General features: G+C 36.1%; 7 protein-coding genes across 10 annotated transcripts; 4 read left to right on the top strand and 3 right to left on the bottom strand.

Annotated features, from left to right (window-relative positions):
- Window positions 1-9980: 9980 nt before the first annotated feature.
- LOC147299765 (putative LRR receptor-like serine/threonine-protein kinase At1g53440) lies at window positions 9981-20544 on the bottom strand. 4 transcript variants are annotated; one of them, XM_086230942.1, is made up of 26 exons: window positions 20372-20544; window positions 20078-20225; window positions 19021-19092; window positions 18131-18202; window positions 17936-18007; window positions 17473-17544; window positions 17134-17205; window positions 16504-16575; window positions 16313-16384; window positions 16128-16202; window positions 15956-16027; window positions 15783-15854; window positions 15620-15691; window positions 15465-15530; window positions 15299-15367; window positions 13956-14015; window positions 13808-13855; window positions 13666-13718; window positions 13200-13570; window positions 12930-13122; window positions 12673-12807; window positions 12452-12564; window positions 12133-12340; window positions 11775-12009; window positions 10935-11082; window positions 9981-10446 (listed from the first exon to the last, which is right to left on the bottom strand). In XM_086230942.1, exons 1-26 carry the CDS (start codon window positions 20520-20522, stop codon window positions 10159-10161), a joined length of 3081 nt encoding a protein of 1026 aa, XP_086087068.1. In that variant the 5' UTR covers window positions 20523-20544; the 3' UTR covers window positions 9981-10158. The 4 variants fall into 4 exon arrangements, with proteins under 4 accessions (XP_086087068.1, XP_086087418.1, XP_086088125.1 ...); XM_086231292.1 differs by lacking the exon at window positions 19021-19092; XM_086231999.1 differs by lacking the exon at window positions 20372-20544 and having other exon boundaries at window positions 20103-20201.
- Window positions 20545-32252: 11708 nt separating this feature from the next.
- On the top strand, window positions 32253-35564 carry LOC147299764 (uncharacterized). The gene is made up of 2 exons (XM_086232217.1): window positions 32253-33477; window positions 34399-35564. Exons 1-2 carry the CDS (start codon window positions 32253-32255, stop codon window positions 35562-35564), a joined length of 2391 nt encoding a protein of 796 aa, XP_086088343.1.
- Window positions 35565-49037: 13473 nt separating this feature from the next.
- Window positions 49038-56336, top strand: LOC147299763 (disease resistance RPP13-like protein 4). The gene is made up of 4 exons (XM_086228835.1): window positions 49038-49125; window positions 49251-49340; window positions 53411-55274; window positions 55390-56336. Exons 3-4 carry the CDS (start codon window positions 53459-53461, stop codon window positions 56184-56186), a joined length of 2613 nt encoding a protein of 870 aa, XP_086084961.1. The 5' UTR covers window positions 49038-49125; window positions 49251-49340; window positions 53411-53458; the 3' UTR covers window positions 56187-56336.
- A 10214-nt stretch (window positions 56337-66550) lies between these two features.
- LOC147299762 (tonoplast dicarboxylate transporter-like) lies at window positions 66551-69055 on the bottom strand. Its single transcript, XM_086254514.1, has 6 exons — window positions 68633-69055; window positions 67810-68287; window positions 67587-67630; window positions 67401-67496; window positions 66751-67255; window positions 66551-66641 (listed from the first exon to the last, which is right to left on the bottom strand). Exons 1-6 carry the CDS (start codon window positions 69053-69055, stop codon window positions 66595-66597), a joined length of 1593 nt encoding a protein of 530 aa, XP_086110640.1. The 3' UTR covers window positions 66551-66594.
- A 5481-nt stretch (window positions 69056-74536) lies between these two features.
- On the top strand, window positions 74537-78179 carry LOC147299761 (uncharacterized). The gene is made up of 6 exons (XM_086230002.1): window positions 74537-74568; window positions 74662-76197; window positions 76294-76922; window positions 77008-77292; window positions 77373-77478; window positions 77574-78179. The coding sequence occupies exons 2-6, from the start codon at window positions 76009-76011 to the stop codon at window positions 78177-78179; spliced, it is 1815 nt and encodes a 604-aa protein (XP_086086128.1). The 5' UTR covers window positions 74537-74568; window positions 74662-76008.
- A 254-nt stretch (window positions 78180-78433) lies between these two features.
- On the top strand, window positions 78434-82555 carry LOC147299760 (uncharacterized). Its single transcript, XM_086232194.1, has 9 exons — window positions 78434-78964; window positions 79098-79304; window positions 79393-79482; window positions 79591-79698; window positions 79818-80065; window positions 80172-80220; window positions 80347-80655; window positions 80750-81027; window positions 82228-82555. Exons 1-8 carry the CDS (start codon window positions 78434-78436, stop codon window positions 81017-81019), a joined length of 1812 nt encoding a protein of 603 aa, XP_086088320.1. The 3' UTR covers window positions 81020-81027; window positions 82228-82555.
- A 13516-nt stretch (window positions 82556-96071) lies between these two features.
- Window positions 96072-100287, bottom strand: LOC147299759 (tonoplast dicarboxylate transporter-like). The gene is made up of 6 exons (XM_086254505.1): window positions 99775-100287; window positions 97676-98153; window positions 97529-97572; window positions 97210-97305; window positions 96504-97014; window positions 96072-96417 (listed from the first exon to the last, which is right to left on the bottom strand). The coding sequence occupies exons 1-6, from the start codon at window positions 100198-100200 to the stop codon at window positions 96383-96385; spliced, it is 1590 nt and encodes a 529-aa protein (XP_086110631.1). The 5' UTR covers window positions 100201-100287; the 3' UTR covers window positions 96072-96382.
- Between the last annotated feature and the right edge of the window lie 13743 nt (window positions 100288-114030).

Below are 114030 nucleotides of genomic sequence, written 5' to 3'. Positions count from 1 at the left end.
GATATGTGATGAATATAATGCGCGCTGGAGGCAAATACTGTTAAACAAATGCTTCACTAATTAATAATTACTTCAATAATACCTCAATTTTATTTTTACTACAATATTGCCACATGAGTTACAAAAGTAATCAATACCACATCGAGTTTCTAGGAGGTTCAAAATTTTCGCTGTCTTCAGTATCATCATGTCTAGAGTAAGTGTAATGCAAAGAATAATCATCCCAAGATACTTCTCCAGCATAATTTTCCATGTAATTGCCAACATGCCAACCATATGGATCAGGAACCTGTTGTGGTTGAATTTGCCCATAAGCATACTCATTTGAAGAGTTTGTCTCTTGTTGTGCCAATGAGTTACTATCAGACTCAACCAAGTAATGCAGATGTGGTGGGTAGAATATTGGAGGGTTTTGCCCATAATTGTAATTGTCACTTCCTACCCCCATAGAGCCAAAAGTGGTGGATAATGAATTCTCTTCTTCTTGTGCCAAAATCTCATGACCTCTTTGTCTGCGACTATAGTCTTTTCCTATGGCACCAATTCCTGGTCCGGTACCCCTACTCCCATGATCCTCATCTTGTGTTGCATGTGTGTAGTTTGCTTCGACAGAAAATGGGCTCATATACTCTTGAGAATGTCCAGTGACATCTTCATTTTCACCACCACCACCACCACCACCACCACTACCTCTACCTCCACTGTTGGTAGGAGTGCCCGATCTTGTGCTAGAGTTGCCTGATCGAGAAGGATTAGTGGGAACTGGCTCAGTACGATGTGTCGACCTTGGTTGCATAAGTTCATTGAAACTTGCAGTAGGGTTCACCTCCACATTTAGAACTCTGTCCACATTGATACCTTCCTGGCATGCTTGAGCTGCAATATCAGGGTCTGGATTGCCTGCATCATCATCTAAATGAAGGGGCCTAATCCACTGATAAAGCTGGTTTTCCTCCACATCATCATCCCCTATAGCAGCATCATATATATCCAGCGGATCATATTCATCGACGCAATCCTCCTTTGCTTTCTTGTCTCGAAGTGCAAGCCTCATATTATAGTAGTAATGCACCATCTTTTCTAACCTACTATATGAGAGCCTGTTTCGTTGTTTGGTGTGTATGAGTGCGAAAATGCTCCAGTTTCTTTCATAAGCTGATGATGACGCCGTTTGTGATAAAACTTTGATGGCTAACTTCCTTACAGTAGGCGCATCACTCCCATACATGATCCACCATTCACCTGAAATGAAAAATTTGTTTGTGTAAGTGTAACTATAAAAATAAATAATTAAGTTAATCTAACTAATACAAGTACGATGTATACTCACTAGGAGACATTCGTGATCTAGCGGCCTTTGCAGCTCGCTCTCCGAACATTTTCCGGGCATCTTTAAAATATGTTAACTAGATACAAATACAATACAAATTATACAATATCAATCAAATATATAATTTAAGATAATCAAATTCTATAAAGTATTAATATTTTTCGTAAGGATTCTTATGGGCCTTATGGCAAATTATTTTTGCCTCATTTTCAAATTGGCCAACTTCTGGTGAATAGGGATCCAATTTGGAGAATACGTTGTGCACAGCCCGAATAAGTTCACCATCATTTCCAACGCCAGGTCTATATTGATAGCGAGGATTCAAATAATAGGCTGCAATCATGCATCAAGTAAATATAGAAATACATAATTAGTAATTTAGTTCATTAATTGAAAGCTAAATCAATTTAAAAAAATGCGGAACCAAAATAACAAATAAATTATTGGGTTACCTGCTGCGTGCAAATCGTGTTGTAACGTTTTAAACCATCGATCGTTGATGATTTTTATTACCCACCGTGCACCCTGTTTTTTTTCTAGCTCTTCCTTCACGACACGCATCAACTCATAAATTGATCCCATTGTAGAATACACTTCTATGTCAACAATACGTAAAACTACGTAGAGAGGTTCAAATAGACCGCACACCTTATGCACTTGTTGCCAAAAAGAGTGATCAAGAACTATATTTTCAACCGTGATGCCTGCATCTGAACGTCGGAAATTGCTACGACCCCAATCATCACTGGTGAACAATTGCTTCAGCCCCATCATCTTACCATACAAACTATCCAATGCAATATAGTTTGTAGCAAATCGGGTGGCACCAGGACGAACAATATCTCCCTTCGTGATCTCTCGCATCTTTGCCAACAACCAGTTATGGTTGTAAATATAATTCGTGATCATTCTGGCTTTTTTAATCACATTAGCAACCTACTCTTTCTTCCCCATCTCTTCAAACATTAGATCAATGCAATGTGCTGCACACGACGTCCAGTACACATTGTATTTGTTCATTAACTTCTTATCTGCTTTGACAAATGCGGAACCATTGTCGGTCACAACTTGAACAACATTCTCCTCTTCAATCTCCGTGATTACATCCTTTAGTAGCCCATAAATATATTTATGATCCTTTATGCAATCTGAAGAATCAACGGACTTAAGGAATACCGACTTCCCTCTTGAGTAGGCCATGAAGTTTATGATAAACAGTTTGGTTGGACTTGTCCAACCATCACACATGATTGTGAAACCATAAGTTGCCCAATCAGTCTTCAATTTGTTAACATGCTCTTGCATTTCTTGAAGCTCCTGGTCCAAAAATCCGGTGCGTATCTGATAGGGTGTTGGAGGTTCCACTCCTACCCCTGCCTGTTGACATCCTATCACCAAATTTTTGAAATGATGAGATTCTGCTTTTGAAGGAGGAACATTTTCATATATGAAGAACTTGCTGATCAAGCGTTGCATCCCATCTTTGATTGACTATCCGGAAAAGAGATTTTTAACACTATTTTGGCGTGCTTGAGCTGCCTTGTACAAGCTTGGTGCCACTGGAGGTGTTGGTCGTGATTCCCTAATGCTTGATGCTCTTTGCATCTGTGCACCACTACTAGACCCAGAACCTTGTCCCCTATTTGGGACTTTATGTGAGTGTTCCCTCTCCCATTCTGCTGCTCTAGAGGCTCGAAGTTCAGCTCGAAATTCTCTTCGCTCTTGAGGCCTCATATCATCATTATGATCTTCATCATCATCTTCTTCATCATCATCACTCAGCTCAATCTGACCTTGTCCTCGAAGCTCTTCTCTAGCTCTTCTATCCTTTGTATTTTTTTGCTCTTTTGGTGTTGTTTGTGTTGCATCTCTGCAATGATGAATTGTCTCACTTCTGGTGGGACACTATTGCATCGTTGCACATTGTGTCCAGGATCCAAATCACTAAGGTGGTATTTTAATCGTGTCACTTCAGCACCCTTCATTACAAGGCCACAATATTTGCATGTTGAACCTTGTCTGCTACCCGGTAATGGATCGGCATGATCCTAAGCTGGATCACGTGATTTCCCTCCACTAGCCATTGAATCCTAAACTCCTAATAACAAAAAGACATACACAATAACACAATAACAATAACAATTAAATTTCATATTAATATCATATCAGTATATCACCAAGAAATTAATATCATATTAGTTATTAACTTATTACTAATTAGTAATTTCATATCATATTCATATTATTAATTGACAATTTCATATTTCCATATTACTAATTTGTAATTTCATATCATATCACCAATTTTATTTCCATATTACTAATTTCATATTAAGAGCGAAATACACCATTGGTCCACTTACTATTGCGGTTTTCCCATGTTAGTCCACAAACTAATTTTTGTTTCATGTTGGTCCACGAATTAATTAAAATGCCTTAAGTTGGTCCGATCCGTCAAATATGTGTCAACGTCCGTCAAAAACAGATCACGTGATGTACACGTGGGTTTTTTGGAAGGCAAATAAGGGTTTTCACACCATAATTGCATCCTCCTTTATTATTATTTTTTCTTCTTTCTCTCCTCTCTCCCTGACTCTCTCTCTCTTTCCACAACCTCTACCTTCGCCGTTTCTGAGCCGATCCAGCCAGGCGACGTCGAGCCGACGGTGAGAGAACCCTCTCTCCAGTCCCTCTTTTCTGGTTGGGTTGGTTTGCCCGAAACCCACCACAGTAGCCCATCAAAGAAGTCAACCCGATCGGCTTCTCCGGTGACTTCATCGTTTTCGGCAGCTTTAGGACCTTCCACCGCCCTTATCTTTTTCGTCTCAACATGGTGAGTGTGATGGTGACCTCCAATTGCCAAGCCGACACTCGACGACGGCAAATCGACCAGGGAAAGGCCATCGGCTTCCTCCTCTTTTTCTGGCGAAACTAGCGGCGATCTCGAGCCATCAATGGTATAATCTCACTCCTCTTAACCTCATCTTGCTTTTGGGTGGATTAATGAGTGAATTAAGTTGCAGACAAAAAGGATAGATAGATGTGTGAGGAAAGAGATGTGCAGAGGTTGTGGAGAGAGAGAAAGAGTCGGGGAGATAAATGTCTCAAAGAGCTTACCAAAGGAATTCCCTCTGTGTTAGGATGCTTAAGCTTTCTTAAAGAGCTTACCAGCTAATTGATAAGGAATCTTGCCCTGTTAGTGCTTGGTATCAAAACCAGTGAGTCCACTTGATCCAAGCCCCTGCATTCAACCTCTAGGTTCCCATTCTGCTGAGTTTTTTTAATTTGGATTTTGGTTATTTTATTTTTTTATATTTTTGTGAAAAACCTGGTATAGTGTGAAAACCCTTATTTGCCCTCCAAAAAACCCACGTGTACATCACATAATTTATTTTTGATGGACGTTGACACATATTTGACGGATTGGATCAACTTGGGGCATTTTGATTAATTCGTGGACCAACATGGGACAAAAATTAATTTGTGGACTAATATGAGAAAACCACAATAATAAGTGGACCAATGATGCATTTTGCTCTTCATATTAATTATTAATTTATTACCAACTCCATATTAATTTCACTAATTTTAAATTACCAATTCGGCAATTCCATACATGATACATATTAGATGCTATTAACAAATCATACCAATTCCAATTCCATATCATATCACCACTTTCAACTTCCATATCAATATTTATATATCATACAAATTACACAAATCATACAAATCAAAATCAACCTAAAATTATACAATCAATTCCAAAATTATACGATTAAAGATTCAAAATTAACCCAAAATCATATAATTATACAAATCAAAATCAACCCAAAATTATACAATTAATTCCAAATCTATATAAATCAACCCAAGATCAATATAATTTAACTTGGTACCTCGAGACATTTTAATTTTTTATACCTTTTATGCATATTAAATTGTACTTAATGACATCTCAAGTCATGTCTTGACGCTTCTAAATTAGTTAGTATTAACAAACTTAAATCGAAGTGACAGGTGTGTGTTCCTCGGGAGAACTGAGGTTCTCCTATTAGCAAACGAGTCTTGGAGCTCATAGTTTATGCTGAATGGTTGTCCTGTTATTTTATGTACTATTTTTGTATCAATTTTTGATGTTAAGACCAAGGAGGAAAATTTTGACTCGCCGAAATTTTCGTTTTTTGGTGAGGGAGAAATTTTATAACAATACTAAAATATTTTCGTCGAAATTTCAAAAATTTTGGCGAAATTTCCATAATTTCGCCGAAATTCCCAAAATTTCAGCTAAAATATCGACTTAGGGGTGAAAGAGGAACGGCGAGAGAGAGAGAGAGAGAGATGAAGTTAGGGGCGAAGGTCAAGTGGGGTTTTTGTGGTGGTGACTATAGAGTTGAAGACCTTCTTGGCATCTGAGAGGTTTGGGGAGTTTAACGGGTTTCTAAAGGTTGGTTGTTGTTGTTGGGTTTTCTCGGAAAGTTGGGGTGGGGTTTTCTTGGGAAAGTGACGGGGTTTATCAGATGGAGATGGAGACTCTTGTGGGACTAAAGAAGTTGGTTTTCTGATGAGCGGTTGAAACTGATGAGTGCAGTGATGGTGGAACCTTTCCCATTTCCTCTTCTTCGTTGGTGGTAGCTCTCTGTGTTGCTGCAAGTGTTAGAGTTTTTGCAGTGTTTCAGATTGGTAATTTCAGAATTGGGAATTGTGGGGTTGAAATGGCCATGATGGCCTAGTAAGCTAGTAGGTTTGGTTCTTGATGGCTTGGGCAATATCTTGGGCCCAGGTATGCATGGCCCAAAATAAAAGGTGTCTTTTTTGTGGTGGGAATAAAGGAGGAAAATTTAGTGCCTCAACTTATGTTTAAATATCCTTTGGTCAAAAAAAAAATATATCCCTTAAAAAGATAAGTAAATGATTATAAAACCCAAATTTGGGCTCTTTATACCTTTAAGACCCTGTGCTTTTTTCTTGTTTTGAAGGAGGTCCAATAACACCTAATCCGGTCCACATTTTAACGTTCCTTTCTTCTCCGTCTTGTTTTCTCCGTCTCTCTCTCTGACCTCACTCTGTCTCACCTCGTTGGCTCATAGCTTGTTGTTGAATAGCTGTGCCGATGCCCTGGAAGATTTGCTCGCAGAGCTTCTTCGCGCTGGCGAAGCTGGTCCTGATGCAGGCCTTGGGAATCGAATCGTTTTCGGCGAAGTAGGCTTCGAATCGTCGATGGCGTCGATGGGGTTGGTGGTGGACTGGTCATCGAGCACGGTATCCAGGTATCCATATCTCTCTCTCTCCATAGCTTCGATTCTCTATTTCTGTTGTTGATTTACTCGTTTTGATCTGTGATTCAATTTTGCCTTGATCAATTTCAATTAGATCTGCATCTTGTGCTAAAAATAGGTTTATGGAGGCCATTTCCTTTCAAACTCTGGCCAGGTACTCTCTCACTTAAGATCACTACCCCTAATGTTGTTGTCCTTGTTATTGACATGGGCTATAGATTTCGATTAGTGCTTACAGGAAAAACTTGAAATAAGTAATAGTCCATAAGGGCCAGATAACTAGTCTTCTCAAAGGTTTGATATTTGGAAACCGTAGCTTCCATTTTCAGTATACCAAGATCTAGGGTTTTGGAATTCACTTTATCAACTAATTAAATCTTGTTTCTATCATTCTTCTACTATTATTTGAAGCAGTTACGCATCCTAATAGGTATTTGGCGATTGCAACCAGTGGAGGCTTGAATCAACAAAGAACTAGCGTACCTTTCTTTACTTTTGTTTCTCTTCTGCAGTATTCTAATCATAATTAGTTCATTGATGTTTTTCTTAGCATGTTGGAGAAGATGTTGGATTCCAGCCAAACTCCAATTCTTAAATTGATGGCATAAGTGAGAGGGTGAAAACGTTAGGCAGTATAATGTAGAGGAAGAGTTTGCCTGGTGTTGATTAAGATATTGATGCTTGGATGTATGAATTTCTAATCATTTTTCTTTCCTTGCATTGGTGAGAACTCTGAAGACACAATGCTTTTATCTTATTTGTTGATATCCATGGTTTCTATATCTGATATTATAATTAGTGACAGGTCGGTTGGCTTTGATTCAGTTGATTTTTCATTGGAATTAGTTTAGCTGCCTCTTATATTAGGGATCCAGTGAATATATTTTCGGTAATTATCTTGTGCCCTACAATGATCATACTTCTATCTCGTCACATTTGTGCTCCTTGGTTACAGAGTTTTGGTATAAATTTTTTACTTCTGGTGTGGAGCTTATTGCACCTTTACCTTTCGCAGATTACAGATTCCGTTGTTGTTGCTAGTCTTCTTGTTCCCAAGTTGGACCAGAAGTCTTTCTGGAAGGATGTGAGGTATATATGTATGCTACCCTCTTATTTGCACTATGGATTTTCGAATTACATTAACCTGTTCAGATGTTATAAGTGTGAACATATAAATGCCTTTACTTGTTAAAAGTTTATATGACAAATCTATTGCTTTTCTTGTGCAGTAACTTTTCAGATCTTTGATGTATATTGGTTTATATCATTTCTGTCAAAAGATGTTAAAATTGTCAAGCAATAGCTTATCATTGACAACCTCAAGTCACTGTCTTGTTTAACTCCTTAGACACCTGAGGTTGTTCTATTAATACTGGAATGTATGCAGCATTCTAATTCATCTGATAAACTGTTCTATATCTATATGTGCTAATTCATCTTATAATTGTTACTGCTTGTCGGTAACAATATGTAAGTGAGGTTATGATTGTTACTAACAAGCAGTAGCAATATGTAAGTGGGGCTATGACTGTTTTTGACAAGCATATAGAACATGTTACTTGTATTATCTGTTTTTGATAGTGACAATTGTTAAATAGCATTTTTTTGACAGTGGCTATTTTTTTGACAGTGGCTATTGTTAAAAAGAAAAAAAAAAAAAAAAGGAGGTACATGGCTGCTTCAGCAAAAAGAAAAAAAGAAGAAGACAAAGATTTTTATTTTTTATGTGTTTATGTTAGAAAAATACATAAGATTTGTATATGTATATTGTTTCTGGGTTTTTTTTTGGCACAGTGAGAATAGTAATTGTTCGATAGTGGTAATTATTATAATAATTGTCATTGTGACAGTAGCAATTAGGTGATTGTTACTGTGTGATAGTAGCAAATTAACAATCACCTGATTTGTTACTGTGTGACAGTAGCAATCAGGTGATTGTTATTGTGTGACAGTAGCAATTAGGTGATTGTTAATCTCTGAATTTTGGTGATTGTTATTGTATGACAGTAATAAGATATATTAGTTATCTTCAACATGTGATTGTTACTGTCAGACAGTAGCAATATGTGATTGTTACTATCAAACAATAACAATATCTTATTGTCACTACCAGACGGTAGTAATAAGTGATTGTTACTATCAAACAATGATAATACTTGATTGCCACTGTTCGGCAGTAGCAATAGGTGATTGTTACTATTTAATAGTAACAATTATATTTACTATTAAAACGTAAAAGATTATGGATGCCTTATCTTGATTTTTTGTATTTTATATTGGTTATTATTTAATATGTTTATGAAATGAAAAATACCAAAATTATGAATTTTTTTTTTTTTGGGTAGTTTATGTACCAATTGGCATTGAAATGAAAAAATAAAAAATGAAGGGAAAAAATGACATTTTTTAAAAATACTGTAGCGCGCTACAGTAACGGCGTCACTGTAGCGCTGTTACTGTAGCACCGGTTTTTTAAAAGTGGGCCGCTACAGTATTTTACTGTAGCGTGTGGGCTAGATGAATAGTAAATTTTAAAAAATGGACTTTAAAAAAAAAAACCCTAAAAAGATTGGCCAAAAAAAAAATATATATATTCCTTAAAAAGAGTTTATTTTTATGTAATTATTAATTAATGAATCATGTTTATTTAACAGTATATGCATGAAAATAAATTTAATACTTATTTATCCAACACGCATTATATTCATTTTATTGAATATTTATTTAATTTATTATTTAATATTATAATATAAATAAATTTGATGTGTTATTTATATAATTATTAATTAATGACGCATTTTTTTATAGTATTTACCTTCAGCGCGCATTATATTCACATTATATCACATGAAACCTACTATATAATTTGATTTCTTCAATGTTTTTAATCAATGTAATAGATAATATGTTAGATAAACATATGGTCAAATTTCATTCAAAATTTCCGTATTTTGATATCAATTTTCGTTGTTTTTGTCTAATTTTGTCGAAGTTGAAATTTTTATCAAAATTTCAGCGAAAATTTCCTCGAAACCAAAATTTTACTCCTTAGTTAAGACCATTCTCTGCTATAAAAGATGAACTTACGAAGTAGTATCTCTACTTGTTATGTCTGACTGCGTAAATAGGATTTGATTTCATTAGTCATGGGCTGAGGTTATTCTGTCACTGGTATCTTTGGGGACACTGTGGTTTCTATTTTTCCAAAAACTACCATAAGCATTAGCAGTCCTCAAATGTACCACCTATAGATATAACACCTGTGTCTCAAAGGAATGTGCCTCCACTTTGTCTTCAATGATCGATGCACGAAGCAAGCAACATAATTTTTGATAAAGCAGCCTGAAAGAAATAATGAGATACACCAAATTCAAAATTTATTGTATATTAATAGACAATGGCTGCAATCATAGATAAATGGTTCAATACACACAAAAGTGCTTGCAATCATAGATAACAACTCCATGCACACTTGTCACACGCGTCATCACCAATCTAGCTAGCTAGAATGCCTCCATCGGTCTTAAGATTTCAAGGGTTGGAAAATGTTCATGCAAAAGTATTTCCAAATTCATCATCTTTGCTGCCTTTGATAGAAGGAGAAGAAGTCGATCCTAAATCCATGGAAGTGGCGGAAGGAGCTTTATCAGTAGAGGCAGGCCGATAAACCTCGTTAATGTTTTTCACAACTTCAGACATTGTAGGCCTTACACTGGGGGCTACATTGGTGCACTTCACTGCTAAATTTAAAATGGTGAGGGCTTGTCTTGTATCGCAATCTTCCAAATTTTTATCAACCAAGTCAGACAATTTTCCCTCTTTATCATACTTATGAGCCTGCATATTATATATTATACGCAATATAATAAGCATAATATCAAATAAATATTATATATACAGAGGTCTTCATGTGTCGAATCTTACATTTAGGCTTATTTGTGGGATCCTTCATTGGGCCCACTTCACATTGTATTTTGATATTCGGAACCGTCTACTTTTTTGTTCTTCATTGAAGGATCGTGTTTGCAAAAACTTAGGTTATTCGGAAACCATTTTACCTTATTAAATTATCACCATTTCAAGTGTTTATCGAAAATATTTTGTTCGTCTATTTATTTGATCAAAGTTTGATAGCTTAATGGTTTCTGATTTGTTTAATTTTTTGCAAAGATGATTTTTGAATATAGACATAAAAAATAGATGGTTCGGATCATTGAAATACTATATGGAGTGGGCCCCACGAGGGATCCCACAAATATGGGATCCCACACCTAAAGGGACCTATATATATACACACACAAAAGATGGCACAAAATTTTTCTTACCCTGTCTACAAGAAGCTCTATTTCCTGGTTTGATATGGTCACTACATTTTTCTTGCCGCTAACAATTTCAAGTACCACCACTCCAAAACTGTAAACATCAGCTTCACGTGTTGCCTTTCCTAGAAAATATTCTGGAGCCATATACCCTCTGTGCCAACAACAAACAATCATTTAACAAATTACACACGGCTTAATGAGACGCCTCATATATAGCAACAATATGCACTAGACGCTAGTCATTCCATTACCAAGAATATCCACTAGTCATAGTCCAAAAGAGAAACATAAATTTAAATTATATATATATATATACATATATATGATTGAGATATTTTATGAAATACCAGTTGCTCTGTTCTCCCTATTATTAATGTTTAAAACACCATAGAAACCATCACGAGGAGAGTTGATATGTCCCTCTGCCTTCAGGCTTCAACTAAGGTACTAAGAAAATAAATAAATAAATAAGTTGGGATATCCCAAATATTTTAATTTTCTTTCACAATTCTCTATATGTTTCCTATAAACGAGTTTCTTTTACATAATTTATTTTAGCATGTAGCCTCTAAATCTATTAGCATAATCTAATGAATATATATACTTTCTGTCTTCCATTGTTTGCTTAAATATTTTATTTGAATATATAGTTACTTCTTTTCCCTTGTCAATGGATTAATTCAAAAGTTCATAGATAAAATAAGATGACATGCATAGGGAAGAAATGTGTAATGCGTGTCATCGCACACCTCTGATCTTTTAAACTTTTAGAAACTGCTTTTTTATTTTGCAAGTACATAACAAACTGCTTAGAAAGTTTAGAAGTGTGCATATATTACTTACTGTGTAACTTCTCTTTTCATAACCATAACTTGATCCTCCTCGCTATGAAGACGTGCCAATCCAAAATCTGATATCTTAGCCTCAAGATGTTCATCAAGAAGAATATTAACAGCTTTGATATTCATATGAACCATCTTAAGTCTAGGATGATCGTGTAGAAATAACAAACCCTTTGCTATTCCCAAGCAAATGTCACATCTAGTGTCCCAAGTAAGTTTCACTTTGGAATTTGAATCTGCAATCACATACTCACCACTTTAATGTTGTATTAATCAATCTTTCTGCACAGTATAAGTAAAAAATTAAAATTATTGTAACCAATTAAGTCAAGTACAACAGGAAGTAGAAAATACATTACCAAATAAGGCGTCTGCAAGGGATTTGTTTTGCATATATTCGTAAACAAGAACTTTCAGGCCTTTTTCAATATGAAAATCCAGCAACTTAATGAGATTGTTATGTTTTAATGAAGTCATGGTGAAAATTTCACTTTTCAATTCTTTGATTCTTTCTTTAAAACGAGGGGAAAGTTTCTTCACAGCAACAGTCTGACCTTGCAGTTCTGCCTGCATCAACACAATAGACTACTGTTTATATATATCTGAAAAAGTACAAATAAAAAAACTCAAAACTCAATGAAAATTCTATATATAATATAAAAAGATAAAAAATTTGACCTTATAAACTATCCCAAAACCTCCACTGCCAATTTTCTGTTTGCGGCTAAAATTTCCAGTAGCAGCTATTAATTCTCTAAGGGTAACAGATTTGCCTTGACCTATATTTATTTCTGCTCAAAGCAAACAAAGAACAAGGACATACGTTAATATATGAGCCAACTTCATTTCTTTTCATTTTTGTGCATTAAAAGGAGGGATTCTTGTATATATAGACTCACTGCGCCACATTCCGCTTCCCAGCCAGCCCATGCTCCAGGCTAAAGCCACTAAAAGCAGCAGAGCAATAATGAACGAAGATATTGCGATCAAGACAACGTATAAAGGACCTAGTTTCTCATCATCAACTTTGAAGTCTGAAATTGATAAATTAAGGAAAATGATAATGACTTTAGGGCCTTGAACTCTTACAGAAATGAGAATTGACATGAACTTTAAATGGGAAAGGAAAAAAAAAAAAAAAACCTTATTAATTTACCAGGGATCACAGAAATAGCTGAGATTAGAGGTCCATTATAAGCAGGTTGATTGTCAAAAGACCCCTTTCCAGCCCAGTACAAGTGGATCTCCAAGACATTCTCATTTACAAGAGCAGTAAAATTTCTAGTAATTGGTTTATCTGAACCTCCCGCCTTCTCTTTAATGTTGAAATTACTTAGTCGCCTTATACCCTGCAATGGAATGTTACATACAAGGATGTGATGACAATAGAAAAAGAAATTAAAGGGTCATATGATCAATTAATTACCTGAATATGTATATCGAATGCACGTGTCCTTGAACCTGCATAGTCTGGTGCATCTTCTGTGTATACAATTTCAGCAAATCGAAGTGTGACAGTATAATTGCCTTTATGCAGACAAAACGCATAATACTTGAGAGATACAGGGGAAAGACGAGCTTTATCATACAAAGGGGCCTCAGCAACAGAAACTCCACATGTCATGTTCTTGGTGAAATCACTAGAATTGGAAAATTTTGACCCGAAGTCTCCCGAAAAGCTATAAGCCCAGTTTTTCTTTGGACTAGTGTAGAAGCGCGATGTAGAATTATCTTGATCATAAGTTTTCCCATCAACTGTTGTTTCTCCACCACCACAATTAATAAACAAGGAATGGTCTGCAGGAAACAACTTCATTAGTTCTATATAATTAAGCAACCAATGCTCTGCAAGAAAAATCACTCAAGAAGACGAAAATAAGGAATAAACTTACACTTGGGTTTCTTTTCAGGACAGTATGCATTCATCATTTCAAATGGATCCCTCCTAAAAGTAGATACAAAATCTGTTAGAAATGGCTCATTTCAAATATTTTTCTAATAGGAGAAGAGAAAAATAAAAAATTACAAATATACATTTCTGGGGCAGTGTCTGAGGAGTTCCGGCAGCAGGCAAACAAGTTCCTGAAAAATAAGGTGAAACTCTCAATAAAACATTTCACGTGCACAAAAAAGAAACAACATTTTCCACATAGTAATAGAGAGAATAATTTCCAATCCTCACAGATTTTCGTTGCTTGGTCCTTCTGAGTCTATTGCTGAAAACTTATTGAATGACAGATCCCTAAAAGATAACAATAGAAGGACATATAGTCAAAATAATGCAATCACGATTAAAAAAAAAATTAAAAACTGAACAGAGTCGATGCATTTGTACAACACACCTGATTAGTTAATTGAGCAAGTGAAGTTACATAGTTTCTCTAACTTAGTGCATCAAAATTCTTGCAGTATAACCATTCACCAAAACCACTGATGCAACTAGTCATATTTTTAGTTTTTGAAGTAAAACTGCATTTTGTATCCTGATCAGAATTCCTACAGTAACTATGATGTTGCATTGAGATGTCGTCAACAGAATTCTGGTATATTGTGTTAGGCATTGCTTGTTAAAAAACATACAAGGATCCTTGGTTCATCAAAATCTCAAAAAGCACATTGAAGTGCCAATTATTAGCAGACTGGGTTTACAATTTCCTACATTACATATACTTTTTCTCTTTTGGCTTTTGGTACATTACATATGCTTTTCAAGTAAATCAATATCTACAACTGTGTACTTGCTAGACAATCATGCTCTTGTTAAAGTTAATGCTTTTTGTGTTGTTATTTTGAATACAAGTTATGTCTGTTTCAGTCTTTTACCAGTTTAGGATTATATGGCTGATAGTGATCGAGCCACGTTAGTGACTAATGTGTGTGGCTGGGATGTTTGTTGCTTTAGACAAATCCAAACAGAAGTCTTTTTGGTTCTCACTCTTTTCTTCCTCTGTTTTTGATTTCTTGCTTTTGTGATTTTAGTGTATGTGAATCAAATATAGTGCAGCACCTAACTCTCAAGGCCAACAGCTCTAACACCATTTTGGAATATGCACAAGTGTGTACTTGCTAGAAAACCATGCTCTTGTTCATTTGGAATACTAAATATGTCTCAAAGGTTTTGTTCGCAGGGACTGAGCCTATGAATGTATAAAAAGCTTGAAATGCAAACAATCATGAAACAACACTACCTACTTCTTAAAAAAATTAAGTAGGAACAATTTACTTTAAATTTTTATTCATAATATAATGTGTTCTGAAAATAAGCTCAAGAGTTATAATAAATTTCATTATCAATATATAAGGGCTGCAATCCAGCCTTAAAAATTTGATAGACAAGTGTTGGACAGTTGACAAATTATTATCCATAATTAATTGATGATTTTATGAGATTAGGATTAGGAGTTGCATGTGAATTAATATTAGCCTTGAATTATGGAATTAAGAAAAGCTTTTTTTGTCAACAATACATGAACATCTCAAGGAATGCACATTAGTCCAAAGTTTTGAATATGAAAATTAACATACCTCCTAGTTCTGTCTGCATGAAAGATCCAATTAGGGATTGTTCCATTAAGCATATTGTTGGAAAATGACCTGAATCGCATATCAACAAGACACAGATAGACTTTTGATTTCCTTTGTCATAGCAAATTAAGAAAAAGTAACATAAGAGGTTAAAGTCATGACTTACACGTCAGTTAAAACGGATGCCATAGACTCTGGGATTGTACCAATTAAATTGTTGAAGCTCAAGTCTCTGCAACATAGACCATTAACAGTTGAGGAATTTTGATCTTAACAATGGTCTTATACCTAAAATTAGTTTCATGTGAATGGAGAAATTACAGGTATTTTAGAGATGGCATTTGACCAATGTATGTGGGGATTGTACCATTGATTGAGCAGTTCCTCATTATCCTGTAGAAATCACATGAAGAGAAAAAGAAAGTTATCGTATTAATAGTTTAATATTGATTATTGCAAACTTTTGCGTACAGAAACCACTCACAGAGTAAAATATTTGGTGTTCTGTAATTTTTGTGGGAATTGGAAACTAGCATTTGCCAGGTCAGATACCAACCTGCAGCGGAATTTTAAATTAATCATCAGCAAAAGCCATGTCTGTTTTAAATCTCCAATAGCAAGTGAAGAAAAGGAGGCAGAGGTTGGAATACACTTTACAGATACTGAAGATAGGGCAAATCGAATACTTCTTCGGTCAAGTTTCCTTCAAAATTGTTTCCCACTAGGGACCTGTGAGAAATTATTGGTACATGTAAACATGGAGCATCAGATTATTTGTACCTGAAATTTATCAAAGTTGAGTAAACAAGCTAGCATAAAGAAATCTTACAGCACAACTAGATTCTTCCACAACTTCACGATTTTAACCGGTAACTTATCAGAAATATAATTCCCAGCTATTGAACTGCATGCATTGACCAGCCAGGCTCTCTTAATTAATTTGATCAACCTCAACTAGATTAATTTCAAGTAGAAATTAATTATTTAGGACATTAAAATAGACACAACACTTACAATCGTGTCAGATTTGTAAGTTTGACATAACTTTCCGGAAATTTCCCAGTCAAACGATTGGCTGAGACCCAGCTGCAACAGAATTAGACTCCTTTATTGTCACTTCCAATTCTTTGATTTGTTCTGGTAAGTAGTTCATATATGATTCATGAAAAACTTTTTGACGAGTTTTCTTTCTCTTTTAGACTTACAAGGTTTCGAGTAGAAGCAAATTTCCAAGTGCTTCTGGAAGAGGACCAGAGAGCTGATTCTCATACAAATTCCTTAAAATAAAACAATTGAAAGACTTGTAAGATTAATAATTTAATATTGACTAAGAAGAAGAACATATATATACATATATATATATAATTTATGAGGGCCCTTCCAATAAGGGATCCCTCATTTAGTGTTAAATGAGGGATCCCCTTGTGTGGCTCACACAGGTCGTTTTGTGTTAATCCGAACCGTCTATTTTTTACATCTTCATTGATAGATCATCCCTGCAAAAAATCAGCCAAATCGGAAATCGTTTACTCATTCTTTTAAGTGGTCAAAGTTTAAAATGAATGGACGAACAATAAATTTCTCTATAAACACCTAAACTTTGACCGCTTAATCGAACGGGTAAACGATTTCCGATTTGGCTGATTTTTTGCAGGGATGATCTATCAATGAAGATGTAAAAAATGGACGGTTCAGATTAACACAAAACGACTCGTGTGGGCCCCACAAGGTGATCCCTCATTTAACACTAAATGAGGGATCCCTTATTGGAAGGGCCATATTTATATATAATTGAATGTGGTCTATTTAAGCAGAGTGAGTGATGAAGAACAAACAGAGTTTTAAGTTTGGTGAGTTTTCCTAATTCATTAGGAATTACGAGTGATAGCATATTGAACTGCAGGTTCCTGCAGCAAAACACACAGAGAGAGAGAGAGAGAGAGAGAGAGAGAGAGAGAGAGAGAGAGAGAGAGAGAGAGAGAGAGAGAGAGAGAGAGAGAGAGAGAGAGAGAGAGAGAGAGAGAGAGAGAGAGAGAGAGAGAGAGACAGTGAGAGAGAGAGGGAATTAAACATGAAATGAAATCACAAATTAAGAATCTGATTGCAGAAATTAATCAAAGCAACTTAAGATGAGGTGGGTGAGGTGGAGGAGATTAACAACGAAATGCACTCACAATTCCAAAAGATTCGTCAGTGAACCCAAGGATGGTGGTATACAGCCATCCAGCATGTTGTTCTGCAGAGATCTATGGGGGGAAACCAATTAATTAATCTACTTTAACAACTTGTCAATAGAATGACTTAATTACAACTTTAAAAAATAAATTAAGAAAGTATAAGTAACAGAAATAAATCAAATACGTACATACATACATACATCAAAGGTAAAAATGCAATTATATATAGATATATATGTTTTGAGTTGAATTTGGCATTAACTTATATGGACGTCTATAATCACTAATAAGTAGATTCTAATAGCAATAGATCTGTACAAAACAATTTATCAGTTACATATATATATATATATATATTTTTTTTTTTTTTGTGAAGTCACAAAAATTAGGATGTAGTGGGTCACTGAGTGTCCACAAGTTGGACCTAATTAAAGCCATTTGAGTATGCATAAAGACTCACAGCGATTGAAGAAAAACCAAATTTCCTAAGCTTTCTGGTATTGAGCCAGTCAGTTGATTGTTTGAAAGATCCCTAAACATACAGAAACCCCAATAATTTAACATTATATAGAATTACACAGGAATTTGAATGGCAGGAGGTAATTAATTCACACATTATTCATATATATATATATATATATATATATATACTGACAGGATCCTGAGAAAAAACAGATTCCCCAATGTATCAGGTATGGTGCCGTGAAGTTTGTTGCTGGATAGGATGCTGCATTTGATGTGAAAACATAATATCATTCCATCATTCATGTTCACACAACAGCCACACTTACAAAGAAAAATTAACAGTGTCATATATGCATGCATTATTTCACACACTCGTCATTCATAAATTAATCAATGCTTAAATCTTGTACTTAATTACAGTCAATCAATACTATTCCCTAACTTATTCAGGAGGTTTCAACATTATTCATAAGGGCTTCTAGCTTAGTTTGGTTTCTTTTGTTAAATGATTATAAATTATTTGTAATCATGCATGAGTTTTTATTAGAGTCATTTACAACCATGATTGTTCATGCCTAGCCTCTAGCATCAGGAAGTTCAAACGAGTTAGGAAGTTCAAGCATTAGGAAGGTCAAGGATTCTCCTAGTTAATATGCTATATATTAATATATTGAACTAATGTAATGTACTAGGGCCTATAAAAAAACCCTGTGTACGTATTGGTTTATATATATCAAGGAAAATTATCAATAAACATCGAATAATTCAACTTCCATTTCTTTTTCCTTCTCTTCTTTCACTTAGCCTCCAACATCTTTGGGCTTCCGTACTAGTGTACCAAAATAAAAAACATTATTCATAATGATAGTTTTTTTTTTTTTTTTTTTTTTGTATTATCAATAATCATTAATTGTCTAAGAAAGACTGTGTGCCATCACTAGACCAAATAATTGTTGACACAATGACAATTTGATTAATGCATCCAAAAGAAAATTGCACTATATATAGTCTAGCCAGCGATATATTGCTGGGAATTGAAGAGAGAGAGAGAGAGAGAGAGAGAGAGAGAGAGATTAGTACAGGAAGCGCAGGAAACGAAGACTACCCATTTCTTCAGGTATTTCTGAAGATAAACCTAGACTGCTCATGTAACTGCCACACAAAATGAATGAGTAAAAAAAATAATAAAACAAAACAAATCCACCATTTAAAATAAGATTTTGACATATATGTGTATAGTGAAAAACTTACATTTAACGGGTGTATACACCATTTTTTTCACAATTAATAGTCACATAACTAACATGTGAAGAGATATATGTTGTGAGATAATTGGTGTATACACCCATTCCATGCAAATTTTTCTCATGTATATATATACATGTACAATTTTCTCTGCCAGACGCTCATTTTTTATTGGGGTTTTTTTTTTAGAGTTAATTACACTTATACTCCCTAAGGTTTATCGTCTTTTCACATATACTCCCTGAGGTTTTAAAAATTACACATGCACCCCTGAGGTTTCAAAACTATTTCATATAATCCCCTACAAGAGAAAAAAATAAATAAACAAAAAAGAAAATATTTGTATTGAGGTTGGACCTTATACCTTGAGTAATCTTATTAGGTCATTTAACCCCTTAGCATGCCTTTTTGCATAATTTCTCATCATTTTTCGTCTCACTATAGGGGGTTATATGCAACAGTTTTGAAACCTCAGGGGGTGTATGTATAATTGTTGAAACCCCATGGGGTGTATGTGAAAAGAAGATAAACTTGATGGGGTGTAAGTGTAATTAACTATTTTTTTTTATCATATTTTGTCATTTCTTAAGCAATTTTTGACAGAGTTCAACATCTTAAGGAATAGGATTCTATATTTAGGTTAAAGAATTATGATTCGAGTTAAACTCAAGAGACATGTCTCAATTGATGAGTTATATCTTAAAGTATCAAACTCTAGCAAAATAAGATCAAATGGTAAAAAGAAAAAAAAAATCATAAAATATATACGTTCGTTTATTACTTAAACAACGTCTTGCAAAGAGAAATACTATATATATATACATATATATATTACTTGATCAATTAATTAATATAAAGATTGTTAATTAATTTGCATATATTATATACATACATCTTGGTGATGTAGCAGGCCTTGCCTTTATAGGAGCAACCGAATGTGTCACCATAAGTACTGCCGGCTTTATCGTCGCAAAATGTGTTAGTAATTAATGGCGCTGGCTTTAAACCCAACTTGTCCGTAACGGCAATCAGATTCTTCACTGCGCGCATAAATGCATGCCAAATATTAATTTCACTACATTAATCACTACTTCCTTTCTTTTCCAATTGGTAGAAGATGGTGCATGCATGTAGCTTTATGATTAGACTTCAGACAAATGAATTAACTTTGTAATTAATTAAATACCTTCATCTGCTCCTAAAAGCGCTGGGCTTGGCTCTGGGTTTGGCGCTGGGTTTGGCGCTGGGCTTGCAGATTCACCAGTTCCATGCAGCAAAAGTAGAAAGTTAAGGTGTAAAACAAGCTTGGTAAGCAGTCTTAGGGAAAGCTTACTCATCTTCCTTTGCTAGTTAAGCTAAGAGTGAAAGTTTGCTCGACATCGATCGCCTATATAACGAAAGAGAAACCTCATTATGCACTCGATCACACTATACCTTTTTATGTTGCCCCACAAAAAGTAGCATATGATGACTATATATATAAAGTTTTTTTTTTCAATTTAAAGAAAAAAAGATAAATTATTTGGAGGAGGGGAGTAGAATTGACACTTCTTCCAACACTAACAAGTAAAGTATCACTAAACTAATAACTTAATAACTAGTACGTTGATGTATAATACACTAATATAAAATTTTATATTCAATAGATAATTAGACAGAACTTTATTTTGGAAGCCCCATTCTAAGTTTAACCCTTTGTTTTGTTTAATTAGATATACACCAATTTTCCATGTAGGATTGTTTTATTTCTAAAGAAATTTCATTTTGAGTGCTTATATTTAAATGATGCCCTCAAATATGGAGAGTTCTGATCATTAAAATTCATTATTGTGTGGTTATATGAGCGGGTGAACATTAATGTGTATATATATATATATATATTTCAGGTAGCGTTAATCGCACTTTTCTATTTTTGTTTTTTTTTTTTACAGATTTTTGGCACCAAAAGTTTGGCAAGGATATTGATCTCTCAGCAATGTTTTATAAAGGGTTAATTACATATATATACCTCAACTATACACCAATCATCAGTTGGGTACCTCTGGTTTAAAAACTTTCATTAGGGTGCATCAACTTATGTTTTTTGTCAATTGAATACCTCCGTTAGTCTGACCGTTAGGAAGACCGTTAAATACCTATGTGGCGCTGACGTGGCACACGCGGACCCCACCATTAAATATTAAAAAATAGCCACGTAAACCAAAATTAATAAAAAATTAATAAAACTTTGAAAATGATATAAAATATTAAAAAATAATTGAATTTAAAAATAAAAAAAACAAAAGCCCAAATCCCCACCGCCTCCCCTGCACAACCAGAAAGAAGCTCAGAACCCAGAAACTCTCCTCCATCGAAAGCAGACGTTGAAGGCCAAACATCGGCGACGGCAGCTGAGTCCTTGTGCGTGGGACAAGCTACACAGACGGAAGCTTATCTTTGGTCTGTGGCAGATCTGTGACTTGTCCCATGTACTTGTATCTCTACGGAGAGGCCTGGGGGATTTCCTGAGGCTGATACTGTTTGCTTTGCCACTGTAGATAATTTTTGCCAAACGAAGATGGATTCTAACAAAAAGAAAACTCTTTATTGCATCAAATTACACAAGAGTAACTTGAAGGACGAGGTTGGCCAAATATTTATGATCTTCCACCATGGCAGTACTCACATGCATATGCAATTGCATTAACAGACACATTTGTATATGATCTCTTTAATTTTTTTTTATATTACTTTTAAATGTTATTAACTCTCTTCTCTCTTCTACTTAGATCTCTCTAAGCAGGAGGGAAGAATACAAATCTGCAAGAATTATTTAGCCATATGCGCACATTGTTCTGAATCTACTGTTCTCTCACCCAAAGCCCAATCTAGGCTCACTCAATTATTAAATAATAAAAAGCATCTGGGTTCTGGGATTGGTTCATTCATTGTACTGTCAGTATCAGTATACTATTAAAAATGTGGAGAAGCAATGACCAATGATATAAAATAAGAGCTGAATGATAGGTTGACTGCAGGAAGGTAGATAAACAACAGTTTGAACCTTTGAGACATACTTTATAAATATCACCAGTCAACAAGAAGCTCAAACCTGAATATAAACCTGATTATCTATCTACATCAAGACAAGCAGCACAACAGAGGCTTATGACAACAGGCCCCCTAGAATGGAAAGATGATGAAAAGATAGAAGATGTCATCTTATAAATTCCACAATTGGGAGAAGAAAAAAAAATATATATATATATAAACTATTTTTAATACTAATGCTGGTAGTTGAGAGTTCTAACAGAGGCGCCCACCATAAAGTAATCGAGTTTCGCCTCAAAACCGAAATCATTGCAACCAACAGAACCTTCCCTCTTTCTACGAACCACAACAACCTGACTTGAAAGCAGCTGAGTCCTTGTGCGTCCGGGGCAGCAACTTCTTGTACGACTAAATGTAGAGGAACAAAACCAGATCATGCACATCGGCTCCAACCTCGTCGAACGCATCAGGCTTGGCCCGGACGAGCTGGTCGGACTCGGAATGAATGACCGAGGACAGGGTGTCGAGGACGAGCTTGGCGTGATGAGCTTGGGGATGGGCAGCAGCCCATGCTGGAAGGGCTCGCGCCGCGGGTGAATCAGCAAGGTGGGTGGGTCTTTGTCTTTCGGCGAAGACGAAAACGATGACGTTGAAGGCTCAATTGGCTCACTCATGGCTTTGGAGGTGTTGCTGGGTTAGGTGGGAGGGGGGGTGCGACAGGCCAGGGGGGTTGGGTTTGGGGGGGAGGGACGAGGGAGGTGGAGGGGGTGGGCCAGGGGGGTTGGGTTTGGGGGGGAAGGGCGGGGGAGGTGGGGGGGTGGCCTGGGTTTGGGAGGGAGGGGTGGGGAAGGTGGTGGGGGTGGCCTGGTTGGGGGAAGGGTGGGGGAGGAAGGGCGGGGGGAGGGGGAGGGGGGTGGCCTGGGTTTGGGCTTTTGTTTTTTTTTATTTTAAATTCAATTATTTTTTAATATTTTATATCATTTTCAAAGTTTTATTAATTTTTTATTATTTTTGGTTTATGTGGCTATTTTTTAATATTTAATGGTGGGGTTCGCGTGTGCCACGTCAGCGCCACATAGGTATTTAACGGTCTCCTAACGGTCAGACTAACGGAGGTATTCAATTGACAAAAAACATAAGTTGATGTACCCTAATGAAAGTTTTTAAACCAGAAGTACCCAACTGATGATGATTGATGTATAATTGAGATATATATATATATGTAATTAACCCTTTTATAAAATTGCCAATCGCTTCTTGCATTAATCAGCACGACTTCTTTTATTGTTCTTTACTCTTCTCAACGAACTTAATTTCATAGGGTGTAGAATTGCTTGCAAAACCCAAAATTCTAAAGTAAAAACCTAGCATCAAACTAAAATCAAGTGCTGAGTGGTCAAAACAAAATTTTTGTTGCAATGTTGGTCAATTGACGTTGTGCAGACGCATAGGTTTTTTTATTTTTTTTGGGCTAGGACATGCAAAGGTTATCTACATAAGAAACTCATTATATATATATATATATATTTATTTCAAGAAGGGAAATACTTGGGTCCTGAGGTTTGCGGACCTGCTCATCCTCAGTACCAATAATATTAGAACATGTGTCATTTAAAAAAAAAATTACAACAATCACTAATTGATTATGTTAAATGACACATGTTATAGTATTATTGGTACTGAGTATGAGCAAGTCCTCAAACCTTAGGACCCAAGTATTTCTTTTTTAAGAATATTGACCTAATTAAATGATTAATTTTAAATACTAGGTGAACACTTATTAAATTTTTTTTTTTCATAAGAAGTTTCTCAACTTTTATTACGGCTTAAAGCCAATTAGCTAGGATCCTCATTGACGATAGCAAGCAACCATGGGGGAAACTCATCTCCCCAAATAACAAAGTCAGTAACAGAAAGACAATGTTGGCCGGGCAAGCTTGAAGCTAGCACTTGTTAAACTTTATGATTGAATTTAATATAATAAATTATTAATTTCAGCATTCACAAATTTAATCTAACAATAATTATACATAATTTCTCAGGGTAACTTTTTCTTTTTTCCAAACGTCTCTTATAGTAAGTTAGTAACTCAAATTTATCCTTCATTTTTTTTTTGTTGATAACATAAAGTAACTTTATTAACTACCTATCTATTATTGTGTGATAAAAAATTAAAAAAAACAGCATGTCTATAATTGAGACTATTAGAGGATGCAAAATGGTTTTTGCTAAATGCTATATCTAGCTAGCACAACTTTTAGCTTAGGTATAGCTTTTGTGAGTTTTATTTCAATGACACAAAAGCTATAGTTGATGTTAATATGTATATTCTTATAAATTAATATTTATAAATCAAATTAGTTTAATAATTATATCTTTGTAAATATTTTAATGAAATCTTTAATATGAGCAAAGTATCAAATTTATTTAAATATTTTTATTTTTATAACCAAATTTTAATACCATGTGAAGTTGCTATTTCAAATTCCACATAATCAAATTTTGTTTACCGTTGCAGCCTATAGCTATGTGTCACGCAACCATTGGCTGCAACGGTAAAAAAAATTTCAAATGCAACCATTGGCTGCTAACTAGAAACCACTAACTCCATGCAGTCATTACCTTATGCTCATTCACGTGGGATAGCTGCATTTTAGCACCTGGGGCCCATGGCATCTACAAGCACACCAATAGGAAGCCAGCACTTGTATTTCACTCACACTTTTTTCCTCCACTTTATTCCGGCCCTTAATCCTAAGAGATTGCTATGCTAAATTTTGTTGCTAATATAGCAGCAAAAATTAACAATTGCTAAATTATCTTTTGTCACACCTCCTTTATTGTAATTCAATTTTTTTATGAAAAAATGCTATCTTTGCTATATCATTTAGCCTCTCCATTATGCATGCTCTTATTGCTCTATAATTGAGTGTAATTAATAAAGCCACTTTACGTATGCCAGATAAAAAATAAAGAAAGCCACTTTAGGTGATGATAGTGGTGGAGAACACTACTTTTAGTCAAAAAAAAAAAAAAACAAATGAATCAAAGTTATCTCACTTAGTGGATTAAGAAAAAAATAAAACATAAAGTCGATCTCTCTTTATTCCTCAGTCCAAAAAAGGATCTCTCTTTATTCCCAATATCGAAAAGTAAGGGGCACTTCTTATTTGATAGGATGGCATAAAAGACATTTTAAGGCCACGTTTGTTTCATTTATGTGTTAAATAACACCCCTAGACTGTGTTTGGTATCACACGGTGCTAGGTGCTAGTTTAAGTGGGATTGCATAGCACCGGTTTCTTAAAACACCCGCTTAGACATCTTTATATAGCATAGTTCGTGAGACATCCTTCTATAGCACGGTGTGAGACTGCGAGAGTGAGGCCTGTCTGTCCGCGATCTCGTCATCTCCAAACTTAATTTCTAGCTCTCTCAATCGAACCCATGGGCAAATACAAACCAAAATCCTAGATACAAATAAGCAATCCAATGCAAGGAATTCACATAAATCAATCAGAAAATACAAAACAAACCAAAATCCCAAATACAAACAAGCAACCCATTAGACCCGTTTGGCAAAATAGATTGAAACATCCTTCAGATCGCCGTGATGTGGTCCGGAGCCAGGTCTGAAGATGGGTGGGCTGCTGCTCCGATCGACCCGCATGCCGATCGTCCTCCCAAAGCTGAGGGAGAGGGAGTGTGTGCAGGAAACAGAAGGAAAGAAAGGAAGGAAGGAGAAAAGAAGAAAAAAAATCTGAGGGAGGGGGAGGAACTCAGGTGAAAACAAAGAAAAAAGAAAAAAAAAAAACAGAGAGGAAGAAGAAAGAAGAAGGAAGGAAAAAAAAAACAGAAAGGAAGGAGAGAAGAAGAAAGAATGGAAAAAAAAAAAAAAATAGATGGGAAGGCAGCCTTGTGGACTGTGCGCACGGGCAAATAAATAAAAAGGAAAAATAAAAAGAAAAAAAATGATGAGTGCACAATGTAATAAAAAATATAAAAGAAAAAAAAATGTAAATGAGAACAAAAGAAAGAAAAGAAAGAAAAAACAAAAAGATAATTAAAATTTTTTATTAATTTAAAAATTAAAAGGAATTATAGCATAGTCCGGTCATACACCAAACACAGAACAGTATTATTTAGTTTATCCAGCTTTCTAATCTGATACAGCACCAAACACAAGATAACACTTAGTCCAGCTTACTCCAGTCCAACACTATCTAGCACAATCCATAAGAATAGTCTAATCCAACACAGTCCAGCATATCAAACGTGGCCTAATAGTGGTAGTGGAACGACATCTTCTTGGTGCTTTTAGGCTATTTCTGTTTTCTTTTGTTGTTTGCCTCTAAATTGCAATACTTTTTAGGTTGAATGTTTTTTTTTTTTTTTGAGTTATTTACACTTACACCTTTTGTGGTTTATCGTCTTTTCACATATACTTCCTAGGGTTTCAAAAATTACACATATACCCCCTAAAATTTTAAAATTGTTGCTTATAACCTTCTACAGTGAGACGAAAAATTATGAGAAACTATGCAAAAAAGCATGCTAAGAGATGGAATGACCTTATAAGATTATTCAAGGTGTAAGGTCCAACCATAATACAAATATCTTGTTATTTGTTTATTTATTGTTTTCTCTTGCAGAGAGTTATATGCAATAATTTTGAAACTTTAGGGGGTGTATATGTAATTTTTAAAACCCCAGAGAGTATATGTCAAAAGACGATAAACCTTAGGAGGTGTAAGTGTTGAAAATTAAGTGTTAGACTTTAATAGATAATGCATATTCCGTTTCTTAAAAAAAAAAAAAAAAAAAAAAAAAAAAAAAAAAAAAAAGAGGTTGTAGGCTTTAATGCCTCCAAGGAATTAACATTAAAAAAAAAAAAAATTGTTTCCAAGGAATTATTTTGGCCAAACATTCCTCATAGTTTGCACTGGGGCCATGCCATCTACAAGCACACCAATAGGAAGCCAGCACTTGTATTTCACTCACTTTTTTCCTCCACTTTATTCCGGCCCTTAATCCTAAGAGATTGCTATGCTAAATTATCTTTTGTCACACCTCCTTTATTGTAGTTCAACTTTTTTTATGAAAAAATGCTATCTTTGCTATATCATTTAGCCTCTCCATTATGCATGCTCTTATTGCCCTATAATTGAGTGTAATTAATAAAGCCACTTTACGTATGCCAGATAAAAAATAAAGAAAGCCACTTTAGGTGATGATAGTGGTGGAGAACACTACTTTTAGTCAAAAAAGTAATAATAATAATAATAAATGAATCAAAGTCATCTCACTTAGTGGATTAAGAAAAAAAAAAACATAAAGTCGATTTCTCTTTATTCCTGAGTCCAAAAAAAATCTCTCTTTATTCCCGATATCGAAAAGTAAAGGGCACTTCTTTTTTGATAGGATGACATAAAAGACACTTTAATGGTGGTAGTGAAACGACATCTTCTTGGTGCTTTTAGGCTATTTATGTTTTCTTTTGTTGTTTGCCGCTAAATTGCAATACTTTTTAGGCTGAATGTTTCGTGCTTTTAGGCTATTTCTGTTTTCTTTTGTTGTTTGCCCCTAAATTGCAATACTTTTTAGGCTGAATGTTTCTTTTGTAATTAATAAAGCCACTTTACGTATGCCTTGATAAAAAAAAATAAAGAAAGCCACTTTAGGTGATGATAGTGTTGGAGAACACTACTTTTAGTCCAAAAAAAAAAAAATAATAATAATAATAATAAATGAATCAAAGTCATCTCACTTAGGCCTCATTTGGGATTGTGGTGGAGGACCCAAAAGTTAGTGTGGATGACAATTCTCAATCACCTATAGCAGTTTTGGTGTTTGATAAAAAAAAAAAAAAACCGCTTTTCCCCACAATTCTCAACTCCCCACAGCAAAAACAGAAAGTAAGTTTCTAGATGCTTTTGAAAGTTACAGTGACTCACAGCAAAAATGAATAATTTATTTTACTCATAATACCCTCATTGATTTCTATAAATTTTTATTTGTTTATTTTAAATTAAAAAAATATGTCCATTGTTAGTTATATTTTATATTGTGATAATTAATTATGATATTTTATTTATACGATTAAAATTATAATATACCTAAAAAAATAATAGGCATACTTATTTAATAATGTTGTTCTTAGAAAAATTAATGCTAATAAAAATTTGTAGTCAAAAATTTCAAAAACAAGTAAAAAAACATTTTATTTTTACTAAACAAATAAGTGAAATGCACTTTCAGTATCATGTCTATTTTAGTAATTGTACACAGTCACAACATTTTTATATTAACATTTATCAAACACTTTGATACTGTTTTTTACACTCACAGCACTTTTGAAAACATAGTTTACCAAACACTCAACTATTTTACTTTACAGCTGACTTTACTTCACATCTGTTTTTTCTTACAGTAATACTAAACTGGCCCTTATGGATTAAGAAAAAAAAAACATAAAGTCAATTTCTCTTTATTCCTGAGTCCAAAAAATATCTCTCTTTATTCCCGATATCGAAAAGTAAGGGGCACTTCTTTTTTGATAGGATGGCATAAAAGACACTTTAATGGTGGTAGTGGAACGACATCTTCTTGGTGCTTTTAGGCTATTTCTGTTTTCTTTTGTTGTTTGCCCCTAAATTGCAATACTTTTTAGGTTGAATGTTTTTTTTTTTTGAGCAAATTATAATTTAGTACTTTAATTTTACGTGTTATTTCAATTTAGTATTTTAATTTTAAAAACTTGCAAAAAAATACTTCAACTTTCATTTTGTATCAAAATAGTATCTCCGTTAGTTTTTCTGTCAAATAAACCGTTATCTGCTGACGTGGCATGGGTATTTTCGTCTTTTTCTCCACATTTAAAAAATAATAATATTTTTAAAAACTTTTTAATAAACAAATTTCTTAAAATAATTTCTTAAAAAAATTTAAAAAAATTTCTTAAAATAAATACCTTGTTAAATAAAAAAAAACCTTGTTAAATTTTAAAATAAAAATTTAATAAGAACCTTGTTTAACAGCACCACCCATCCCTTCCCCAGCCTTGCCCCATTCAGTAGCACCCCTAGCTCCACCCCCCCCCCCCCAATCCCCGCCCCATCCCTCTCCCCTCTCCTCCCCACCCCCACCCAGCCCTCCTCCACCCATCCCCTCCTCACCCAGCCAGCCCCTCCTCAACCCACCCCTACCCATCTTCTCATTCCCCCTGCCTCAACCCCGTCGCACTTCCTCCCCCCAGCCCCAACCCCGTCGCACCCCCTCCCCTCAGCCTCAGCCCCGTCGCACCCCCCACCCCCTCACCCAACCCCGCCCACCCAGCTCCATCGCACGACTACCCAGCAGCAGCCCCCCCTCGCCCCTCTTTCTTTTTCCCCCACCCAGCGCCACCCCGCCCCACGCAGACCCGTCCTTCCCCCAGACCAGCTCCTCCCCACCCAGCTCCCCCCAGACTCGTCCTACTCATCCCCCTCGCCCAGCCAGGCCAGCCCTGACCCACCTCCCTCCACCCTACCCACCTCCCCCCAAACCCTACCCACCCCCTCCCCTTCACCCAAGCCCGACCCAGCCCCTCCCCTTCACCCACGCAAACCCGCCCCGCCTAGCCCCAGCCCTAGCCCCGCCCCGCCCCACCCCACCCAACCCCACACAGTCCACCCACCCCAAATTTTTTTTTTAATTTTTAAATGTTTTGATTTTTTCTAAGAATTTTTTGTATTCAACAATTTTAAAAAATATTATTATTTTTTAAATATAGAGAAAAAGACGAAAATACCCCTGCCACGTCAGCAGTTAACAATTTATTTGACAGAAAAACTAACGGAGATATTATTTTGACACAAAATGAAAGTTGAGGTACTTTTTTGCAAGTTTCCAAAGTTGGGGTACTAAATTGAAACAACATGTAAAATTGAGGTACTAAATTGTAATTTGCTCTTTTTTTTTTTTTTGAGTTATTTACACTTACACCTCTTGTGGTTTATCGTCTTTTCACATACACTCCCTGGAGTTTCAAAAATTACACATACACCTACTGAGGTTTCAAAACTATTGCTTATAACCCCCTATAGTGAGACGAAAAATTATGAAAAACTATGCAAAAAAGCATGCTAAAAGGTGGAATGGCCTTATAAGATAACTCGAGGTGTAAGGTTCAACCACAATACAAATATCTTTTTTTTTGTTTATTTATAGTTTTCTCTTGCAGGGGATTATATGCAATAATTTTGAAATCTTAGGGGGCGTATGTGTAATTTTTGAAACCTCAGAGGGTGTATGTAAAAAGACGATAAACCTCAGGGGGTGTAAGTGTTGGAAATTAAGTGTTAGGTTTTAATAGATAATGCATATTCAGTTTCTTAAAAAAAAAAAAAAAAATTGTAGGCTTTAATGTTTCCAAGGAATTGACATAAAAAAAATAATTATTTCCAAGGAATTATTTTAGCCAAACATTCCTCATAGTTTGCACCATTTTCAATATTACCGTCATGGTTTAAATTTTTTTAACAATATCCTTGTAGTTAAAAATGTTATTAATCATGGTTTAATTTTTTAATTCAGCCAATTTTCATCCAATAGTGCTTATATGCGCTTCACCTAGGAGGGTAAAATTGCTCTTTCAATTAGTTGACCATGCCGCTAGTAATATGATATTTTACCCTCCACGTAACCCACCTAACCATTATTCATGAAGTGGTGGGAACAACAGATCGAACTTGTGAATCCATAAGATTCTTTTGAAAACGAATCGTAATGATTGATTGGGTAGGATGGCGGAAGGAACTAGGGTTATGTATTTTTGACAAAAATTAGACGGAATTATAAAATTATACCAATATTAATAACATTTTTAACCATGAAGTTACGATTAAAAAATTTTAGATTATAAGAGTAACATTTAAGTAGAAAACTGGTTTCTGTGTGAGATTTAGCACTTTGAAAACCCCACTTGCACAACTTCAAATGCTTTTAAAATTTTTGTACATAAGTGTAAGAATGTCTACTAGTTTTCTGTAAAAAATCTTGTTCAAATGATTTTTGTATAAATTTATAAAATTCATGGAGCAGGTGCTGCTCTTTTGACATTTTTAAGATTTCAATAAAGTGTCAAACTGCCATTTTCCATTTTAGGACCTTCTGGCCTAAACTCTTGGTTTGAGCAAATCACAAATCACCCTTGGGAATGTTCTAGGAACAAGAGGGAGTCCAATTATCCTTGGATCAAGTTTTGGGTAGTCAAACCCCTTGTTTTCAACTAAAACCTTGATTTTGGCTTCTGCAACATATCCATTTTTCTGTTATGGTTTTTGTGATGTCCTTAAACCTTCAATTATGCTTCAATACATGATTTAGAACTTGAGAAAGGTCAGACTCTAATTGTTTTTTATTTTGAAATCTCGGATGCAACTTAACTTGTTCAATAAGCCATTAAAGCCTAGAAAACCCTAATTTTGTTTAGAGGATGTCATTTCTGATTTTGTTATACTTTAAACTAGGGAGATAACTCGCTTGAAGTTGCAGCAAGGGCATGAACTACATTTGAGGTAAGGGGAGTTAGTCCACCCAAATTTTATGTTTTGGTTATATTTATATGTATTATGTATTTATATATATATATGCATGTGTTTAGTTTTGATCTTGCATACTTGTTATCAATTTGAGTGTGGATAATTTGATTCATTTCATGTCTTCCTTGCAACAATATGCCATGATAGTATCTATAAGAAATTGCATGACACTAGTCCTAGGTGAGAAGAGTTCACCTACATAATTATCCTTGTGTTTATTACTCTCTCTTTATTTCCCTTTATTGTCTTGTAACTCCTGTAACTCCCTTTATTCCCCTTTATTGTCTTATAACTCCTGTAACTCCCTCTACACTTTATATACAATCTAGACAGCAAGTCCTCAATCATCTGAGGCATTACAATTCTATTATATTTTCAAATACTCTTGATGGTATCAGAGCAGCAAGTCTAACGACGCTGTCTTTTTCCTTCCTCTAAACACTCTTCCTCTTCATTATGGGAACAGAATCATCTTCCTCTCCTCTTTCCATTGGATCTGCTGTATCACAACTAGCAGCTCCTACTGTTACGCACTCCTTGAATGTCCGTCTTGATAAGAATAACTACGTATTATGGCTTGCCCAAATTGTGCCACTTTTGCGAAGTCGTAATCTTCAAGGTTTTGTGAATGGAGACCTTCTATGTCCTGCTCCTTTTCTCAACGATGATGCTGGCAAGATCACTGATAAAGTCAACCCAAAATATGAAGAATGGATCGGCCATGATCAAACTGTTTTATCATGGATTAATGGTTCTCTGTCTCAACCAATTCTCGGCATCGTCGCCCGTTGTACATCTGCTCAAGAGTCCTGGCTCAAACATGAAGAGCGTTTCGCCTCCCAGAATCAACAATATATTGTTGAACTTCGTTCCGAGTTGATGAATACTCGTCGAGGTGATCTTAGTACTTCTGATTTTTTGGATCGTTTAAACTTTATTGCTGATCGTTTGTCTCTCTCTGGAAGTCCGATTCAAGATTCTGATCTTGTAGCTGTTGTGATGAGCAATGTTGGGTCGTTATATGAGAACATGGTGGCCTCTGCTCAAGCCAGGGAAATGCCTATTACTTACACAGGTCTAGAAGTACTTCTCAAAAGCGCAGAGCGCCGATTGACGGCATTTCAAGTCCTTGCCAGCGACAGCCCCGTTGCTATGGTTGCAACACATGGTGGCCGGTGTGGAAGTGGTCGTGGTTCCTCCGGTCATCAGCGCGGGGGTGGTCGTGGTGCTGGTCGTGGACATTACTCTGGTCCTAGTCATTACTCTGGACAACAATCGTTCTCTGGTGGTGGACGTTCCAGTGGGCGTGGATCTGGACACAGCTCAACTGGCTCTTCTACAACTGGGCCGTCTCATTATGGCCTAAGCCAATCAGCAGATGTTTATTCTTCTCCTGCTCCTAATTCTTTTGGTACTAATGGGTTTCGTGTGCAATGTCAGATCTGTAACCGTCTGGGCCATTCAGCGATTGATTGCTATAATCGCATGAATCATTCATTTGAAGGGCGTGTTCCTACTCAGCGATTATCTGCCATGGTCGCTTCTAATGCATCTTTTGGGTCTCAACCTTGGTTAACTGATACCGGCGCCAATGCTCACATTACTAGTAATGCGGGGAACTTGGTGAATGCTCAGGAATATCAAGGTCCGGATTCTATTGGTGGAGTCCTTGGTGGTACAGGTTTACCTATTCAATCTATTGGTCATTCTACTCTTTTTCATAAATCTACTCTTTTTCATAAATCTAATTCTTTTGCTTTAAAAGATGTGCTTTATTGTCCAAAGGCATCTAGTAATATTCTTTCCGTAAATCAATTTACTCGGGATAATAATTGCTCTTTCGTATTGAATAAAGTTCTTGTTGCCAATAAATTACCATTTTTTGGAGTTAGGTCTAAATCTTTTTGTTCATCTTGTCCTTTAGGGAAAAGCATGAAACTGTCATTTAATGATTCCTTTTCTGTTTCTCCATCTCCTTTGGATTAAATTTATTCAAATGTGTGGACATCTCCTTATTTATCCAATTCTGGTTATAAATATTTTGTTATTTTTATTGATAATTATTCTCGATATGTGTGGTTATATACTATGTTTCGAAAATTTGATGTCTTTTCCATTTTTCAAAAATTTAAGACTTTGGTTGAGAATATTTTTTCTACCTCTATTAAATCTTTTCATACTGATGGAGGAGGTGAATTTAATAATTCTTTATCTAAGCAATTTTTGGATAACCATGGGATTAATCACCGTCTTACTTGCCCTCTTCATCCCGAACAAAATGGGATTGCTGAGCGCAAACATAGACACATTGTTGATATGGGCCTTACTTTAATTGCGCATGCATCTATGCCCCTAGTCTATTGAGCCGAAGCTTTTCATACTGTAGTTTACTTAATAAACCGGTTGCCCTCTTCTGTTATTAATTATCAATGCCCATATCAGAAATTATTTTCTAAAATGCCTAAATATGATTTTTTAAAGGTTTTTGGGTGTTCCTATTTTCCAAACCTTCGGCCTTATAATTCCAATAAACTCCAATTTCGTTCTAAAAAGTGCATTTTTTTGGGCTATTCTTTAAATCAACATGGGTATCGGTGTCTAGATTATGCCTCAGGTCGGATATTTTTGTCTCGCCATGTGCTTTTTGATGAACAGGTTTTTCCATTTAAAGACCATTGCGTAGCTACGCCTGCGGGGGTGTTCTCTTCATCTCCAACATTTGATTCCATGCATGTGGTTTGGGCCTCGGTTCCTTCTCATTCCAATCAACCTTTCCAACCAGGCCCAACTCCAGTCTCATCTGCCCTTGGCACTCCCATTCCAGCCCGTGTGTCTTCTGCAGGCAGCTCATCCATTTTTCCACAACCAGCTAGTCCATTTGCCCCGCTCCTGCATACTTCTATGCCCATGGTTACGGGTCCTTCTGAGTCGCAACCTTCTTCTCTCATTTCTAGCAGTGATCCTTTACCCACAACTTCACCACATTCTCCTATCATAATCCGCACTGATGTTTCCAAGTCTCCACCCTGTAACATGCATTCTATGACAACTCGAGCAAAGGATGGTGTTATTAAACCAAACTCAAAGTATGCTAATGTTGTGATTATGACTGATAGTTGTGTGGAGCCTACTTGTTTTGGACAGGCTAATAAGGATGAACAGTGGCGGAAGGCTATGGCCGATGAATTCAATGCTCTCCAAAGGGCTGGCACATGGGTTCTTGTTCCACCTCATCCATCCTATAATATTTTACCTAATAAATGGGTTTACAGGATTAAGAATAAGTCTAATGGATCAATTGAGCGTTATAAGGCCCGTTTAGTGGCCAATGGGTTTCATCAGCAAGCAGGCCTCGATTATGGAAAAACTTTCAGCCCGGTAGTCAATCACAACACCATTTGCCTTATTCTTGCTCTGGCAGTGAGTTCTAATTGGCCCATTCACCAGCTTGATGTCCAAAATGCCTTCCTACATGGTTATATTCAAGAGGATGTTTTCATGAAACAACCCATTGGTTTTGCTGATCCTCAGTTTCCCCAATATGTGTGTAAACTTCGTCGTTCGTTGTATGGGCTTAAACAGGCTCCCCGGGCTTGGTTTCAATGTTTCTCTACTCACTTAGAGAATTTGGGCTTTCAAGCTTCTCTTGCAGACTATTCCTTATTTACATATGTTAATGGGTCTGACAAAATATTTCTCTTGATATATGTTGATGATATCCTTATTACAGGCAACAATCCTACTCTGATCAATCAGCTTATTTTTTAGATGGGTCGCCTTTTCTCTATGAAGGATCTTGGGCCCCTTCATTATTTTCTGGGCATTGAGGCTACAAGAACTTCTATGGGTCTTCACTTATGTCAATCCAAGTACATCACAGATTTCTTGAAGCGCACCAACCTTCTTGATTCGAAGCCCATGACCACGCCTGCCGTCAATGGCCGGCGTCTTAGTCTCTTTGATGGTGATCCATTACCAAATCCTACAGAATATCGAAGTGTGGTGGGGGCCTTACAATATTTAACACTTACTCGGCCTGATATTGCTTTTTCAGTTAATCAAGTGTGTCAGTTCATGCACCGGCCCACTATTACTTACTGGATTGCAGTAAAACGTATTTTACGTTATTTAAAACATACAATGACTCATGGGCTTTATTATACTCCTAACCATTTATCTTTACAGGCTTATGCTATGCGGATTATGCTGGGGACCCAGATGATCGCCGATCCACTGGAGGTTCTTGTATCTATCTAGGGCACAACTTAATTTCATGGAGTTCTAAAAAGCAAGGCGGGGTCTCTCGGTTTAGTACAGAGGCTGAGTATCGCCAACTTGCCTTGCCACCTTATCATGGTTTCGTTCCATGTTTAAAGATCTCCATTTGTATCTTAAATGCCCTCGGTTATGGTGTGACAATATTAATGTTATTTCTTTGGCATCTAATCCCGTCTTTCATGCTCGCACTCGTCATGTGGAGATTGATTATCACTATGTTCGTGAAAAAGTGGTTCGGAATGAGCTTGATGTTTGTTATGTGTCTACTCAAGATCAAGTTGCTGATGTTCTTACTAAAGGGTTATCCACCACTCGCTTAAGGTACTTGATCTCTAAGCTGCCAGTTCGTCCTCCTCCTCTCAGCTTGCGGGGGTGTGAAAAGAGTTCACCTACATAATTATCCTTGTGTTTATTACTCTCTCTTTATTTCCCTTTATTGTCTTGTAACTCCTGTAACTCCTTACACACTTATCCTTGTGTTTATTACTCTCTCTTTATTTCCCTTTATTGTCTTGTAACTCCTGTAACTCCCTTTATTCCCCTTTATTGTCTTATAACTCCTGTAACTCCCTCTACACTTTATATACAATCTAGACAGTAAGTCCTCAATCATCTGAGGCATTACAATTCTATTATATTTTCAAATACTCTTGACTAGGTAGATTCTCTGTAAAACACTTAGTAAAGGCTGCCTACTTTGTTCAAGAAAAATCAAACATGTGAAAGCATGTTGATGACTTCAACTTGCTTTACCATGTTTGGGAGAATCAATTGTTTAATAAAAAAAATAGTCTCAACTGCCTTGGTTTGTATGGATTGTTGGTTTGGACATCATGCTTTAGTGTATTAAGTAAAACAATATGAGAAGATATATTAATCACTTCAACTTGCCTTAAGGAATGAAGGTCACAGACTTAAACTTAAGATGAAATTGAAATGTACTCACACTTAGAATGAAACAGTAGGAGTTGCATAATTGGGAACAACTCTAAGGGAAACCTGAACTGGTTCCATCACTTGTTAATTATGCTTGATTTTAGGTTGTGAAACCAGTAAGATTAATAACCAAAAGTTATATTGCATAAGTTGGAAATTAGGTAATCTGTTTGGTTTCGGATTGAGATTGATTTCAGTTTGATAATCCAATTCATTGCTTATATCTTGTTAAACCTTTTTTGCTATAGCATGTATATGTGAATTGTGAAATAAACTTGGAATTACATATGTGAAACTGCCTATAGTTAAATATATGCATTATATTGAATTGGTTCATTTGGGGCATTGAAATGGAGAAAAGGTACGCATTGAATTGTACTTTACTTTTAAACATGTATTTGCATCCCATGAATTGATTCATGATGCATGTGATATTTATGTAAATATGCAAACTGTTAGTATTGCAACCCGAGACCAAGAAATGATCTCTTGGTTTAGTTCATATCTGTAGCATGCACAATCGAACCCCAAACTTAGTTTTAGTGCACTCTTGATGTGGTACTGCATGATTTCTATTGGATTAAACTTTTTGGAATAGCTTGGATGCTTTCAATTTGACATGCTTGTGAATTTGGCCAGTTTGGTAAATTTATTTATTAAAGCCTTACTTCTGTATCTAAACTACTTTGAAATGTTTGGAAAATGATTTGGACTAGTTGAGTAAATGATCAGCTGTTTTTGGTGATGCTCACCTTTACACAGTTTACCAAGTGCAGGAAACCCTAGGATTAATTATGGTTAGCTTGGTGGATCTTACAAGTTCTAAACGAGGAAGGAGCAGCTGGAGAGATAGGTCACAAAGTGTAGAAGTTCCAACACCACCAACATTTCATTTCTCAAGTGAAGAGGATTGTAGCATGGATGAGTGTGTAACAACCTCTTTCATATTTCCACCTTTATCTTATCTTTAACTTTGACAAATTTGTTGACTCGATACTCTAAGGATTTAGAATGGCTCATTACTCATTACTTTGTTTCATGTTTACAATTGGTTTTCCATTTAAAAGGTTTAATGAATTTCTCATTTGCTATGTTGCTTTATTCACTAATTTGAAAGCAAAGGTCTATGTTTCTACTTCATGAATTCATTTTAAACTCACAAGCTCACAATTTATGCAAAGCTTCTGCTAGTTGTATTTGTTCATTTAAAAGAAAAAATTTTACTTTGATATTTTCTTTAAACTCTGGTGTCAATTAAGCCTAACATTGATCATTGGCTTTGGGATGGTTCCAATCTCAAGGTTGATGACCAATGTGGTGCTGCCACATGCTCAAAGTGACAGACCCCACTTTGGGGTGTGACAATCGGCGGCCTATGGCTAGAAAGAGGGGAGGAAACGCCGACGGCTTCGACGCCCTTCATATCAAAGGTCTTGCTATCTGCACATCTTTTAGGATGGATGAAAAGAAGAGGAAACAACTTTCTGAATATCGATGATTTTCATCAATTTTTTTCTTTCGATATTGCTTTTTTAAATTTCTGGTGATTCCCTGTCTACATTTTTGTTGTTGTTTGGTTTGATTTTATTTTTAATTTTATTATTTTCTATTCACTACTAGAACATATCCGCTTTGGGCGACGAACCATAACATTCGTCGCCTAAACCCATTAAGGCTTGGGCGACGAACATTTTCGTCAACCAAAGCCACTTTGGGCAACGAATACGACGTTCGTCACCTAAAGAGACTTTGGGCGATGACAATACTTCGTCATCTCAAATTACGCGCCAAAATGGTACTTGGCCTATACTTTGGGCGATGAAATTTGCAGTTCCTCGCCCAAAGTCCCAATGCCTTTTTTTGTGTGCAATTTTATGTACGTAATAGCATACGATGTGATCGTGTTTCCAACAATCCGAACTATTCATTTTTTAATCCCCCACTCAAAGATCATCACTGCAAAAAATTAACTCAATCGAAGATGTAGAAGTTAGGTAACGATGCTCCAACTTATGAATGATCGTAAATTTTCTAATACTAATTGAACGAGTAGATGAATTCCGATTTAGTCGATTTTTGTAGGGATGATCTTTTAGTATAAACGAATAAAATGAACGAATCCGATCGTAGAAATCACACTGTAGTTTTCACAATTGTTGAATCGACAAAGTTTCAACGAAAAAGTTAATAGAATTATACTCTTCAAGTGTATTTATATGTAGAAGCTCACATTTCTATCGTATTTTTAATGATCCGAACCAATCATTGGCTAGTCCCCCACTCAAAGGTTATCCATACAAAAAACTATCTCAATCGGAGATGTAGAAGTTAAGTTTTGCATTTAGGGTGTATAAACGATCGTGGTTTTTATAATGATAATCGAAAGTGTAGATGAACTCTGATTGGACCGATATTTTGCAAGGATGATCTTTGAGTATGAACATAGATGATGAACAACTCTGATCGTTGTAATCACGTTGTGGTCTTCAAAATTATTGAAACGACAAAGTTTCAAGGAAAAGAGTTAATAGAATTTTATTCTTCCAAGTGTAGAAACCGTTCATTTATATGTAGAAGCTCATATCTTGATCTTGTTTTCAACGATCCGAATTGTTCATTTTTTAATTTCCCACTTAAAGATCATCCCTCTAAAAAATTAACTCAATTGGAGATGTAGAAGTTATGTATCGGAGTTCGAACGTATGAACGATTGTGGTTCTCTAATAAAAATGTGTTTAGGCGACGAAAGATGGCTTTGGGCGACGAATACTTCGTCCCCTAAAGTCTAAAATTTTTGCAGGGGAAAACAATGCCCTAAAGTCGTTAACTTTGGGCAATGAACAAGATTTCGTCACCCAAAGCATTTTTAGGCGACGAAATTCACCGTACCTCGCCTAAAGATGCTTTAGGCGACGAAATCTTGTTCGTAACCCAAAGTATTGTGATTTTTATTCTCAGATCACTGGGTTTCTCGATCACTCTCAAATCTCTCAACTCTCTTAACTCTCAAACTCTTTCATCTCTTAATCCACCTCAAACTCTCTCATCTCTCTGTCACTCAGCCCAGCCTCTCGATCTCCTCCTCCTCCCTCATCCTCCCGCCTCCTCCTCCCTCATCCTTCATCCTCCCCGTCCTCCTCTCTCCTCTCTCCTCCCTCCTCCCTTATCCCGAAAACTCACCCTCGGGGCTTACTGAAACCCCCTAAATCCCACAAACCCACAAACCTGATTTCTCTCTCTTTCTCTCTCTCTCTCTCTCTCTCTCTCTCTCTCTCTCTTCAGAAATCCCACCCTAACCCAGAAATCTCTCTCTCTTTCTCACCAGAAATCCTACCCCCAACCCAGAAACCTCTCACGTAGCAACACCTGCAAACGGTGCCCTCATGTAATTTTTTTTTTTTCATTTTCTGTTATTTTAACTATTTTTTGTGGATTTTATGCGCAACAGAGAAGTATAGTGCATCAGATGGAGTAGATGTTCGGCCAGCTAGCCAGGATCGTATCTGGGTTTGTGTTACCACTGAACATTGACCAATGCATGCCAGACTCCACTGGTGCAAATGATATTACTGACTTATGGGGTCAATAGTGATCATTTGTATGGATTATATTTGGATATAATATTAAATTGTTACTACTTTGTATGGATATTTGGATATAAATTTATTAATTTTGTGTTATAAAGTTTTTTGATAACGATTTTAAAAAATATATTAAATTTAAAAAAAATAATTTTTTTTAATAAAATAGGTTTAGGCGACGGAATTGTTTGTCGCCTAAACATCCTTTGGGAGAGGAACCACCAATTCATCGCTCAAAGCAATGTTGAGGCGACGGATTGTTCGTCGCCCAAAGTATGTTTGGGCAACAAATAATTCTGTCGCCTCAGCATTAGTTTGGGTGACAAATAATTTCGTCGCCTCAGCATTGCTTTGGGGGACGAACATGTGGTTCGTTGCCCAAAGTCACCTTAGAAGACGAACCAAATTCGTCTCCTCAGGTAGCTTTGTGCGACGAAAATGATAAGTTCATCGCCCAAAGTCTTGGCCGTCATGGTTTGGGCGACCAAACACTCGACAAACACATTTTGTCGCCCAATACTTTGGACGACGAAAATTAACTTTGGGAGAGGAACTAAGTTCGTCGCCTGAACTGTTTTTTCTTGTAGTGGTTTAATTTGGTTCTCTATCTTGACGATGATGCTGGTCTTGTTACTTTGCTGCATTTGTTTTGATATAGTTTGCTCCATGCCTTTTTTATATTCTTTAATTTCTTTAGTTTATTTTGTAATTTTCTTAGAATTATTTTTTAATAGTGGGATAGGACAAATTTGCCCCGAAAAGTTGATCATGTGCAAGTCACATGATCAATTTTAAACAGTTATTCTGACGAATTTCATGAAAAATCCTTAATTGAGACAAACATTAATTTGGAGTCCTTAATTGGAACAAAGTGAAAGTGACAGTGACATCCTCAATTGCAAAATAAGGTATAAGTCACTACAAGAAAAAAAGGTTTGGGCGACGAACCTAGTTCCTCTCCCAAAGTCGAATTTCGTCGCCCAAAAGTTTGGGCGACGAACTGAGTTCGTCAATAATTTGGCCGCCCAATTCATGACGCCTAAGAGTTTGGGCGACGAACCAGTAAATTTCGTCGCCCAAAGACACCTTGGCCAACGGCGTTTTTTCGTCTCCTAAAGCATATGATTCCTCGCCCAAAGCCGTTTGGGGCGACGAATGTTTAGGCGACGAAATTATCCGTCGCCTAAACATGCTTTGGGGGAGGAATAATTAATTTCCTTGCCAGAACACACTTTGGGCGACGAACTTACCTATTCCTCGCCCAAAACAATTTTAGGCGACGAACAATTTCGTCGCCTAAACATCATTTGGGCGAGGAATAATTTAGTTCGTCGCTCAAAGCATGTTTGAGCGACGAACTATTTCGTCGCCTAAAAATATTTTAAAAATTTTTTTTTTTATTTAGATTATATATTTGAATTTAATATTTAAAAAAAATCTTTATTCAAAAACTATATAAAACAAAATTAATAAATTTATATATCAAAATATCCATACAAAGTAGTAATAACCCTAATGGTCAATCTATTCTAAACCAGTATCATTCATATCTGACGGAGGTTGATGAGAAGATGGTGGCGGGACAAACCCAGGTATCGCCTTGGTCAATGCAGCATACAACGCCGCCTTCTCCGCTCTCTCAGCTCGTAAGTCCTCCTGCAACTTCTTCACTTGAGCGGACAACCCTGCGACGACTGCAGATGGCTGAGAAGAAGATGAAGACGAAGACGAGGATCGATCGAACATCACGAATCCGCCCATATCCCATGCCGCGTATTTCTTTACCGGGCCTAACACCCAATGAGTCTATCATAATACGAAGTCCGACATTGGGATCGGGTACTGGAATCGACTCCAACGGAGTACCCTGAGGGTGCTGCTCGGCCAAGCTCTCCAAATATATTCTCGAGTTGGCCACCATCTCATCCTTCAAAATGTTATATATACAAGTAATCAATTAGAAAAATAAATATAAAAAATTGTGAAAAAAATTAAAATATAAAAAACTAACATGTTTTGCCTTGGCCGCATCACAACCGGGATGAACATAGATATCCCCGAAAGTGTCTATCTCCGGGAATTGCGACTCACGCTGAAAAATAAAAATAATTTTGTCAAAGACCCAACCAATATTAAAGAATATATATGTATTAAATTAAATAATGACGTACCCGACGTCGTGACTCCACTCGATATGAGATGGGCGTCGGACCACTATGATGGTTAAACGGCTTCCCTTTCCGGTTTCTGGCGTTGGCGACCGACTTCTTTTGTTAAATATTAAGCAAATTATAAATGTGTTAGTGTATGTATACAATAATAAAATAACAAAACAATAATCGATTTTTTAAAGTCTTAAAATGATAAAACGTACCAAAAACGACGGACTCATGAAATGATCGCACAAAAAACGCCACTGGTCAGACCGCTCTACCAACTCCATAGGGGGGTTCACCAATGCCTCAACTGCCGACGAAAATCCCTTGAAATACACGTGTAGTTCGTGCTTCCACTGCCTGTAGGACTTGATGAGTAAATCTGTCATGTACGTGACGGTGAGGGGATCATCCATCTGAATGTCAAAGTTAACCTGAAAAAAATATTAGATTGTTATGAATGATCAAATTTATCGTTTTGAATTAATTATTGAGCTATATACTCACTGAGATAGAGCGGATCACTTTGTGTTGAATATCTGCCGGCAATTTTTACCAAGTGGTTGCAACCATGGCGCACTCGACACGGATAATAGCCCCCACATCGTACGAGAACAAACTGTCAACGTTAGGATCTAACGGACGTCGGCCGTTTTGCACACACATGACTGGAATCCGCGCCCCAGTACTGCGCACGATCCGAGAGGACTTCAACCCACTACATGGTCCCCTCGTCACAGTGGATGACGTCGCAGTAGATGAAGCAGAAGCGGAAGCGATGACCTGACTAGAACGGTGAGATCAACGGGCCCTCCGTCGCATAGAGGAGCTCCTAGTACTCGAGGATGGCTGAACTACATCATTGGGAGCTGACTCTATCGCCTTCCACCTTATAACTAAATTATATTTCTCAAACTAATTAATCTATATTTTGTAATTAAACTAGTTTTTATATTTAAAAACTAACAAACTAACTAATCTACATACAAACTACCTAATAAATTTTATAATTAAAAAACATATAAAACTAACTAATTTTATATGAAAACTAATTTGTTATCTAGCATAAGAAAATATCGGCAAACTAATTTCCCTAAGAACAATGATCAAGATTAAACTAATTTATTCAACACTAATAAACAAATTTAAGAACAAAAAATTAAAATCACCAGCCAAATAACATTAAAGCAGCGATAGAGTCATAAGTCTGACCTGAAAAATTTCTCTGGGTATTATTATTTCCCTGGCCACCTGCACTTGATCCCTTGAAAAAAAAAAAAAGCCAAAACTAATGAGCAGAAAACACAGAAAACAGAAAAACAAAAAACACCCAAAAAAAAAAAAAAAACCCACCAAAAACCCACAATCGGGTGGGTTTGCAGCAGCTGGGTTCCGGTGGGGTTGCTAGTGGGGAAAGGAATGAGAATTGAGGGAGGCGGCAGGGAGAGGGGAAGGAGAGAGAAAGAGGAAGCCGGGGAGGGTTTCGTGGAGAGAGAAAGAGGAGGGGGTGAGAGATCGGGAGAGATCGGGGTGGGTTTTGGGCGATCCGCGAAGAGGAGAGGCGAGAGATGCAGCGGCGAAGTGACGGCGGGGCTGGGGCTGGGCGGGGATCGGCGGGGATGGGGGTTTCTGTGGGCTGGGATGGGCGGGCCTGGGGCTGGGCTGAGCGGGGCTGGGGGTTTCTGTGGGCTGGGATGGGCGGGCCTGGGGCTGGGGCTAGGCGGGGATCGGCGGTCAGGGAGGGAGCGAGTGGTTGGGTCTGGGTTTCGGGGAGCGGGTGGTTGGGTCTGAGTTGAAGCAGGGGATGGGTTTCGGGGAGCGGGTGGGGTTGGTTTTTCGGTGGGTGGGGTGGGTTTCGGTGGGGAGGGCGGCGGTCAGGGTGGGAGATGGGTGGTCGGGGAGGGAGATGGGTTGAAGCAGGGGAGAGGAAGAAGAGATGGCAGGGGAGAGAAGGAAGAAGAGAAAAGAAGAAGAAGAAGAAGAAAAGCAGATCTGGGAGGTAAAATCGAAAAGTCTTTAGGCAACGAATCTGATTTCGTTGCCCAAAGGGAATTTAGGCGACAAAAATGTTTTATTCGTCGCCTAAAGTCCCTTTGGGCGAAGAAATCAGATTCGTCGCCTAAGTGTGTTAAATTTTTTGCACGAAATGCCCCGCCAATTTTTTGAGTGAAATTCGCACATAAAAAAGAAATTAGACTTTGGGCGAGGAATATACATATTTGTCGCCCAAAGTGACTTTAGGCGAGGAATTTACACATTCGTCGCCTAAAGTTACTTTAGGCGAGAAATTTACGCGAGGAATAATTTTGTCGCCTAAAGTTTCTTTGGGTGATGAATTTATAAATTCCTCACCCAAAGTCCAATTTATTTTTTATGACCCTAATTTCATTTTTTGCAAATTTATAATGTATATTTAGTATTACAAAAATATATATAAAACAAATCATTATAATAAGATTGTATACTTAATAATATATGATAAGATTCTAAATTTTAACTTAATTACTAAATTATATTTATAATTTTAAATATATACAAATATAAAATAACTTAACGATGTTATATAATCACGATTTTATCAATTCTTTCATTGAAACCTTGTCATTTCAATAATTGTGAAAAACGATCAGAGCCGTTCATTTTCTATGTTCATACTCAAATATCATCCCTACAAAAAATCAGCCAAATCGGAATTCAGCTAGTCGTTGAATTATCATTATAAAACTCACGATTGTTCTTTAATTTGACCACCGTTACTTAATTTCTACATCTTCAATTGAGCTAAATTTTTGCATGGATGATCTTTGAGTATGGAACTAAAAAATGAACGGTTACGATCGTTGTAAACACGATCAAGATATGCCCATCTACATATAAATGAACGGTTTCAACACTTGATGAGTATAATTCTATTAATTCTTTCGTTGAAACCTTGTCGTTTCAATAATTGTGAAGACCAAAATGTGATTTCAACGATCAGAGCCGTTCATTTTCTATCTTCATACTCAAAGATCATCCCTGCAAAAAATCAGCCAAATCAGAATTCAGCTAGTCGTGGAATTATCATTATAAACTCACGATCGTTCTTTAATTTGACCACCGTTACCTAATTTCTACATCTTCAATTGAGCTAAATTTTTGCAGGGATGATATTTGAGTAGAGAACTAAAAAATGAACGGTTACGATCGTTATAAACAAGATCAAAATATGCTCATCTACATATAAATGAACGGTTTCAACACTTGATGAGTGTAATTCTATTAATTCTTTCGTTGAAACCTTGTCGTTTCAATAATTGTGAATACCACAATGTGATTTCAACGATCAGAGCCGTTCATTTTCTATCTTCATACTCAAAGATCATCCCTGCAAAAAATCAGTCAAATCGGAATTCAGCTAGTTGTTGAATTATCATTATTTAACCCACGATCGTCCATTAATTTGAGCACCGTTACCTAATTTCTACATCTTCAATTGAGCTAAATTTTTATAAGGATGATCATTGAGTAGGGAACTAAAAAATGAACAGTTCAGATCGTTAAAAGTATGATCTCATCATATTCTTATACCTAAATATAAATGCACATAAAAAATGAACTAGACTCTGGGCGAGGAATATATAGATTCGTCTCCCAAAGTCACTTTGGGCGAGGAATATGAATTCGTCTCCCAAAATCACTTTGGGCGAGGAATATATATATGAATTCCTCTCCCAAAGTGACCTTAGACGAGGAATATATATATTCGTCGCCCAAGAGCACTTTATTCGTCGCCCAAAGTATGCCCTAATGAATATCATATTTTACAAATTTATAATTTATATTTAGTATTTAAATATATATAATAAATTATTATAATAAGATTGTATACTTAACAAGATACAATAGGATTTTAAATTTTAACTTAATTACTAAATTATATATATAATTTTAAATATATACAAATATAAAATAATTTCACGGTTACCTAATTTCTACATATTCGATTAAGCTAAATTTTTGCAGAGATGATCTTTGAGTAGGGAAATAAAAAATGAACGGTTCGGATCGTTGGAAACACGATCAATATATGCCCATCTACATATAAATGAACGGTTTCAACACTTGAATAACATAATTCTATTAACTTTTTCGTTGAAACCTTATCGTTTCAATAATTGTGAAGACCACAACGTGATTTCAACAATCGGAGCCGTTCATTTTCTATGTTCATACTCAAAGATCATCTCTGCAAAAAATCAGCTAAATCGGAATTCAGTTAGCCATTGAATTATCATTAGAAAACTCACGATCGTTCATCAATTCGACAACCGTTACCTAACTTCTACATCTTCGATTGAGTTAAATTTTTGCAAGGATGATCTTTGAGTATGGAAGTAAAAAATGAACGGTTCAGATCGTTGAAAACACAATCGTATCGCATTCTTATACCTAAATATAAATGCACATAAAAAACAAAACTGGACTTTGGGCGAGGAATCTATAAAGTGAGTTGAGGCGACGAATATATAGATTCCTAGCCCAAAGTGAGTTGGGGCGACGAATCAATATATTCCTCGCCCAAAGTCCAGTTTAGGCGAGGAATAATTTCGTCGCTCAAATATACTTGGGGCGAGGAATCTATAGATTCCTCGCCCCAAGTATGGTCCAAGATCATTTTGGCGCGTACTTTTAGGCGACGAACACCATATTCGTCGCCCAAAATGTCTTTAGGCGATGAACACTTTATTCGTCGCCCAAAGTGACTTTGGGCGATGAAAATATTCGTCGCCCAAACCTTTATTAGTTTAGGCAACGAATTTTACAATTCGTCGCCCAAAACCTCTTTGGGCGACAAATTTGAGTTCGTCTCCCAAAGTTTCGTCGCCTAAATATCTTTTTTTTTTTGTAGTGAGTGGAGTCCTTTTGCTAAAATTTTCTCAAGAAAATAATATCTCTGAATTGAAATAGGTTTTCAAGAGGCGGTGAAGGACTTTGGGCATTATATATATAGGGAGAAATTAACACAATCGGGCTATTCTATTCTACTCTCACTCTCTCTCTCTCTCTCTCTCTCTCTCAACTTTCTTTATTTTAGGGTTTTATTTTCTTGTTATATATGGAGAACTAAACTCTCTAGCCTGGGAAAACCTACAATTTATTTAATTATGTAGTTTATTAATTTGATTCTAATTTTGGTCTTCAATGATTATATTTTCCTTTGTGGTTTATTCAATTTAATATAAAATTTTTCTTTTTAATTTAATTGATGAGTGTTTTTTATAATTCATAGGTTCAGTCATGTTTTTCCTATAGTTTAGAAAATCATTCATGTTTTTAATAATTAAGGATAACTTGTAGATTGATTAATTTTCGATAGATATTGTTTCTTGATAGTTTGTCACATAAGGGTACAAGTTATGCTTGGAATTATCCTCATGGAAATTTGAAAGAGTTTTTTAATTAGGATTTCGATCAACCACAATGAAAAATTACTTTTGTGATATTTTCTAAAAATAATAATTGTTAAATCTTTCGATTGAGGGCACTTCTTGGTTGTACCTTAATTGAGTTATAAAACATCAAATTAACGGATTGCATATTTAAGTTGTAGATGGAATCTTAATGCCTTAGTGTTTTTTTATTATTGAATTTTCCCTCAATTCAAAGTTTGTTTAATTTTTCTGTCATTGTCTGTAGTTTTTTAGCAAATTCTGTGAACTTTCGACTTCCAAATTATACTGCTATGTGACACTGCACTTGGGTTTAACAAGCAATGTTGTTTAATTGTGAGACTATAACGTTCAGGGTTCCTAATCACAACCTGCAACATTAGGCGCAATTGGTGTGTCTATAAATGAAAATTAAAATATATCATGTCTGGCAACTTTTACTACTTAAAAGCTAGCCACCACTTTCCAGTGGGGAAAAATGCAATAGACATCCCCGCACGACAGAGTGGCGTAACATGAATTATCAGGCAGGGCATGTTTCACATGAAAGAATAATTCTATTTGAAATTATATATTTTAAATCACTAAATACGTAAATATAGAGGAAAGTGGACCCAAAATGTTGGAAAATATCAAAATATTAAAGCCACTTTAGTTTGCATCAATCTTTTTATCTTTTCAGTAGGCTGGAATATTCTCTAATATTTTTCTTTAATTTTTTACTCTAATATTAATTATTTAGTTAGTAGATGCGAATCATTTTATCATCCCAAGGACTAAGACCAACAATAACGTACGTACCTTTCATCAGCAAGCATATATACACCAGCACCCTCACTCACATACACCAGCTGCTATATATGCATGCTGCGCTTATAATCAAATTAACCACCAAGACATTATAAGTTGCAGATAGAGCGGCTTTTACAAAAGCGCACCATTCAGGGTAATATATATCTATATATACTTTCTCATTTGCTTAGCTAGCTGCTTAATTTCACGTTCATGTACATAGTATTATAGTATATACACCCCGCTGATCGATCTCTTTTTGCATCTTTCAAAAATAAGCTCATCAGAATTGTATTTCAGTGGAATCAGTGGATACATATCCTTCATTATTAAGTATTGTGTGCAGCAAGGGCAACTCAATCAATCAAGGTATGTGATCTCCATCTAATTAATTAATGAATCAATCATTATTCACATTGACAATTAATTACTTCCTGGTTGGTTTGTTATTGTGTCTATCGATCTATATGCAGGTTTTGATTTGGACTTTTTAGTTTAATTTGGACTTAATTGATCAACCAATGATGATGCATGTGTTTAATTAATTTCATATGGAAAAGCTTACATTTAATTTCCAAAATTTTTCAACTAAAATAAGCTAGTCCATCAAATTAACCACATTCAGTCCATGTATTGATTTGAGGTTTCTGACAGAGCTCCCCTCAAATTTAATAGAATTTTATTGGAAGCCTTCAAGTTGGACTTAAAATCTTTCATAACCCCCCAATTTTATTTTTTTTATCTTCCGCCCCAAAACATTTACAGTTTCATTTTTTTAAAAATTCTTTATTAATTTTATAAAGATTATTAGGGTTATTGGAATTTACTAATATAGATTTAGTATAGTTTTAAGGGGTTTTTGGCATAAAATTCAAGATTAATTACTTTAGGGCAAAATCATCGTTTTTTAATATGGTTTAAAGCAAGTTTTGAGTGCAGTTGTTGGGTAGTCCAGCTGAAAGGGCCGTGGAATTGCCCACTTGCACTCAAGTTCGATCCCCTCCAATTCAATAAAAAACAAAAAAACAAGTTTTGGGCAAAAACTCAAAATTTGGCAACTAAACCTTAAACCATAAGAGATGAATGACATTTTAAACAAAAAAGTGAAAAATACAACCTTAGAGAGGCAATTATGTCACGATTTGTGACTGTAATTAATTGTGTAACTATTACAAAGGGGGCAGAAAAAAAGTAGGGAAAAATGTTAGTCGCGGCTTAGTGAGAAAGAACACCAAAAAAAAAAAAGAGTTAGGTGGTGGTGAAAAAAAAAGTAAAAAAGAGGGTTGAGGGTAATTAGGGGAATATAAAAATATGATCCTAAATTTAAATAGAAAGAAATAATTTAATGATGGTCTAGCTTACATTGGCCATTCCTTGGTGCTTGGCTTGACTACTTTTGAAGATCCTCCTCCTCCTGATTGTGAGATGCTGCTTAATTATTGATGATTTAGTTAGGCTTCCTAAAAGTCGTTTTGTCACTATGTTAGTAGCTAGTTTCTTGTTTGCTGTTTGGGTCCTTTTGGGGTTTTAGGCCCCCACTCTACCAAGAAAAGGAAGGAGAGAGAAAAAAAAAGAGGGAGAGAGAAACCGCTGATGAAAATATAGCCCGACTGGGTTGTGAATTTGGGTATTATCTAGCTGTTTGGTATTTTCTTTTAGGTGTTTTATTTTAGATATTTCCTTTAGGTATTTTTTTAAGGTATTTTCTTTAAGTACTTAGGTATATTATTTTAGGTAATTACATTTAGGTACTTATGTTTAAGTATTTTCTGTAGGTACTTTCTTTTAGGTATTTTTAATATAGGTACTTTCTTTAAGGTATTTTCTATATATATAGGTACTTTCTTTTAGGCATTTTCTTTAGGTAGTTTCCTTTAGGTATTTTTTTGGTATATACTTTTGTTTTGGTTTTTTTTTTTTTGGCTATATTCCTTTATTTTGGTAGTTTCTATTTGTATTTATGTATTTTCTTTCAATACTCTATTTAGGTATTTTCTTTCGATACTCTATTTTAGGTTTTTTATTTAGGTACTTTCTTTTAAGTATTTTCTTTAGGTACATTCGTTATATTTGTATTTTCACTCTATTTATTTCTCTTGTATTTTATGCATGATGATTTTTAATCTTGATCATTAATTTTGGCTGTGGTATACTTTGATTTTTTAGGTATAATTATATATCTTGCATCATTAGAGGTGTCAATCAGTACAAATCAGCTCCTAAATATGGAATATAAAAAAATTAAATATTTAATCACAAGGGTAATTTGGGAACAAATAAACTAATAAAAATATTAAGAAACAAATAAATATGAGCTGTAATATGAATGCTGATGTGTCCATATCACTTAATCATAGTTCATTTTTTATATTAAAAGTAATTTAGTAAAGTTTTAATAGATTTTTGGTCAAAGTGCACTTTTGGTTTCTGTAATTTGAGTTAGATTTTATTTTGGTCCATATAGTTTTAATTGTTATGATTTTAGTTCCTATAGTTTGAGTTAGGTTCCACTTTAATCTCTGTAGTTTCAATTGTTATAATTTTGGTTCCCGTAATTTGAGTTAGGTTTCATTTTTTGTCCCTGTAGTTTGAGTTATATTCCACTTTAACCCCTGTAATTTGATAAACGAAAATGTTAAGATGTCTTTGAATTGCAATAATTTAAATTATAAGATCAAAATCATAACAATTGAAACTACAGAACTAAAGTGGAACCTAACTCAAATTATAGGGATCAAAATCATAACAATTGAAACTAAAGAGACTAAAATAGAGCCTAACTCAAATTATAGGGACCAAAACCAAACTTTGGCCTAGGTTTTTTAATTAAAAGTACATTTACCCATAAAAATTTCAAAAGTTCACCTTTCTTTTCCCACCCCTTCCTCCCCACACTGTCCAGCGATTCCACCCCGTGTTTGCAAGAGAGTGGATCCATAAACCTAAATGCTGACAAAATCCATTTTTGAATAGGTATGTAATCAAAGGTTCAACAAACACGTAGTCCATGAAATTTCTAGCTCTCTCTTTGGATTTTAGTTGGGCAATAATATAATTAATCAAACCCACTTATTAAGATTTAATAATTAGAACAGGGATGTATAAATATAGAGACAAGAACAGAAGAGTGAGATTCAAATTAAAAGAAAAAACAAAACCAATCGCAAGTTCTTAGCAAGTTAATTTACATCACTTTTCAGGACCCAGAAAAATAAATTAGTAATTATTCACATGGAGGACCTAGATGGTGGTTTGATGGGTTTCCACCGGTGAGAAATCCGGCCAGTGAGGTGGGGACGGGATGGGGACCGGAAGAGATGGGAGAATGAAAGTGTAAGGTTTTCTAAAATTTTTATGGGTAAATGTGTTTTTAATCAAAAGTAAATTATTCTCAAATCTATTTTATAGCCTTTAATAATAAACAAACTACTTAAAAAATTGCAATGATAAATAAGTTTACTTTGTACAAATAAAGTTTACGTTATGTTTTTTCCGTGTTTTTGGCACCAAGGGCTCGACACCCTGACAAGCGCTTGGTGGGGTATTTTTTTTTTTTTTTTAAAAAAACTGGGCAAATTGCCACTTTTGCACAGTGGCAATTAATAATTAAGAGTATAACACGGATGATTTTTGTAATTCAAATAGCTAGTGTCGCACAATCGCAATTGCAGAGCATTCAGTACTGTTCATCTAGTGTTCGGTGCGTGACTTCCGCGTCGCGCACTTTCTAATTAAAGTGGATCGGACTGAAATTTCCAATAGCAAGTGGGCTGAGTTATTAGCCTAATTTATGAATCGGACTTTGAAAAAAATAACCCTTTAATTAATAAATCAATTGAAACTTTAATAAATGATTTAAAATAAAAATTAAACCATTGTGAGATAATAGGACATGTGGCCTGCTTAGAAGAATGTGGTGATGCTCACCACCTAATTAATGTGGTGATCAAATTTTCTCAAATAGTCAGAGGATTAAAATCAAATTTTAATCTTACATATGTATCCAATCTCACTAAATATTAAAGCTTATTGAAGGACTAAAATTTCAAAATCCCCTAAACACATTCATATACGTCACCGGTACGATTAAGAGCCATGCCATGCTCGATATAATGCAACACATAATTGACCTAATTTAAACACGTCTTGTTGGCACGTACAACATGATCCACTTTACAATTAATTTTAATTTTATATGGATAAAGGTGATGTAAATATGAAATAAAGAATATCATTATTTGGCTATTAATATTGTTATATACATGAGGAGAGAAAATTTGATATACCAGTGTAACTAGTATTTTTGTACTTTGTTGGGTATATATCAAAGGTTTATTTTTGATGCTTGAAATTTTTCTTATCAAACAAATTATTTTAATTGTTAAATTCCAGTAAATTTATAAATTGGACTTGGCATGAGTGGTTCTTAATTAATGCAGGTAACAGATATGTGAAAAAGAAACAACATATATACATAGATCATTCTGATGGCAACGCTGGTAGATGCAATGATTCAGGCCATAGCGGCGCAAGTAGTGACGGCTGCAGTGAAAGAAGTTGAATTTGCTACTAATTTTAGAGCCCAGTTTAAGCAGATGGAGGACGGGCTCAAAACTATGAAAGCCTTGCTTGCCAACACAAAGGATGTTAAAGATGAAGATGATAGGATCAAGATTGCCTCGCGTCAACTAAGAGAAGTCATTTATGAAGCTGACAATGCATTGACAGATTGCCTGCTTAGAGATGATCAGATGATTCAATACAGGAGAAAATATTATGGCTGCTTCTTCTTATGTCTCCACCTGCTTCATGATCCGCAGTTTTCGATTCAGATGGGCAAGAAGTTGACGGCAATTAATTTGCAAATGACGAAAATCACCAAGAGCTTGGACCTTTTCTTGGGGAGTAGTGCAAATAAGGCACATGGTGATGGTTCAGTCCATGCTGATGATGATCCAGATTTTGATCATAAGTCACAGGATTGCCAGGCACTTGCAACTTATGGATTGAAAGAGGACATAGACAAGTTAAAAAAGTGGATAGTTGGCAGCACCGATGGTGAACTTGAGCGTGTGGGAATTGTGGGGATGGGGGGGTTGGGCAAAACCACCATTGCTAAGAAACTCTTTAATGATGAAGAAGTGTTGAAGCACTTTAAGAAGATGATCTGGGTCTATGTTTCACGTGATTTCAGTGAGAAGCGGATTATGAAGCAGATGCTGGGAAAAGTGAGAAACAATGTGTCTAAATTTGATGGTAATTCGGTGTCCAGGTTACTTAAAAGTGAACTTGAAGATAAAGCCTATCTCATTGTTATGGATGATGTGTGGCCTAACATTAAACTAGATTGGTGGAATGACCTTTGCTCCAACCTACCAAAAAAAGATGGTAAATCCAGCTGCATCATAATTACTACTAGGCATGGACATGTGGCAAACAATATGATTCCTAAAATGGAACGAATTCATCGGCCTAACTATCTGAGTCGAGAGGACAGCTGGTCTTTATTCAGCGAATCTGCATTCCAAGGACACAATGGAAAGTGCCCAGATGAGCTCATCAATGAAGGCAGGCAAATTTCGGAGAAATGTGGTGGACTTCCACTGGCAATCAAGACGGTTGGAAGCTTATTGGCATCAAAGAAGGATGATTCTCTTGCGGAGTGGAGAGACACTAGAGAAAGATTTCATGAAATCATGACAACCAAAGGAGATGAAACCATTCAAACCAAAGCGGTTATGGATAATCTACGATTGAGCTATGATGAACTTCCAAACCGTCTAAAGGAATGCCTATTATGTGTCTCCATTTATACTGAAGACGGTGAGATACAAGCTCAACAGCTAATTCACTGGTGGATTGCAGAGGGCCTTGTGCAAGACTCCAAGTCAAAGACAGCAGTAGAATTGGGGCATCAATATCTGTTAGAACTGGTGAACAGATGCCTGTTGGAAGTTGTAAAGCGGCGAGACTATGATGGCCGAGTTTATGAGTGCAAGATGCACGATATGATACGGGAGTTGATTACTGGGATTGCGGAAGAGGAAGCACTTTGCAGCTTCAATAAAGAAGGCAGGGAGATAGATGATTCTCGATGGTTATGTTTCCGTACTGATGATGATCATAATGAGGAGCCACTGATCAAAGAAAATTCAAAACTGAGGGCATTATTTTTCATGTCAAGACCACCAGTTGATTTTGGCAGGAATTTTGAGTTGCTGGAGTCCCTTAGGCTGTTGGACTTGTCTTGTGCTAAATTAGATGATATAATTGAACCTGCTGCTGAAGGTGCCACCTCTCCAGGTATTTCTATTCATTCTTCTCCATCCCTTATTACTCTCTCATCTCTATCTTTCCCTTCCTTGATACATACATAACTTCAAAATTATAAAACACATTTGTTGATATGTACGTGCAGGGATTTCTGTAGATGCTCTGTTTCGTTGTATCAGTTGTCTAAAACGCCTAGCATGTCTAAACCTTAGTAGAGTACAGAAACTGAAACAAGTCCCATCTTCAATCCAAAAACTCCTTAACCTCCGGGTTTTGGTTTTGAATGGATGTAACAACTTAAAAAGAATACACCCATCAATCACAAGTTTGAGAAGGCTTATTGTCTTGGACCTTGGAGCATGTTCCCTCGACTACCTACCTCAGGGACTAGGGAGCCTTTCTCATCTTCAAGAACTCTCTGGATTCAGGGTGGTAAGGCAGAGGCAGGCTTGTGCCCTTCCTGAGCTTGGAAAACTGAAGCAACTAAGAGTTCTTCAAATTATAATGAGTGATGCTGCTGAAATCTCCAGGGAAGAAATGAAGAGCTTATCAAGTCTCACCAACCTCAAGGTTCTAGATATTGATGCTGGAGGATGCAAAGAAGAAAAGTTGCACATGTTAGATGGGCTTACCCCGCCTCTAAATGTACAAGAGCTATATCTCAGGAATTACAGCTCTGCAAAAATGCCCAACTGGTTTTATCCCAAAACGCTTAAGAAGTTGCAATATCTTTGTATTGAGAATTGCGACCTTGTCAGCCTGAATGATCACTCCAATTGGAATATTGAGGGTTTGTGTTTGAAGTTGTTAAATATGTTAAAGGTAGAATGGGAGGAGTTAAGGAACATAATGCCTTTACTACGCTACATGGAGATTAGCCAATGTTCCAACTTGGAAAATTTTCCCTGCTCTGTTGACAAGCTAGGGGTTTGGAGAAAGTAATGATTGATCCATCATAGTAGTCATATATATTTCTGTTTTCCTATGCTATTGCAAATATATATATTTGCTGGATTTGGTGTGCTAGCTGTTAAATTCGCTTGGAATGTAAGCTTTGTTTTTGAGTGATGTACGTCTGTGTAATATATTCAATCTCATGTTGGTGTTTATATATTTTTTGTTTTATGTAATGCCTGGATGGCTATCTGAAGCTGTGTACTTTGATATTAATTGCTTGAATAAAATCGCAGTTTCATCCAAAAAAGAAAAAAAAAAGTGGTCCTAACTAGACACATGCATATGATAAGCATCTAATATTATGATGCGGTTGTACATTGTTCTATGCAAAGCAATTGGAATGGAAACCTTAAGAAACTTTAATATATATGATATTATGATGTTAAAGCTTACTAATATAAAAGCTCATGTTTAATGCTTATTAATATAAATGTAACTTAAAAGTTGGAATAGTAACCTCTAGCCTAGTTTGAGAGCATTGTGCCTCCACTTTATTGTCGATGAGAGCAGCGCGCATAACCACTGAAAGAAATAATCAGGAGATAATGGCTCCAATATTAATTAGTAGGAGAGAATTAATAAGCAATGCAAAAATATCAGGGAAAGCTGAAGGGAAGAGAAAATGTTTCCCTTTTTTTCCTATTCTTAAGTATGGAGATTAAACATTAATTGTTACCAATTGAATTTGGGATTTGGAACAAAAATCAAAATTAGGGTGCAGTGTCGATTAAGAGGCACCATCTATGGAGCCCTCAGCCCTCTGATCATTTTTACTAGAAGATAATCCTATCTGCGTTCTACTCTTGGATTATGCTTTACAAACCAAAATAACCTTTAAAAATATAAAATAAAATTAAAAAAAAAAAAATGAAGAAGAAGAAAAAGTGTTGTGCAATATTGGTTCTTCCTGTTTCAAGAGGTGTACTATTTGTTTTGTCTGATATATGTACATATCTTTAAGAATGACACATCTGCAGGGACGTATCACTACAAGAAAAAACACTTTGGGCGACGAACCTAGTTCCTCTCCCAAAGTTGATTTTCGTCGCCCAAAACTTTGGGCGACGGAATGTGTTCGTCGAGTATTTGGTCGCCCAAAACTTGACGCCCAAGAGTTTGGGCGACGAACTTATCAATTTGGTCGCCCAAAGCTACCTAAGGGAGACGAATTTAGTTCGTCTCCTAAGGCATGTGGTTTGTCGCCCAAAGCATGTTTAGGCGACGAAATAATTCGTCGCCTAAACATACTTTGGGCGACGAATTAGTAGTTCCTCTCCTAAAGTATATTTAAGCGACGGAATTATTCGTCGCCTAAACATTCTTTGGGCGACGAATTAGTAGTTCCTCTCCCAAAGTATATTTAGGCGACGGAATTATTCGTCACCTAAATATGCTTTGGGCGACGAATTAGTAGTTCCTCTCCCAAAGTATATTTAGGCGACGAAATTATTCCGTCGCCTAAACCTATTTTATTTAAAAAAAAAATTAATTTTTTTAAAATTTAATATTTTATATATCCAAAATATATATAACACAAAATTAATAAATTTATACAAAACCTATTTTATTTAATTTTATTTAATTTAATATTTTTTATATCCAAAATGTATATAACACAAAAATTAATAAATTTATACAAAATGTATTAATAAATTTATTCACCCGCTTCGACTTCAGTCCTCCGAATTGCGTAAATACGAAAGCCACACAGCATGACGCAGGAGCCGAGGTGCCTATAACTTGACTGTAGTGGTGAGCCGAAGAGGGTTGGACTATAGCATCGGGAGCCGAAAAGGGAGTAGCCTAGACTGCTGCATCAGGAACGGGTGAGGGAGTGGCTTGGACTGCGGCATCAAGAGCGGGTGAGGTATCGGGATCGGGAGTGCATGCCAGCTCGGTGGTCCTAGATGCATGCATTCGCCTTCCACCTTATAATCAAAAAAATTAAATATAACAATTTAACAATTAAACTAAATTCAACAATTTAACAAATTAACTAAATTTTATAATTACTCTAAATCACATATTTTACACACGGTGTTGTGCTGCCATCTAAGAGCACATTTTCAAGCTTAAGGTCTCTATGGCAGATTTGCTGCCACAAATGAATTAATTCCTTACTACAATCAACGCTACCAAAGATCATAAGGAAAAATAGCAGTATAACAACAAATTAACAGAAGAGTTCCAATTTACAGTGGTTCTACAACCAATTAACAGCAAAAGAAAAGGTTGGTTAGTTCTACATTAGTAATCTACATAGAAGAGTAGCATTTATGGATATACACATAATTCATTAGTAACCTCTTTGAATTGAATAATATTTGGATGCTTCAATGACCTGTGGTTCATGATCTCCCTTTGCACATGTTCGACTATCTGCAACACCAACGAAATGAAAAACAAAAAAACCCAATTCCCAGAAAAATTCAAACATCAAAAACAAAGGAAAAACAAAGTGAGAGAATTGACACAAAAAAAAAAAAAAAGGAAGATAAGAGGTGAAGGAGATGAAACAGTCCTTCTGGCCTCTCTGGTCCACTTGTCTCCGACCAGCCTTGCAACCCCAAAATTTCCAGACCCTATATCCTTCACAATCTCATAAATAAAACCATAAATAAAAAAAAAAAACAGAAAAACCCACAATTTAAAAAACAAATTAGAAAACCCACAATCGGGTGGGTTTGCTGCAGGTGGGTTCCGGTTGGGTTGCTGGCCAGGGTGGGGTGGGGGTTGATGATGGGGATAAGTTGCTGGTGGGGAATCAAGGGAGGCGGAAGGGAAAGGGGAGAGAGAAAGATGAGGCCGAGGAAGGTTCGATAGGGGTGGGGATTGGTTTCGTGGAGAGAGAAAGAGGAGGGGGTGGGGATGGGTTTCGGGGAGAGAGAAAGAGGAGGGGGTGGGTATGGGTTTCGGGGAGAGAGAAAGAGGAGGGGGTGGGTTGGGTTTCGGTGGGGAGGGCGGCGGTCACGGAGGGAGAGGGGAGAGAGAAAGAGGAGGCCGAGGAATGTGAGGATTGGTTTCGTGAAGAGAGAGAAAGAGGAGGGGGTGGGTATGGGTTTCGGGGAGGAGAAAGAGGAGGGGGTGGGTATGGGTTTCGGGGAGAGAGAAAGAGGAGGGGGCGGGGATGGGTTTATGGGAGAGAGAAATAGGAGGAGCTGGGTTGGGTTTCGGTGGGTCGGGTGGGTTTCGGTGGGGAGGGCGGCGGTCACGGAGGGAGATGAGTGGTCGGGGAGGGAGAGAATGAGAGGTGGTCTGCGTTGAAGCAGGGGAGAGGAAGAAGACATTAGCAGGGGAGAGAAGGAAAAAAATAAATAAAGAAGAAGAAATACCAGATCTGGGGAGGGTTAATCGAAAAGACTTTAAGCGAGGAAACTAATTTTGTCGCCCAAAGAGAGTTTGGGCGACGGAATGTTCTATTTCGTCGCCTAAACTCTCTTTAGGCGACAAAATTAGTTTCCTCGCCTCAGTTTGTGAAATTTTTTGCGCGAGTTATCCCCGCCAATTTTTTAAGTAAAATTCAGAAAAAATTGAATGAACTGGACTTTGGGCGAGGAATATATATATTCGTCGCCCAAAGTGACTTTAGGCGAGGAATAGATAAATTCGTCGCCCAATGTATGGCCCTAATGCCATTTTTTACAAATTTATAATTTATATTTAGTATTTAAAATTTATATATAATAAATCATTATAATAAAATTGTATACTTAATTATATACAATAGGATTCTAAATTTTAACTTAATCACTAAATTATATTTATAATTTTACATATTACAAATATAAAAAAATTTCATCGTTATTTAACTTCTACATCTCTGATTAAGCTAATTTTTTGCATGTATGATCTTTGAGTGTGAAACTAAAAATGAACGTTTCAGATCATTGAAAACACATCGAGATGTGATCATCTACATATAAATGAACGGTTTCGACAATTGAAGAGTATAATTTTATCAATTCTTTCATTGAAACCTTGTCATTTCAATAATTGTGAAGAACAATCAGAGCTGTTCATTTTCTATATTCATACTCAAAGATCATCTCTGCAAAAAATCAGCCAAATCGGAATTCAGCTAGTCGTTGAATTATCATTATAAAACTCACGATCGTTCTTTAATTTGACCACTGTTACCTCATTTCTACATCTTCAATTGACCTAAATTTTTGCAGGGATGATCTTTGAGTAGGGTACTAAAAAATAAACGGTTCTGATCGTTGTAAACACGATCAAGATATGTCCATCTACATATAAATGAACGGTTTCAACACTTGATTAGTATAATTCTATTAATTATTACGTTGAAACCTTGTCGTTTCAATAATTGTGAAGACCACAATGTGATTTCAATGATCAGAGCTGTTCATTTTCTATGTTCATACTCAAAGATCATCTCTGCAAAAAATCAGCCAAATCGGAATTCAGCTAGTCGTTGAAATATCATTATAAAGACCACGATCGTTCTTTAATTTGACCACTGTTACCTCATTTCTATATCTTCAATTGAGCTAAATTTTTGCAGGAATGATCTTTGAGTAGGGAACTAAAAAATGAACGGTTCTGATCGTTGTAAACACAATCAAGATATGCCCATCTACATATAAATAAACGGTTTCAACACTTGATTAGTATAATTCTATTAATTCTTTCGTTGAAACCTTGTCGTTTCAATAATTGTGAAGACCACAATGTGATTTCAATGATCAGAGCTATTCATTTTCTATGTTCATACTCAAAGATCATCTCTGCAAAAAATCAGCCAAATCGGAATTCAGCTAGTCGTTGAATTATCATTGTAAAACCCACGATCGTTCTTTAATTTGACCACTGTTACCTCATTTCTATATCTTCAATTGAGCTAAATTTTTGCAGGAATGATCTTTGAGTAGGGAACTACAAAATGAACGGTTCTGATCGTTGTAAACACAATCAAGATATGCCCATCTACATATAAATAAACGGTTTCAACACTTGATTAGTATAATTCTATTAATTCTTTCGTTGAAACCTTGTCGTTTCAATAATTTTGAAGACCACAATGTGATTTCAATGATCAGAGCCGTTTCATTTTCTATGTTCATACTCAAAGATCATCCCTGCAAAAAATCAACCAAATCGGAATTCAGCTAGTTGTTGAATTATTATTATTAAACCCACGATCGTTCATTAATTTGAGCACCGATACCTAACTTCTACATCTTCAATTGAGCTAAATTTTTATAAGGATGATCATTGAGTAGGGAACAAAAAAATGAACGGTTCAGATCGTTGAAAATACGATCACATCGTATTCTTATACCTAAATATAAATGCACATAAAAAATAAATTGGACTTTGGGCGAGGAATCTATAAATTCGTCTCCCAAAGTGACTTTGGGCGAGGAATACATGAATTCGTCTCCCAAAGTGACTTTGGGCGACGAATCCAAATATTCGTCGCCCAAAGTCTCTTTGGGCAAGGAAATATATATTCGTCTCCCAAAGTGACTTTGGGCGACGAATTCATGTATTCCTCGCCCAAAGTCACTTTGGGAGACGAATATATCTTCGTCGCCCAAAGTATAGGCCTAATTAATACCATTTTTTGCTAATTTATAATTTATATTTTAGTATTTAAATATATATAATAAATTATTATAATAAGATTGTATACTTAACAATATATAATAGGATTCTAAATTTTAACTTAATTACTAAATAATATTTATAATTTTAAATATATACAAATATAAAATAATTTCACCATTACTTAACTTTTACATCTCTGATTAAGCTAAATTTTTGCATGAATGATCTTTGAGTAGTGAACTAAAAAATGAACGGTTCGGATCGTTGAAAACACGATCAAGATATGTTCATCTACATATAAATGAACGGTTTCAATACTTAAAGAATATAATTTTATTAACTCTTTCGTTGAAACTTTGTCGTTTCAATTATTGTGAAAACCACAATGTGATTTCAACAATCAGAGCTGTTCATTTTCTATGTTCATACTCAAAGATCATCTCTGCAAAAAATCAGCTAAATCAGAATTCAGCTAGCCATTGAATTATCATTAGAAAACCCACGATCGTTCATCAATTCGACCACCGTTACCTAACTTCTACATCTTTGATTGAGCTAAATTTTTGCAGGGATGATCTTTGAGTAGGGAACTAAAAAATAAACGGTTCAGATAGTTGAAAACATGTTCGCATTGTATTTTTATACCTAAATATAAATGCACATAAAAAATGAACTGGACTTTGGGCGAGGAATCTATAGATTCGTCTCCCAAAGTGACTTTGGGCGAGGAATTAATATATTCGTCACCCAAAGTCACTTTAGGCGAAGAATATATATTCGTCGCCCAAAGTCACTTTAGGCGAGGAATAATTTCGTCGCCCAAACTCTATTTGGGCGACGAATAATATATTCGTCACCCAAAGTCACTTTAGGCGAGGAATATATATTCGTCGCCCAAAGTCACTTTGGGCGAGGAATCTATAGATTCGTCTCCCAAAGTGACTTTGGGCGAGGAATTAATATATTCGTCACCCAAAGTCACTTTAGGCGAAGAATATATATTCGTCGCCCAAAGTCACTTTAGGCGAGGAATAATTTCGTCGCCCAAACTCTATTTGGGCGACGAATAATATATTCGTCACCCAAAGTCACTTTAGGCGAGGAATATATATTCGTCGCCCAAAGTCACTTTAGGCGAGGAATAATTTCGTCGCCCAAACTCTATTTGGGCGACGAATAACATATCCGTCGCCCAAAGTAACTTTGGGAGACGAATATATAGATTCCTCGCCCAAAGTATGGTCTAAGAGTATTTTGGGGCGTAATTTGAGGCGACGAATACAATATTCGTCTCTCAAAAGTGTTTTAAGCGACGAACACCGTATTCGTCGCCCAAAGTCACTTTGGGCGACGAAATTATTCCTCGCCCAAACCTTTATTGGTTTCGGCGACAAATATTTGAATTCGTCGCCCAAAACCTCTTTGGGTGACCAATTTGAGTTCGTCGCCCAAAGTTTCGTCGCCCAAATATTTTTTTCTTGTAGTGTATCTAGATCACTACACCATTTTCCTCTTAAATCGATTTTGGCAGTCCTATGCAAAAGTACAATATGAGGCCCTATGCTCTCATAATTGTATTAGAAATTTATGAAGACCTATACAAATAGTAGAATGTAGCATTTTTTAATTAATTAATTATTTTTCTAAAAAATTGAATTTTTAAGGGGTCCTTTAGATATACCTTCATTTTCAAAACTCAATTTTAAAATAGGCCCGGTAAGCAAATAAACGTGTGTGGGAGATTTTTTTTTCCACGTTAGATAATGGTTTAGGCATGAATTTGTGCATATTTACAAAAGATGCTATTAATCCAATTTGAACAATATTTAAAGATCCATGATTTGATGAGATATTTATTACTCCTAATTTTGAATGTTTTTATTGATGAAATTTCATGATTCATACATCCAATTCAAAAAAACATTTGTTATCAATTCACATCAACATATAAACACTTAAATACAAAAAAATTAAACACCTAAGATACATATAATATACCTATAATATAGATTAAAAAAATGAATACAGTAAACCTCTACTTTGGATTATAAAAAAAAAAAAAAAGATACCTATCACTTAGGTCAAGAAGAAGATACCTATCCCCCCAAATCCAACATTCTTTTGAGGTATATATACCAATGGTTTCATCACCTCTTACTCATGTAGAAAAATGTGGAAGAAAAATAAAACCAACAATCATGGAGGGCTTGGTGTTGAAAAAAAAAAAAAAAAAAGATGGGAGGAAGAAGAAAAAGATCGAAGATTGATGATTAAGAAAAATCAAAGAAAATGAAGATTAAAGAAGAAGAAAATAAAAGAAAAATAAAAATAAAAAGATCAAAGAAACCACAAACATAACCAAAGCAAAATAATACGTTACTTGGTGATGATGAAAGCTTAATGATATTTGAAAAACGTAAATAACGTTTCTTCTTAATCTTTGAATTAACGTTGGTCATAATATTCAACTTTAGAAATTAATGACAATTAATTACAAATTTTTAAATGACAATACCTTGAAATAAGACATTAATTGTCAAAATTAAAATATACCTATTTTTAACTCAAAGGGTAAAAGTGGAAATCACAAAATGAATTTTCTGTAGAAATATAGATAATCTTACGTGGCAAATTAAAAAATGGGTGTATATCAAAATGATGAGGTAATATCAAATTTGGCCTCAGAAATATGTGTATCTCTAATTAGCTCATTTTTAAGCTTACTAATAACTTTTAGGGTTTTTTTTTCTGTTTTTTTAAGTCCAAAGCCAAAAAGTCCATGATAGGGTGGTCCACCTACAAAAACACAATGATAGACCAATCAACTTTTGTATTTTTCTTACATAAACATTGCAAAAACAAATAAAATACAAAATTCAAGTTTATGAAGTCACATATCCACCCGTGTTATAACAATAATAATGTTGTTACTAATTGGCACAATCGAACAACTGTCGATCAGTAACAATGATAGCCATTGTTCAACAATGGCAATTTGCCCAGCATGCAAAAAAAAACATAAATATCAACAAATAAATTAAATCAAACTAGTGAAAACAACTACATCAACATAAAAAATCAAAATTGGAAAATAGAATCTGATGCATGAACCTAGAATTTAATCTTGTAGTTGTCGGTATACAAATGTCTTAGAAAGTGATGCCAATGCATGAACCTAGAATTTAATCTTGGATGGAGCATGAAGACTTTGGTGTTAACAAAGTTGGAACAGCAACTCATCTACTTGCCTTTTGAGCTCTGCATGCTAGCTCATTTGGATTCATACGATAAGCTGGAAGGTTGGGTAATTGAGAACCTGGTACAAAGTATATTGCATGTTGGATGGAGTGCATAGGAGGAATCTCATTGGGTAGCTCTTTAATTAGGTGCCAAATCAGAGAAATTAGACAACAATTGAATGATATCTGGTGGCATTGAAGAAGTAGGGACATCAGCTGTTTCCTTGACTTCTTCACTCTCTAGCTGGAACCTTTTCTTAGTATATGGACTAATTTTTTATTGTTTCCATCAATATTCTCACGCATTTTCCCCTGTATTTCTCCATTTCAACTGCACTCGTTGGTTTTAAAACAACCTTTTTATTATTGAACAAGAAAGAATATGTGTTCTCCTTTCCACAAATATATGATGATCTCAATCGTAAAGCCAAGGTCGACCAAGAAGGATATGTGTTACTTTTATGCATGGGAATCACGTCACACCAAATGGAATCTTTATAAACACCACAAGAAAGAGAAACTCAACGCTACACATCAAATAGAATTGATCAAAGTGTTGTCAATCCAAGCTACCTTATAAGGTTGTAGATGTGGTTGCACGGGGAGCTTGAGGCGTTCAACTACAGAAGCTGAAACAACATTCATACAGCTGCCACTATCGATAATAAGCTTTTGAGCATCGTCTCCACAACGAACCAACATCTTAAAAATAGATGTGTGACGCCAATCTTCTTCCTCAACTTTAGGAGTTGTGAGGATGTGTCTAACAACAGAACTAAGTGAGGTGTCTACGTCTTCTTCCAAATCATCTGCATTGTAAAAGCCCATAGTCAAATGAATTCTCATATTCACCCTCATTTTTCTATGATTCCCTTCCATGCTCCATTCCAATATGTAAGTTTTAGTTTTAGTGTTATGTTGATGGTAAATATTACATTCTTTCGTTCAAATTTCTTTTGTTGGTAATTAATGTGCAATCTTGAGTGTTCTTAGTTTCGTGTATGTCAATTTTTATGTCAATTCATGTATGTTTGCCTTTATTTGCATGTAAAAATAAAAAATATAAGTTGGAAATGATCACCTCTAGCCGAGTTTGATAGACGTGCCTCCACTTTGTCTACAACAATCGACAAGTGCTAGTGATTAGAAGTTCTACGGATTGTCCCATTAGTCTACTAATGCATGAAGCGAGCGCATCTTAATTACTGAAAGAAATATTGAGATACACCCAATCAAAAGTTTCTTTAATTTTTCAATTCATTATATAATAGAAAAAGGCTCCAATCTCAATTAGGAGAGAATTCACAGATATTTACACACAAAAAATGCTACCAACAAAGGACTGCAGATTATATCAGGGGAAAATTTCAAGTGAAGAGAAGTAAAATGTTGCCCTTCCTATTCTCATGTAATTAATTGACAAATTGTGACTATACATGAATCATGCTCCTCGACAGTAAGAACCAATGCTTCATACAGTTGTCTCATAGATGAAATGAGATTATAAGACTATTGCGGCTGAAAAATATAATACTTTTTGTTGTGCCCTGAGATTTTGCAAGACATGGTAACATTTCGAATTTTCAAGTCATTAATTGGACTTGTTCATTTGTCCCAAATACATAAGCTCCTGCAACATCCAAAATTCAGCAATCAAATATGAATAGAAAATCATGTACAAAGAATGAAAAATGGTCAAAGAGTTGGCTGATAAGAGATAATTAAGGAATTAATATTACCAAGTGAAGGCATCAAAAAGGTGAGCACGGCAATTCCAGCAATCTTTAATGGCAACCCAGTCTTAATCATATCTTGGATTTCAAAGTGGCCGGTGGCAAATCCAACTGTATTAGAAGGGGTCGCTGTTGGAAGCAAGAAAGCAAATTGAGCCCCAATGCCTCCTGGAACGAGTGGATGCACTTTCATACTTTTTGCTATCTGAATTAGGAGAGGGACAACAAGTGTGGTAGTGGCATTGTTTGATGTAATCAACTCAGTGATGGTACTAGTTATGATCAATACAGCAGGTGTCATGGCTAAATATGGGACTGCCTCTAAGAAATCTAAGGTTTCTGACAATTTATCTGCAAGGCCACTCGACCGAACTCCGTCAGCTATGGCTAAACCAGCACCTAGTAACAATATGATGTTCCAGGGTAGCTTCTTGCATTTGTTCCAGTCCATCAACTTCTCACCCTCTTTCTTCTTGTTTGGAACTATAAACAACAAAGTTGCAATCATAACCTGCATGGGTTTCAAGTCACACTTCAAAATATGATCCAACTACAAAAGGAAAGCTCAGTTTAGGTCTTTCATGTTTGTTGGTTATAAGATAAAAAGTCTATCTTTTTTTTAATTGTGAAGACAGTACTGAAGGGCCATTACTCACACTGACAGTTCCATCACCGGCACGCCCATTGAAAAGGACTCCCCAGCCAGGAATATCCTGTGTTATGCTTCTTGTCATCCACAAAACTATCAGCATCTACACAAAACTCTTGTCACGTAAATAATTGGAAGCAATATCCACCTGACACACTCATGACTATGCAAAACGAAGTACTTGGGAACGCACCGAAAACAAAGCCAATACCATCTTCTCAGCAAAAGCCATTGGACCTGCCCGTGCCACATCAAACTTGGATATTGAAACATTAGGCCAAAACGAAAATAGAATATGAACATCATGCAATTTGTTGCCTATTTTGGCATATGGGTGGGTTGTTTTTCACAATTATGAAAACCAACTCAAAAGAGACCCAAATTAAATGAGAAATTGAGTACTTGAGGGCTCTTACCTAACCCTTCAAGCTCTCTCTTCAAATGGGCTTTGTCGAAATGAACAGAGAGAACCTCCCCCGAACTCCTTGAGCAATACAAGTAGCAGAGTATAGCCCACAAAGCCAAGAACATGAACAAAGCCAAAGGGAAGGCGAAAAAGAACCAGGTGCTGAAGGTGATGGGAGGTTCTTCAGGGAAATAGCTCTTCCACATTCCAACCAATATGAGGTTGACACCTGTCCCGGTGAGAGTGCTCATCCCTCCTATGATGGTGGAGTATATGACCCCCAGAATCACAGCTCTGCAGAAGTTGCCCACAACGATGGACTGGTCGGGACCCGTTGGGAAGTGTTGAAGGATGCCGGTGGCAACGGGCATCATCATCACCGTCGTTGCCACGTTGTGAATCCACATGCTGACGAAGGCTGTGGTGGCGCATATGCCAAGCAGGAGTAATGGTGGATTTAGGGGGTCTCCGCAGAATATCAGGGTTACCTGTTGTGATAATATACCCCCAAAATTGAGAATGTTAAGTCTTGTGTATAATCTCATACTCTCTGTTAAGCATTGCGTTAAGCTCGTGAGGTTAGTCTTAAGTAGTGAGGGTGGATTGAGTAATGAACTTAAAGGGCTAGGATTTTAATAGGGATACAGATTCTCTGCCTTTACAAACCTTATTGTTCTCTACATTAAAAGACATCGTAATCACTAATTAAATTTAAATCTAATCCCTTTGGATTTAATTAATGATGAGGATGCCTTCAAATGCAAAGAACTACAATGATTGTGATTGATCATATGGGTTAATAAACGACATAACATTGTAGAGGAAGAACTCACGTTCAAGGCCAATCTTTTGTGTATGTTATAATGCTCAACAGCAAGAGCCAATATAAAGCTTCCAAGAACAAGAGCAATAACATCGTTCATGTAAGAGTGCGCAACATCATCCGCAGAGGCAATTCCAAAGAATGGGAAGAGGAAGAGTGGGGACATGGAGGTTATTGGCATAGGCACAGCCTCCGTGAGCCACCAAGCAAAGACCCAAGCAAGCACTGCCAACATGTTCCGGCTCGTGACGGGGCCATCTAGCTTCACACAAAGACATATAATGGCGCTCAAAAGAGGTCCTAGCAGGATAGAGAAGTTCTTGGGTGTTATAATGGATTTCAAAGATGAATATTGGAAGTTGTGTGGCTCTTTGATCGGTTCATCAACTGGAAGAAGTGGGGTTTTCGTGTCGTCGGAGATGTGTTTAGCCATGTGATTCTTGCTGATTTTGGTGTGAGGAAAAGAGAGAAAATGGTGCTGCTGATTTGTAGTAGGCAAATTAATTCACTTTTCCTAGCTTTTAAATGTTCCATTGTGCATTTTTAATTAATTTGGTTTTGCACAAAAAGGACCACAGGTTTCCTCAATCATGTACTAGATGATTATGTTGGCCTATATGATTGTTGTGCCATGTAGCATGGAACAGGGGAGCGCTATTTGCGTTCCTCTTTTGAGCTCCACATTCTTCTGCGAAAGTGAAGGTAGTGTTTTAGGAAGGACAAATAAGGTTCTCTCAAAAGAAATTACAACATGAAAAAGTATATATGGAATTTGGATATGGTTGTATATATGAAGATTGAGTTTCTACATTTTAGCATTTTAGTATTATTGATCGATCTTTTCATTTGACCCGTATCGGATGGGAACTATGTCAAAAAACAAATAACCCATATAACCCTTTTAACAAAATGATGAGTACTTATAAGCCATGTATACTGCCAGTTTGTGTCTGTTTTTTTTTTTTTTTTTCTTTGTTGAGGAAAAACCAATATTGTAGTTGTAGCTGTTCAAATAATTCTAAGAAACCTTATGTTGATGGACCCAACTATGCAGTAGAAACTACTTTCTAGGCTCTCATGTTTATAGCTAGCATTGTTATAAAGGTTGTGGTGGCACAGACTTATGACATATATATCCAAGGACCAAGCTAGGTCATGATCTCTAGGTGCCTATTTTACTTCTCTAGTAGTAATTTTTTTTTTTTTTTTTTTTTTCAGATCTCTAGTTGTAAATCAAATAATTAAAAACTGAGGAATTTACATATTTACAACCCAACTATAGGGGTGTGTGCATTTACCACCAAAAAAAAAATTTACTAATTATCATACAGACTTTGCTTCGTGTAACAATGTCACCCCTACCTTCAATTCTATCTATTTTTCTATTAAATTAAAGGGTGATTGTTAATTTCTAGGATTTGTTATATTGGCTATTTTCCTTGTCAAAACCATTGTATTTATTTTTATTTAATCACTCACAAGCTCTAGGCTAGATTAAGGACAAGATCAGTTGTATTGAAGAAGTCAAGAATGAACAAAGACTCAAGGTATCACTACAACAAAATGTACTTATGATAGCATTTCACTATAGCACTTTTTTCAAACTGCTATTAAAAATAACACAATGGTAGCATATCCATTAAAAATGCTATAACATCATTTTATGCTGATCAGGTCTTGAGCGCGCCACACCTAAACCCAAAAAGAAAATAACGCGCGTTGCTTTCCCCCCTATTTCACAAAAAACTAAAACTAAAACTAAAACAAAAAACACAGAACATACGCTCAAGCTCACTCCCTGCTTTCCCTAGCTCCCTGCTTTTCCTCTTACTCTATCGCAAAAAATCTTTCCCCAAATACACAGAACGCTCTCTCACTCTATCTCACTGTCTCAATCTCGCTCTAATCTTCCTCTGGCTTACTCTCTGTCCACCGATCGGTTATTTGCTCGCTTACTCTCTGTCACATCCATGGGTAAGCCTGATTATCTACCTTTTTGATTTTGGGTTTTGGGGAAAATTGTGTGCAATTGACTCAATGTACTTCTATTCTCCTGATTATCTACCTCTTTGATTTTAGGGTTAGTGGGTTTTGGAAAAATTATGTGCAATAGACTCAATTTTTTCTCAAAATTTTCATGTTCCTTTCTGTGCATCTATATTTTGTTTTATATCTCTAAATCTATCTGTGCACTTATATTCATTCTTTGGTCTATGAATTTATCTATTTGTTTTTGGTTCTGAAAATTTATTTGTGCACATATATAGGTGGGTTTTCGGTTAATGGTGTGCTTTTGCTGGCATTATTGTGGGTATTGAAGGCATTTCTTCAGGTAAATGTATATATGTATTTTGCACTTATATAGTTATGTCTGTCATTTCTTCATTTAGGTTTTTGCATTATATATTTTGATTTTATAATCCTTCTATGGAGTGGCAATTCTCTGACTTTCTTTCGTTTTTCCTTTCTGTAAGAATCATATTTGTCCTCTCAATCGCTTCAGTGGTTTTTCCTTTCTGTAAGCATCATATTTGTCCTCTCAATCGCTTCAGTGAATTTTCTTTTAGTAAAGGTGCGTTCCATTCAATTTTGGATATATAATGTGAATTATTTATTTATTTTATTATTATTGTTAGTCTTTTTCTGTTTATATTTATATTGCATTATTTTTCTTCAGTTAGGTTGTTGTTTTTCTGATATTTAAAGGTTTTATATTAGTGTTAGTGTATGTATGTCTATGGACACACAAAGAATATTGATGACCTTGCAAAAAAAAATGTCATTTCATGAGAAGAGTTTGTTAGCCAACATTTTTAGGCTTAAGAATGCTGAAACTTGATCTTTATTGTTGACTTAGCCGTTCATATTTTGTGCACTTTAAGCTGGCATCCACTGTGGGACTTGTGCCAAACACTTTCCCTCATGTTGGACCCCTATTTTAGTTGGTCATAGACTGGGCAAATGCCCCCTTTTTTATGTGTCCAGAATTTCTAATATGTGATCCCTGTTAAGATGACCTATATTTGATGGTATTGAATATCCACCCGAAAAGTTTAAACTGCTACATGGAGAGACTAAGTGGGTATATATAACTTTACTAGACATCTAGCCTAACCAATATGGGGCTAGTGCTCAACACTTCGATGGTAAGAGCGTAGTTTGTTTCTTCTTTTCTGTTTGTTCAAAGGTGGGGAGAGAGTTTGGTTTGGGGCTTCACCTATGGGCATCAGTCGATCCAGATTTCAGGGACTATTAATTCTCTGTAATTATGTCTAATTGGGAGGATGTTGTGTGTTAGATTTGTTTCTGTTGTTGTACTACATACTAGAGTTTGTTTTTAGGATGTTGTACTCTGCTATATGTTGATTGCTGTTGTATTCTACTTGTTTTATTATTAGAACATCCTAGAGCTTGTTATTTAGGATCTTGTCCACTGTATTGTACTCTGTACTTCTTTTTTCATTAATGAAAGTCTGTTTCTCATAAAAAATAAAAAAAAGTAATCTAGGTTCTAGATATTTTAACTCATTAGAAAATCTACATTGGTGATTTAATTGTAATTTTTATTTTATTATTTGTTCCTTATTGCATTCCACATGTTAAATGTTTTATGCGTATTTTTTAGAATTGCAATTAGTTACTGGTAAACTCTGATGAGAATGTAACTTCCAGAAAATAGTACAGGATGAATATAGGCTCTTATAATGGCTGTGAACCTTTTGCATGTGAAATTTAAGGCGAAGGGTAATTTTTGAAGAAAGAAAGGGGTGATTGTGAAAGGGGAAGGGCAGCTACTTGTTTCCTTTTTCTTCTTTTGTAGAGAGGAAGAGTGGAGGGGTGAGGCATAAATGCTAGACAGGTTGCTGGTATGAAAAAAATTTAATAGTACTTAGGTTTTGGTTTGCAAAGGAAATTATAAAGAAAAAGAATTGTAATTTTGTAAGACAGTTCTCATCTTTATTCCCTTTTACATACAAACCCAAATCATACAAAATTTGTGCACCTTTCCAGTGGTATTCTAAACTATGCGAGGGAAAGACACATCCCTTGCATTTCCCATATTACATTCTTCTTGCCCTATTATGGTTATTGTTGTTCTTTCTTTGTACCAAACCTATACATGTAGTTGTTGAGACTGAATGTCCTTTTAAAAAAAAATTTTCGCAATATATTATTTGGAATCTTATGTTTGATCACTAATTTATTTCATGAAGGTTTCTTGTCTACCTGCTTTTGATAATTTGAGCGAATTGAAGCTGGTTGTTCTTGATTGCTGTTACTGGTGGGTAGAGTTGCTCAAGAGATCACCTAATCTGAAATATTTGCAGGTACAAAGTACTTCTCTTTTGTATTTTGGACTTTCAACATATTCTTTCTTCTATGCAACCGTGTTTATGAAGGATATTCCTTCTTTGTGATTGGGTGAGTTTTGTTAGCTAGGTAATTAAGTACTTCTTTGGGTAGTTGAATTATGATTGAATAGGTTGTGCTATATCTACTTACTGGTTCTGATTATTTCTCATACATAGGCAACGCTGGGCATATTTGGACAACTTTCGCATGCAGCGCCTTTAGATGGCACATTTGCTTTAGCTTTGGTATTTTCCTTTCCTCATTAATGTGTTAAAATTAATTTTAATTATCTCCCTTGCTAGCTCCATGTGTATTTGTGGTTTTTGTAGATCATATTCTATCTAAATTAAAAGTACACAGGACAACATTATTTGTTCTTGATTTCATTGACTAGTCACATGGTCATTTGTAATTAAGAGGGGATTATCTGACACAACTCCTTGGTATGGAGGGCACATTGATTAAATTAAAATATTGGGACAGAAGAATCCCAATAAATGTGAAATCAAAAGTTTGTTGCACCTATATACTTATTTTTAGCAAATGCATGAATAACAAATAATTTAAAATTTTGCAATTGAGAAAAGAGAATGGGAATTAAGAGAACATAAAAGGAGAAGGGATACTCGTAGCACAATGCTGTGTTATATTTTGGTATTTGTTAGTCTTAAGTTTTTCTTTATTTATACTTATTGGGGCTGAATTGTATTATCTATATTTAGCTTTGTGCTATATATCTAATTTGGGGGAAGGTCAATATTTGTTTTTATGAAAAAAATTGGGGGGAGGATGACTTCTTTGCAACTTATGCTACTTGAACCATTTAATTGATATTTAAACTCCAACAACCAATCACAAGTTTTCTTGCTTATTGGATGATTTCTTGCTTATTATTGTTTTTTATTCAATTGATATGCAAGAGAGAGAGGTGTATACTATTTTGTAAGTCTTAGAACATCTTTATCTTTCTCTTTGGCATTGTGGACAGAAGCTAGCTAGGATATGGATCTATATCTTTTTCTTTCACTTTCTATTTTTCTCTCTGTCCTAAAAAATGTTGTCTTTCACTCTCTGCACCCATCAACCATTCCCTTTTCTCTTTCTTTTTATTTATTTTTCATGTCAATGTAGGATTGTTTTATAGTTTATAATGTTATTTATATATAGTTATGAAGTAACAATGTTATTTTGTTGTAACAAAAGCAGAGATTCGAAGGTAGATTGGTCTGAAGATCAATCAAACCATTGCATTTACAGAGGTTTTGGTGCTGTTGAGTGCAAAGAGGTATTTTTAAATGCTTAATTTAAATGGAGTCATTACATTAAATGAAATCATTGCATTTGACTATATTTTATTAGACATATAGACAACTCAATTGAGAAAATCTCTTGTTTGGTACTAGTCTTTCTTTACTAATTTTCATTTATATATCTATTTTTTGCTCTATCACTTTGAAATGCAGAATTTGTTATTTTAAGTTTTGTGCAATTGAGTAATTGATATGGGATCGGTTCTCTAAGAGTTTAGGACTTGTTATTGTAGATCTTATATGACTTTAGGATGATGGATAAAGATTGGGTGCATCTGAACAGGTAACAATAACCTTACAACCTAATTGAATAGTTAAAAATTAAACACTCTTGGTAGACTTCTTAGTACATTCATTTTTTTTTTTAAAATGTTAGAGCTACTGATCAGTACTTGCAAGGAGCATGGAATTTTGTAAAGATGGCAGAAAAGAATTCAGGGAACGCAGAAAAGATTCTATGCCCTTGCAAAAATTGCCGGAACTTAAGTCATCATTTTTCTTATACTATTTTTGAGCATTTGGTGATAAAGGGAATGGATCTCACATACACAAATTGGTTTCATCATGGGGAAAAGCCAATTACAGATGAGAGAGTTGAAGAAATGGACATGAATGAGGCATATGAATTATATAGAGCAGCCTACTTGCATGATGAAGACTATATAGAGCCTGTTGAAGAAAGAAGGGATGATGATTTCATTGAACAATTAGAAGATGCAGAAACCCCTCTATACCCTAGTTGTACAAATTACACAAAGTTATCGGCCATTGTAACTTTATACAGACACAAATCTGTAAGTGGATGGACCGATAAGAGTTTCACTGGCCTTCTAGAGATTATGCATGACATGTTACCAATGTCGAATGTGCTTCTCAAGTCCTTGTACTCAGTAAAAAAATTTCTAAATGCATTCGATCTAGGCTATGAAAAGATTCACGCTTGCAAGAACGATTGTTGTCTCTTTAGAAAACAGTATGAGAACATGGACAATTGCCCAAAATGTGATTCTTCAAGATGGAAGGTTGACAAGCGTACAAAGAAGATTAAAAAGGGTGTGCCGGCTAAAGTTTTGAGATATTTTTCTATCATTCCTAGATTTAGAAGGATGTTTAGGTCTCAAAGAATGGCAGAAGATTTAAGGTGGCATTTCAATCATAAAAGCAATGATGGGAAGATGCGTCACCCGGTGGATTCTGTATCTTGGGACTTGGTTAATGATAAATGGCCATCATTTTCAGCTGATCCACGCAACCTTAGGCTTGGTCTTTCTACAGATGGCTTCAATCCATTTTCCAATTTCGGCAAACCATATAGTTGTTGGCCAGTAATGCTCGTTACATACAACTTGCCACCTGGATTATGCATGAAAAAAGAGAACATTATGTTAACATTATTGATTCCTGGTTCAAAGCAACCTGGAAATGACATCGATGTATATTTACAGCCACTTATAGAAGATTTGCAACATTTGTGGGATATTGGAGTGAATGTTTATGATGCATTCAGTAAAACGATCTTCAATTTAAGAGCAATTTTGATGTGGACAGTAAATGATTTTCCAGCATATGGAAATCTTGCTGGATGTAAGACAAAGGGTAGTACAGCATGTCCTATATGTGGTAAAAATACTCATTACCAGTGGCTAAAGTATAGTAGGAAGGGTGTATACATGGGTCATAGGAGATTTCTACCTCCAACACACCCATTTAGGAAAAATAAGTCATGGTTCAATGCAAGGAAGAAAATGGAAGAAATCCTAGAATCATGACAGGTAGAAATATTTCTCTTGCTCTTAAAGATTTTGTGAATGTTTGGGGAAAAGCTGATAAGAGAAAACGAAAAAGAGAAGACCAAAATGGGGAAAAGATGTGGAAGAAGAGGTCAATCTTTTTTGATTTACCATACTGGGAGGTGAGTATTTTATATCCTTTAACTCTAAACTTTATTTTATTAAGAATTTAATAGTATATAAAAACTCTAAACTCATAATTTTTATGATCCAAACAGGAATTGCCATTACGCCATAATTTGGATGTAATGCATGTAGAGAAAAACTTTTGTGAAAGCATAATAGGCACACTTTTGGATATTAATGGGAAATCAAAAGATGGACTCAATGCTCGTAAGGATTTAGAAGATATGGGAATTAGGAAGGACCTATATGCAGAAGATCGAGGAACAAGAACATACCTTCCTCCAGCTCCACATACATTATCAAAGGCTGAGAAAAAGACATTTTGCAAAAGGTTATTTGACTTGAAGGTACCTGATGGTTATAGCTCTAACATTGGGAACTGTATATCAGTAGAGGAATGCAAGATTATGGGCCTCAAGTCTCATGATTATCATGTTCTTATGCAACAACTGTTGGCTGTAGCAGTAAAAGGATTGCTGCCAAAAGGGCCAAGAAATGCAATAATGAAAATGAGTGTATTCTTCAACAAAATCTGTCAGCGTGTTATTGATAGGGAAAAAATGATATCAGTTGAGAGTGAGGTGGTTGAAACCTTATGCTTGCTTGAAAGGTTTTTTCCTCCTTCATTTTTTGATATCATGATTCACCTGCCCATTCATTTAGGAAGAGAAGTACGATTGTGTGGACCAGTCCACTACCGTTGGATGTATCCCTTTGAGAGGTTAGGAACACATATCAATTTTTTGTACTTAATCATTCATTTTAGAAGTTGTACATGTTTTAATATAATGCTTTTATGCTTCCAGACATATGAAAATATTCAAGGGATATGTAAAGAACCGTGCACGACCTGAGGGGTGCATTGCAGAATGCTATCTTGCAGATGAATGCATGGCATTTTGTAGTGAGTTTCTACAGCACTCAATTGAAGTTGATGTTCAAGAAGTACGAAATTCTGATTTTGGGAATGAGGTAATTCTTGAAGGTCGTCCAATTTCTGGGAAAAGACAGATTACATTAAGTGATGAATTGTTAGAAATTGCTCACCGCTGTATGCTATTCAATACATCAGATGTGGAACCATTCTTAGTGTAAGTAAATCACTCATAAAATTGTAGAATTTCTAACTAGAGATACAAGTTAACTCACTTATTTTTGCATTATACTATAGGATGCATAAAGAGGAGTTAAAGCAATCTAACAAAAGTCTTCAAAAAAATTCCAGCTTACTTTGGAAGAGACACACTGAAAAATTTGCATCATGGTTAAAGAAAAAGGTGATACGCTATCTAGAAGATCAAATGTTCTCAGCTACAACATATAAAATGAATTATATCTTTGACTTAGTTTGATTTTTTTTTTTTTTTGACAGATTCCTATTGATTCAAGTAATCATTCAGAGTTATTAAAATTGCTTGCATATGGGCCAAGAAATGGGGCATTGTCCTTCACTGGATATATGATCAATGGGCAGCGGTTTCATACAATAGATGTTGAGTTGTCAACTCAAAACAGTGGTGTTTCCATTGAAGCAATTAGCATGTGTAGGGCAAGCGCAAAAGATGCTGCACAAGTATCTGATATGGTTACCTATTATGGGATACTAACTGATATAATTTTATTAGATTACCACTCATGTTATGTTCCGATCTTTAAGTGTCATTGGGCAAATGTTGGTAATGGTGTTAGGGTTGAAGATGGATTTACCCTTGTTAACCTACACCAAGGTCAAAGTCAATTTGTGAGAGATCCATTTATCCTTTCATCTCAAGCGAAGCAAGTGTTTTATTCAAGAGAACATGATTCCTCTAACTGGTATATCCTATTAAAGGCACCACCGAGAGGTTTCTATGAGTTGGAAAAGTATGATGAGAATGTAGATGTAGTTCCCACTCCAAATGAAATTGAGATGAATATTGATGAATGTAGTGAGCAAGTTAGTTATGTGAGGGGGGATTGTGATGGTATCTTTGTGTAATATATGTACTTAGATTATCAATGAAACATGATGTTTCTTTCATTTCATATTTCTTCTATATATATGTGATGTTTCTTTTATTTCATATTTCTTTCCTAGCTTTTAATGTTCAGAACAGTAAGTAAACTTGTTGCATTGGTCTTTTGTTTCAGATTTTTTATTCTATATATTGATTCATTTTTGTTCTAAAATAAAAGGCATACTTCTAATTATTTTGAATTATTGTGCTTTATCCCACCTACAGGTCAGTAAACATGGTTAAGCGTACTACGAGATCAGCGTCCAAGAAAAAGGCAACAGAAAATGTCACTTCTCATCCTAACCTCCAACCAATGGACACACAGCCAACTCCAAAAGAATCTCAAGATAGGCCTCAAATCTCAGAACAAGGACCACTTGATTCACCTACAAATCGTACTGGTGGGTCACTGCACAGAGAGGGCACTCCAGAGCCTGTTATCCAACTTAACCAAACACCTACATCCCCACAAGCACCCCAGCATGAACCTGCATCATCAGAAGTACCCCAAGCTGCATCATCACAAGCACCCCAAGCTGCATCCTCACAAAAGAGTATAGGAAAAACCAAAATGAAGGACATTGCTTTGGATGCTGATAGTCGGGTTGAAGTTGAATGGACTGATGGGGGTGAAGCAATTGGAGATGGATCAGTCAGTTTGTCTTCATATTTAGGACCACTTGTGCGAGAAAATGTACCTGTAACACTTGATGATTGGAGGAAAAATGATTCCGATAAAAAAGAAATTTTGTGGAAATCTATTCAGGTAAGTGAAAATAGTTTAATGGTACTTTTTCTAACATTTTATCTGATCATATAAATTTTATATGTACACTGTTATGTACATATTTTACCTAGTTGTGCAAATTTTTATTAATTCTACAATGTATAACTTGTAGGCAAGGTACAAAGTTGATGAGGGATGGCAAAAAGACTATATATTTAAGGAGATGGGCTGTCTTTGGAGAGCTTCAAAATCAAGATTAGTTCACCAAATACTCACAGCACCAAATGAAGAAGAAAGGCTTAAACTCCGGCCTGATAACATTAAAGATATTAATGTATGGAAGAGTTTTGTAAAGTCAAAAACAAGTCCAACATTTAAGGTAAACACATTGATTAACTAACTGTTGTACTTTTATGGTGAAAGTTACATAAGTTATTTACATATTTTTTTCTAATGAATTGTTCCAGGCTAGAAGTGAGAAGTACAAAAAAATGAGGCGCAAACAAATTCCACACACATGCAGTCGAAAAGGATTTGCTCGATTGACTGTTGACATGGTGATATATAACTTGTTGAATTTAATATATTTTTAGCTAGGTTTTTGTTTATTAAATAGTTCAAGTAGTGGTATTTCTGTTTGATATATATTATTATTTTTCTTTCAGAAAAAGACTAGTGCAAACCCATCCTCCATTTCTAGAGTTCAAGTTTGGATTAAATCACGCACCAGAAAAGATGGTAAACCAATGAACACATCAGCTGGTGAAACTATTGTAAGAAAGATCATCTATATACTTTACATTACCTGGCACCCCTTTATGATATGTCTGCCTAATTTTGTATGGTACTTTGTTTTTATTGTACTTATCTATTTTTTTATCACCTCCTTTAGGAAGAGTTGAACAAATTAGAAAGTGTTTCACCATCGTGCTCAACAACTAATGTGAAAGAAGATGCTCTAACCAAAGTCCTTGGTCCAGATGTTAATGGAAGGATAAGAGCAATGGGAAAAGGAATGACCCTTACTAAATTATCTTTCTTACAATCGAGGGACAAACATGTGGCCCAGCTTCAAGAAGGGCAGATTGAACTTAAAGATAGGATAAAGTATTTGGAGGACTTAGTCCGTGGTTTAATGAACATTCAGGCAAGTAACAAACTGTTAAATATATATTCTTTTGATTTAGATACAATTGTAACCTATTTATTGATTGAATCCAAACTTTATGCATTATTAGGGTCAACCAAATGGGGGTCAACAAAATGGGGAACATGAAAATGCTTCTTCGCCAATGGTAAAGTTGTTACTTGTATTGCATGATAAAAAAAATTAAAAAAAAAAAGCTATGTACAAGAGCAAATATCAATTTAAAACTATACCTGATATTTTTTCTTCTTATGTTTGCCTTGTTATTATATAGAGTGTTAATACTCACACACAAACCAAGTGCAAGTTGGTAGATTGGACTGGATCAGGGGATATAGTTGCTGAAGGACGTTGGTCTTCAAGTGATCCAAAAGAACTTGTTCATCACATCCCTCTTGGGCCTAATGCCATGAAGGTTTGGATTGACATAGCAAAGCAACCTGAAGCATTTTTATGGAGGCCTACATCTTGTATGACTTGTATTGAAGAAGCTATTGGTAATACAGTTGCATGGCCAGCTGACAAAGTTGTTATGCCCATGAGTCAACAAGCTGAGGAAAATGGCAATTTATCTTCTCCGTCGGTAAAATACTTACTTGTATTGAATTATCATACATATACATGTTGAAATATCAATCTAAAGATAACTAATATTTTCTTTTGTTTCTTATTGTTAGAGTGTGAATAATAATTCAAAGAGCAAGTGCAAGTTGTTAGATTGGACTGGATCTGGTGAGATAGTGGCTGAAGGACGTTGGTCTTCAAGTGATCCAAAACAGCTTGTTCATCATATTCCTCTAGGACCGAATGCCATGAGAATTTGGGTAGATATAGCAAGGAAACCCGAAGCATATTTATGGAGGCCTTCATCTGACATGACTTGTATTGAAGAAGCTCTTGGCAGTACAGTAGCATGGCCTGCAGACAAAGTTGTTATGCCACAATAGAGATTTAGGTAAGCATTTATCAACTCAAAATATTTAAAATTGAGTTTCATGGTGATTTTTTTTTATTGTTTTTGGTTGTGAAATCTGTCTTGGAACTCTAAAAAGATGATTGTGTGTGAACTTGTATGCTTGGCAGGTTACAATCATTCTAAAACCCAAGTTACAAAAGTAAAATAGTCCACCTAAAATTAAAAATACATTATTTTGCTTCACAAGCATATCTTGTTTCATACAAAAACTTGAGATATTAAAATTCTAATCATGAAGAACCTTAATAAATATAAGGACTGTCTCTTACCCCATATCCAATAATAAACACATCCATAGGATATAACTGCTTCCACATGCGACTAACAGGTACAGAAAAAGTAGATTTAATTAAATAATTATTCAAAAGATAATATATATATATATATATAAATACACAATACATGGTATATCTTTAACTTCTAAGACACTCACCTGACTGCAAATGCATTGTAATAAAAAAGATGTGTCATTAGTTCCATAAGAAGTAGACTGAATACCCAACGCAAACCATACCAAGAAATGTCTCTAACTGAGAAGTTATTTTGAGGAACATCCAGCTGAAACAACAACGCAATAAGGTTAACTGAGACTTCGGAATAACATACTAGGAAGAACTAACATCTTCAGTAGTATTGAAACAGAGATCCAATGTACTTGAAAATCCAGGAATGATGAACTATTTCAAATAGTTTGAAATATGTGGGAAAAATTATAAACTGCAGGGACAACAGTCAAGTATACTGCTAGTGTTAAGATTCAACAATATTCAGGATTATCAGAAAAATTCAACTAAACAATATAATCTTTTTATAATAGGCAAACTAAAGAACATCATTATTGCTTTTAATTTCATTGAAAATTCAAACCATGAACACATGTGTTTCATACTTTCTAGTCAAATTGTTCGAGTTTTGGTTTTTAACCATCTGACTAAGGCCATTGTCTTTATGTCTAGCAAACCACCAGGCAACCATAAAATGTTTCTGAAACTGAAACATCAGTGTTTTCCATTAACTTTCATAATGTTAATTTCTCCTCCAAAACAAGTTTATGTAAATATTAAATTCTGTTCATCTGTCTAGGTAGATGCTTGCAGGATATATATATATATATTTTTTCCTTATTGTCTCTAGGTTATAGGCTTAATGTTCCAATTATGATTCTGATTGTATTGACAGGAATATGTTGGGTTGTACTTGCTGTGGAGTTGTATCTTGCTGGTGCTGCAACAAATTCTCAAGATGGGATTACATATCTTTTTGGAAGATGCCCTACATGAGCTCAAGGAGATGGTTGAACAGAATATGCGTTGATTTGTTAGTATTCTCACTGACCCAAAATGTTGAACTGTTTTCCTCTCTGTCTATAGCTAAGAGGTGTTTTGCAGTTGGGAGACTTGGATATTGTTGGTTTTCTTTTTTGAAGTTTGGTATTTGTAGCCTTAAGCTAATTAAGATTAGTATTTAGTATTTTGTAAGGTACTAATTGTGATACTTATGGAGCCTTAAGGTGTTTAATTGGAGTAACTTCTATTTTGAAACTACTATACTTTTTTTTATCAATTGAAACTATTGTACTTTAGGACCAATTTTCATTTTAAATGCTATATAGAAAAATTTCTCAGTGGCAATTTAAAAATGCAAAGAAATAATTTGGAGCAGGCACCAAAAAATGTCAACAATAAATACTATAGCGTTCATTAAATGCTGGGAAAAAAGAACAATAGCGTTTTAAAATGCTATAGCAAGGGCATTAAACGCTATTATACACAATATTATAAGAACCAAAAAACACCATTATAGCGTCCCAATAATCGCGTTTCTAGTATATTACAGCATTTTAGAAACGCTATTATAGTAGATTTCTATAGCGTTTGTAAACGCTATAATAGATGTGCTCTTTTATAGCATTCTAAAAACACCATTTTAGCGTCTCAATAATAGCGTTTCTAGTATGTTATGGCATTTTAGAAACTCTATTATAATATATTTCTATAGCGTTTGGAAATGCTATAATAGATGTGCTCTTTTATAGCATTTGAAAAACGCTATCAAAAAGGTCGACCTATTATAACGTCGGCTGTCATAGCGTTTTGGATAATGCTATTATAAGGGTTTGATAGCGTTTTTTGAGTGCTATAAATGACCATTTTTGTTGTAGTGTATATACTGCACTTCATTCATTTCATGAAAATAACAGTTTTTTGTCTATTTGACTAGTCATTCACTGAACATAAAGAACAATGTTTTTCACGTACAGTGGTTGATACTTAAGTCACAGTCACTACAGTGGGGCCATTTCGGGTTTTACTTTTAAAGCTCATGTTCTGTTTTTTACTAAACATGCATGTGCATTGCACATGGCTTGGTTCCCCTACTGTATCAATCAGATCTGATTGTTTCTTTGTCATTCACGCCACACACCTTCACACATCAGCACTATTTATCATCTTCCCCATTTCTGATTTTTGCAAAATAAAGCAAAATTCCTTTTTACAGCTCCTCATTCATATCCTTAGTAATACTATGATACCCCTCTAGGACAAAGAGAATATGCCCCTCATTCGTCTCTTGTGGACAGCCATTGATTGGCTTCCACGTGGCTCGGGCAAACATGAAAGTTGTGTGTGTGTGTACGGGTATATTGTGCATTCTGTTCAGATCTTTTAGTGCGTGTGTATGAGCATTTTTAGTGGGTATTTTTCGGGTTTTATGCCTGGGTATTTTTCAGGTTAAGTGCTCATCTTTAACATTTCAGAAAATGTTCTTTTAATTCTTAAAAATCAAAAAGATTTTCTGAACTTGTTTTGTTTCATCTAAAATTCTAAATGGGTTTGAGTGTTTAAATCTTTTCATATATTCTTCAAACACATTCATTTTAGATTTTAGTTGAAGGATTCAATATCAACCTTTTCATGCCTCTAGCTTGAGAAGGTTGATCTTTTTTTTAAAGAATCCAACATTGGCATATCATGTTCATACATTGATGAATCTACTGGGCTTGGTGCGAATTGGTGCCATGGGTTGATGAGCTTAGAGTTGGAGCTGCCTTCTTCATGATTGACCGATTGCCTTGCTTATGGAAGTTGCACAAAGGGGTAAGAAAGCTGCCACTTAGTTTAGGACTTAGTGATTGAGCTTGTGTGCTGTATGCTCCCTTTGTATTGAACCTCCTCTATAGTGGATTGCCCGGTCAGCTGAAAAAGACCCCCAGTTTTTACCCTTTGTGGTTTTTCTGGGTGAACATCTTGTGTGCATTCGTCTTCCTTTTTTGTGTTGTTATGCTTACTGACTCACTCAACTTTTAAACACAAATCTGCACTGTAGCTATATGCTTGAAATTGATATATGTCTTATATAACTGTCTAGCTAATCACACATCACTGTAGTTGTGGATAACACTGGGATGCCTACTGTGATGGGTCCTCTGAGTGTATAGGATGTCACTTGATCCTTTGGTGTGTTTGATTTGTGTTGTTTACAAAAGTGATTTTTGGTTTTTAGAAGTCAATCTGGAGTTTCATATTTTCGTTACTGAATCGTCTGAGTTGTGTTTGTTTGACTAGTTCCTGAATGATCACATAAATCAAAAATTGGGGTCCGATCACTGAAAGTGAAATTAATCAAGTTTATTAAGTGAATAGATCACCTAAATTAAACTTTCAATTGTTATCAGAGCGCTACTCTAAAAGCAAATAGAGAGATCTTAGGGTGTTGTCTGTTTTCTAGGTGTGTCTAGATGGAAAGAGATCGTGTTGCAGGATCTTGCAACTCTCCTCCATTTTTTGATGGCAGCAACTACGCTGCTTGGAGAGAAAAATTTGAAATTTTCCTTGATGCCTATGACGAGTTGGCATATGAGTATCTCACTGTTGAGTGGATTCCTCCCACACGAACTGTTGATGGGATTGAAACTCCTAAGCCTAGGTCCGAATGGTCTTTAGCCGAAGTCACGGCTTCTAGCTCCAACAAGAAGGCTAGAAATGCTATTGTCACTGCACTATCTTCCTCACAATTTGCACACATACAACATTGTGTCACGGCTAGGCAAGCTTGGAACAAACTTAGGGTTGTTCATGAAGGGGACAAACAAGTTAGGTCACTTAAGCTTCAAATGGTACATGCCAAATTTGAAGAAATTAGGATGAAAGAGTTCGAGTCATTTTTCGAGTTCTATGAAAGGTTGGAAGCCCTCACAAATGAAGCCATGTCCCTAGGTAAACATTATGAGGAGTCTACCATTGTCCAAAAAGTTCTTAGATCTCTACCTAAGAGATTTCAATCTAAGAAACATGCAATACAAGAAGTCCAAAATTTGGATGAACTCAAAATTGGTAAATTGGTAGGAAAGCTTAAAACTTTTGAGATAGAACTTGAAATGGATGAAAGGGACAGCAAGAAGTCAAAGGATATTGATTTGCAAAGTGTCAAAGAGATGAGTGAAAACTTGAGTGAAAAATCATCCATGTCCGATGATGAGGTTGCCCTTTTTGTCAAAAGATTTAGATGAATTCTTAGAAATAAAGGGAGAGAAGCTAGGACTAGTGGTAACAACTTTAAGGAGTTCAAATTCAAACCTCAAGGAGAGAATTCATTTGAGAGAAAACAAGAGAGGAAGTCTAACTTTAAAGAAGGAAGAACAACCAAGAGAGATGTGAAATGTTACACTTGTGGTGGAATAGGTCACATAGCAATTGAATGTGCAAATAATAGAAAGAATTATTCTTCAAGTAAGAATAAAGCCATGAAAATCACTTGGAGTGATAGTGAGAGTGATGACTCAAATGATTGTGAGTCTTCTTCCGATATTGAGGGTGATGAAGTTGCATTTGTTGCATCAATCAAGGAGATTGAACAAGTTGATGGTGGGTCTGACTCATAATCTGCTCCTGATGATGAGTCTTACACTGCACTTTGTGATAAGTATGACTTACTTTTCACCGAAACTCTTAGCATAAAGGAAGAAAATCTGAAACTAAAGAATGCTAAATTGAAATTGTGTGAGAAGATTGAGTCATTAGAGAGTGAGTTAGAAAGTGTGGCTATCTTGAAACAAAATTTTGAGAGTCAAGTCAAAGTGCTCAAGGAGAGCAACATCTACTTTAAATCTTTGAATGAGAAACTTCAAAAAGAAGTACATGAAGCAAATGAGAGCATTGTTGAGCTCACCATTGGAGCTGAAAAGGTTGATAGGATGCTTAGGATTGGAAAGCATCATGGGGACAAGACCGGTTTGGGTTTTAGTGAAAATAGTCCTAGTGTATCCAACACAAAGACCATTTTTGTCAAGTCGGAATCTGATCATAGTGTCAAAAAGGGTCTAGGTTTCATTGACATTGGTCAAAATGCATCTCATTCTAAGTCAAGTCAAGCTACACCAAGTGTCACAAAAATTGATTGTTCTACTTCACTTAGAAAAACAAAGTTTGTCCCGGTTTGTCATTATTGTCATGTCAAGGGTCACATTAGACCAAATTGCAACAAACTTAGAGGAAAGAAATCAAGTGAACCAAAGAGAAATATTTCTCTACAAGAGCAAGTGAACAATCTACTTAAAGAGGTAACCAAAATTGCCTTACTTGTCACCCCACTTCCCAAAAATAAGCCAAGTCCACATCAAAGATGGGTTGTGAAGAGCTCCACTAAATGTCTAGTAACCTTGAATGCTTTTTCAGCCACTAAGAGGAACATTTGGTACCTAGATAGTGGGTGTTCGAAACATATGACGGGAGATAAGGAGGTCTTTACCTCTCTTGCTCCTTATGATGGTGGGAGTGTGACTTTTGGAGGATGAGAGAAGTCCTATGTGAGTGGAAAAGGGGTTGTACACATTCCCGCTATACCCGAATTGAAAAATGTAAGATTTGTTGATGGGCTGAATTCTAATTTGCTTAGTATTAGCCAACTTTGTGATGAATGGGGTGGTGAAGTGTGTATGTCCAAGAGTGGATGTAAAATTGTTGACTCCCAAGGAAGGGAGATCTTGAATGCCCCTAGGTCTAGGGATGATTGCTATGTGTTTGATGGCAATGTTGGAAAAATTGAGAATACTTGCAATAGAGCTATTGATGACACTAGCTCTCTTTGGCATCAAAGACTTGGTCACATTAATGTTCATGACCTTTACAAGTTGTCTAAGCATGAGGTTGTTAGAGGTCTTCCAAAGATAGGAAAGCCCGAAACTTTTATTTGTGGTCCATGTCAAATGGGGAAACAAACCAAAGAACCACACAAAAGAGTCAAAGACATAGGCACCTCTAGGACACTTGAACTAATTCACTTGGATTTAGTTGGTTCTGTCCAAACCTTGTCAATAGGTGGAAAGAAATACATTCTAGTCATGGTAGATGATTTTTCTAGGTACACTTGGGTATCATTTCTTAAGGACAAGTCGGAGACATTTCATCATTTTGTCAAGATTGTGAAACTGCTGAAAAGTGAAGGTATGTCAAGTCTGTCAACCCTGTCCAGAATTAGATTAAACCATGGAACTGAGTTTGAAAACTCTCAATTCGATGAGTTTTGTTGTCAAATGGGTATTAAACATGAATTCTCAGCTCCAATAACACCCCAACAAAATGGAATCGTTGAAAGAAAGAATAGGGTTTTGATTGAGATGGCAAGAGTGATGTTGAATAGCAAAAATCTTGCTAAACATTTCTGGGCTGAGGCGGTCAACACAGCATGTTACATCATAAATAGAGTCTACCTTAGGCCGGGAACCAAAAAGACTCCCTATGAACTGTGGAAGGGTAGGAAACCTAAGGTTACACACTTTAGAGTGTTTGGGAGTGCATGTTACATCCTTAGGGATAGAGAACATTTGGGGAAATTTGATTCTAAGAGTGATGAAGGTCTGTTTTTAGGCTATTCATCCAACAGTAGAGCTTTTAGAGTCTTCAATTTGCGAACAAATTCTATGTTGGAATCCATAAATGTAAAAATAGATGATCATGATGCATCTATTGAAATGGCTGCAGATAAGGATGGATTGTTCCCACAATCTGATCCTAAAGAGGATAATTTGGTTAAAGAAGAGTCCAAGTCAGGCAGTGATGAACCTACTGATGACTCAAAAATTGTTGAGTTTGATAAGTCAGAGAGCGAACAAAATGACAAAACCTTGAGTGACAGATCTGAAAAACCAAGATGGGTGAGGTGTAACCATGGTGAAGATGTAATTCTAGGTTCTTTAGACCAGCCAGTTAGGACTAGAAAACAAATGGCCAATGAACTTGCTCATGTGTGCTATGTGTCCATTGTTGAACCTAAAAATGTCAAAGAAACACTCAATCATGGGGAATGGGTGAGTGCAATGCATGAGGAATTGAACCAATTTGAGAGAAACCAAGTGTGGACTCTTGTAGAAAGACCAGCCAACACAAATGTCATTGGAACCAAATGGATCTTCAAAAATAAATCTGATGAATTTGGGAATGTAGTTAGAAACAAGGCTAGGCTTGTTGCTCAAGGGTACTCTCAATTAGAGGGTATTGATTTTGATGAGACTTTTGCACCCGTTGCTAGACTTGAGTCCGTTAGGTTACTTTGTGTCATTGCATGTCATCTTAAGTTCAAATTGTATCAAATGGATGTTAAAACGGTATTTTTAAATGGTTACTTGAATGAGAAAGTTTTTGTGGAACAACCAAAAGGTTTTGAGGATCCTCACATGAGAGATGGTGTTTATAAATTGAGGAAAGCCTTGTATGGGCTGAAGCAAGCTCCAAGAGCTTGGTATGAGAGACTCTCTCATCACTTGTTGTCCAATGGGTATCAAAGAGGGTCGGTTGACAAGACCCTATTTGTAAAAAGGTTAAAAAATGATGTCTTGATTGCTCAAGTTTATGTGGATGATTTTGTCTTTGGTTCAACTTCAAATTTTCATGTTAGAGATTCATTGATGTAATGTCTAGTGAATTTGAAATGAGTCTAGTTGGTGAAATGAATTTCTTTTTAGGGCTGCAAGTTAAGCAAGTAGATAGTGGGATATTTATCTCCCAATCTAAGTATGCTAGAAATTTGGTCAAAAAGTTTGGGCTTGAGTCTTCCAAAGTGGCTACTACTCCAATGAGTAAAAGCTCCAAACTTCATAAGGATCCAAGTGGTAAGCAAGTGGACCAAACCTTGTATAGAAGCATGATAGGAAGTCTCCTCTACCTCACAGCTAGTAGACCGGACATATCGTTTGCGGTAGGAGTGTGTGCTAGGTTCCAAAGTAATCCCAAAGAATCTCATTTGTTTGCAACAAAAAGGATCATCAAATATGTAAGTGGGACTCTTGACTATGGGTTGTGGTATACCCATGATACCAACACTAAATTGGTTGGATTTAGTGACTCCGATTGGGCTGGGTGTAGTGATGATTTGAAGAGCACCTCGGGTGGTGCTTTCTATGTTGGGAATAACTTAGTATCTTGGCATAGCAAGAAGCAGAATTCTGTCTCTTTGTCGACTGCTGAAGCTGAATACATAGCAGCAGGAAGTTGTTGTACACAACTCATTTGGATGAGACAAATGTTAGCCGATTATAGAATTTATGAGAAAACTTTTCTCATCTATTGTGGTAACATGAGTGCTATAGATATCTCCAAGAACCCGGTGCAACATACTCGAACCAAGCATATTGACATAAGACATCATTTCATTCGAGATCTTGTGGAGAGTGGAACTCTTACTTTGACTTTTGTTCCTTCCGAACAGCAACTTGCAGACATCTTTACAAAGGCTTTAGAGAATCCAAAGCACATTAGTCTTCGGAAGTCAATTGGCATTTGTACACATGCATGATTCTTTGTAGTTAAATGTGCTTTATTGTTTAAGTTTCCTTTCTTTGGTTTAAGTAGTTTCGTTTTTTTTAAATAACCATTTTGAAAGGTCTTAACATTGCTTGTCACACTCTCTTTGATATTCAAAAAGGTTCTTGCATTACATGTGTCATGTCAATAAGCATAATCCTTTCTTCTTGTCCAATGTTAGCTTTGAGATCTCTTTCTATTTAACACTTTGTCATGGTCAATCAAACTTGTTAAATACTTTTCAAAGACAATTTGTTTGAGGATGCAATTTAGCCCTTCAATATAATTTCTCCTTTGTGACCCATCTTCAGCTAAACTTTCCTCATTTGAACAAATGTGCACCATACAAAAATAACAACAACAAAAAAAAGTGTGACCAAAGAAGTCACGGCCCTAGGGAGAAATAAGGTGTTTTTATGGTGTTCTAGGGTAAAGAGTCGCAAAATTGGACCAAATCATTGCACTTAACTTGGGATGTGCCTAAACAAAACAAATGAAAATAATTTTCTCATAGCCATTGTCATGAGTTGAAAAACTTTGCTTTCAAGATTTGTTCCCAAATTAGAAATTCTCTTGAGTGGCCAAATTCTAATCTCTTTTTGTGGATGAAACTTATTCAACCTCTTTGGTTGTCTTTGACATTGTTTTTCCATCTAGAACAAGTCTTGAATGCTAGCATTGACCTCCCTATATCCCAAATATGCTTATTTTCTTGCACAAAATTTGCAATCTTCATTTTCCATATCTATTAGAGTGTTGACATTGGTGGTTAATGCATTTCAATTGTTTTTTGTTTTTGTCAAAATAAAATTCCTGAAGCACATTTAACTCGTAGATTTTTCTTGTGTGTCATTGCTTACAACTCTTCCAGAATTCCTCTATCTTTTCGTCAAATTCCATGACTGCTTTATGTCCCAGTTCTATTCTGTACGAACTTTGTCAATTTTGACTGGTCTGCAGTCGTCACATACAGTCATTTTAACACGACCATTCAGCTCTTTGGGTTACTGTTCATTAAAGGGCATTTCAATTTTTTTTTTTTGCATGCCTATTTTCTTCTCTAGCTGCCCCTCATATTATATGTTTATATTCTGCAAGCCCGGTATTGAGATGCTGCAGCTGCTGCAGATTATCAGCTTTAGGGAGAGTTAGCTTTTAGGGGGAGTTAGTCTTTAGGGGGAGTTCGAATTTAGGGGGAGTCAGACTTTTATGAAATTTACTCTTTCAGCATGTATTTTTCTCTTGAATATCTCTCCAACTTTCTATGCTTTTGAACTGAACTCTTCTTTCTTCTAGTGTATGTCCTTTTGTCTTTCCATGACAAAAAGGGGGGAGAATGTATTTGATTGCTTGCTGCTTTAAAACTGCATTGGTTGTTGTACTATCATATTCTGTGTTGTGCAAGTATTTCTTCTTGCAGGTACATTATAACATAGTGTTGGGCTGAGTGTTGAGAGTCTTGTGAGGTGAATGGGTTGATGTTTTGTCAAGGAAAGCCAAAGGGGGAGATTGTTAATTTCTAGGATTTGTTATATTGTCTATTTTCCTTGTCAAAACCATTGTATTTATTTTTATTTAATCACTCACAAGCTCTAGGCTAGATTAAGGACAAGATCAGTTGTATTGAAGAAGTCAAGAATGAACAAAGACTCAAGGTATACTGCACTTCATTCATTTCATGAAAATAACAGTTTTTTGTCTATTTGACTAGTCATTCACTGAACATAAAGAACAATGTTTTTCACGTACAGTGGTTGATACTTAAGTCACAGTCACTACAGTGGGGCCATTTCGGGTTTTACTTTTAAAGCCCATTTCATTGAAAGCCCATGTTCTGTTTTTTACTAAACATGCATGTGCATTGCACATGGCTTGGTTCCCCTACTGTATCAATTAGATCTGATTGTTTCTTTGTCATTCACGCCACACACCTTCACACATCAGCACTATTCATCATCTTCCTCATTTCTGATTTTTGCAAAATAAAGCAAAATTCCTTTTTACAGCTCCTCATTCATATCCTTAGTAATACTAGGATACCCCTCTAGGACAAAGAGAATATGCCCCTCATTCGTCTCTTGTGGACAGCCATTGATTGGCTTCCACGTGGCTCGGGCAAACATGAAAGTTGTGTGTGTGTGTACGGGTATATTGTGCATTCTGTTCAGATCTTTTAGTGCGTGTGTATGAGCATTTTTAGTGGGTATTTTTCGGGTTTTATGCCTGGGTATTTTTCAAGTTAAGTGCTCATCTTTAACATTTCAGAAAATGTTCTTTTAATTCTTAAAAATCAAAAAGATTTTCTGAACTTGTTTTGTTTCATCTAAAATTCTAAATGGGTTTGAGTGTTTAAATCTTTTCATATATTCTTCAAACACATTCATTTTGGATTTTAGTTGAAGGATTCAATATCAACCTTTTCATGCCTCTAGCTTGAGAAGGTTGATCTTTTTTTTAAAGAATCCAACATTGGCATATTATGTTCATACATTGATGAATCTACTGGGCTTGGTGCGAATTGGTGCCATGGGTTGATGAGTTTAGAGTTGGAGCTACCTTCTTCATGATTGACCGATTGCCTTGCTTATGGAAGTTGCACAAAGGGGTAAGAAAGCTGCCACTTAGTTTAGGACTTAGTGATTGAGCTTGTGTGCTATATGCTCCCTTTGTATTGAACCTCCTCTATAGTGGATTGCCCGGTCAGCTGAAAAAGACCCCCAGTTTTTACCCTTTGTGGTTTTTCTGAGTGAACATCTTGTGTGCATTCGTCTTCCTTTTTTGTGTTGTTATGCTTACTGACTCACTCAACTTTTAAACACAAATCTGTACTGTAGTTATATGCTTGAAATTGATATATGTCTTATATAACTGTCTAGCTAATCACACACCACTGTAGTTGTGGATAACACTGGGATGCCTACTGTGATGGGTCCTCTGAGTGTATAGGATGTCACTTGATCCTTTGGTGTGTTTGATTTGTGTTGTTTACAAAAGTGATTTTTGGTTTTTAGAAGTCAATCTGGAGTTTCATATTTTCGTTACTGAATCGTCTGAGTTGTGTTTGTTTGACTAGTTCCTGAATGATCACATAAATCAAAAATTGGGGTCTGATCACTGAAAGTGAAATTAATCAAGTTTATTAAGTGAATAGATCACCTAAATTAAACTTTCAGTGATTTTGTCAAAGATTCAAAGAACTGGTTATTTCATTATTCTAGCTAACTAGCTTATTACATATATTATTAAGAAATTGTTTGTTTCTTTTATTTTGGTTTAATGTCTAATATCTTTTATTAAAAAATATATATATTCTTGAATTAATTACCCTAAGCTACATACTAGTTATTGTTTTTAATCTGTAATACCATGATCATTAAAATGTAACAATTAGGCCACTTTATTAAGAATTAGGTCATTTTTATGCATTTGATTTCTCTCTCCACATTATCAATGCACTCAACCCACACTTCTCACTACCCACCCTGATCTCATTCTCCCTTCTCTCTCCTCCGTTTCTCTTTCTTTTTTTTACTTCTCCTTTCTCTTTCTTTTTTTTTTCTTCTTCCTTTCTCTCATTTCCTTCATCAGTAACTCCATCCCCCACCTGCGTTGACCACCAGCCCATCCTCTCTCTCTCTCTCTTCCTGCTTTCGCCCTGATTTCGCCCCCTGCCGTCGCCCCCTGCCGCCGAAACCCACCAAAACCTTGCCCCTCCTCTCTTCCTCCACATCTAGAGCTCCTCCCAAATCCCAACCTCCACATCTTCAACTCCTCCCAAATCCCAACCTCCACATCAGTAGTAGGTTCTTGATTTGTTTTGTTTAGTTCAGTTTCTGGAACTGTAGTTGTCTGCGGTTTCTGTCATTTGCAGTTTCTGGAACTGCAAGTGAACTGAAACTACAGTTCTGGAACTGTAAGTGAACTGAAACTACAGTTCTGGAACTGTAAGTGAACTGAAACTTCAGTTTCTGGAACTGCAAGTGAACTGAAACTACAGAAACTGCAGTTTATGGAACTAAAAGTGAACTGAAACTGCAGTTTCTGCAGTTTATTGGAGTTGAAACTGCAGTTTATTGGAGTTGCGGACTTGCAGTTTCAGTTTCTGTTTTTTGGTGATGCGTTGATGCTGGTATTTTGAAAGATGTCTGCATGTTATATTTTTGGTGTCTAGAATAAATTTGTGGTAGTTGGTCCGCAAAGGAAGAATGAGACTTTAGGTGGTTTTGGTTAATAAAATTAGATGTCAGTACACCCTCAAAATCATCCACATACTCAAGTACAAACTTCATAATCAAAAGAGTTTGTAATTCGGTACAGGCCACATCCGACCCGACCATATAACTCAAACAAAAATAAGGCGATGGTCCGCCCACCCCTGCCCCCGGGCCATGTTTGCTCCAAACATTTATTTGGGATCCTCTCTCAGACCACTATCTTCAACACCTATGTCATGCTCCCCACCTATGGATGCTCTGTCCTCGGGCTCCACCTCCTTGGTACCTCCCTCTAGGACGTTAGCATGCCCACCACACCTGCCCATCCAAGACAAACCAAAAAATCAAGATGGAAAGTGCTCGTAATACCAAGACAACACCATGGACATATCAGATCACTAATTGTTTCCCACCCCTCATATGTGCTCTTCCTAAGTGAACTGAAACTTCAGTTTCTGGAACTGTAAGTGAACTGAAACTACAGAAACTGCAGTTTATGGTACTAAAAGTGAACTGAAACTGCAATTTCTGCAGTTTATTGGAGTTGAAACTGCAGTTTATTGGAGTTGCGGACTTGCAGTTTCAGTTTCTGTTTTTTGGTGATGCGTTGATGCTGGTATTTTAAAAGATGTCTGCATGTTATATTTTTGGTGTCCACAAATGAAGAATAAGTTTGTGGTAGTTGGTCCGCAAAGGAAGAATGAGACTTTAGGTGGTTTTGGTTAATAAAATTAGATGTCAGTACCTATATATTAATGGACTCTGTATTCTTATAGCTTTCTCACCAAAATCTCCCATTTGGTCATAGGTCCGCCCCTATAAAAGGCCTCCCTTTTTCCCTCAACCCAAAACCTTGTCTCACCCCACTTCTCGATCCACACTGATCAGGTTTCTTGCGTACCCATAATAGCACAAAAATCAAACAAACACGTAGTGTCGTGGATGATCTTGATCAAGGATTCAAGATGACGATATATGGCTGAAAATGGAAGATGAAGCTCGCTCAGATCAAGAACCCATATTGTCAAATTACTATTACACTTCAGTTTTGTCATATAGTTCTCTAGAAAGTGCCTTTGCCAATCATCTTTCTATCAAACTAAGCAAGAACTCATGAGGGCTGTGAAGGATGATTTAAGGGCAGTGAAAGAGAAGGACCAGATTGCATAAGCTACGCCCACTGTTTCCTGAATTTCAAAGGCTTTCTTGCATGCCAAGCACATCGGGTCTTGCCCTTGTTCATTCAGAACAGGGCGTCTGAGGTTTTGAACTTAAGTTCTCCTATTATCAGACAGAGAACCTTGAATCTGATAAGTTATGTGAAGCAACTGTTCTTGCTGTCTATAGACAACAAATTTGGACAACAAATTTGGGTAACCCCATAAGCCCCCACCACCCAAATTAGTTAGTATTAACAAACTTAAATGGGAGTGACTTAAGCAGTCAATGCAAAAACAGTATTTGTTGACCATATTTTTTAGCAATTGCCACCTACTGAAATATAGTCCATAAAATTAGTGATTATTGCTCACTTTTCTTATATAGCAATGTGTAATTCTGGTGTGTGTTCTTCGTGAGAACTGAGGTTCTCCTATTAGCAAATTAACGAGTCTTGGAGCTCATAGTTTATGCTGAATGGCTTTCCTGTGATTTTATTATGTACTGTTTTTGTATCAATTTAAGATGTTAAGACCATTCTCTGCTATAAAAGATGAACTTATGAAGTAGTATCTCTACTTGTTATGTCTGACTGCATAAATAGGATTTGATTTCATTACTCATGGGCTGAGGTTACTCTGTCACTGGTATCTTTGGGACACTGGTTTCTATTTTTCCAAAAACTACCATAAGCATTAGCAGTCCTCAAATGTACCACCTATAGATATAACATCTGTGTTTCAGAGGAATGTGCCTCCACTCTGTCTTCAATGATCGATGCACGAAGCAAGCAACAGAATTTTTTATAAAGCAGCCTGATCGAAAGAAATAATGAGATGCACCAAATTCAAAATTTATTGTATATTAATAGACAATGGCTGCAATCATAGATAAATAGTTAAATACACACAAAAGTGCTTGCAATCAAAGATTACAGGGAAAAATTGTGTGAGAAAAGAAGTAAAATGTTGCACTTTCTTTTCTTTTCTCAATTATTTGTCTGCTTGTGACTGTACATTAACCTCCTCTATACCAAGAGCCAATATTTGCATCATACTGTTGGCTCACAGATGAATGAGATCATTTTGTGGAATACAGGATGCTTTTCTGTTATGCCCTGAGATTTCCCAATACATGAAAATATTTCGAATTTTCAACAAGTCATTAAACTGGTTCATTTGTCCCAAATACAAAAGCTCCTGCATGACCCAAAATACAAAATCATGTAAAACCGCTGAAAATTGGTCAAAAAGTTAGATGATAAGAGACAAGGAGTTAATGTTACCTAGTGTAGGCATCAAAAGGGTGAGCACAGAAATTCCAGCAATCTTCAGAGGCAAGCCAGTCTTAATCATATCTTTGATATCAATGCGGCCAGTGGAAAACCCGACTACATTTGAAGGTGTTCCAGTTGGAAGCAAGAAAGCAAACTGTGCCCCAATGGCTCCTGGAACCATAAGAAGGAGTGGATTCACATGCATACTCTTTGCTATTTGAATTAGGAGAGGAACGACAAGCGTGGTAGTGGCGTTGTTTGATGTGAACTCTGTGATGGTACTACTTATGAGGCACACAACAGGTGCAACTGCTAAATATGGGACTGCCTCCAAGAAATCTATGGCTTCTGATAATATATCTGCAAGGCCACTAGTTCGGACTCCGTCGGCTATGGCAAAACCAGCACCTAGTAACAATATGATGTTCCAGGGTAGCTTCTTGCACTTGTTCCAGTCCATCAACTTTTCACCCTTTTGCTTTTTGTTTGGGAATATGAACAGCAAAGTTGCCATCATAACCTACAACATGGTTTCATCTCACACTTCAAAATCTAGCCAACTTCGCATGGTAATGTCATTTTAAACTCATTTGGTTCGCGATTCAAAACTGTTTTCAATTTTTTTTTTAATTTATTCGTCTATGGTATGAAAACAACAAAACAATATCCGAAAAGAATACCAAAACGACCCCAATTTTGAAGGGTCAATACTCACACTGGCAGTTCCATCACCAGCACGCCCTTTGAAGAGTACTCCCCAGCCAGGAATATCATCTGTTATGCTTCTTGTCATCCACAAAACTATCAGCATCTACACAAAAATCTTGTCAAATTAATTGAAAAACACATCCAACACAGTCAATACCATGCAGAAGTTGAAGAAGATGAGAGTCTCCAATCTAAAACCAATTTATTAATGAGCGTTTTCCAAACCAATTGGCAATGAGTGAAAAAAACTCATGACATTATATATTGTAAGACAACGATGCTATCGCTAGTTACTCTCAACAAACTCAAGTACTTTGGCAACGTACCGAAAACACAGCCAGTACCGTCTTCTCAGCAAAAGCCATTGGACCTGCCACATTAACACTAATTTTAAGTTGATTAATTTGGAAATATAGTAAAAAAAAAAAAAAAAAAAAAAAAAAAGCGAGCTGATTCATTGAAAGGACTCCTACCTAACATTTCAAGCTCCCTCTTCAAATGGGCTTTGTCCAAATAAACAGAGAGAGCCGGGCCTGAAGTCCTTGAGCAATACAAGCAGCAGAGTATAACCCACAAGGCCAAGAAAATCACCAAAGCCAGAGGGAAGCCAAAGAAGAACCAGGTGCTGAAGCTGATTGGGTCTGCCTCTGGAAAATAGCTCTTCCACATTCCAACCAATATGAGGTTGACACCTGTCCCCGTGAGAGTACTCATCCCTCCTATGGCTGCGGAGTATATCACCCCCAGAACCACAGCTCTGCAGAACTTGCTGACCACGACGGACTGGTCGGGACCCACCGGGAACCGCTGGAGGATCCCGGTGGCTACCGGCATCATCATCACCGCCGCTGCCACGTTGTGCATCCACATGCTGACGAAGGCTGTGGTGGCGCATATTCCCAGCAGGAGCAGGGGAGGGTTCAGTGGATCTCCGCAGAAGAGAATGGTGATCTGTGTCGTGTTGTCCACGTGTCACATAATCTCGTTTTCTAAATACTACAATAATTAAGATGCTTTATGCTTCTCTTATATAGTTATATGCTGTCTTATGATATGCAAGACAAGTACACTGTACACTCATTTAAAACATGGGTCATTGAAAATGAGAGGATCAATAAACAATAAAATATCTTTTTTCTTTTTTTCAAGACAAACGAAAACCCAAATCAGAAAAAGCTAGAATTCTGATTAGTCTGATTGGATCATATGATTCATATGGATTATGAAAAACACGAAAAGAGTAGTTAAAAAACAGAGCGGAGAAATTAACTCACATTCAAGAGCCAATCTTCTGTGTGGAATGACTCATAAGAGAAGCCGGGCCGGACCGAATCAGGCACGGCCCGGCCCGTTAATAAGTGGGTTGGGTTGAGTCCCGTCCATACGTATGGGCCGGACTGGACCAATATTTTTTATCCCGTTAAGCCAGTCCGGCCCGAGTTCGTTACTGATTTGGGTTGGCTCGAACCCATTACGGGTCAACCTGTTTAGACTAGTATTTTTCAATTTTTTTTAAAAAAAAATTTACTATTAGCCTTGTTTTAATTTTTAATTTTTAATTTTGATTTTGGTGGTGAAATTGAATAGAAAATAAACAGTAATGCTACACTTACCATATTTTTATACCACAATTTCATACCATCTTACATGGCATTCATACATTGGACACTAAAAATTAAAAAATAAAACCTAAAGAAGAAAAAGGAAATATTTTTTCAGTAAAGTAATGACACATCAGGTAGGATACAAATGTGGGAAAAAAAATGTGAGACAGCTAGCATTAAAACAAAAGAAAGCAGTAGAAAATTCAAAAATTTGATAAAAAATATAATGACATTAAAGACTATTTGATTTATTAAACAATAATAGAAACTTAAAATAATTAATTGGGCCAACCCGGCCCGGCACGACCCATTATTGGGTGGGCCATGGACCGGGCTAAGTTTAAGATTTAAAATAATTAGGCCGGCTCGACCTGACCTAATTATTAAATGAGTCTGCCCAAACACGGTACGAAGCACAAATGGGTTAATTTTAAACGAGCCGAACCGGCCTGTTGTACACCTCTATAAATGAGTGACTGACTCACTCAAATAATTCACAACATCTCATATTTTAATTAGTACCAATAATTAAGATGCTTTATGCTTCTCTTATGCTAATTAAGATAATGACTGTAATATAATAATACGCAAGACAAGTAAGCTTATTTAAAACATGTGTTATTGAAAATGATAGGATCCATAAACAAAAATGTCTAATTTGAAAGACCACAATGATAAAATGGTAAGAGAAAAATTTTCAAAACAGAATTTTTTTTTTTAAAGAAAAATCTATCATTCTGATTAGTATGATTGGATCATATGGGTTAAAAAAAAAAAAAAAAAAAAAAAAAAAAAAAAGGAAGTCGAAAAACAGAGTTCTCTGCTCATAATTTTCAGAATGCTATGAGAAAAATGATAACCAAAATCAGAAAACTCAAGCATTCTGATTAGACTGATTGGATCATATGGTTAATCAAGAGAAACCCAAAAAGAGATTTTGAAAATCAGAGTTGGAGAATCAAACTCACATTCAAGGCCAATCTTCTGTGAATGTTATAATGCTCAACAGCAAGAGCCAATATGAAGCTTCCAAGAACAAGGGCAATAACATCATCCATGTAAGACTGGGCAACATCATCAGCAGAGGCAATTCCAAAGAGAGGGAAGAGGAAGAGTGGGGACATGGAGGTAATTGGCATAGGCACAGCCTCTGTGAGCCACCAAGCAAACACCCAAGCAAGCACTGCCAACATGTTCCTGCTACTCACAGGCCCATCTAGCTTCACACAAAGGCATATAATGGTGCACAAAAGAGGCCCCAAGAGGATGAACAAGTTCTTGGTTGTTGCAATGGATTTCAGAGTTGAATAGAAGCTCTGGGACCTTTGGATTGGATCTTGGAGTGGGAGAAGTGGGGTTTTGGGGTCATCAGAAATGGAATTATGATTCTCCATGTGATCAGTCTTTCAGTCTTGTTGATTTTGGTTTTTGGTGTGTGAGAGCAAATGAGAGAAAAATGGTGCTTGTATTGCTGGTTTTGGGTAGAAAGTGGTAGACAAATTCGCTTGTCCTTTTTTATAATGTCCCATTATTCTGTATTTTTATTAATTGATTTGGATGTTGCTACTAATCAATGTCATTTATTTGCTTGGAGTTATCAACTTAATTGATGTCCAGGGACATTGCCAAGTATGACATTTTCTCTTGGACAGTTTCTTACTCCAATTTAATGGGGCCAATATAGACAATTCGCCACCTGTCCACAAAAAGACAACAGGTTGCCCATGAACTGGATAATCATGTTAGGCTATATTATTGTTGTAAGTTTGCAACATGTAGTATGGAATCTGTCAACAAAAAAAATTCATTTTTCTTTTTTGTTTTTAATTAAAAAGAAGAGCTGTGGAATTTGGATACGGTTGTATACTTGTATCATGTATGAAGAGTATTGGTATGGGCCCACTGGGGATCCAGTTGGCAGTTGGTGAAGGATAGAGAAGGCCAAGAAGCTGAGTCACATATAATATATGCTTCCAGTTTTACTATTATAATGTTATGTTGACTTCAAACTGAGGTGTCTGTACCAGTGGCAAAAAAAAAAAATGAGGTGTCTGTACAGGTGGCATATCCAGTTTTTTTGTCAGGTTGAAGATTGAGCTTACCTGTAAGCATTGTAGTAAAATCTGTTAATTTTAGTTCCTGTCTGATTGGGACGTATGCCGAAATAATTCATATAAACCATTAAGAAACATTCATGAATATAGACCCCATTTTGAAGAAAGTCATTCAACATCAAATTTAATGAACAACGTCCTTTTGTATTATTTTGCATGCAACTCTTTTCTTTTGTCATAATTTTTCAGCCCACATTTTTCAGGTTATGTATATTAACTTCTGCAGAGCAATAATGTTCAATGAGAGACAATCCAGACAAAAAAAAAAAAAAAGAGAGACAATCTCTATGGTTTGGTAGCTATAACTCCCTTATTGTTTTTGTTATGGTTGGTGGGTATATTACTGTGCAGCAATTGTATTATGACCCTCAAGTTTGGTTGGCCAATCAAATTAAGGTTTGAAAGATAAAAGAGCAACGTGTGGGACTAAAAACAAGATCACCATCAATTAAGCCAAGCTCATCTCGATCATGAATGAAAATATCACCATATATATTTGCTGAGATATTTGTAATATCATATTTAAATAAGCTGTAACTGATATTTTTTTTGATATATCACAAATAATTAGTATATGTCGACAAAATATCGATAATATCGGTATATATCGACAAAATTGTATAAAAAATTTAAAAATTTGAGAAGAAAAAGAGTAATAAGATAAAATCAAATCAAATCTAGCCCTAATTAGATCAAAAGTTATCCACTAATTTTAATTAATCAACAATAAACCAACAAAATATAACTCAATTTTCTTTACAGTGATATATTCAAATTTGAGTATTGATATTTAAAGAATTTCTGATATTTTTATCCTTAAATCTCAATAATGCATATTTTGTGGAAGATGAAAGTGATGCACAACACACATCACTCAATGGTAATCATAATTCTTCTCCACGTATCTATCTCAGATGGGATTAGGAAATGTGTGTTTATAGATGATAAAAACAAATTAAATCTAAACTATTTTGTACACCATTCTCTTGTCAGTTTGATTTTTTAGGAAATTTGTCTTTAGAGATAGCTTTTCAAGAAATCTCAGAACCCAAAAAGAAGAACAACTTAATTTATTCATTTCTGCTTCAATTTCACTCACTCTCACCAGCCATGTGAAATCACAGGTATAGTACTAGTTATCATTGAGAGTGTGGATCGCCTTTGTCAGACTATGAATATGAGTGACCTGGGAAGCTTCCTTCTCTGTTTTTTTTTTGTAGCCATATGAATATGATCAAATCTTCCACTTAAACATGGTTTGCGTAGGATGGAAGATATAATGGATTACCTCTAAACTTGGTCATATAAAGAGAGTCAAAATTGGCATGTAGATCAATAGTGAAACATCGGAGTCAGTAGGCGGCTCAATTAATTATGATACAAATTTAGAAAGAAACAAATTATAGCAGATATAGAATGAACTAGTGATTGTGCCCGCGCGGTGCTGCGGTGTGAAAAACTTATAAAATGTGCTAAAGGCTTATAAAATTTAAGTAGATAGATGAAGTGTTTTGTATCCACTAAAGCTAAAAACTTTATGAGCTCTAAAAATATTATGAAAGTGGATACAAATCATACAATTACATTTTTCATATTATTATCATAACATTTAAACACTAAAACTGAAAACTTGCCAAAGCTTATAACAAAGAAGTAAAACATTTAAGAGTTCATATTAAGTGAAACATTTATAAGAATTATATCCACTTAAGCCTATTCTTTCAGGGGCAGCCCTTCTTTTTCTTGTCTTTTAGTGATTGAACAATAGGGAATGCCATGGTGGGTTTGAACTCTTCAACCATTTGAAGTTTGTCTCTATGGACCATTTTTTCAACTTCTGCAATTCTTCAACACACGTTGCTATTATAAGATAAAACTTGGACAGATGCACATTCATGCAAATTAAATTTTGCTAAACTGAAAAGTAATAACATAAAGCAATAATATAAATATAGGATGACAATAGACCCTACTATTCCAACTATGCAATCAGACCCAACTCACAGGGATTCGAGCCTAACTTAGCCAAAAACCCAGGTCTCTAAAACACCAGAAGCCAATATTTTTTGCACCAAATGCACTGACTCATAAACCAAAAGCAAGCAAAATAATAACCACTCAAATTAAGGATCATCAAAAGCAAATAGTAGTATGTTACTTCAGAATGAAAGACATAATCCCCGGGTTCCAGTTTTGCCTTAGTTATCACAATTTTTTATCTAATTTTTTTCACCTATCAAGACATATGGAAGATAAATTGTTTCAATAGTGCTACAAATTAAGTGAATAATATGTCAATCACAACCCATCATCCAGATTCAGGACCCCAATCAATTCCTAACCCAAAGCATAAAATTAAGATACTACAATACTAATTAACTAAAACAACCTCTCTGTTTCTGATTAAAAATAATGTTTTCATTCTCAGATAATTTTTTTAGATAAAATAAATTAAATTGAAAATAACACGTACACACATACACCCAAAGCAAGGCACTGGCACAATATCTCTTCAATCTTAGCCATGTAATCATGAAATGAAATGGAATGGCACATACAAAATATTCACCCAAAAAAAAAATGGCACATACAAAACAACCACATCATAAAATGGCATCATCCCATTTATATCATACCCTTTTTTTTTCCTATAAGGAGTTGTTATGTTTTGAACTTGCATAGAAGAATTCCAATTCATTGATTCAACATAAACGTTTTTAGAGCCAAAACTCTCTCTCTCTCTCTCTCTCTCTCTCTCTCTCTCTCTCTCTCTACTGCGGTAATATTTTCTTCCAAACAAACTTTTTTTGGGTAAACACACCAAACAACAATTTTTCTGACATTTAATCAACGACCTCATACAAAACATAAACTAATTATTGATATTGCTCGATCATTATTAGACATAAACTAAAGTTCAATTTGAGTTCAAGAGACGAATAGAAAACAGAGGTTAGCAGTCAAACTACGCATTTGATTATGTCCTTAATGCATACTTGTTCATTATGAACAGTTTTTCTCAACCAATGCAACTATATAAAACAGATCAGCTAGCTAGGCAGCTAAGTATACATCCATTGTTGCAATAATATATATTATCCTTTCACTTTTGTTGATATCTTCTGAGAGATCTGAATGCAACAATAAAATTAAAATTAATTAAGCACTACAGCTGTCAAATAAACAAAAATTAAAACTATATATACCACTAATCTCAACCAATCTAATTACAATTCCTAACTTGCATCTAACCAAACCAAACTGCCTATTTTAAAAGACTGAAAATAATTATAAAAGTGGCTTAGACGTTTATCAACCGCATAAACCTATTTAGGGAGAAAAATAAATAAAGAGTAGTTAACAAAATTAAACCTCCCTTGTCTTTTTTCCCCAAAAGGCAAGTTGGATAAAAATTTGGCACAACAGCAAGCAAAATTTGATAAATCTCTAGCTGAGAATAAATCAACTCAATAAACTTGAAACTCACAATGACCAAAAGAACTTACAATCACCAAAAACCATGGTCGTGTTCTAAACCTTAACCAAAATAAAAAATCAGATAAAAAATGTTAAACAACATAAAGCAGGATAAATGAACACCCAGATAAAATAAAATTTTCCCAAAGCAGTTCAACATTGACACTGAAACTCACAATGACCAAAAGAACTTACAATCACCAAAAACCATGGCCATGTTCGAAACCTTAACCAAAATAAAAATCAGATAAAAAATGTTAAACAACAGAAAGCAGGATAAATGAACACCCAGATAAAATAAAATGTTCCCAAAGCAGTTCAACATTGACACACACAGTCATTAAACATGAATGTTAGCGTATTAATTAATTAAATGGCACATATAATTATCTCTTGATTCTCTCTTGATATTCAGAGTCAACATTTAATTCTGTATTATAAACATGGATGTGTTATTTCTGCCTATAAAGTATAAATATAGGCCCCTGTGTGTTATAACTTTTATATGACAATGGGTCTATTTCATTTTGAAATGAACTGATGCAATGGAGTATTTAGTGCACAAAGACAATAATAATGCAGCTGCCATCCAATTTCACTGGCCTACTGTTTTGGGTTTCTGGCCCTATATGTTATGTCCATTCTTTATCTTTTTAACACTTTTGTGTGGCTGGGTCTTTTGCTTTATCTAGTTATTTCCTTTCACACATTGAATCAGTATGTTTTTCCAGTCTTGCATGTTTACCAACGGAAAGGAAAAAAATTACCACACTTAAATTTTGTTATAAAATCTGCAAGACTCACTAATTCAACCTCACTATTTTGATTGTTTTACACCTGCCATCATAAAATCTGTTATAAAGACTTTCATCTTTACCAACATAAAGGAAAAAAAAATGACCACACTCAAAACTCATATGCATTAGATGGAGGGAAAAGAAATAAAAAAGTGACCTCAAAAAACGAACTCACAGGCTGCACCACCTTATAGCAAAATGGAGACAACTATGCATACCAAAGATATAAAAAGTATAACTTTCTCATAAACAAAAAAAAAACGCAGAATACAATATAACAAAGTGCTTCCTATAGGAAAAACAAAAAACAAAAAAGAACAAAAACCAAGCAAGTATCAGAAAAATTGGGTGCTGGGTGAGCTAATCAAATCCTTGGTTGCAAACAGAAACCCTGGAGTCCTGGACTTTTTGTGCTCATGTTATTAAGAACAAGATACCCCCAAAGCATTTGACCAAAAAAAAAAAAAAAAAGCATACCCAAAGCACATACGCCAAGAGGAGAATAACGGGAAGGCCGCTGGCCTTTGGAGGCTGTCGTGAAGCATCGTCGACCCAAGTGAGTGGCACAAAGAGACTCCCCGTAGCGAGGAGAACGAAGCCCAGGTGGTCCGGCCTCACGACGCCACCAGGTTCGGCGAGTCAACGCCGATGAACCCAAATTGGTCTGAACTGGGTTCTCGAGTTGGCTGAGTTCTGGGGAAAACAAAGGGTATGAGGAGGAAGAGGATGAAGAGACGAAGAAGATGGGCCAAAGACCACCCCCATCCGCCGCCGGAGACAGTGACGGCGATGGAGAGAGACCGAGAGGGAAGAGAGAGAGAGAGAGACAGTGTCGGGAGAGAGGGAGACGCGAACCCTTTCTTGCAAATGCCAGTGGCATGAATGACCAAAGAGGGCATACCCAACCCAGGTATTCACAGAATGGCATGCAGATCAAAAAAAAAAAAAAAGACTGAGAGGGGAAACAGAAGAAAAAGAAAGTGATGGCACGGGCGTAAAAAAACAGAAAAAGGAGGGCAAGAAGAAAAAAGGACGCGCAATGACCAAAACAGCCCCCACTAACCAGCGAAACCACAGAAGCAACCAACTAAAAAAAGAAACAATAGGGGCAAAACGGACTTTTCAGTGAACAGTCTAGGAATAGTACTGCCTCCTCTCCTTTGTTTAGTATATATACAATTTTCAAGTATTTGAATTAGATATATTTGGATTCTCTCCTCACCTTAATTATCTCTTAATCGTCCTAATCTTTTAACTCTAGAATTCCACCTATGAAACTCCAAATCTTGCTGCTAACACTGATTTTGTTGTCTTTTTCTGTTTCTTTTTTATTTTTTTATCTCTCCATCCCAACCTCCATCCTCTGTAAAAAAAAATTTAGCTTGAGACTTTTAAATCTCTCTCTTGCATACGGTACAACTTTAACACCATCTCAAGACTCTCAATTAACCACCTGATCAACAATAATCCTCAACCACTACTTTTTGCCTTCATAACCCACAAGATCTAAGAATTTTCATTGCTAATTTCTCTATGTATTCTTTGATCAATTTGTGATTTTAATGGCTATAACATTCTCAGCCCCACTAGAGACAATCTCAAATAAAAAAATTTCAATTAATTGCACCTTCCATCTGTATTTTTCCTCTTGTTTGATCTGAGTAATTTCATCCAACACTAGAAGCAATCCCAAATTTATTTATGAAATTTATTTTTTTGTTTATTGGTTGCCAAGAAAATAGGAGAAAGTGAAAGTTAAGATAAAAAATATGACTCATAGATAGATAATTTGATAGATGAGGAAGAATAAAATAATGGGAGATATTATGAAATTAAAGATATTTGTTGCATTTTAATTTCATTTGATTGATCAAAAGAGTTTACTTAAGTTCTAGAAACTCTTGAGGCCAATGAATATAACAATATTCCCCTGGCGTTAAACTGTTTCCTTGGTCAAATAAGTTCAAAGGCAAAAAGTAATGCAAGAACTGCCTTGAATTTGAGGGAAGATTGATGAGTTCTGTACAATATATGGTGGGCTGGTGGCTGTGAAATGAAGGGGGATGAGTTTGTGCTTGAAATTTTTTATACTACATTGTAGTATAATTTTTTCAAAAATATTCAATCAAGTTACAACTTAACTGTGACTATCTCACAATTTAGTTATAATTGTTCTGTAGTCACAACTAAATCTGAAGTTGTGACAGTCATAATTTGAAAAAGATAAACTCCAGCATGGAAACTATAGAAAGTACACCTAAACCACCCTCAAAACCCATATAACAAAATTTGAAGTTGTGACCAATATTAAAAAAAAGATAAGTTTAACATAAAATACTTAGATGTTTAACATAAAACTATAAAAGCTAACATAAAATAGAGAAAAGTTTCAGAGTATCCCTACATAACCAGCAAAAATATTTCAAATTCCCAAAGAACAAATGCAGAGTTAAAAGACTTAAAGCAACCTTGCTTACCAAGACCAGCACTCTTATTTACTACCCATTTTGAGTTTTATTACTTGTTTTACTAAAAAACCTCTGAGTTGGTCATTGAGCAATGAATTAATTCCAAAAAAGGACAAACCCATGAACTCTACATAGAAACCCAGAATCAACATCAATGCAAAAGTATCAGTAAACCTATTCTGCCAAAAGGGGGGGGGGAGAGAGAGAGAGAGAGAGAGAAACAAAAGCTCAAATGATTCATTGGTTCTAACCTTATCACTCTCAAAGAAAAAATTACAAAGGTAGCAATGGAGGTTTTCAGTTTTTACCTTTAACAAAGAAAATGATACAAATGCACAAGAATAAAAAGGAACTTGAAAGAAAAAAAATTCATAGTCTAGCATGCAAATGAAAATCATAATTTTGAAGACATTAAAAGGATACACACTTGTCATGAGCATGGAAAAGAAGTCACAATGACAACCGAACATACATGCAAATACAAAGTCGCAATTTGACATCAAAATTCAAAACCCTTGTGGCGCTCCCTGTAATGTACTAAGTCTTCTTTTGTGTAAAGTAATTGCTTTGAACCTAATTTATATTATATTATGGTATAAATTTTCTAAAAAAATAATTAATCCAATTAGTCACAACTAAATCTAAAGTTGTGACAGTCACAACGATTTAACTGTCACAACTTAGATTTACTTGCGACTGACTATTTCACAACAAAATTAAGAGACCGCTTTAAGGTATAAAGACAACCTATTCTTAAAAACAACTTCAGCCTAATTTGTTTTTCACAGATTTCTCAAGCCAAGTGCTCAACAATGTCTTTTTCTACGTACCCTGTATAATTCAAAGTAGTCTGAGATACATTAGGCCATCCACAGTGGTGAGAGTGAGAGTGAGAGTAAGACATAGCCTGAAAAGTGATTTTTTGGCCTGAAAAGTGATTTTTTGTCCTGAGAGTGAGAGTGATATGTGCTGAAGCTACAGTGGTGCTGAGAGTAATGTAATTGTATATAATTAAATTAAGCCTAAGTTAGATTAAGTTATAGTTAAGTTATAATTTATAGTTTAAATATTTATAAAAATTATACCATTAGTTTTATTTTAAAGAGATCTTTAATATAAGGTCAATATTGACTATATTTGAATTTATAATTTTATTACCTAAAATATAAATATGTGAATTTAATTAACAAAAATATTTGAGTTTAATTAGCAAAACTCACCGTATCAATTTGATTTTGCCCGCTAGTGCGTGATCGTTCGGCCGCCAAGATACATTTATGATATTTCGAGGTGGCTTGCCCTATTTTCTTGAAGTGAGCCATGACCGCCCCAATTTGTCGCCCATTCCTCACGGCGAGAGGAGATTTCTGAATAAATTGATCGTACACTTTATTCCAAAATTCCATGTTTCTTTGATTGGATCCGATTTCACAATCTTCCGAATTTTCCATCCAAGCTTCAACAAGCGCTACCTCTTCTTCATTGGACCAATTCTTTTTCTTTGCATTTTCCATGATTGGAAAAAAAGAATTTTCTAGGAAAAGTGAGGTGATTTGAATAGATTGATAAAATGAATGAATTGGATAGATAGATGTGTGAAAAAATGAAGTGTGAATGCTCAATTTATAGGAAAAATGATGAAATAGCCGTTATAAATTTTTCAGAATTTTTTAAATATTTTTTCGAATTTTTTTTGTATTTTTTTTGTATTTTTAATTGCATTATAACGGTCAATTAATTCTAGCCGTTGATCTCCAACGGATACACTCATCTGAGCCTCCAGACGCTGCCACGTGTTGCTGCCTTCTTTTTTTTTTTTTTTTTAATTGAAACCGGGCTTAAAAAGAGGACCGTTGATCTGCAACGGGCAAGTGATCTGGGCCAACGGTGTGAAGCAGGCGCGCGTGTGGGCGAGTGGGAGGCAGCACCTGCGGTGAACAGTGGCGTGTCGGCCACTTTATTCCTTCCCTCCGCATTACCAATATGCCCCTGCTTTCTTTCAAAATTCCGGACCGTGCCTCAACTTTTTGAATTTGTCAAAAGCCCTTCATGGTCTTTTCCATTTCGGTGCTTTATTGGCTGAACAGTAGCTTGTCGGCCACTGTTTTCTCTCCCTCCGCAAGTACAAAAATGCCCCTGCCTTCTTCGAAAATTCCAGACTGTGCTGAAGGGTTTTAATTCTTCTCTCTGCCCTTTTTCGTCTTTTCGATTTCGGTGGGGCCCACTGTGATAAAAAACTCACACACTCTCACTCTCAGCCGAATCCTCTCCTCACCCTCAACTCTAACCCTCACTCACCCTCACTCTCATTACTCCGGCCCATTGTAAGCAAAATTAGAGCTTCAGGGCACTCTCACTCTCACTCTCAAGCTCACCACTGTGGAAGGCCTTATGCAGTTGTAGATTGTTCTATGCATAGCCATTTGAATGGAAATCATAGTAAAGTTCACGACTGTAAAATTTATAAAATTTATAAATTAGAATAGTAAAGTTCTGTTGGTGTGAGTCAACACGTGTGATTATTGTGTAATTATTAGAATTAATTAGGTGATTTATTAATTCCTGTATTTTAGTTATAGGCCCATGTATATAAACCACATTTTGTGGTTTTATTCAATTAAGCAGAAATCATATTGAAAACCCTAAACCTAGACCTTTTTCTGTTCATAGTATCAGAGCATGGTTCTCTATCCTACTGCTTGTAGATTGTTCGGAATTAATTTGGTTAACAATTTTCCATAAAATTGTTGGGTTCCGCTGCACTACGTGATTAATTTGGGTAACAAATTTTCCATAAAGGTGTTGTTTTCTTTTTCACTGCACCTTAACCTTGGCATCATCGTCTACAAGCCGACCTTGCCGACGGCCAACCTCTGCTGCGCCAGTCAACCAAATCCGACGCCGGTGATACCTCCACCTCTGCCGACTTGCTTGCCCGACGCGACATAGATCCCTGGTTTTGTTCTCTTTGCTGTGTGCTGCTCCGGTTTGGATTGGGCGGCGTTGCTGCTGTGTGATCGGAGTGCTCGGACGTGACTGGTCTGAGCGACGGCGAGTGCACAACCCTCTGTGCGACGGCGCGCGACTGCGACGATCTGGGTGACGTGAGTGATCGGACGGGACAGGTCTGAGCGATGCGAGTGCAACCCTCTGTGCGACGGCGCGCGATTGGGTGTTGCTGCTGTGCGGTGGTCTGAGCGGCGGTGACTTTCACTGTGCGACTGCTGCGACGATTTGTGCGACTAGACTGAGTGGCAGCCTCTACGACTGAGCAAACTTCTGAGTGATTGGCTGCTGCTTGCTCTGTGTTGCTTTGTGCAAGCAGAAGGAGAAGGAAAAAAAAAAAAGGAAAAAAAAAAAATGCTGCATCCCAGGGTGAACTCTGTTAGTTCCTCCAGCTTTGTTGTCAAGTCAGGTATCTCTAACTCTGTTTTGAGTACTTCTGCTTGTACTAGTGATGGTGCATGGATAATTGATACAGGTGCTACGGATCATATGACTTCTGATCGTTATGTTTTTAGTCATTTTTCATCTGTCTGTTCTAAGCCATTTATTGTCAATGCCAATGGTGTGTCGTCTCCTGTTTTAGGAGATGGCACGGTATCCTTTTCCTCTGCTTTGTCTTTGCCTAATGTGCTGTTTGTTCCTTCCTTGAATTGTAACCTTATTTCTGTTAGTCAACTAACCAAAACTCATAATTGTGTGGCCACATTCTTTCCTACCCATTGTGTTTTCCAGGACATTCATACCAAGGAGAAGATTGGCAGTGGTAGAAAGAGTGGTGGATTGTACTATCTGGATAGTGGGGTTTCCGCTTTAGACAGTCGTGGCATTGTGAGTCTAGTTAGTGATGGTTCCTCTGAAAATCAGAAGAAGATTTGGTTGTGGCATCGCCGACTTGGTCATCCGTCCTTTAGTTATCTTCGGCGTTTATTTCCCTCTTTATTTTGTGGATTGAACATTTCCAATTTTAATTGTGAAGTTTGTGTGTTGGCCAAAAGCCATCGTTCAGTGTTTCCTTCTAGTGCTACACGTATGGATGTTCCTTTTGCTTTGGTCCACTCGGATGTTTGGGGTCCGGCCCCGTGTGGTACACATAAAGGAATGAAATGGTTTGTGACATTTATTGATGATTGTACTAGAATGACTTGGGTGTATCTTCTGAAACATAAAACTGATGTGTGTGCTGTTTTTCGCCTTTTTCATCATATGGTCCTCACCCAGTTTGCCTGTCTTATTAAGGTTTTGCGCTCAGATAATGGCGGTGAGTTTGTTAATACAGAGATGACTCAGTATTTTGCTTCTGCGGGGATCCTTCATCAGACTTCTTGCGCTCATTCTCCACAACAGAATGGGGTTGCTGAACGCAAAAATCGACATTTATTGGAAGTCACTCGGTCCCTTCTTCTGGGTGGTCACGTGCCATCTTTGTTCTGAGGTGATGCCTTGAGTTCTGCTGTCTATTTGATTAATCGGACCCCATCTAGTGTCCTTGACTTTCGGCGACCTTTGGATGTTCTCTCGGATTTTGTCTCTCTACCAGGTATCCTTCATTTGGAACCCCGTGTTTTTGGGTGTGTTGTTTTTGTGCATTTACATTCTCATCAGCGATCCAAGCTCGCATCTCGGGCATTAGAATGTGTATTTGTTGGTTATGGTCCATCCCAGAAGGGGTATCGGTGCTATCATCCTTCTACTCAGCGCTTCTATGTTTCTATGGATGTCACTTTTCATGAACATCAACTTTTTTATTCCCCACGTCCACTGGATTCTACCCTTCAGGGGGAGGTTTATAATGAAGTGCAGAATCGAGATGATCTGTTGTTCTTTGGTAGTAGTGGTGAGGAAGGATCAGAACAGACTACTGATCGTCTAGTGTCGGAGTCTAGTAGGGAGGAAGGATCAGAACAGACTACTGACCGTCCAGTGTCTGAATCTGAGGATGAGACTGAGACAGCAGAATTTACTGAGAATAATACTGAGAATGTGGTGGGACAAGAACCCACGGTTTTTGAGACTGAGGAATCACCACTCCATGATAGTACCGCCATCTCTCCTACTCCATTGAATCAATCTTCTTCGTCCATTGAGGTAACCAACAATACTCTTGATTCACTTTCTGGTTCAGATCTTGATTCTCATGCTTCTAAATTTACACTTCCTCCTCGGTCTAACCGAGGACAACCACCAGCTAAATATGAGCCAGATCCAAATGCCAAAGTTAGGTACTCAATTAATAATCATGTGTCGTCTGTTAGGCTTTCAAAGTCATATGAATCGTATGTTCTGCAATTATCTTCTGTTTCTATTCCTAGTAGATTGCAGGATGCTCTTACAGATTCTAGATGGACCAAAGCTATGGCTGAAGAAATGGCGGCATTACAGAAGAATTCAACCTGGGAATTGGTTTCTCTACCTAAGGGGAAGAAGACAGTGGGATGCAGATGGGTGTTTGCAGTCAAACACAAAGCTGATGGGTCAGTTGAAAGGTATAAGGCAAGGTTGGTAGCAAAGGGTTATACACAGTCCTATGGCATAGACTACTTGGAGACGTTTGCTCCAGTGGCCAAGTTGAACACAGTACGGGTTCTGTTATCTTTGGCTGCTAACAAAGATTGGCCACTGCTTCAGTTTGATGTAAAGAATGCCTTTCTCCATGGTGATTTGACTGAAGAAGTATACATGGATCCTCCTCCAGGTATACCAGAGTTTGAGAATACGAGATTAGTATGCAGACTAAGGAAGTCTTTGTATGGTCTTAAACAATCTCTGAGAGCCTGGTTTTGGAGATTCACCCGTGCAATGAAGAACTATGGTTATCGGCAGAGTAATTTTGATCATACTTTGTTCCTAAAGAAAAGGGGGAAGAAGATTACTGCTCTTATCATTTACGTTGATGATATGGTTCTGACCGGAGATGATTATGAGGAAATCTCTAATTTGCAGAGGTACTTGTCTCAAGAGTTTGAAATGAAGCAGCTGGGGGACTTGAAGTTCTTTCTTGGGATAGAAGTGGCTCGGTCTAAACATGGCATATTCCTATCTCAAAGGAAATATGTTTTAGACTTGTTATCTGAAACTGGTATGCTTGGGTGTAAGCCAGCTGTCACTCCTATGGAACAAAACCATAGACTTTTCGAGTGTTTGGGGGCCTTGCCTGCAGATAAGGGGCGATATCAGAGACTTGTTGGAAGATTGATATATTTGTCTCACACTAGACCTGACATTGCTTATGCAGTTAGTGTAGTGAGCCAGTTTATGCATGCCCCGTGTAAACCCCATATGGATGCTGTGGAGCGAATTTTGCAGTATTTGAAATCTGCACCTGGTAAGGGATTGTTATTTGCTAATCATGGTCATGTGAATGT

The sequence above is a fragment of the Dryas octopetala genome, chromosome 1 (genome assembly GCF_963921425.1).
Source record: "Dryas octopetala chromosome 1, drDryOcto1.1, whole genome shotgun sequence".
Taxonomy (NCBI): Eukaryota; Viridiplantae; Streptophyta; class Magnoliopsida; order Rosales; family Rosaceae; genus Dryas; species Dryas octopetala.
The sequence above is the reverse complement of the archived record's forward strand: the minus strand, read 5'-3'. Positions and strand labels throughout refer to the sequence as shown.

Coding starts and splice junctions, on each gene's coding strand:
- LOC147299765 (XM_086230942.1), bottom strand. CDS start 20,522: ATGAGTAAGCTTTCCCTAAGACTGCTTACCAAGCTTGTTTTACACCTT. Junction 18,008..18,130: donor CTGTTTTTTCTCAGGATCCT/GTCAGTATATAT, acceptor CTGTATGTTTAG/GGATCTTTCAAACAATCAAC. Junction 16,385..16,503: donor TTGCTTCTACTCGAAACCTT/GTAAGTCTAAAA, acceptor ATTCTGTTGCAG/CTGGGTCTCAGCCAATCGTT.
- LOC147299764 (XM_086232217.1), top strand. CDS start 32,253: ATGGGAACAGAATCATCTTCCTCTCCTCTTTCCATTGGATCTGCTGTA. Junction 33,478..34,398: donor TGGAGTCCTTGGTGGTACAG/GTTTACCTATTC, acceptor ATCGGTGTCTAG/ATTATGCCTCAGGTCGGATA.
- LOC147299763 (XM_086228835.1), top strand. CDS start 53,459: ATGGCAACGCTGGTAGATGCAATGATTCAGGCCATAGCGGCGCAAGTA. Junction 55,275..55,389: donor TGAAGGTGCCACCTCTCCAG/GTATTTCTATTC, acceptor ATGTACGTGCAG/GGATTTCTGTAGATGCTCTG.
- LOC147299762 (XM_086254514.1), bottom strand. CDS start 69,055: ATGGCTAAACACATCTCCGACGACACGAAAACCCCACTTCTTCCAGTT. Junction 67,631..67,809: donor GAGAGAGCTTGAAGGGTTAG/GTAAGAGCCCTC, acceptor TGGCACGGGCAG/GTCCAATGGCTTTTGCTGAG. Junction 66,642..66,750: donor CTTTTTGATGCCTTCACTTG/GTAATATTAATT, acceptor TGGATGTTGCAG/GAGCTTATGTATTTGGGACA.
- LOC147299761 (XM_086230002.1), top strand. CDS start 76,009: ATGGTTCAATGCAAGGAAGAAAATGGAAGAAATCCTAGAATCATGACA. Junction 77,293..77,372: donor GATGTGGAACCATTCTTAGT/GTAAGTAAATCA, acceptor ATTATACTATAG/GATGCATAAAGAGGAGTTAA. Junction 77,479..77,573: donor CATCATGGTTAAAGAAAAAG/GTGATACGCTAT, acceptor TTTTTTTGACAG/ATTCCTATTGATTCAAGTAA.
- LOC147299760 (XM_086232194.1), top strand. CDS start 78,434: ATGGTTAAGCGTACTACGAGATCAGCGTCCAAGAAAAAGGCAACAGAA. Junction 78,965..79,097: donor TTTTGTGGAAATCTATTCAG/GTAAGTGAAAAT, acceptor TATAACTTGTAG/GCAAGGTACAAAGTTGATGA. Junction 80,066..80,171: donor TTAGTCCGTGGTTTAATGAA/CATTCAGGCAAG, acceptor TTAGGGTCAACC/AAATGGGGGTCAACAAAATG.
- LOC147299759 (XM_086254505.1), bottom strand. CDS start 100,200: ATGGAGAATCATAATTCCATTTCTGATGACCCCAAAACCCCACTTCTC. Junction 97,573..97,675: donor GAGGGAGCTTGAAATGTTAG/GTAGGAGTCCTT, acceptor TTAATGTGGCAG/GTCCAATGGCTTTTGCTGAG. Junction 97,015..97,209: donor CTGGTGATGGAACTGCCAGT/GTGAGTATTGAC, acceptor ACCATGTTGTAG/GTTATGATGGCAACTTTGCT.